The 144,179-nt window shown below is 43.3% G+C and overlaps 4 protein-coding genes across 5 annotated transcripts; all 4 read right to left on the bottom strand.

The window, feature by feature from the left end:
• Positions 1 to 52,911: 52,911 nt before the first annotated feature.
• LOC127313891 (F-box protein At1g10110) lies at positions 52,912 to 55,198 on the bottom strand. The gene is made up of 2 exons (XM_051344369.2): positions 54,732 to 55,198; positions 52,912 to 54,232 (listed from the first exon to the last, which is right to left on the bottom strand). The coding sequence occupies exons 1-2, from the start codon at positions 54,826 to 54,828 to the stop codon at positions 53,028 to 53,030; spliced, it is 1,302 nt and encodes a 433-aa protein (XP_051200329.1). The 5' UTR covers positions 54,829 to 55,198; the 3' UTR covers positions 52,912 to 53,027.
• A 15,254-nt stretch (positions 55,199 to 70,452) lies between these two features.
• Positions 70,453 to 76,701, bottom strand: LOC127313889 (protein tesmin/TSO1-like CXC 5). 2 transcript variants are annotated; one of them, XR_007859231.2, is made up of 8 exons: positions 76,084 to 76,701; positions 75,281 to 75,364; positions 74,470 to 74,647; positions 72,864 to 73,172; positions 72,559 to 72,650; positions 72,084 to 72,187; positions 71,179 to 71,647; positions 70,453 to 70,830 (listed from the first exon to the last, which is right to left on the bottom strand). XR_007859231.2 is itself a non-coding variant. In XM_051344368.2 (8 exons), exons 1-8 carry the CDS (start codon positions 76,269 to 76,271, stop codon positions 70,763 to 70,765), a joined length of 1,401 nt encoding a protein of 466 aa, XP_051200328.1. In that variant the 5' UTR covers positions 76,272 to 76,698; the 3' UTR covers positions 70,453 to 70,762. The 2 variants fall into 2 exon arrangements, 1 of the variants encoding a protein (XP_051200328.1); XM_051344368.2 differs by having other exon boundaries at positions 71,270 to 71,647; positions 76,084 to 76,698.
• A 1,808-nt stretch (positions 76,702 to 78,509) lies between these two features.
• On the bottom strand, positions 78,510 to 80,970 carry LOC127313888 (protein BUNDLE SHEATH DEFECTIVE 2, chloroplastic). The gene is made up of 4 exons (XM_051344367.2): positions 80,716 to 80,970; positions 79,978 to 80,053; positions 78,940 to 79,036; positions 78,510 to 78,825 (listed from the first exon to the last, which is right to left on the bottom strand). The coding sequence occupies exons 1-4, from the start codon at positions 80,842 to 80,844 to the stop codon at positions 78,738 to 78,740; spliced, it is 390 nt and encodes a 129-aa protein (XP_051200327.1). The 5' UTR covers positions 80,845 to 80,970; the 3' UTR covers positions 78,510 to 78,737.
• A 4,463-nt stretch (positions 80,971 to 85,433) lies between these two features.
• On the bottom strand, positions 85,434 to 90,022 carry LOC127313887 (uncharacterized). The gene is made up of 3 exons (XM_051344366.2): positions 89,379 to 90,022; positions 86,378 to 86,723; positions 85,434 to 86,293 (listed from the first exon to the last, which is right to left on the bottom strand). The coding sequence occupies exons 1-3, from the start codon at positions 89,869 to 89,871 to the stop codon at positions 85,621 to 85,623; spliced, it is 1,512 nt and encodes a 503-aa protein (XP_051200326.1). The 5' UTR covers positions 89,872 to 90,022; the 3' UTR covers positions 85,434 to 85,620.
• Positions 90,023 to 144,179: the final 54,157 nt, after the last annotated feature.

Genomic DNA, 144,179 nt, shown 5'->3' with positions numbered 1-144,179 from the left:
CCAATATCTTGTCCCGACCAATTTAGGTAGACGATTGTTGGTGGAGGCATCTTCTCTGCCATGAACACCTGTCGCGAAATTACCTTCTGAGCTCTGTTAGATGGCCTAGCTTTCTGAATCATCGAGACCACGCCATTGGTGTCGATATAAGGAGGTGGATTTGGAGCTGCCGCTATTTGTAGCTGATGTCGATTTTCATCCGTAATTGCGGGAGGAGGCGGAAGGTGGATCTCACTCCTTGGCCCCTGGGGATTTCTATTCATTGCTTGCATGTTGGCTTGCCCTGCAAATCTCAACATTGCTTGAAAATTTCGACAATCCTTCTGCAGATGTCCTAACTGCCTCTTCCCATTATTGTCGAGATAAAAATGCATTTGACATGGTCTGTTCATCATATCCTTGGGAGATATATATGGTTTCTGGAACCTTGGTCCATTATTTTGTCTATTGTTACGGGAGTCGTCTCTATTATCGCCTTGTTGCTCGCCACTCCTTTGATAATTGATGTCTACTTCCCCCTCCTTTTCCTGTAGACAGTGTTGGGCCTCCAAGAGCAGAGGTTTGTAGAACAGCAGCAAGTTTTCCCTTAAGTGGATCACCCAAGGTTTATCGAACTCAGGGAGGAAGAGGTCAAAGATATCCCTCTCATGCAACCCTGCAACCACAAAGCAAGAAGTCTCTTGTGTCCCCAACACACCTAATAGGTGCACTAGTTCGGCGAAGAGATAGTGAAATACAGGTGGTATGAATATATATGAGCAGTAGCAACGGTGCCAGAAAATAGCTTGCTGGCGTGTAGGTGATGGTGGTAGTATTGCAGCAGTAGTAACACAGTGAAACAGTAAACAAGCAGTAGTAACGCAGCAGTATTTAGGAACAAGGCCTAGGGATTAGACTTTCACTAGTGGACACTCTCAACATTGATCACATAACAGAATAGATAAATGCATACTCTACACTCTTGTTGGATGATGAACACATTGCGTAGGATTACACGAACCCTCAATGCCGGAGTTAACAAGCTCCACAATTAATGTTCATATTTTAGTAACCTTATAGTGTAAGATAGATCGAAAGACTAAACCAAGTACTAACATAGCATGCACACTGTCACCTTCATGCATATGTAGGAGGAATAGATCACATCAATACTATCATAGCAATAGTTAACTTCATAATCTACAAGAGATCATAATCATAGCATAAACCAAGTACTAACACAGATGCACACACTGTCACCATTACATCGTGCAGGAGGAATAGAACTACTTTAATAACTTTGCTAGAGTAGCACATAGATAAATTGTGATACAAATACATTGCAATCATAAAGAGATATAAATAAGCACCTCACTATGCCATTCATCAGTGAATAAGTATTCTGTGAAATATAGCCTAAGAGACCCACACGGTGCACACACTGTCACCTTTACACACGTGGGACAAGGAGTCTCCGGAGATCACATAAGTAAAACTCACTTGACTAGCATAACGACATCTAGATTACAAGCATCATCATATGAATCTCAATCATGTAAGGCAGCTCATGAGATTATTGTATTGAAGCACATAGGAGAGAGATGAACCACATAGCTACCGGTACAGCTCCGAGCCTCGATGGAGAACTACTCCCTCCTCATGGGAGTAGCAGCGGTGATGAAGATGGCGGTGGAGTTGGCAGCGGTGTCGATGGAGAAGCCTTCCGGGGGCACTTCCCCGCTCCGGCAGCGTGCCGGAACAGAGACTCCTGTCCCCCAGATCTTGGCCTCGCGATGGCGGCGGCTCTGGAAGGTTTCTGTGGTTTTCGTCGAACATATCAGGGTTTTCGATCCAGGGGCTTTATATAGGCGAAGAGGCGGCGCAGGAGGGTCGAAGGGGCGACGACACCATAGGGCGGCGCGGCCAGGGCCTGGGCCGCGCCGGCCTATGGTCTGGGGGCCCAGTGCCCCCCCTCTGGTCCTTCCCGGGTGTTCTGGATGCTTCCGGTGAAAATAGGAACTTGGGCGTTGATTTCGTCCGATTCCGAGAATATTTCGTTACTAGGATTTCTGAAACCAAAAACAGCACAAAACAGGAACTGGCACTTCGGCATCTTGTTAATAGGTTAGTTCCAGAAAATGCACGAATATGACATAAAGTGTGCATAAAACATGTAGATAACATCAATAATGTGGCATGGAACATAAGAAATTATCGATACGTCGGAGACGTATCAGCATCCCCAAGCTTAGTTCTGCTCGTCCTGAGCAGGTAAAACGATAACACAGATAATTTCTGGAGTGACATGCCATCATAACCTTGATCATACTATTTGTAAAGCATATGTAGTGAATGCAGCGATCAAAACAATGTATATGACATGAATAAACAAGTGAACCATAAAGCAAAGACTTTTCATGAATAGCACTTCAAGACAAGCATCAATAAGTCTTGCATAAGAGTTAACTCATAAAGCAATAATTCAAAGTAAAGGCATTGAAGCAACACAAAGGAAGATTAAGTTTCAGCGGTTGCTTTCAACTCATAACATGTATATCTCATGGATATTGTCAACATAGAGTAATATAATAAGTGCAATATGCAAATATGTAGGAATCAATGCACAGTTCACAAGTGTTTGCTTCTTGAGGTGGAGAGAAATAGGTGAACTGACTCAATAATGAAAGTAAAAGAATGGTCCTCCATAGAGGAAAAGCATCGATTGCTATATTTGTGCTAGAGCTTTGATTTTGAAAACATAAAGAGAGCATAAAAATAAAGTTTTGAGAGGTGTATGTTGTTGTCAACGAATGGTAGCGGGTACTCTAACCCCCTTGCCAGACAAACCTTCAAAGAGCGGCTCCCATTTTATTTTATTTTGGGTGGCACTCCTTCCAACCTTTCTTTCACAAACCATGGCTAACCGAATCCTCGGGTGCCTGCCAACAATCTCATACCATGAAGGAGTGCCTTTTTATTTTAGTTTTATTATGATGATGACACTCCCCCCAACCTTTGCTTACACAAGCCATGGCTAACCGAATCCTTCGGGTGCCGTCCAACAATCACATACCATGGAGGAGTGTCTATTTTTGTTAATTAATTTGGGACTGGGAATCCCATTGCCAGCTCTTTTTGCAAAATTATTGGATAAGCGGATGAAGCCACTAGTCCATTGGTGAAAGTTGCCCAACAAGATTGAAAGATAAACACCACATACTTCCTCATGAGCTATAAAACATTGACACAAATCAGAGGTGATAAATTTTGAATTGTTTAAAGGTAGCACTCAAGCAATTTACTTTGGAATGGCAGGAAATACCATGTAGTAGGTAGGTATGGTGGACACAAATGGCATAGTGTTGTTTGGCTCAAGGATTTGGATGCATGAGAAGTATTCCCTCTCGATACAAGGTTTAGGCTAGCAAGGTTATTTGAAACAAACACAAGGATGAACCGGTGCAGCAAAACTCACATAAAAGACATATTGTAAACATTATAAGACTCTACACCGTCTTCCTTGTTGTTCAAACTCGATACTAGAAATTATCTAGACCTTAGAGAAACCAATTATGCAAACCAAATTTTAGCAAGCTCTATGTATTTCTTCATTAATGGGTGCAAAGTATATGATGCAAGAGCTTAAACATGAGCACAACAATTGCCAAGTATCACATTACCCAAGACATTTATAGCAATTACTACATGTATTATTTTCCAATTCCAACCATATAACAATTTAACGAAGAGGAAACTTCGCCATGAATATTATGAGCTAAGAACACATGTGTTCATACGAACCAGCGGAGCGTGTCTCTCTCCCACACAAGCATGATGTAATCCAATTTATTCAAACACAAACAAAAACAAACCGACGCTCCAAGAAAAGCACATAAGATGTGACTGAATAAAAATATAGTTTCAGGGGAGGAACCTGATAATGTTGTCGATGAAGAAGGGGATGCCTTGGGCATCCCCAAGCTTAGACGCTTGAGTCTTCTTAGAATATGCAGGGGTGAACCACCGGGGCATCCCCAAGCTTAGAGCTTTCACTCTTCTTGATCATAGTATATCATCCTCCTCTCTTGACCCTTGAAAACTTCCTTCACACCAAACTTCTCATAAACTTCATTAGAGGGGTTAGTACATAACCAAAAACTCACATGTTCAGAGGTGACACAATCATTCTTAACACTTCTGGACATTGCTCAAAGCTACTGGAAGGTAATGGAACAAAGAAATCCACCCAACACAGCGAAAGAAGCAATGCGAAATAAAAGGCAGAATCTGTCAAAACAGAACAGTCCGTAAAGACGAATTTTTAATAAATACTTCCGTTGCTCAGATCAGAAAACTCAAAGCTAATGAAAGTTGCGTACATATCTGAGGAACACGCACGTAAATTGGCATATTTTTCTGATTTTTCTACAGAGAAAACAGCCCAGATTCGTGACAGATAGAAATCTGTTTCTGCGCAGAAATCCAAATCTAGTATCAACCTTCGATTAGAGGCTTCACTTGGCACAACAAAACACAAAACTAAGATAAGGAGAGGTTGCTACAGTAGTAAACAACTTCCAAGACACAAATATAAAACAAAGTACTGTAGCAAAATAACACATGGGTTATCTCCCAAGAAGTTCTTTTCTTTATAGCCATTAAGATGGGCTCAGCAGTTTTAATGACGCACTCATAAGAAATAGTAGTTGAAGCGAAAGAGAGCATCAAGAGGCAAATTCAAAACACATTTAAGTCTAACATGCTTCCTATGCATAGGAATCTTGTAAATAAACAAGTTCATGAAGAGCAAAGTAACAAGCATAGGAAGATAAAACAGGTGTAGCTTCAAAAATTTCAGCACATAGAGAGGTATTTTAGTAACATGAAAATTTCTACAACCATATTTTCCTCTCTCATAATAACTTTCAGTAGCAACATGAGCAAACTCAACAATATAACTATCACATAAAGCATTCTTATCATGAGTCTCATGCATAAAATTATTACTACTCCCAACATAAGCATAGTTATTCTTATTAATTGTAGTAGGAGCAAATTCAACAAAGTAGCTATCATTATTATTCTCATCAAGTGTTGGAGGCATAGTATTATCATCATAAAAATTACTCTCCATAGTAGGCGGCACTAAAAGACCAATATCATTATAATCATCATAAATAGGAGGCAAAGTATCATCAAAGTAAATTTTCTCCTCAATGCTTGGGGGACTAAAAAGATCATGAAAACCAGCTTCCCCAAGCTTAGAACTTTCTATATCATTATCAACAATGGTGTTCAAAGCGTTCATACTAATATTACTACCAGCATGCAAATAAGATTCCATAGGTTTTTTAATTTTCGCATCAAACAATCCATGTTTTAAATCAGGAAATAGCAGAAGAAGCTCATTCTTGTCCATTATGCCAAACTAGTGTAAACAAGAAACAAAAAGTTGCAATTGCAGGATCTAAAGGAAATAGCTTTGAGTACTTACAATGCGCCGGAAAATAGCTTGGTAGCCGAGGTCCGGAGTGTGAGTACCTTTTACCTTTCCTCCCCGGCAACAGCGCCAGAAAATAGCTTGATGTCTACTTCCCCCTCCTTTTCCTGTAGACAGTGTTGGGCCTCCAAGAGCAGAGGTTTGTAGAACAGCAGCAAGTTTTCCCTTAAGTGGATCACCCAAGGTTTATCGAACTCAGGGAGGAAGAGGTCAAAGATATCCCTCTCATGCAACCCTGCAACCACAAAGCAAGAAGTCTCTTGTGTCCCCAACACACCTAATAGGTGCACTAGTTCGGCGAAGAGATAGTGAAATACAGGTGGTATGAATATATATGAGCAGTAGCAACGGTGCCAGAAAATAGCTTGCTGGCGTGTAGGTGATGGTGGTAGTATTGCAGCAGTAGTAACACAGTGAAACAGTAAACAAGCAGTAGTAACGCAGCAGTATTTAGGAATAATGCCTAGGGATTAGACTTTCACTAGTGGACACTCTCAACATTGATCACATAACAGAATAGATAAATGCATACTCTACAGTCTTGTTGGATGATGAACACATTGCGTAGGATTACACGAACCCTCAATGCCGGAGTTAACAAGCTCCACAATTAATGTTCATATTTTAGTAACCTTATAGTGTAAGATAGATCGAAAGACTAAACCAAGTACTAACATAGCATGCACACTGTCACCTTCATGCATATGTAGGAGGAATAGATCACATCAATACTATCATAGCAATAGTTAACTTCATAATCTACAAGAGATCATAATCATAGCATAAACCAAGTACTAACACGGATGCACACACTATCACCATTACATCGTGCAGGAGGAATAGAACTACTTTAATAACTTTGCTAGAGTAGCACATAGATAAATTGTGATACAAATACATTGCAATCATAAAGAGATATAAATAAGCACCTCACTATGCCATTCATCAGTGAATAAGTATTCTGTGAAATATAGCCTAAGAGACCCACACGGTGCACACACTGTCACCTTTACACACGTGGGACAAGGAGTCTCCGGAGATCACATAAGTAAAACTCACTTGACTAGCATAACGACATCTAGATTACAAGCATCATCATATGAATCTCAATCATGTAAGGCAGCTCATGAGATTATTGTATTGAAGCACATAGGAGAGAGATGAACCACATAGCTACCGGTACAGCCCCGAGCCTCGATGGAGAACTACTCCCTCCTCATGGGAGTAGCAGCGGTGATGAAGATGGCGGTGGAGTTGGCAGCGGTGTCGATGGAGAAGCCTTCCGGGGGCACTTCCCCGCTCCGGCAGTGTGCCGGAACAGAGACTCCTGTCCCCCAGATCTTGGCCTCGCGATGGCGGCGACTCTGGAAGGTTTCTGTGGTTTTCGTCGAACATATCAGGGTTTTCGATCCAGGGGCTTTATATAGGCGAAGAGGCGGCGCAGGAGGGTCGAAGGGGCGACGACACCATAGGGCGGCGCGGCCAGGGCCTGGGCCGCGTCGGCCTATGGTCTGGGGGCCCAGTGCCCCCCCTCTGGTCCTTCCCGGGTGTTCTGGATGCTTCCGGTGAAAATAGGAACTTGGGCGTTGATTTCGTCCGATTCCGAGAATATTTCGTTACTAGGATTTCTGAAACCAAAAACAGCAGAAAACAGGAACTGGCACTTCGGCATCTTGTTAATAGGTTAGTTCCAGAAAATGCACGAATATGACATAAAGTGTGCATAAAACATGTAGATAACATCAATAATGTGGCATGGAACATAAGAAATTATCGATACGTCGGAGACGTATCAATAATCATCTCGATTTTTTCCTCCAGTGTTTCCTCGAAATCCAGTCGATATTTGGCCAGGAGCATCATAATTCGAGAACTGCCAAGGAAATTGTCGTCTATTTTGAAAGTTTCGACGGTGGTCCTCCTCAGGCGACCTATGCCGCTTGTTGTGAATAGCATCTTCTCCATCTGCCCATCTATTCGCTATTTCCAATAACGCTGGTATTGTCTTTGGGTTGGTTCTCCCCAGATCGTCGACAAGATCTCCCCTTCGAATTCCAGCCACAAACGCATCTATTGCTCTCTCGTCAGATATGTTCTCTGCCGAGTTTTTGATAATATTACACCCTTGGATATACTTTCTCATTGATTCGTCGTACTTCTGTCTGCAAGCCCTCAACTCCTCTAATGATGCGGGTTTTTTGCATGTGGATCGGAAATTCTTCACAAAGATATCCTCGAAACTGTCCCAACTGTCGATAGACCCTGGAGGTAGCTTCTTTATCCATGATCGTGCGGCTCCACTCAAGTGTACTTGGACGCTTTGCATGGCTGTTGCTCTGGTTTCGCCTATCAGCTTTATTGTCTCGAGGTAATCAACTAGCCAGTCCTCAGGATCTTGCACACCATCGAATTTTTTGAAATTTTTGGGGAGTTTAAACCCTGAAGAAACTCGAGTTTTTCGGACTCATCTTGTAAAGCACAGTAGCTGATAACCCACAAGTACAGGGGATCGCAGCAGTCTTCGCGGGTAGTAAAACCCAATTTATTGATTCGACACAAGGGGAGACAAAGAATACTTGAAAGCCTTAACAGCGGAGTTGTCAATTCAGCTGCACCTGGAAACAGACTTGCTCGCAAGAGTTTATCAGTAGTAATAGTTTTATAGCAGTAGCAGTAGTGAAATAACAGCAGCAGAGTAACAGAATCAGCAGTAGTAATTATAGTAAACAATAGGATTAAAATACTGTAGGCACGGGGACGGATAACGGGCTTTGCATGGATGAGAGAAACTCATGTAACAATCATAGCAGGGCATTTGCAGATAATAATAAAACGGTGTCCAATTACAAAGCAATCAATAGGCATGTGTTCCATATATAGTCATACGTGCTCGCAATGAGAAACTTGCACAACATCTTTTGTCCTACCAGCCGGTGGCAGCCGGGCCTCAAGGGAATCTACTGGATATTAAGGTACTCCTTTTAATAGAGTACCGGAGCAAAGCATTAACACTCCGTGAACACATGTGATCCTCACATCACTACCATCCCCTCCGGTTGTCCCGATTTCTGTCACTTCGGGGCCATTGTTTCCGGACAGCGACATGTGTATACAACTTGCAGGTAAGATCATAAAACAATGAATATCATGATGAAACAATAACATGTTCAGATCTGAGATCATGGCACTCGGGCCCTAGTGACAAGCATTAAGCATAACAAGTTGCAACAATATCATCAAAGTACCAATTACGGACACTAGGCACTATGCCCTAACAATCTTATGCTATTACATGACCAATCTCATCCAATCCCTACCATCCCCTTCGGCCTACAGCGGGGGAATTACTCACACATGGATGGGGGAAACATGGCTGGTTGATGGAGAGGCGTCGGTGATGATCTCCTCCAACTCCCCGTCCCGGCGGAGTGCCAGAACGGAGACTTCTGGCCCCCGAGGCGGAGTTTCGCGATGTGGCGGCGTACTGGAGGGTTTCTGGCGACTTCGACTTCTTGGCCGCGATTTTTAGATCGAACCCCTTAAGTAGTCCAGAGGAGGGCGTCGGAGGCCGGCCGAGGGGGCCACACGCTAGGGCCGCGCGCCCCCCTCCTGGGCCGTGCCGCCCTATGGTGTGGGGCCCTCGGGCCTCCACCTGGCTTGCCCTTCTGGCTCCGTGAGTCTTCTGGAAAAATAGGACCTTTCGCATAAATTCCGAGGATTTTCCTGAAAGTTGGATTTCTGCACAAAAACGAGACACCAGAACAGTTCTGCTGAAAACAACGTTAGTCCGTGTTAGTTGCATCCAAAATACACAAATTAGAGGCAAAACAATAGCAAAAATGTTCGGGAAAGTAGATACGTTTTGGACGTATCAACTCCCCCCAAGCTTAGCTTATTGCTTGTCCTCAAGCAATTCAGTTAACAACTGACGCGATAAAAGAACTTTCACGAACACATTTTTTCATATGATGTAAATATTCTCATGCTATGGCTAACACTTAGGCAGTTCATAATAAGATGCATGCAAACAAGATCATCTAATAGCTATGTCAATCATGGAGAGGTACCAACAATTAATAATAAGCATCATGAATCATGTCTATAAGCAGGATTGCAATGCTCATAAAAGAGTATGATAAAGTGGTATCTCGCTTGCCCATATTTGATCAGCAAAACATAAATGCCCAGGCACCTCTGAGGTTCATAGAAAGACTAGAAATAGAGATTGTCAAAGATAAAAGCATCAAAGTTATACCACAATCAATCATATTTTGGGACAAGCATATTATACTAAGAATGACAGTTGTGCTCTCAAGATAGTGCTCAAAGAAAGGATGGAGACACAACATAAAAGTAAAAGATTGACCCTTCGCAGAGGGAAGCAGGGATTAACATGCGCTAGAGCTTTTCATTTTTAAAACAGGAGTAAAATTATTTTGAGAGGTGTTTGTTGTTGTCAACGAATGGTAATGGGTACACCAACTACCTCGCCAACCGGACTTTCAAGAGCGGCTCTCATGAAGGACGTTATCTCTACCAGCAAGGTAAATCATCCCTCTTCTCTTTTGTTTACACACGTATTTTAGTTTTATTATGGGCGACACTCCCCCCAACCTTTGCTTACACAAGCCATGGCTAACCGAATCCTCGGGTGCCTTCCATCAATCACATACCATGGAGGAGTGTCTATTTGCAAAATTAAGTTGCTTACTGATGAATCAGAGCAAAACATGTGAAGAGAATTATTAATGAAGTTTGATTAATCGGGGCTGGGAACCCCATTGCCAGCTCTTTTTGCAAAATTATTGGATAAGCGGATGTGCCACTAGTCCATAATGAAAGTCCATCAAGAGTAAATGACAAGGTTGAAAGTTAAACACCACATACTTCCTCATGAGCTATGAAACATTAACACAAATTGAGAAACATTTTGAAGGTTTTAAAGGTAGCGCATGAGAATTTACTTGGAATGGTTTGAAATGCCATGCATAGGTATTTATGGTGGACACTTTGGAACAACTTGGTTTTCAGGTGTTTGGAAGCACGAGCAGCGTTCCCGCTCAGTACAAGTGAAGGCTAGCAATAGACTGGGGAGCGACAAATCAAGAGAGCAGTAACTGTCATAATCATGCTTGCGGCAAAATAAATTAACGGAGGTATAAAAATGATACAAGAACTCTGAAGCAATGTAAATCATAGAGGCTTAATTGACTTTTGTTCAGTCATATGCATGCGTGAGCATGTGCCAAGTCGATATAAATGAATTATTCAGAGGAGGATACCACAATGTCACACCTACTTATGAATAAAACAATGCAAGCAAACATCCATGACATGCTACCCATATTAATAAATTGGAGCTAAACATGAGAGATCATGAACTACTAGACTTTCTTAAATGACATATACCTCACATGAACCAACTAAGCATGCTCACATGGATGAGTATATGTACAAAAATGAAAACAAATAGAGTTCATACCAGCCTCTCACCACAATCCAATTGTCGTAGATCGTCATTATTGCCTTTCACTTGTGTAGCTTGGATAATATGAAATGAAAACCGCGCTCCAGCCACCGAAGACCATTGAACTCAAGATGAACTTTACAAACCAAAGAAGAACAGCAAATATTTTTGGTGTTTTCGAATTTAAGAACAAGGACAAAAGGAAACAAGCAAACAAAGCAAAATCTTTTTGGATTTTCTTATAGCAAACCAACGATAGCAAATAAAGCAAAATAAATGTAAGAAACCAAAACAAACAAATGATGGAGAGAAACAACAGAAATATTTTTGGTCTTTTTGTGTTTTATGAAAGAAACAAAGCAAAAACAAGAAATGGCAAACTAGAAAAGTCACATAAACACAAAGCAGCAGAAATTCGTCAAACTTGACAACAGTACAGTACTCGATTTTTAAGAAATTCTTCCACTGCTCAAATAGAAAAGTGATCAACTAATGAAAGTTAGATAACAACCTGGGGAACATGCAAAAAAATTGGCTTCACAAAATATCGTTCTGGCTATTTTTGAGAATTTTTTCGGTAACAGTCCAGAATCTGTTTTCAGGCAGCACTTCCCCAAATATCATCTCCCTCTCATTAGAAAACCACTCAAAGAAACTAAACAGATATATACAAGTATCCAGCAACCATAATATGCAAAGAATGAGTGATGCCGGTATACCTCCCCCCAAGCTTAGGCTTTTGGCCTAAGTGGAGTTCAATCCCATGGTGCCCATGAAGTAGCACCTCCGTAGTACGAAGACGGATCATATTCCGGGTATGTGCTAGAAGAAGCACCCGGATACGTGACGGTGTAGTCGTAGGAGGGCTCGGCGTCCTCGGAGTCATGCTGCTGGTGGAAGCCTTGTATCTTCAGTTTCTCCTCCACCTCCTCCTTAGAGCGCGACCATGGTTTCCTGTCAATACTGAACAAATCTGGCTGGGGCAAAGGGATTTCCTTCTCATCCCCGTCAGCAAACAACATTCTATAGACCAAATTATCTGGAGTGGAATCAGCGGTAACAAAATGATGGCTCTTCATAGCAGCAATATCAAGCCTCCTAGGAGTTAATGGCACATCATTAGAGTCAAGAGGAAGTCTTAAATGTGCTAAAATGCGCGATGCAATGGTTCCTCCAAAAATAGGCCCCCTGTTAGACAGGCGGCGAGCAATAAGAGAACCTAGATGATAAGGTGTCCCTCCAGTAAGTGCAGCAATTAAGAAAGCAAGATGGTAGCTAGAAATATTGCTAGTGTTCTCCCTACCAAGAATATGTGTTTCTCCTCCAACTCTCCGCCATTAAGTATTTTGCCTATTACATTGCTACCATCTTGCTACCATCTTGGAGTCACATACCGGAGAGCAAATGTGCCAAATTTCAGACAGAAATCTGGGCTGAGCAAAGAGATCGAGAAATCCTGAGCTCTTGAGCAAAAACGCGAGTGAGAGAAAGCTGGTGTTGATTTTTTTCGTGAGAGAGAAGAGTGTGGGAGGAAGAGATGCTGAAGTGGGGCAAAGGGGGACCCACACACCAGGGTGGCGCGCCCCCCTTGCTGGCCACGCCGGCCTGTGGGGTGCCACCCTGGGGTGCCCCACTGGTCATCCCCAGGTGCTCCCAGGTGCATTTTCGAAAAATAGGACCAACGGTATAATTTTTGTGAATTTTTTTTGAAAACTTTGAAAAATGCACATTTCTGGGTATTAAGTTTATTATTACTGGACAGGAAATTTTTTGAAATCTCTAATTAACTAAGGAACTTTGCAAATCAAAGGTGCTACAGCGAGTAGAACAAGTGGAGGAAGAAAGAGATGTTGTTTACCTCCTCTATGCATATAAAAAGTATTTGTTAACAAGGTTGATCAAGTCTTGCCACCAAATAAATTTTACATAGCATAAAGAGAAATAAACCTCAAATCAATCATGTTACCTTGAATTGTATTGATATGGATCGAATCATAAGACTTTGATATCCTTCTTTAGGCTCATATATAGGACAATCGATAGTTCCAATTTTGATAGTTCTCACATTAGAAATAGTATTAACTCCACATACTTTATCAATCCTCTTGGGGAAATAGACGGTATGCTCCTTATCATCAACATTGAAAGTAACTTTTCCTTTATTGCAATCAATAACAGCCCCTGCGGTGTTAAGAAAAGGTCTCCCAAGAATAATAGACATATTATCATCTTCAGGCATTTCCAACACAACAAAATCAGTTAATATCAAGTAGTTATTAGTAACTTGAACAGGAACTTCCTCACATATACCAACAGGAATAGCAGTAGATTTATCAGCCATTTGCAAAGACTAGTAAAATGCCCGTGCTTCGCTACGGGATAAAACAAATTAAGCATGTAAAATTATTTTCTCATATCAAATCATGAAAAATGCCATATCTATCATTTCTCCCTTCTCGACATCATGCCACATCCAAGTTATTAGAGGGAACACCTCATTCATTTACCCTCGCCTAGCAAATCATCAAAGTGGCATCTTTGTTTTTCATCTTTGTCGGTATAAACATTGATCTTTTCATGTGTAAATGTCTGCTCCATGAGAATCCCTCCCTAGATGAAAAGAACCAAGAAAATATGGCCATAGAACATATATAATTGGAATAGCATGCTAGACCGTTGCAACATCAGCAAACCAGATTGGGAACAAATCCACAACCGCAATGAAGAAACAGAATTCCATGTCAACCGGTGCAAACTTCGTGAAACAAACGAAATATTAAATTTAATCATACATCAATAAATTTCACGAAATATATTCCAGTGTCATGATGAGTGCAGTGATGCAGAGTTTGATTTAGAAATATATTAGCATGAACTTCTGTGTTATACATATATAGCAGTCGAGGCGGCTCAACATAACCTAGCTTGAGTCGCTCCATCGTTATCCCCATTTCAAAAATATATACCGGCTTCGCCTCTATTTCCACTCGTTCCTCCTCTTTGTGAGCCATTGTCTTAACCTTTAACTCCAGCATTGTACCTTCATTGCTAATTTGTAGGCACAACTTGACTTACAATGGTACATCATAACATTATCGACGTCGATGGAGTTCAAGGTAGTTCACATAACACACCTAATGATCCATTTATAAAGGGATGTCACCATAAGCAAGACAGCAGAAACTTCAAGAACAAACATGGATCCTTTAATATTGCATGGCAATGAAATCAATCTCCATAGTTTTGCAGTTGACAACACACGCTCATCATGTGTTTATAATTCAGTATTGTCTCATTAAATATTTTCTTCGGAAAATCTCACCCGAGTTCAGAAAGTTCTCCGGGCTATTATTTCAGATCGTTTCCGAATGAATTATCTTCGTCTCGGTTTAATGTACATATTTGACGGAATGTCGGTGCTAGATGACCTAACATTTAATTGCTGGGTAATGCTAAAATACATTGTTGTCTCTGCCCTTTTGGGCGTTGCCTACTCTTGGCCATTAACTTCAAATTATTTTGGTCACTATTCATCCTCTACTATTTATTTATTTCCAGGTGTAGTACCGCATATTTTGATTGATTACCAAGTGTTCTCCAGGCTATATTTTCTTTTCAATTTCCGTTCAAGAGTTTTATATGTTTCCACGCATTTATGTAAGACCTCCAAACATGAGAACGAGTTACTTCTCTTACGGCTGCAAGAGGACTATATCCTGGTCTAACTGGCCAGGATTTTGTCCAAGGTTGCTACAATGCCAAGGTATTACCAGCCAACTTCGTCAAGCACCACACAGCAAGCTGTCATCGTTGTGCTACTTACATCAGCTGATTAATCAAATCCAAGACAGTAATCTCTGCCAAAATAGACAAAGAACGGACACGTGCACGTCTGGTTTTCTAGGTACATATCTTATTTAGACCAGCCATCTTAGACAGATATAGACAAATAAATATGCGACATATTTCCTTGCAACAAAAGGCATGTAAATCTAGGCATCAGTTTGCATAACTGTAAACTTTACTACCTCCAGAACATATATGGTTCGCATCATCAATTTTGGAGATAAAATCAACTAAGATAAAAAAAAGGTTATGTGTAAAATTTGGCAGAACTTTTTATCTACATTAGAAACAATAGGAGCTTAGATAGTGAGCATATATAGAATGGAACCAAGAGACTCGAAGATGCTTCCGGACCTTGACTCCCTGCATCATAATCATGGTTTGGTGATCTTATCCCATAAAGCTTTCAACATTAAATGTCAAGCTATGTTAGTACAAAGGAAGCATGGTAGATGTACATCATCTGAGTAATCCTCTGTTATTTAGAGTTTTTGTCAACATGCATACATGCTTATTCCGCGGAATGTTCTGAAAGAGATGATGCGATTCCGAAACACTGAATCAACAATAAATGTTGGCTAATGTATTTTTGAAAGACTGAACCATGCTTTATCTGCATGACGAATAATGTATTAACAAGACTCGAGCAATACATATTTGTGCAACAACTGTCTCATCTCACGCTAATGTTATTTGATCATCCTTACACTGAATCACATTCTGTTTGTGTTCCCAAAAATCTTGCACAATGTCATTCCTACTCTTTTGTGGTGACCCTGCATACCACTGCATGTTGTAGTATGCCAGTCGTTGATATAACATTCACGAAGTACCATTCCGCAAATATTACATCCCTCAGAGTAGTACAACAGAACATAGCAGGTCCATAACTCATTCATTTATTATTACAAACATCATACACATATCGTCTCGGAGCTCCTCTTGGGTCCTAAGAGGAATACTCCTGGGTTCGAGGCGAACCCAACTTAGTTTACAATATAAGAGTCTCATTAAGTTATACATTTATTTTCTCGAGCAGCTAAATACTAAGAGTTCGGGCTGCTCGGCTATTACTACTACTGGATGTTTCTAGGCTTGATCTCCTCCGGAAGCCTCCTCGGTTCCGTAGACGATGAGGTAGTCTACGCCCTCGATACCTCCAGAGAGGTCTGGTTCTTCATAGCCGATGATCTCGGCTCCTTCATTGTTGTCGTAGTCCTCCTCCAGACGATTCAGACAATCTAAGCAAGGGATTTAAGAGTGGTATGAGTACGAGCGTACTCAACAAGTTCATTATAGATAAGAGGTGTTCAATGCTCTAGCTACGATATTAGACCAGAAAGTCTAATACCAATGCAAGTTTTGATAAACATTTCTTCAAGAGATTGCTTTTATTCCAAAGAGCTATGTCCGTCAGCCTTCACCGGTTTACTAGAACTTCATGGAGCTCCTTTCCAGCCGCGTTCGCAGTTCCTTATCCCGGAACAGGGAGTGACAGGTCACAGTTCTTTACACTCTGCAGAGGTGTGTTGCTTTACCCATAAGAGATCTTAACCTTGGTGCCAACCGGGCAGCTTTCCCGTCCACACTTCTTTCGGTGTGAGGCCCGGTATAAGGTCTAGCCAATCATGTTCCTCCGCTACCTCGAACACCCACCCTTTGTTGCATGCCCCGACCCTGGGTCCTCGCCGGTCCCATTATTCCCACTCACGGGTGGACCCCGACCACGACAACAGTTTGGGACTCGTTAACCAAACTCCTTCGCCGGTAGCTGCAACCCATCATAGACCACAATACCGTGGGGACTTAAGGCTTCCCCAGCCAACCACTTTTTCTTCGAGCGACAAGTGTCTACGGACTATGCCGTGGGGACTTAAGGCTTCCCCAGCCAACCGCTTGCCCTGACAGATACAAGTGTCTACGGTAAAGCGCATCCGTTGATGAACGAGAGGTGGAAACACTTTTTGACTACTCCGTCCCACTCCGGATCTTATGGTTAACACGGGTATTACGGCACAAGAATCACTGGCGACATTTGTTGTTTAATCCTAGATGGATATAAACCCTTGCAATGGAACCTCCACCATATCAACACAATCCATGGTTCCATTGCCCACCACATAGTCATATTCATAGTTATGAAAGTAGTGGTTTTGGTTTTTATGCAATAGTGATAACCATAGTACTTTGCAAGTAATTTGATAGAAATACTCAAATGACATGAGCAAGTGATGAACTTGCCTGAACACTGCAAAGTTTTGCAGTTGGAAGGTGTGGACTGACCCTTGTCCTCTGTCTCTGAAAAATAGCATCATTGTTCGATAAGGGCAATGGTTAAAGAAGCAATTATGCATGATTCCAGTTTTAGGGTTTGTTTCCCCCTTCCGATGTCGTTGTTATTTTATGTAAGAGGTTAATACTAAGAACAACTTGGAGATACTTGATTTAGGGTAAATACAACCTTGAAATATTGTCAAGGTGTTTTTAAAGTCCAATTGCATTAATGGACTTATTTTCATTATTGAAAATAATATGAGTGATTTAAATTATTGTTTAAATCATCAAAATAAGACTTACTCTTAATTGTCTTCAAAAAATTCTGTTTGGTATTTTATTTGGATAGAGAATTTTATGCTGATTTATTTTCATATTTTTATTTATTTTTTTAGAGCTCTTTTCAATTTTCTATTGAATTTCAAAGTTTCTGGTTTTTTATTGAATTGTGAAAAGTCACAATTGCCCCTGGGCCCACCTGTCAGTGGAGCCCAGCGGGTTGGGTTAGACCAGCTCGGGTCCAACCGACCCGAGCAGTCGCTCACTCGCTCACCTCCTCGCGCCGCTCGACCTAACCCTAATCCCCTTTCCTCTCTCTGGCGACCTGCGTCGCCCTCACCGTCGCCGGCCGATTCCGGCGGTCTCCGGCCGCCATGGCCCACGCCATGGGGCGCAATCGAACCGCCAGATGCTGGCGATCCCTTCCATCCACGTCGATCCGGAGCTGACGCCGCTCCCGCTCGTCCTCGACCCCCTTCGCCATGGCTAGGGTTACGGGATCCGCGTGATCCCGTGGCTCCCCGAGCTCCTGGCGTGATGGCGCCGCTGTGGCCTTCGCCGCCGTGATGGGGTGGTGTTGTGGCGCCACCATGGCCTGGCTTGGCCTGGCGCCGCCGCGCCCTGGCGTGTGCCACCGTGGCCGCCATGGTGGTCTGCCTGCTCGACCCTGGTACGTTCGCCATCTCTCCCTCTCTCTCATGTGCTTGTTCTTCTTCCTCCCTCCAGTAGCTCTAGCCATGGCTTGCTGTTCCTTGTGCCTATGCTGCTCTGTGGCTGGCTTACTGCTGCTGCGCTGCTGATGTGTTGCGTGTGCTGTTGATGCTGATGTGCTGCTTGTGCTGTTGTGCAAGATTGCTAAGCTATGTGCCTGTGAAAGCTTGCTTTACTTGCTAGAATTTCTTCCCTGTGCCTCTGTTCTTGTTTCTATGCTTGCCTGACACTCATGTGTATTCATATATGCTTCAATGGCTTAATTGCAGTATGCAATTCTTGCAAATTTGCAAGTGCTTGAGCTTCTGTGGCTAGTTCTTGTGCTCAAATTCATGAGCATGCTCATCTGAGCATTGCTGTTGGCTTACTGGTATGATTCAGTGATGAGCACTAAGTGCTTTACTTGTTTATCATGATCCAGTGGTTCATCCAACCTTTGATGTGCTTCTGGATACAATCATATGATTATCCATTTGGTTATCTGTGAAGCAACTGTGGATTATGTGTGGCTACTTAATTATCTGGTACTATGCTTTGCTGATGAGTGATGCTCTAATATATATTGGCATGCTATAGCAATCCTTGATGATCATGTGATCATCAACAGCTGGTCATTGGATTGCTTACCTGTTGCCTGTGCCTTGCTGTTACTTATCTCTGTGTATGTGTGTGGCACAGATCAGTGCTGGTGCTTGCTCAAGCATCAGCTGATGCTTGCAGTGATCCTCTGGATCATGTGCATGGTTCTGGTGACTTGGTTACTTGTATAATTCATTTATCTGTATTACCTTGCTTTGTTTGATGGATAAATGATGTGAACTGTGATACAGTGATGATCATCTCAATTGATTGGCTTGGGCTAGAGGGATGCCAACAGTGGTTGGGAACCCTAGCTCCACTTTGAACCCAATCTGGGTGATGATATTTGTGCTTGGCTTGGTGGTTTGGCTGTTTTAGGGGTTGAGGTGACCCTGGCAGTAGTCATATGCTGCCCCAGGGTAGCTCCCCTCTTGTTGGCTTGCTGTGGCTCACCAAATGCTTTCTGGGTGATCCATTTATTGGATTGCCAGTAGCCCTTGATGTTGAAATCAAAATAGACAATGATTTGTCTAAGTCTGATGGCCTGAATAGCTGTAGGTGCTAAGTGTGTAGCTAGGCTAGCTTGTGCTCTCATCTCTTGCTGGATTTCTTCAGTTATGCATTGATTGTCAAAGCTGTTGTTCCCTTTAGATGATTTACCAGTGGCCTTACTGCTCTTGCTTGCACCATATGGCTTAGTAGCCAGATGATGACACAACTTGGGTATCGCACCCTTTTGCTTGTGTGTGATTGGTGCATATGCTTATATATGAACAAAACCATCTGGTTTGTTCATGATGCTTGGTATACCTCACTCCAGCTCCTAGAATTTGATGTTGGTGTAGAGGGTTTGCTTCTGTGTAGATCTTATGGTTGATTTGCTTGCCCTGCTCCTCCTGGTGAGCTTGATGCTTGATTTAATTCAGTGGTGTGATGGAGCAGGTTGAACAGTGAAGCTGTTCTTCCTGTTCTAGCTGTTCTTGGTGTTTTTGGTGGCTTACCAGTGCAGTTCTGTCGATGGCAATGGTTGGTTTACTGTGGCAAGTTTTATATGCTTCTGGCTTGCTCTGTTGGTCGACAGCACTACCTGCAGCTTGTGGTGACTCACTCTGGCCTTGTGTGTTGTTACACATGCACACAGCCTTGTGTGCTGCCTGTGTGGGTGTGGCTTGGGACTTGGGCTGTGGAGAGATCAGCTCGGCAGCTTGATCATATCCTCACTATTCCAGTTTTCTTCTAACCTGCCAAGTGGCTTTGCCACTTGGCTTAATTCCTTGTTTGGTTTTGTGTGTGTGTGCAGGGATCAGGAAGATGCTCAAGATGAACTCAAGATCATCTTTGATCAAGAAATTCATGAAGATCACAATGTAGTTTAGGTCATTTGAATAACTTGTAATTTTCCTTTTTCTTTTTCTATTTATTCAATTCTTGTAATGTGTTGTAATTTCTTAATTCAATTCTGAATATTGTAATTGACATTGTATTATGTGTGAATATCAATAAAGCTCAAGTTTCTCTCTATTGAGCTTTATGTAATTGTTGTATTATTCATATTCTTGTTTAATGATAATTGTTTAATAAATCATCTCAAGTTTGAATTATGTGATGATCAATTGATGTTTGAATTTGAATTTCAAATTCAAATTTGGTTTGAATTCATTCAAACAACTTAACTTGTAAATTCAATCATGCAACTTATGATTTCAATGCAATTCCACTTCTCTCTTCTCAAAACCCTAATTTAGACAAGTAGGAACAAGTTCATCGCACTCTCGAAATCCTAACCCTGTAGGATGTCGAGAGAGAAACCTGTCCCCCTTCAATGCAGTTTTGTTTTAAAAGCGCGAAATTTCCCCGTAAATTACAATGCAATGCACATCCCTTTCTAAAATCTACCCCTCGATCGTCTCTAAACCTGGGACATTACAACCTTTCCCCCTTCAAGAAAACTTCGTCCCGAAGTTGTGGTTGTAATACCTGAAGAGTTCGGGGTATGTTTTCCTCAGGTCTTTCTCCTTTTCCCAGGTGGCTTCCCTCTCGGGATGATGCTTCCATTGTATCTTGCAATACTTTATCGCTCGATTCCTGAGTTGTTTCCAGTTCTCCTCGAGAATCTTCGCTGGCTTCTCGATGTAAGTCAGATCTGGTTGTAACTCGAGCTCTTCATGTGATACTGGCTCATCTGGGGTCTTCAAACATTTTCTGAGTTGCGATACATGGAATACGTTGTGAACCTGGGATAACCTTCCCGGTAGTTCCAATTCAAAGGCTAACCCTCGGTTTTGACTCAGAATCTTGAAGGGTCCAATATACCTAGGGCTTAGCTTTCCTTTTACTCCAAACCTCTGAAGTCCTTTCATCGGGCTCACCTTAAGATATACCATGTCTCCAACTTGTGGCTCCCATGTTCTCCTCTTTTGATCGGCATAACTCTTCTGTCGGCTCTGGGCTATCTTGAGCCTATCCCTGATAATGTCGATGATTTGTTGCTTTTCCTTGACATAATCAGGGTTGAACTCTTTGCTTGCTCCGGCTTCATACCAACATATCGGTGATCTACACTTTCTTCCATACAAAGCTTCAAATGGTGCCATCTTGATGCTGCTTTGATAGCTATTATTGTATGAAAACTCTGCTAGTGGTAAGTGCTCCTCCCATGATCCTCCGAAGTCTAGGGCACAAGCCCTAAGCATATCCTCTAGAATCTGGTTAGTTCTTTCCGTTTGTCCACCTGTCTGAGGATGATAAGCGGTGCTATAGTCCAGCTTGGATCCTAAAGCTTCGTGTAGTTGCTTCCAAAATGCTGACGTGAACACGGATCCTCGATCCGACACGATCTTCTTGGGCACTCCATGTTTACTCACGATCTCTTTGATGTAAAGATCGATGAGTTTCTCTCCTTTGTCCTGCTGATTTACCGCCAAGAAGTGTGCACTTTTCGTCAACCGGTCCACGATTACCCATATCATGTCCTTCTTTTTATTGGCCATGGGTAGTCCGGTGATGAAATCCATCCCTATCTCCTCCCATTTCCATTCTGGAATAGGTAAAGGTTGTAATTTCCCTGCCGGACTCTGATGTTCAGCCTTCACTCTTTGGCAGGTATGGCATTCCACCACGTATTGCGCGATTTCTCTCTTCAGATTATTCCACCAGAATAGCTCCTTTAGGTCCATGTACATCTTTGTACTACCCGGATGAATGGGTATGGTGTTTGATGGGCTTCCCGGAGTATTACTTCCTTGATTTCAGCAATATCCGGAACGCAAATTCTTTTCTGGAACCATAATGATCCCGATTCTCCGCGGTGAAATTCTGATGGTCTTCCCTCATCTATTCTTCTCATCTCCTCCACGATGAATGGATCGTCCAGCTGACCCATCATTATCTCATTCTTCAGGTTAACATTTAGCTCATCGGCTACTTGCAAAGCCGATAGTCCTTCATGAGCTTCCTTCTCCCAAAGTTGTATTTGGGCTTGACTTATTTCCTTCCTTAACTCCGGTGATATTTCTTGTTCCACTCCTCCGGTGCTCTTCCTACTCAAGGCATCTGCTACAACATTGGCCTTTCCTGGAGTGTAATTGATTGTCAAATCATAATCCTTGATCAGTTCAAGCCATCTTTTCTGCCTCATATTGAGCTCCTTCTGAGTGAAGAAGTATTTGAGACTTTTATGATCCGTATAGAGCTCACACTTGGCTCCATAGAGAAAATGTCTCCAAGTTTTGAGTGCAAATACAACTGCTGCTAATTCCAAGTCATGTGTTGGGTAGTTTACTTCATGAGGTCTGAGTTGCCTCAATCCATAAGATATCACTTTCCGATCTTGCATGAGTACGCAGCCCAAGCCATGCTTGGATGCGTCACAGTACACGGTGTAATCCTTGCCAACCTCCGGAACTGCTAACACCGGTGCCGTGGTGAGTTTCTCTTTCAGAGTTTGAAAACTCTTCTCACACTCCTCTGACCACACGAATGGTGTGTTCTTTCTTAATAGCTTCGTCATGGGTCCTGCTATCTTGGAGAATCCTTCAATGAATCTCCGATAATAGCCTGCCATTCCTAGGAATCCTCGGATTTCCTTGACAGTCTTAGGTGCTTCCCATTCTAGAACTGCTGCTACCTTGCTCGGGTTAATAGCTATTCCATCTTTACTAATAACATGACCAAGAAATTCCACTTGATCTAACCAAAATTCACACTTGCTGAATTTGGCATAGAGTTGATGTTCTCTTAGTGTTTGCAACACTAACCTCAAATGTTCAGCATGTTCGGCCTTGTTCTTGGAATAGATCAAGATATCATCGATGAATACGATGACAAACTTGTCTAGATATGGCATGAAAATCTTATTCATGAGATTCATGAATATTGCTGGGGCATTGGTTAATCCAAAAGGCACTACAAGGTATTCATGATGTCCATACCTTGAAACAAAGGCTGTTTTCGGAACGTCTTCCTTCTTGATCTTTATCTGGTGATAACCGGATCTTAGATCAATTTTGGAAAAGACTCCCGCGCCTCTAACTTGATCGAATAGATCTTGTATTCTTGGAAGTGGATACTTGTTCTTGATTGTGACATTGTTCAAATTCCTGTAGTCTCCGCACATCCTTCTACCACCATCTCTTTTATCCACGAAGATTACAGGTGATCCCCATGGTGAAACACTTTCTTGTATGAATCCTTTTTGTTCCAAGTCATCCAATTGCTCCTTAAGTTCTTTCAATTCCTTAGGCCCCATATTATATGGTGCTTTAGCAATCGGAGCTGTTCCTGGAATTAGGTCGATAGTGAATTCTATCTCCCTATCTGGTGGCATACCTGGTAATTCCGTAGGAAACACATCCTGGAATTCATTCACTACAGGTATATCCTCTAACTTCACCTCCTTCATGCTGTTCAGCTGTAGCTCAACTTCAATTTGTGTATGTTTGTCGCCTTGGTAGATCATTCTACTTCCATCGGGGCTTTTCAAAGATACTGTCTTGTTCACACAGTCGATCAATGCTCCATTAGCTTCTAACCAGTTCATACCAAGAATGACATCAATGTCCTTCATCGGTAAAATGAACAGGTCCGCGTCAAACGCGCACTTATTGATCATGATGACTTGTTTTTGTTTGGTATGGGTTACTACTATCGTTCCCCCCGCAGAAAGTATGGTTATGGGTGTATCTAACTTAGTGCAACAAATCCCATGTTTGATGATGAATTGCTGGGAAATGAATGATGTAGTTGCACCAGTATCAAAAAGTATTTTGCCAGGATGAGTGAGTATCTGGAGCGTACCTATCACCGCCTGATCGGAGTTGACCACCTCCTCCAGGCTAGTGCAGTTCAGCTTGCCGAAGGGCTTCTTATTCCTCCAGTTCCCTCCGGTGTTTCCTCCACGATTTCCTCCTCCTCCTGACTGACCTCCTCCATTATTTCTTTTGGGGCAGTCCTTCAGCATGTGCCCCTCCTGGCGACAACCAAAGCATATAATCTTTGGCTTCTTGCAATCCTTAGAAAAATGCCCTGGAAGTCCACAGCTTCGACAAACCATTGGATTGGCAGTCTGAAAAGCTTGATTCCTCCTACTATTGTAGTAGTTGCTGTTGTTTTTGTTGTTGTTGTTGTTGTTGTTGTTGTTGTTGTTGCTGTACCTAGGCTTGAAACTCAAGCTGGTATTGGGCTTGTTACTGACAAACCTCTTAGGCTCAAACTTGGCCTTCTTCCTCTTTTCCTCCTGCAGTTGTTTGAAATCATCTTCCAGAGTGATGGCAGCATCCACCAACTCTTGAAACTCCGTCGCTCTCATCATACGGAGCTGCACCTTGAACTGGGGACTTAACCCCCTCAAGAACCTCTTCTTCTTTTTGTCCTCAGTGTTGACTTCTTCAACAGCATACCGGGACAGCTTTGAGAATTCCCTGACATAAGTCAGGATGGCCTTGTCCTTCTGCTCGAGACTTTCGAATTCTCGCCGCTTCAGTTCCACAATACTTTCAGGGACATTGGATTCCCTGAACTTCCTTGCGAATTCCTCCCAGGTGAATACTTTTCCAGCCGGATAAACGGCTACGATATTATCCCACCATGATGCGGTGGGTCCACACAATAAGTGTGTAGCATAACAGACCTTCTCCTGGTCATTGCAACCAACCGTGTTGAGCTTTTGCTCAGTGTCCATAAGCCAATCTTCCACGTCCATTGGCTCGGGTGCGTATGCGAAAGATATAGGCTTGGTATTCTGGAAGTCTGCTAAGGTGACTCCCGGATTCTCGGGTCTCTCCACCCTGTTCTGCTGCAGGAACTCTTGGAAGAATTTATTCTGCTGCTCCAACGTTACTCGTTGTCTTTCCTCCACCAGCTGCATGTACTGGACGAAATTCTGCTGCGTCATGGGTGGTGGTGGTGGTGGAAATTGATTTCTGGCTGCTTCATCAGCCTCTTTCTTTTGCTTTGCTTCGCGCTCCATGCGCTGCGCTTCGGTCTCCTCTCCTAACGCTCCCGACATAACCCCCTAGTTCTGCAACACAAGATGATACTCATAATTACTCCATGCGCAAGTTTTCTGAGCTCAACTTTGTGCACAGAACTAGTCACGCAATGGAAATCAAGAAGCAAATCCAAATCATACAAAACATATACCATGTATATACATACTTAAGTGGTCTTATTACAATACTCAAGTCGATGTGAGTATGCAAACTCACTTATTAAAGTATATGTACAAATTTCTACAAATATTACATACTATAATACACGTGGTACTTGTGTATTATAGCCTTGCCTCCCTTGGTGGACTCTAGTCGATCTTCACTCCCGGTACATCCCAGGCTTCCATCCGGTCGAACGTGTCGTCCTCCTGATAGACCCTGGAACATAAGGTCTCCCCGTCGGCTGGTAGTCAGAATCAGATGATGATCCTAGGGAGAAATCAGTGTTCACAAACTGGTCGTTAAGTGCATCATAGTCCACCCATCGGGTGTACTCCCCTGTAGCTCCTCCATAGGTGTTTCCAACATTCGTATCCGACTCAACCTGTGTCGGATACCCTCCATCAACTCCTCCATTACTAGGATAATTCTGGTTCTGGGTTGTGGGATCATCATTCATCTCCCCATCATAATACACTGAAGTACTATGGGTTCCAGTATCAGATCCCCAACGCCAACCCGTGGAGTTTTCTATAGGAGTCTCGGAACGCTGATTGTTTCCGGATTCCTCTCCACCCTCATATCCCCCATAGGAACTACCCAGATAGTTCCCAGGTGTAACGGGTGTAGTTTCCTGCTCAAGAGGATCAATACTAATGTAGTCACCAGTTGAGTAAACTGGTGTGTGCACCACATTCTCCATAGGTTCTTTCCCCCTAGTCTCCTCCTTGGGTTCAGTAAACTCTTCTAGCATCGTATCAATTGCTCCCGTCAGATGATGGTTCAACTGAAAGAGCAATGATATTAAGTTGCGGCTATTATCCATGTATTTTGCAGCTGCTATTGGTTTGCGTTTTGCATATTTGTAGTGGTTAAGCATGGGATCCTCTTCCTCCTGATTATGAGGAATGTGGGTGAATTCGGAACCCATAAGCTCTTTCGTCTTATGCTCCCGAATGTCTGTGATGGCTCTCATAACGGCTATATGGTAGGCTGTGTTGATAGTTCTGGCTTCACCTGCTGGCATTACTACGCTCATTCCCAAAGATTCGGGAAGTCGCAGTCCTACCCTACACTTGGCCAATACAGTACCATCGTAGTACATGTATTTCTTTACTTGGATCTGGGGATCACACCCAAATTCAAGTAACATGGCTCGTAGAATATCTGCAAGTCCTCCTTCATATTCACTCAGTGTGGAATCCATCACTTTCACGTTTCGTCCGGGACGTGAACTTGCCATGTTGGCTGTAGAAATAGAAAGATTATAAGATTAGTAATCATGCATCATAATAGAGATAATAAAGAATTATCGCACTAAAAGATATGATTGTTGTATTCTCAATTGAATATACACCATATTTTTAGAGAATTCTTTACTAGTCCTATTTGACTCCTAACGTTTGGTCCCATTTACTAGGTTCCAACCTAAGGTCAAAGCTTTTGCTCTGATACCAACTGTGGTGACCCTGCATACCACTGCATGTTGTAGTATGCCAGTCGTTGATATAACATTCACGAAGTATCATTCCGCAAATATTACATCCCTCAGAGTAGTACAACAGAACATAGCAGGTCCATAACTCATTCATTTATTATTACAAACATCATACACATATCGTCTCGGAGCTCCTCTTGGGTCCTAAGATGAATACTCCTGGGTTCGAGGCGAACCCAACTTAGTTTACAATATAAGAGTCTCATTAAGTTATACATTTATTTTCTCGAGCAGCTAAATACTAAGAGTTCGGGCTGCTCGGCTATTACTACTACTGGATGTTTCTAGGCTTGATCTCCTCCGGAAGCCTCCCCGGTTCCCTAGACGATGAGGTAGTCTACGCCCTCGATACCTCCAGAGAGGTCTGGTTCTTCATAGCCGATGATCTTGGCTCCTTCATTGTTGTTGTAGTCCTCCTCCAGACGATTCAGACAATCTAAGCAAAGGATTTAAGAGTGGTATGAGTACGAGCGTACTCAACAAGTTCATTATAGATAAGAGGTGTTCAATGCTCTAGCTACGATATTAGACCAGAAAGTCTAATACCAATGCAAGTTTTGATAAACATTTCTTCAAGAGATTGCTTTTATTCCAAAGAGCTATGTCCGTCAGCCTTCACCGGTTTACTAGAACTTCATGGAGCTCCTTTCCGGCCGCGTTCGCAGTTCCTTATCCCGGAACAGGGAGTGACAGGTCACAGTTCTTTACACTCTGCAGAGGTGTGTTGCTTTACCCATAAGAGATCTTAACCTTGGTGCCAACCGGGCAGCTTTCCCGTCCACACTTCCTTCGGTGTGAGGCCCGGTATAAGGTCTAGCCAATCATGTTCCTCCGCTACCTCGAACACCCACCCATTGTTGCATGCCCCGACCCTGGGTCCTCACCGGTCCCATTATTCCCACTCATGGGTGGACCCCGACCACGACAACAGTTTGGGACTCGTTAACCAAACTCCTTCGCCGGTAGCTGCAACCCATCATAGACCGCAATACCGTGGGGACTTAAGGCTTCCCCAGCCAACCGCTTGTTCTTCGAGCGACAAGTGTCTACGGACTATGCCGTGGGGACTTAAGGCTTCCCCAGCCAACCGCTTGCCCTGACAGATACAAGTGTCTACGGTAAAGCGCATCCGTTGATGAACGAGAGGTGGAAACACTTTTGACTACTCCGTCCCACTCCGGATCTTATGGTTAACACGGGTATTACGGCACAAGAATCACTGGCGACATTTGTTGTTTAATCCTAGATGGATATAAACCCTTGCAATGGAACCTCCACCATATCAACACAATCCATGGTTCCATTGCCCACCACATAGTCATATTCATAGTTATGAAAGTAGTGGTTTTGGTTTTTATGCAATAGTGATAACCATAGTACTTTGCAAGTAATTTGATAGAAATACTCAAATGACATGAGCAAGTGATGAACTTGCCTGAACACTGCAAAGTTTTGTAGTTGGAAGGTGTGGACTGACCCTTGTCCTCTGTCTCTGAAAAATAGCATCATTGTCCGATAAGGGCAATGGTTAAAGAAGCAATTATGCATGATTCCAGTTTTAGGGTTTGTTTCCCCCTTCCGATGTCGTTGTTATTTTATGTAAGAGGTTAATACTAAGAACAACTTGGAGATACTTGATTTAGGGTAAATACAACCTTGAAATATTGTCAAGGTGTTTTTAAAGTCCAATTGCATTAATGGACTTATTTTCATTATTGAAAATAATATGAGTGATTTAAATTATTGTTTAAATCATCAAAATAAGACTTACTCTTAATTGTCTTCAAAAAATTCTGTTTGGTATTTTATTTGGATAGAGAATTTTATGCTGATTTATTTTCATATTTTTTATTTATTTTTTTAGAGCTCTTTTCAATTTTCTATTGAATTTCAAAGTTTCTGGTTTTTTATTGAATTGTGAAAAGTCACAATTGCCCCTGGGCCCACCTGTCAGTGGAGCCCAGCGGGTTGGGTTAGACAAGCTCGGGTCCAACCGACCCGAGCGGTCGCTCACTCGCTCACCTCCTCGCGCCGCTCGACCTAACCCTAATCCCCTTTCCTCTCTCTGGCGACCTGCGTCGCCCTCACCGTCGCCGGCCGATTCCGGCGGTCTCCGGCCGCCATGGCCCACGCCATGGGGCGCAATCGAACCGCCAGATGCTGGCGATCCCTTCCATCCACGTCGATCTGGAGCTGACGCCGCTCCCGCTCGTCCTCGACCCCCTTCGCCATGGCTAGGGTTACGGGATCCGCGTGATCCCGTGGCTCCCCGAGCTCCTGGCGTGATGGCGCCGCTGTGGCCTTCACCGCCGTGATGGGGTGGTGCTGTGGCGCCGCCATGGCCTGGTGCCGCCGCGCCCTGGCGTGTGCCGCCGTGGCCGCCATGGTGGTCTGCCTGCTCGACCCTGGTACGTTCGCCATCTCTCCCTCTCTCTCGTGTGCTTGTTCTTCTTCCTCCCTCCAGTAGCTCTAGCCATGGCTTGCTGTTCCTTGTGCCTATGCTGCTCTGTGGCTGGCTTACTGCTGCTTGCGTCTTGATGTCTTTGCGTGTCTTTGTTGATGCCGATGTCTTTGCTTGTACTGTTGTGCAAGATTGCTAAGCTATGTGCCTGTGAAAGCTTGCTTTACTTGCTAGAATTTCTTCCCTGTGCCTCTGTTCTTGTTTCTATGCTTGCCTGACACTCATGTGTATTCATATATGCTTCAATGGCTTAATTGCAGTATGCAATTCTTGCAAATTTGCAAGTGCTTGAGCTTCTGTGGCTAGTTCTTGTGCTCAAATTCATGAGCATGCTCATCTGAGCATTGCTGTTGGCTTACTGGTATGATTCAGTGATGAGCACTAAGTCCTTTACTTGTTTATCATGATCCAGTGGTTCATCCAACCTTTGATGTGCTTCTGGATACAATCATATGATTATCCATTTGGTTATCTGTGAAGCAACTGTGGATTATGTGTGGCTACTTAATTATCTGGTACTATGCTTTGCTGATCAGTGATGCTCTAATATATATTGGCATGCTATAGCAATCCTTGATGATCATGTGATCATCAACAGCTGGTCAATGGATTGCTTACCTATTGCCTGTGCCTTGCTGTTACTTATCTCTGTGTATGTGTGTGGCACAGATCAGTGCTGGTGCTTGCTCAAGCATCAGCTGATGCTTGCAGTGATCCTCTGGATCATGTGCATGGTTCTGGTGACTTGGTTACTTGTATAATTCATTTATCTGTATTACCTTGCTTTGTTTGATGGATAAATGATGTGAACTGTGATACAGTGATGATCATCTCAATTGATTGGCTTGGGCTAGAGGGATGCCAACAGTGGTTGGGAACCCTAGCTCCACTTTGAACCCAATCTGGGTGATGATATTTGTGCTTGGCTTGGTGGTTTGGCTGTTTTAGGGGTTGAGGTGACCCTGGCAGTAGTCATATGCTGCCCCAGGGTAGCTCCCCTCTTGTTGGCTTGCTGTGGCTCACCAAATGCTTTCTGGGTGATCCATTTATTGGATTGCCAGTAGCCCTTGATGTTGAAATCAAAATAGACAATGATTTGTCTAAGTCTGATGGCCTGAATAGCTGTAGGTGCTAAGTGTGTAGCTAGGCTAGCTTGTGCTCTCATCTCTTGCTGGATTTCTTCAGTTATGCATTGATTGTCATAGATGTTGTTCCCTTTAGATGATTTACCAGTGGCCTTACTGCTCTTGCTTGCACCATATGGCTTAGTAGCCAGATGATGACACAACTTGGGTATCACACCCTTTTGCTTGTGTGTGATTGGTGCATATGCTTATATATGAACAAAACCATCTGGTTTGTTCATGATGCTTGGTATACCTCACTCCAGCTCCTAGAATTTGATGTTGGTGTAGAGGGTTTGCTTCTGTGTAGATCTTATGGTTGATTTGCTTGCTCTGCTCCTCCTGGTGAGCTTGATGCTTGATTTAATTCAGTGGTGTGATGGAGCAGGTTGAACAGTGAAGCTGTTCTTCCTGTTCTAGCTGTTCTTGGTGTTCTTGGTGGCTTACCAGTGCAGTTCTGTCGATGGCAATGGTTAGGGTTTACTGTGGCAAGTTTTATATGCTTCTGGCTTGCTCTGTTGGTCGACAGCACTACCTGCAGCTTGTGGTGACTCACTCTGGCCTTGTGTGTTGTTACACATGCACACGGCCTTATGTGCTGCCTGTGTGGGTGTGGCTTGGGACTTGGGCTGTGGAGAGATCAGCTCGGCAGCTTGATCATATCCTCACTATTCCAGTTTTCTTCTAACCTGCCAAGTGGCTTTGCCACTTGGCTTAATTCCTTGTTTGGTTTTGTGTGTGTGTGCAGGGATCAGGAAGATGCTCAAGATGAACTCAAGATCATCTTTGATCAAGAAATTCATGAAGATCACAATGTAGTTTAGGTCATTTGAATAACTTGTAATTTTCCTTTTTCTTTTTCTATTTATTCAATTCTTGTAATGTGTTGTAATTTCTTAATTCAATTCTGAATATTGTAATTGACATTGTATTATGTGTGAATATCAATAAAGCTCAAGTTTCTCTCTATTGAGCTTTATGTAATTGTTGTATTATTCATATTCTTGTTTAATGATAATTGTTTAATAAATCATCTCAAGTTTGAATTATGTGATGATCAATTGATGTTTGAATTTGAATTTCAAATTCAAATTTGGTTTGAATTCATTCAAACAACTTAACTTGTAAATTCAATCATGCAACTTATGATTTCAATGCAATTCCACTTCTCTCTTCTCAAAACCCTAATTTAGACAAGTAGGAACAAGTTCATCGCACTCTCGAAATCCTAACCCTGTAGGATGTCGAGAGAGAAACCTGTCCCCCTTCAATGCAGTTTTGTTTTAAAAGCGCGAAATTTCCCCGTAAATTACAATGCAATGCACATCCCTTTCTAAAATCTACCCCTCGATCGTCTCTAAACCTGGGACATTACATCTTTTCTCCTGAAGTCTATTATGAAAAAGCAAAGGCTGATGAAAAGCATGTAATGCTAGAAAAGGAGGCCTAGTCAATCCCCATAACGCCAGCAAAGGAGGCAAATGAAAGTTGTAACCAACGTACACCCTGCCGCATTGGTTCTCATTCTCTGTACATAGTTTGTGCGAAATGGCATATATAATACTCCCTCCGTTCCTTTATATAGTGCCTATAGATTTTCGGTATTTGTTTCAGAATATAAGGTTTTAGCTTAGCTTTTTTTCAATTACCCCTCCCCGTTCAGCTCCCAAATCGTTCAGCTCCCAAAAATTGTTATGGTAAGTTAGAAAGATATGGATTTACCAAATTTTACATTGATCTCAAATCGTTCAACAAGGGGTCTTGTGTAAAAAATACTCTTGTGCTAATTTCCGTGCCAAAAAACAATAGGCACTATAGAATGGAACAGAGGGAGTACATTAAAAGCCATCATATGAATATTCTCAACAATGAATGGCATGAAATGGCTCGGTAATGCTTCCAATGACTGAACATACTAACTTGTTCGTTCCTAGTATTTCTTAAAATATCATAGAGGAACAAAGTCAACACTCACCATGAAAAAAATAATTCAGAGTTGCTCAATAGAGCACTACCCACAATAGAGATTAATTTTCCTTGAGTCAGCAACTTCTCAAATGTCATACAGTTGACAATGAAGCCATAAGAAGCCTTAGTAGTTATTTATATAAGCTGTGTTTGTCCCTATTATTTATTTTCTGAGACTTCCTAGCTGCTATCAGATCAATAGATAACATACTGTAAAATTGAAATGAAATTCAGTATACTACTATCAGAAACTTAGTTGATCAGTTATTTGCATCTTTGTGAGCACTGATAGTACTGGGACCTTCCAGAATAACAACTTTTTCTTGTGTCTCCACCGAAACTTTTGTTTTCAGAAATGGGTATTGGTTCTGGAATTGATAATTTTCCTTGTGTCAAAGATGGTACAATGTTTGCCTCTTCCTTTGGTTTCTTGTAAAACGAAATACAGATAAACAATTGATAAACCAATAAATTAAGATATATAAAGTGAACAACAGAGAAGCAATATACTTTGGCAAACAAAATCTTGACTTACATGCATTTCAGTATCTACAACTGGCCGAGGGTTGAACTCAGACCCTCGAGTACCACCCATGTTCTTCCTCCTGACACAACATGTGGCAATACAACAATACTGAACAACCTACAACTACTGTAGACGCAGAGACTGAAAGAACAATGTGTGTCAATACAACACTACTACAGAATACAGACGCATTACCTCCACTGATGGCATGCACCCGATCCCATGGTAGTAAAACAGAAGCAGTATAAGCTAGCATTCACAAGCCATACACGACCATTGCTAAACTTGTGTTTGCCATGTATTTCTTCAATTTCAGCACAAATCTAGGACTAACTGAAGCCAATACCCAGATAACCAGTGTCACGACATTCCAGTGTTCTAGTACTGGAACGAGCAAGAGACAAGTAAAAAAAAGGTTTAATCCCGAGAAGTCGATGCAGGATTAGAAGGTTGGGGACAGGATGGAGGCGTCGAATTACCAATCTGATCCATTTGCTATGGTCCACACGGTTCCACGCCAACAAGGTTGGGGATAGGATGGAGGCATCGAATTACCAAGGGTAGGGCCTGAAAACGAAAAAAAAATCCGAGATCACCAACCCTGGATTCCGGTGACCAACAAGTCCGGCTGCGCGTTCGGTTAATATGGTTAATTCGGTTCTGTTAATTCGGTTATATGGTAAATACAGTTTCAATACTTCGGTTAATACGGTTACGTATAAAAATACGGTACGGTTTTGGTAATAACCATTAAACTTCGGTTCGGTTTCGGTAATAACCAAATTAACCAAAGTTGACGCGAATTTTAGAATAAAAACTAACTTTTATGGTCATATATTTCATTTTTGTATTTTGTATGATCATACTAAAGATTTTGGAAAAGAGGGAAACAAGAAATAAAGAAATTTCGGACAAATAATATATATATATATATATTTTGTATGACCATACTAAAGGTTTTGCAAAAGATGGATAGAAAAAAAAATTTACCAAGATGAGGCATACTGTATGTAGGATTTGAACTAGCAATCTATCGAGAGAACAAGCAGGGAACAGACCAACACGCTACAGCAGCTAACATGTAATTGTTGCGGTCAAAACCCACCGGCGGGCAGCGACGGGCAACACAGTAGAGCCGGGAACAACTTAGGGCTGCGGCTGGCCCTGGTCCCTCCGAGCGACGGCCCGCAAAGCCTCTGGTACACACATCCGATGCTGATGCAAGGGCGTGCCACCTGACCTATACCTGGTCAGGAAGGTGATGGAGATGCCTCGCTTAGTTTCCTGCATGGCATACACGTAAACATTAAATACGAGCCTCGATCGGCTCTCAGGTTATCCTGTGAATCGGCTCAAGGAGCCGATCCACCCATGATTCGTACGAGGTGCACGAATATATGGTGGTCCTGCTTGATCAAGATAAAGCTAAAACGATCTACGAGGATTTAGGGTTTTCACCGCATAATCGGATCATCCTACTCACGATTGGGCCTCGCGGCCACGCACGGTGATCGTAAGCCGATCCTAGACAAGGCCTAAAAACCAACACGAGGTTGATCCCCGGAACATCCTGTCTAGGACTAGCAAACGACACCCTACGTGCCGCTGGATCCTCCAACCCTTTGTAAGGCCTAACTATTGCAGATATTAAACTAATCCTTGAAGAACAAGGAGCAACCGTAACGGATCGGATCTACTAAATAATGACCAAGCGGGGTGCCGCCCCCACACCTAAGATAGGTGTGAGGGCGGCTAGATATGCGAGGGTTGCACTACGATAGCATATGATACGAAGAACAATGCTAACCCTAACATATCTAAGATAACTACGTTGCTCGCCATCAAAAAGGCTTCAGTACGAGCAACGCATGAACAACATAAAGCTTGTGCTGCCTAGATCGCAAGATGCGATCTAGGCAGCATGATGCTTACCGGTAGAAACCCTCGAGACGAAGGAGTTGGCGATGCGCCGAGATTGATTTGTGGTTGAACGTTGGTTGTTGTTTATTCCATAAACCCTAGATACATATTTATAGTCCAGGGGACTTTCTAATTTAGGCGTGCACCTAACCGTGCACGGGTAAAACTCTATCTAAGATGCGATCTACTATATTACAGATATATGGGCAATCTAGCCCAACTTTGCATATAAGGCCGATTCACGTATTTCTTCCGTATATAATCTTTAAGCCCATCTGGATCGCGGCCCACCTCTGACTTGGTCAAATTCTGGTGATAACACATGCCCCCCTGGTTTTGGAATTGATAATTCCAAATTCACTCTGCTTTTTCTTCGTCGGGTCATGTCATGGCAGAGCGGAACCGTCGCAGCATTCTTCATCATGATGCCCTGCCTTCTCAACTATTCCGCATGATTTGACCGTTGTCTTTGGGCACCGCCTCCTCGGAAACTGCTGTGGCATTGAATTTCTACTATAGCCCCTTTATTTAACCGCTCTAAGCAGTCTGCCACTTCATCACCTTGCTCTGTTCTGGCCATCGGCACCCAAAAAACCCCCAATCTCCCATAGCCATGTCTTCCTCTTCTTCCTCCTCCACCTCGTCGGTCTTCTCTGACTCCTCCTCATCTCGCGAGCCGACGCTGGAGTGGGGCTCGTTGGCGGCGCACGACATTCTCGCCCCAACGACGTGGGACAAGGAGGAATACGATTCCTCCATCTGGTCTGAGGATGACAAATCCCTGACCGACGGAGAGGGCGACCTTCAATTCCTCGTCGAAGGGGAAGAGGAGGCGGAGAGCGAGGACGACCGCTTCTCATGGGACGATTTCACCTCCTCCGAGGAAGAGGCGGAGGAGGACGACGACGACTCCCTCGAAGGTTACCCACCAGCGAAGCGCCTCCGCACCTGGTGGGACGACGACAGCGATGACGACGATGAGGAAGATGAGGCTCCCGTAGAAGGCTACGGAAGCTCTGATGAGGAGCCTCTCAGCAGCTGCGTCGGAGGCAGCGACGACGAGGGCAGCAACGGCCCCTAGATTAGGGATCAGTAGTAGTAGTTGGCTTTTGCCCTCCTTTTCCCTGAGCAATCAGCTCTTTCTTTGTAAGAAATCCCTCTATTAATGAAGAAAATATCCCTCCATTAATTTTGCTTCCTTGTCAACTTTGCCGATCGTCGAATGGAGTTGCCGTACAGAGAGCCGATAGCAGAACATCGGCTCGCATTGCGATCTGAGGCCAAGCTGTTGCTTAAACACGCAGTCCAACAGGCCTCAATAGGCCTAATTCTCGTCCAAACCATCAGATTGAACTCCTCAGCAACCCACTAGGAGATTCGTCTCACACATCATGATTTCTGGTCTGAACCGATTCCGTTAACTTGCTAATTTGAGCTTATTCTTCTAGAGTCGATATCAGCGTATCGGCTTTGTTATTCTGAAGTCGATGCCCGTGCATCGGCTGTATTTGCATACTGTTATCTCCGTATGTTTTCTCAAGTCGATGTCTGCGCGTCGGCTGTGATTTTTTTTTACTGGCCGATTAAAATCGGCCCCCATATCTTACTGCCCATCATCCCACATGCTTGGGAAATACTTCTTGAGGTGTTGACCATTGACAGCTACTGGGAACTTCTCGCCGTCCAACTCTTCCAACATGTATGCATTACCCTTCAAGGCCTGGACAACTTTGTACGGACCGTGCCAATTAGGAGAACATTTGCCATATGCCTTGTCCCTGGTTCCTAACGGCAACACAGCTTCCCATACTAGATCACCAACTTGAAACTCCTTTGGTCTAACCTTCTTATTGTAGGCATGAGCCACCCTGGCTTTGTTCTCCTTAATCTTCTCCAATGACCAAAGCCTAAGTTCTGTTGCGTCCTCAATAGTGTCACTCATCAAGGCTGCATATTCTTCAGCTGTCAGATCATTCTGAAACGTGACACGTCTTGATCCAGCCGTAATTTCCCAAGGCAATACGGCTTCCTGTCCATAGACAAGCTGGTACGGCGAAGTCTTTATAGCTCCATGGCACGACATGCGGTAGGCCCATAACGCTTCTGATAACTTCTCATGCCAATCCCTAGGGTTCTCGTCAATTTTCCTCTTAATCAGCTTGATTAGGCTCTGATTGGACGCTTCAGCTTGCCCATTAGCTTGAGCATAGTACGGAGATGATCGGATCAGTTTAATCCCCATGTCATCGCAGAACTTCCTGAATTCTTTAGAAACAAAGACCGAACCTCCATCGGTCGTGATATTTGGGGAATCCCGAACCTATGAATGACGTGTTCTTTCACAAACTTGATCACATCTTCTGATTTCACCTTCCTCATAGGGACGGCTTCCACCCACTTGGTGAAGTAATCTGTGATAACCAAAATCCATTCATGTTTTTTGCTCGACGCCGGATAGATTTTGCCGATCATATCCATGCCCCACCCCCGAAACGGCCAAGGCTTGATGATAGGGTTCATCGCTGATGCTGGTACCATCTGAATCTTCCCGAACATCTGGCACGCTTGGCACCCCTTGTAATAATTGAAGCAATCTTCAAGCATGGTGGGCCAATAAAACCCTGATCGCCTGATTAGCCACTTCATCTTATGAGCCGACTGATGAGTTCCACAGGCGCCTTCATGCACCTCATGTAAGAGCCGATTAGACTCAGTTGGTCCCAGGCACTTGAGTAGCAACCCTTCCAACGTCCTGTAGAACATGTCGTCTCCTATGAGGACATACTTCATGGCTTTGTATCTTATCCGTTTAGGTGCCCCCCGAGCCGAATCTTTTAAGTAATTGAGGATTTCGGCTCTCCAATCATCCTGTTCTAGGAATTGTACCTGAACTTCCGACCCGTCAGCTATATCTATGTAGCCTGACGCCATTTGTGCGAGATTGTTGGCCTCGGTGTTTTGGGATCTTGGGACCCAATTAAAGTTGATGTCTGAAACCGTGTCATCAACGCACGGCAGGCCATCCAATATGGGAAAAGCGACCCACTCTCGCACGTACATTCCGCCGTGAGTTGGTTAATCACCAACTCGGAGTCTCCAAAAAGCTCTACTGCTTCCGCCCCGGCTTCCAGTAGCAACTCCATTCCCTTACGTATTGCCTCATATTCTGCTACGTTGTTGGTGCAAGGGGTAGATAATCTGATGGAGAAGGAGTATTCTGCCCCCCGAGGCGACACGAGCAGAATGCCGATGCCACAACCATCGTCGCAAGCCGATCCATCGAAGAACATAGCCCGTGCACGTATAGATAGTGCTGCTATATTGGTACTGATCCGTTCAGCGATAAGATCGGCCAACGCTTGTCCCTTGACTGCTTTCGCAGGCTGATACCGGAGATCGAACTCTGACAACGCAAACATGCACTTACCAAGTCGGCCTTTCAAAACAGGGGCCGACAACATGTGCTTGACAACATCTGACTTGCATATGACGATAATCTCTGCCGTCAAAAGGATGTGATGAAGCTTGGTGCAGGTAAAGAACAGGCAGAGGCAAAGTTTCTCGACCTCAGGATATCTTGTCTCCGCGTCCAGCATCCTTCTGCTGAGGTAGAAAACGACCTTTTCAACGCCCTCGTAGAGTTGCACCACTACCGAAGCGATGGATGTGTCAGCTACTGACAAGTAGATGTAGAACGGCCTGTCTTGCTGGGGCGGAACTAGCACAGGTGGCGTCGTCAGATACCGCTTAATCTCATCAAACGCCTGTTGCTGTTCTGCCTTTGATGAAACCCGTCGTCGATTTAGTTTTCACCAGCGCCATGAACGGCTCGATTCGCCCTGACAGATTAGAGATGAATCGTCGGACGAAATTGATCTTGCCGATGAGACGTTGGAGCTCCTTCTTCGTGGTTGGCGGCTGCATGGTACGCACCGCCTCCTGACTTTTCAGGCCGATCTCAATTCCCCGTTCATGAACCAGAAAACCTAGGAATTGACCAGCCGTCACGCCAAAGGCACACTTCTTCAGATTCATTCTCAGTCCGAATTTCCGAGTTCGGTCTAGGACGCGCCGTAAATCATCCAAGTGTCCCTCCATGGAGACAGATTTGACTACCACGTCGTCGATATAGATCTCCACCAACTTACCGATCAGATCATGAAATATATAATTCATGGCTCGTTGGTACGTTGCACCAGCATTCTTCAACCCAAAGGTCATGACCACATATTCAAACAAGCCTACTGCCCCTGGTACTCTGAATGCGGTCTTGTGTATGTCTTCCGGAGCCATGAAGATCTGGTTATAGCCGGCGTTGCCATCCATGAAGCTCAACACCTTGTGGCCAGCAGCGGCATTTATCAACGTTTCTGCCACAGGCATCGGATACTCGTCCTTTGGAGTGGCTCTATTGAGATCTCGGAAATCGATGGCCACACGCCATCAGCCGTCCTTCTTCTCTACAGGAACGATACTGGAGATCCACTCAGCATATCTGCATGGCCTGATGAACCCGGCGGCCAACATTTTCTCGATCTCTTTCTTGACTTCTTCCAGAATTTCGGCCCTCATCTGACGTGCTCGTTGTTGGAACGGCCGAAATCCTTTCTTAAGGGGGAGCCGATGTTCAATGATGCTCCTGTCCAACCCAGGCATCTCCGTGTAATCCCATGCAAAGCAATCTGGGTATTCCTTTAACAGAGCTATCATCTGTCCCCTGAGCTGTGGATCTAACTTCTTGCTGATAAAAGTCAGTCGCGGCTTATCCCCAGGACCAATGTCGACTTCCTCTAGCTCATCAGCCGATGTAAACCCATACCCTAGCTTTCCGTCCCCTGTGAGGTCGACGCCACATACTGGGAGAGCAGGTGGTACGGATGATACGGGCCGATCGCTAGAATCGGCTTCCATCTTGATCATCACCAGGATCTTTTGGCAGTGTCGGGGCCGATCGCGTGGAGCAGCTTCTTCCTTATCTTCGTTATGAGAGCAGCTGCCCTCGTCTCTACCCTCATCAGGGCGGTGCCCCAGTTCTACCCTGTTGATGTTGAACGAGTATCTTGGCTGGCACCTCCTAGGGTAAGTGTCATTAACCCTGTCAACGGCGCATGACGGTGAATTAGGCACTTCTGGTGCCGCCAATGCGAATGACGACGGTGGACGGGACTGAAGTGGCACTTTTCCTTGGTAGGTCCCAAGAGCTGGTTCTAATAGAGAGTGCTGATACTTCATGACCTCCTTGATCATCCGAAAGGCGACATGCTCCAAAGTATTCACCAGGCTCTCAGAATGGCGATGCAACGAGTGAGTCACCATGCCGCTAATCTCCTGGCGCAGGGCCCTGGTACGTTCTTCTGACGGGACGGATAGGTCCACTCCATCGAGCGCGCCTTCCGGTGAGAACCCCTTCCACCTGATGCCATGTGAACGGGTTCTGTGAAACGAGCCGATGAGGTCGGCTTCGAGGATTGCTTTGACCTCGTCATACTTTTTCTTGAGCTCGTCGGTCAGATCCTCGTACGTGACTGGTGTGCCGTCCGCCATCTCAGATGTAGATGGCGAGGTGGTTGATGACGAAGCTGGTCCCACCGGGCGTGCCAGAATGTGTTGCGGTCAAAACTCACCGGCGGGCAGCGACGGGCAACACAGTAGAGCCGGGAACAACTTAGGGCTGCGGCTGGCCCTGGTCCCTCCGAGCGACGGCCCGCAAAGCCTCTGGTACACACGTCCGATGCTGATGCAAGGGCGTGCCACCTGACCTATACCTGGTCAGGAAGGTGATGGAGATGCCTCGCTTAGTTTCCTGCATGGCATACACGTAAACATTAAATACGAGCCTCGATCGGCTCTCAGGTTATCCTGTGAATCGGCTCAAGGAGCCGATCCACCCATGATTCGTACGAGGTGCACGAATATATGGTGGTCCTGCTTGATCAAGATAAAGCTAAAACGATCTACGAGGATTTAGGGTTTTCACCGCATAATTGGATCATCCTACTCACGATTGGGCCTCGCGGCCACGCACGGTGATCGTAAGCCGATCCTAGACAAGGCCTAAAAACCAACACGAGGTTGATCCCCGGAACATCCTGTTTAGGACTAGCAAACGACACCCTACGTGCCACTGGATCCTCCAACCCTTTGTAAGGCCTAACTATTGCAGATATTAAACTAATCCTTGAAGAACAAGGAGCAACCGTAACGGATCGGATCTACTAAATAATGACCAAGCGGGGTGCCGCCCCCACACCTAAGATAGGTGTGAGGGCGGCTAGATATGCGAGGGTTGCACTACGATAGCATATGATACGAAGAACAATGCTAACCCTAACATATCTAAGATAACTACGTTGCTCGCCATCAAAAAGGCTTCAGTACGAGCAACGCATGAACAACATAAAGCTTGTGCTGCCTAGATCGCAAGATGCGATCTAGGCAGCATGATGCTTACCGGTAGAAACCCTCGAGACGAAGGAGTTGGCGATGCGCTGAGATTGATTTGTGGTTGAACGTTGGTTGTTGTTTATTCCATAAACCCTAGATACATATTTATAGTCCAGGGGACTTTCTAATTTAGGCGTGCACCCAACCGTGCACGGGTAAAACTCTATCTAAGATGCGATCTACTATATTACAGATATATGGGCAATCTAGCCCAACTTTGCATATAAGGCCGATTCACGTATTTCTTCCGTATATAATCTTTAAGCCCATCTGGATCGCGGCCCACCTCTGACTTGGTCAAATTCTGGTGATAACAGTAATTAACTCACTTTACGTGCTATATTAACGATCTGAGCGAAGTTATTCTGGCCTAGAGTGCGCGATTCTATGCTAGGTTAGACGTTCGGTTTCTTTCGGTTTAACCGCGGTTTTTCGGTTAAAAACCGAATTAACCGAAGTCCTTTCGGTTTGATGTTTTGCTAACTGAAACCTAACCATAAAACCATAAAAACTGAAATTCGGTTTCGGTTAGGTTTTTTTCGGTTCGGTTTTCATTTTCGGTTCGGTTATGTGCAGTCGGACCAACAAGGCAAGCAAAGGAGATCTGCGATTTTGGACCAACTGGGGGGTTAGATCGGCGCTCGTCGGTTAGGCTGGAGGCCGCAGAGGAGGAGGGCGACGTCGTTTGGAAAGCGAGAGACCACCGCGGAGGCGGAAGAGGCAAGCGAGGCCTCCGTGATGCCGTCCGTCTCGTGCACCAGGTGAGGAGGGGAACCGGGAGAGGAAGTCGGATGACGACAGAGGCGGCGCTCGCGGCGTGTGAGACTATGAGGTGTTATCTGAGTCAGATGATAAGTAACCGAAAGTAGATATCTGAATTTAGGAAGGGCTAAAATGCAAAACGTGCGATGCGGGAGGGACGTTCGACGAAACGGGCGACGGACTGCCTGACGACGGAACAGCTTCCCATTTTTTAAGTAGTAGAGATATATCAGTAGGTATCAACTTATCTAAGTAAAGTCTCTTATAAAGAGAAAAAGGCATAACACTAACACCGGCTCCCAAGTCACATAGAGCAGTTTTAACATAATTATTCTTAATAGAACAAGTAATAGTAGGTATACCTGGGTCGCCCAACTTCTTTGGAACTTTGCCATTGAAAGAGTAATTAGCAAGCATAGTGGAAATCTCCTCATTGGGGATTTTCCTTTTGTTAGTAACAATATCTTTCATATACTTTGAATAAGGAGGCAATTTAATAGCATCAGTCAAAGGGATTTGCAAGAATAAAGGTTTCAAAGGGATTTGCAAGAATAAAGGTTTCATCCAATCGCAGAATTTATTATAGTGTTCTTCTTCCTTTGATTTTAGTTTCTTAGCTGGAAAAGGCATTTGCTTTTGTACCCAAGGTTCTCTTTCATTACCATGTTTCTTAGCAATAAAATCTTCTTTAGTATACTTTTTATTTTTAGCATGCTTGTCAGGTTCATTTTCAACCTCTTCTTTATCAGAAGCATCATTCTTATCTTTATCATTACCATTATCATGTTCATTACCACTTTCAGTTTCAGCATCAGAAATAGAAATACTATTAGGATCATTAACAGGTTCAGAGGATTCTACAACATTTTTATGTTTCTTCTTCTTTTTCTTAGAAAGAGCACTAGGTTCAATGCGTTGAGAATCTTGTTCAATTCTTTTGGGATGCCCTTCAGGATATAGAGGATCCTGGGTAGAGACACCACCTCTAGTTGTTACTTCATAAGCATGTTTCTCTTTAGAATTATTTTTAACAAGTCATTTTGCACTTTAGTGAGTTGATCAATTTGAGTTTGAACCATTTGAAAATGTTTAACAAGCATCTTAACATCATTGGAGGTTCTCTCCACAATATCATGCAAATTGCTAATAGCTTGAGAATTTTCCATTAGATGATTCTCTACTCTCATATTAAAATTTTCTTGCTTAACAATATAATTATCAAACTCATCTAAGCATTGAGCAGGAGGTTTTGAATATGGAATATCTTCCCTAGTAAAGCGTTGAAGGGAGTTTACCTCAATCATGGATGAAGGGGGAATTATCTCACATATATCATCTATGGGAGGTAGATTCTTCACATCTTCGGATTTAATACCTTTCTCCTTGAGAGACTTCTTGGCTTCCCTCATATCTTCATCATTCAATTTAATTAAACCCCTCTTCTTCAATATTGGCGTTGGAGTCGGTTCAGGTGTAGTTCAATCATCATGATTCCGGCCTATTTTAGCCAATAATTCTTCAGCTTCGCCTGGAGTTCTTTTCCTGAAAATACAACCAGCACAACTATCCAAATATGCTCTAGACTCAATGGTTAGTCCACTATAAAATATATCAAGTAGATCATTCTTTTCTAAATCATGTCCAGGTCGAGCTCTGATAAGAGAACAAAATTTTGCCCAAGCCTCAGGCAATTTCTCTTCATCTCCCTGGTCAAATCTATAAATTTTCTGTAAAGCAATATGTTGAGCACTAGCAGGGAAGTATTTTCGAAAGAATACATCACGCAAATCAGTTGGACTTTTAATAGAACCAGGAGGCAAATTATTATACCAAGTTTTAGCATCATCCTTTAATGAGAAAGGAAAAATTTTAGCGACAAAGTAAGTACGCATCTTGACATCATCAGAAAACAAGCTACTCATAGAAGAAAGTTCAATCATGTGTTCTACAACACTTTCTTTTTCAGTACCACAAAAGGGTGCTTTCTCTACAATAGCTATATGAGATAGATCAAGAGAAAAATCATAATCTTATCCTTAATGCATATAGGAGATGTGGCAAATTTAGGACCAGGAGATAGCTTATGTCTAACAGTATATTGTGCGAGAAACTTTTTAATTTTTCTTGCATCAGCAGTAGCATTGCATCTATTAATAAAATCATCATTAAGCTCCACATAATCTTCATCAGGATCATCACTAGAATAATCAAGTTCAGGTGAATTAACAGGTGTAGCAGCATTTTCATTAGGAGTTTCAGCATTTTCAATTTGTCTAAACCTAGCAATTGTAGCATCTAGAAAGGATCCCAATGAACCACTATCATCAAGCACAGCAGAAACATTATCAATATTATGAGAATTTTCAGATTCAGCAGAAGTACCAGCAAGTGAAGCTTGCGGCGGTGAAACAAGTTAACTTATCACAGATGGTGAATCAAGAGTAGCAGAGGTACTCAGAGTTGTACCTTTTCTTGTAGTGGATGGTAATATGGCGACTTTAGGATCGCGAGTTTTACCCATGATGGAGAATATGCAGCGAACAATATCAATCCAAGTGAACTTCCAAATAAAGCTATGATCTCCGACAACGGCGCCAGAAAACAGTCTTGATAACCCACAAGTATAGGAGATCGCAGCAGTCTTCGCGGGTAGTAAAACCCAATTTATTGATTCGACACAAGGGGAGACAAAGAATACTTGAAAGCCTTAACAGCGGAGTTGTCAATTCAGCTGCACCTGAAAACAGACTTGCTCGCAAGAGTTTATCAGTAGTAACAGTTTTATAGCAGTAGCAGTAGTGAAATAGCAGTAGCAGAGTAACAGAATCGGCAGTAGTAATTATAGTAAACAGCAGGATTAAAATACTGTAGGCATGGGGACGGATAACGGGCGTTGCATGGATGAGAGAAACTCATGTAACAATCATAGCAGGGCATTTGCAGATAATAATAAAACGGTGTCCAAGTACAAAGCAATCAATAGGCATGTGTTCCATATATAGTCGTACGTCCTCGCAATGAGAAACTTGCACAACATCTTTTGTCCTACCAGCTGGTGGCAGCCGGGCCTCAAGGGAATCTACTGGATATTAAGGTACTCCTTTTAATAGAGTACCAGAGCAAAGCATTAACACTACGTGAACACATGTGATCCTCACATCACTACCATCCCCTCCGGTTGTCCCGATTTCTGTCACTTCGGGGCCTTTGGTTCCGGACAGCGACATGTGTATACAACTTGCAGGTAAGATCATAAACAATGCATATCATGATGAAATAATAACATGTTCAGATCTGAGATCATGGCACTCGGGCCCTAGTGACAAGCATTAAGCATAACAAGTTGCAACAATATCATCAAAGTACCAATTACGGACACTAGGCACTATGCCCTAACAATCTTATGCTATTACATGACCAATCTCATCCAATCCCTACCATCCCCTTCAGCCTACAGCGGGGGAATTACTCACACATGGATGGGGGAAATATGGCTGGTCGATGGAGAGGCGTCGGTGGTGATGATGGCGATGATCTCCTTCAATTCCCCGTCCCGTCGGAGGCCGGCCGAGGGGGCCACACGCTAGGGCCGCGCCGCCCTATGGTGTGGGGCCCTCGAGCCTCCACCTGGCTTGCCCTTCTGGCTCCGTGAGTCTTCTGGAAAAATAGGACCTTTCGCATAAATTCCGAGGATTTTCCTGAAAGTTGGATTTCTGCACAAAAACGAGACACCAGAACAGTTCTGCTGAAAACAGCGTTAGTCCGTGTTAGTTGCATCCAAAATACACAAATTAGAGGCAAAACAATAGCAAAAGTGTTCGGGAAAGTAGATACGTTTTGGACGTATCAGTAGCCCACACATATCCTCTTCGTCAATTTTTGGGGAATGCCGACGTTCCCTTCTGTTCTGTCGCGCTCTGTCTACCCGCGCTTGAGTTGCTGCGTCTCTTGCTCCACTCGTTCTCTCAGGATCTTGCACTGCTGCTGTAGGTCGTGGACTATTTTACCTTGCGGAACCTTCGGGAGGTGAATTCGCAAACGCCGTTCCCATGGCTCCAACTCCTGCCATGGCCATGTTATACAATGCCTCTCTTGGATCTTCGGGAGGTGGCCTGGATGCGAGGATGAAAGCTTGCGTCGCCATGTATCCAGCTTCTGGTGTTTTGGGAATAATATTCCCCTTGTGTCGATTGACATAAAGGACATGTCGAGGTTTTGAACCAAATTCTCCCTATCAGCCTCAGGTATATTTCGCAGCCGAGATCTTGCTCTATTTCGAGCTGCTCTGTGACTATCTCCCGAAGTACCAGATTGTCGGCTCAACTCCGCCCTTCGCCTGCTTGACGCGGAAGCCGCTTCTTGCCTCCTATCTAGCTCAATTTTCTGTTTTTCGAGCTCATGCCTGGTACGGGCAAGTCTATATTGGTATGCTTGCAACTCTTCAGGTGTCGCTGTTATGGTCATTGGCTCTGTGCCATTAATAGCTCGTGCAACTCTATCCCACACTGCCTGCGGAAATTGCACCATCTCTCGTGTTCCAGGTCCGATATATTTGGTTCCCAAACCTCGCGTAAGATCCGCGGGATCGACATACGGGTTTCCCGCGTTGTCGAAGTTCTCTGATGTCTCCTCCTGTGGGCGACTTGTATCTCCAATTGCATAGATTTGATGGCATTTTGAATTTTGAACTTTGTCAGGATTGGTGACACCATCATATAGATCGGTGAAGACCTCTCCGACAATAATGGATCTGTCAATGAAGTTGAAGGTGTCGATGTTGCTCGAGTCACCGCTTATATCGGAGTCCGCAGATGACTCGAAGGACATGTCGCCGAAGATCTTGGCGAGTTTTTCACTTGCCGTAGTGTTGATGAAGCGTGGCGGCGAAATCTCCTCGTCGCCTGTCTCGGTCGATGACGTTGAGTCTGAAAAATCAGAATCGATCTCCGACGATCCCGACGAAATCGGAGTTCCGAGACGATACGATCCTTCTTTTTCGACGCGGAAGTGGAACTTGCCAAACGTCATCTCCATAGGCTCCTCCAGATATGCATATGCATCCAAACGGGAGGGCGGTGAGGAACAAAATTGACTAGATCAGTTTCGATCTGTTTACCTCTATCCATCGCGTTGCTTGCTACCGAAGAAGTCGATGATCTTGAACGTGCCATCGAGATCAGCTCTTTGTCGCCTCTAATTCCCACAGACGGCGCCAATTGATAAGGGATTAACTTATGAATGCCTACGGATTGTAGACTAGGGTTTAGTTGGAAGTAGAGGGCAAGTAGATCTCGAGGGTTTCAGCCGAAAAGTACTCGACGAATAAGAAACTAGGGTTATTTTGATAATGGATGTGATCCTCTCTTTGTCCCTCGACTCCCCCTTATATAGGAGGCGGAGCCGAGGGTACCGTGTTACACAAGATTACAGATTCCGGGAGACTCTCTGAGTTCAACCCGTAAAGTTACAAATCTCTATATTTCCTAATACAACTCTATCTTTTCTTAATACTAATTGGGCTTCCGAACTTCATATTCTTCGACTTGTGGGCCTTCAGTAAACCCCGGGTACCATCTTTGGCAGGCCCATTGGGGATGCCTATGTCAACTGCGGAGCAGCCGTAGATGGAGAGGATGTCGGAGATGGCGGCTCACGGGCGCCGTTGAGCTCGGACGGAGTTGGGGTCTCCAGGCCTACCTCGCGCCGCTCAGTTGGTCGCTCTGCCGCTGATGGGAGAAGGGGGAGGGAGGGAGAAGCAAGCGTCCTTGATCTGCTCAACTGGTTGCGCCGCCGCCGTCCGCTAGCCCCCGCCGCCGCGCCGGCGGCCCTCCAGATCGCAGGAGAGAGATAGGTGGGGGCGAGAGAGAGAGACGACACATGCATACCGATTCGGGGATGCGTACCACGAGATAAGTGTCGTGTGTTTATTTCCCAGCGAAATGGAGGGGATTGGGGGGAATAGGATGGGGTCGAAGTCCCGGCGGGTTTAACCGAACACATCCTAGAAGAGCGACGGGATTTGATCCCCGCGGGTCTGATCCCGGCTAACACGCGTGGATTTGGACTCGATCCCGGTCGGGTTGGGACGAAACGAACGAAGCCTGAAGGAGAAGCGGAGGTCCTCCTCGTCTTCTGCAGCAAGGGCTCCATCAGCGGAATTGCCTATCTGCTTCCTGATGCTCCTCGCCAGAAGCGTGAGGAGGATGAGGAGGAGGACGGGGAGATGGACGAGGTGGACGGGGACGGGGATGAGGACGGGGAGGTGGGCAAGGACGATGATGACGTCGAGGACGAGCACGAGCCCGCCTCCACCCGGCCAGGTAGCCTGTCATGAACGCTTCTGCTCAGGAACTAGTTGTGTTGCTGCTGTCCACTACGTGTTCGTGGAAATGCCTTGGACCAACTGATTTAGTTGTGTTTCTCACGATATGGCCTGTCAATTATCCTAGCATCAAGTAGATATTCTCTCCCTGCTGCTACCGTGTAAATCTATTTCTTACTCTTTATGAACACATCAGCGTCTGCTCACCTGTTTGTGAACATTATCACTGATTGAATTGCTGTCTCCGACATTATGTTCACATGAGGCCTGTACCTGTTTTGGACTTTTCGAATTTTCTACCCAAACTACTATGCCAGCAGGAAATCGCATCATGTGTTGCTTAATCTATGTTTAACATTGATGGTGCAGCCACAGAAGAATCATCGAGTAATGGATCGTCAGCTAACAAGGACAACAAGCATGGAAACAATTGGGGGTATTGAGAAGACAATACTGTAGACAAAACAAAGTTTTACGGGCTCGTGGTTGAGGACGATGATGGGGAGGAGGACGCCTCCACAGAGACAGGTATCCAATCATCAGTTCTTGCTTGCCAACAACTATGTGTTTTGTTGAAATGCCTTGATTGAACCGTGGCTTGTCTCATTGATTGCCAACAGCTAAATTGCACTCCTAACGAGTTTAACTTTTCTGTGAACTGCTGTATGATTTTGAAAGCCATTCTTCTTTCATTTTCACAAAAGGTGATTGGTTAGTGTTTTGCTTAGGTTTAACACTTTATACGTTGATCACCCTTCTATGTGGTACACTACGTGAGCATTCTTCCGATTTTGAAGAGATTAGGTAATATGCATTAAGATGCAAATGAATGTAGCACCTTCATCTGTTGGTGGCGAGGTACATATTTGAGTGCCCTGTAGCACCTTGATGCACATGCTGATTTGTTGGCAGCGAAGCGGTTCTTGATGTGCGCTTAGCAGCTCCATGTACTAGTATAATTTGCTGTTGTTCTAGTTGATTAATCTGTGATTTCCATTGATCGTGCAGTCACAAGTGAATCTTCGAATAATAGCAGATCCAATTAGTAGTACCTTTTTTTTGCTGATGTAATTGATTAATCTATGTTTAACATTGATGGTGCAGCCACGGATGAATCATCGAGCAATGGATCGTCAGTTGACAAGGACAACAAGCATGGAGCCAAAGGGGATGCCGGTTATGATTGGGAGTATTGGGAAGACAATTCTGTAGACAAAACAAAGTTTGAGGGGCTTTCATATTCCCTTAAAATCAGGGTTTGTCAGTGAACTGATTTAGTTGTAACGGGCCAGTTGCATGTTTGTGCATCGTGGCGTTAGTGTGTGCTGCCCAACTACAAACTGTATCGTGTTTGTCGCGATATGGGCTGCTGCCCGATGCTCCTCGCCCAGAGCAGTATGAGGAGGATGATGAGGACGGGGAAGAAAACGTGGATGTAGGTGGACAAGGATGAGGAGGAGGATGAGGACGGGGAGGAGAACGAGGATGGCGAGGTGGGCGAGGACGAGGATGAAGTTGGGGAGGAGAACGAGGATGTCGAGGTGGACGAGGACGAGGACGTTAAGGTTTATAGACATGTTGGTTACTATCAAGTGTCTAGGGTCATCTTTTGTAACTTTTTGAACAACGGGCTAAGTAATTACTTTTACACCAAACTTCTATATTTTATTATAACTTATTTTTATTACGCTGCTATCATAAGCAATGTATCTTTCCACTACACAACTAGTATAGTTAACAAAATAAAGAATATTAATAATATTAGTTGTAGCATTCTTTACATTGCGATGTACATTAGAAAATACAGTTACTTTGTGCTAAATTCGAATGTGTATAAAAACTCAGTTATATTTCTATTGTATAGACATTGGCATAGTTTTTACAGTTACGCCCTTTTTATTTATTATAGCTGTATTAAGTTTTGAACATGCTTAACATTTTGCATATCTATTGAAAGTATAAATATCAACAATTTCTAGCGAATAATTATCTGAGAAAATGTGTAGAAACTTATCAAGTATAAAATATCTTACGGAGTAGTAGAACTTTCTACGTTGCGCTGTTGTAGATCCCACCGTTCTCGCCTGCTCCGTGCCGCAAAAAAGCTTCCCCACCCCCACCCCCGCGATCCCTTTCCCCTCTCTTGTTGAGCTCGCGCACGCCAATCAACCACGCCGCCTCCATGGACCCGTCACCGAGATCTAGCTAAAGGACAACATCTGTCGACTAGGCTTGAATCCAGGGGGACATGCCCGCCACTGCCGCCACCTCAGTCGCTTTAGGGTAGAATCAAGAGGCACCCCGATTTGCTGTCAGCTCTCATCCGCGCCCTGGCCGTCCCTGAGGTAAGTTGAAGTTAAATCAGAGAACTTTATTCGCGAATCTCGTGTGACTTTTTGAGATTTTATTTTCCCCGTCGATGGACTCGGGTGCAGATTAATTTTTTCTGGAGGACCCGTCGTCGTCCGATGAGTCCTACATCGAAGAACTCATTCACGACGACGATGTGGAGAACCTCATCTTGCTTGCCGCCATGCAGGCAGGAGAACGAGTGAAGGACAAGAAATGCGCAGAGAGCTGTCTGTGAAAATAGTCGAAGATTATAAGGCAAACTGTAGTTATTTCACCTCCGTTGTTTCAAGGAATAAGGCGCACGCGTATTTTAAGATGAACTTTGACCATAAAAATTGAGCAACAAAATCTTGATTATATTATATGTACATAGTATCATTGGATTCGTATTGAAAAACACTTTTTAATGATACTAATTTTATATAAAGAATCTTTTTCTATTTGAAGTAATTCTTGGTCAAACAAAAAGCTCGTAAAACGAGGGCGCCTTATTCCTTGAAACGGATGTAATATCAGATTTAGTATATATTAAAAGATATACAAGATGGTATCAGAATGTCTTCTACGATTTAGTATATATTAAAAGATATCAACCAAATAAGGATGTAACATCTCAGAATTTAAGACTAAACGAGGGATAGATTTAGATTTTGTGCATTTGCATACATCTGATAAGGTGCAGAAAAACCAAAAGTGATCAAAGTTTTCTTGAAGTTATGACTAGGTTTAGGTAATCATTGAACTGCTATAAAATTTGACATTTCCTTTGTTGACCTTTTTTTTGGGGGGGGGGGGGGGGGGGGTTGTTTTTTTCAATCAAATTCAAACTTGAAGTTATGAAATACAAAACATATTTGAACATGAAGTAACCAATAGAAATAAATACAAATAATAAAAAGAAGAAAATGTACAATAACGGATTGCATTCTTTATTGACCTTGTAATAATAATACATTGTATTTACAAAAAATCTGAACGAAAGAATTACAAGATTAAGAAAACACTACAAGTCCTATCTCACCACCTTGCTCGCTGTCTTCATTCTTCTTCTTCGTCGAGCGAGCACATCGCCATCGACCTCTCCGGCTTCGAGTTTGGCGTGACCATCCACCAGGGCATGAGCTAGGATAGGCTGCGCTTACCCTAGAGGTTCACCTCGATCGTCGAAGGGCAAGAACCCCACCATATGTCCTCCTGCATGTGTCCAGCGGCGCCCCGGCCAGTGGCCGGCGGAAGTGATATTCGACGGCATAGGGCAGATGTTCCTCCATAACGGCTGGAGGCGCTTCGCCCGCTCGCACGACATTGAGGCCTGGCACTTTGTCATCTTCAAGTACGATGGCCATGGTGACTTCAACGTCAAGGTCTTCGACAGGACCATGTGCCGCCGCCACTACCACTCTGACGAGGAGAACTAAGAGACGCTAAGATGAAGACGATGTAGTCTTCCACTATATTTTTATTATGTTTTTACTCAAGCTCTGTTAATTTGCTTCAAGCAAATCGACCAATATGTATACAACATTTGAGAAATAAGATGAAATGCAAGATGATTTGGCCAATACCGGACCCAATGGGTCGCGCCGCTGCCCGCGCGGTGTCCAGGCCAGCCGAACCGCGAGACGCATTTCTGTTCGCGGATCGACCCAAACGGATAGAAATAGACTATTTGAGTCGGTCCGCTGAAGATGCCCTTATCACTAGCCATTTGCGGTGAAAATGCCTTTCGGGTCAGGATTCCAAGCCCATAAAACATCCATGTCCTCTCTCATTGGGATCCTAAGCACCACATTTGCATCAACCGGCCAAAGCGTGTTTTTCACGTGGTAACAAATACTGCATCACAGTACAGTAATAGAGTATGGTATCATCAGATCCTACTGATGGTCAACCGTCAACATACAAACTTTCTCCAAAGCGCAACGTCGCGACAACTCCTTCATTGTGCCCTTAAGACACAGATCTCTTCAACCGTCGTACTTATCATGCTTCATGGAACAACACAAGACAGTGCGCGAAAATCATCACTTGCACTCGCATCCATCTCGGCTGGAAAAGCCTGAAACTACAAGCCTAGATCTGTTTTGATAGTGATTTATCTGTGCTGTTGTTTACGGTGGATGTGAAGGGGTAAGTTACTCAGTAACTTGCCAGAGATAAGTAACTGGACTTCAGTCCGTCCTGACTATAAGCGCGTCCTAGGTGGGTGTTCAGACCGATAACAATAATAAGCTGGGTACAAGTCTGTACTATGATCGCAAAAGCAAGTCATCATTGACAACAGAATAGGAAAAAAAAGGCCGAACCACAACTAACTGGTAACTTCCAGTACAGCCATCCATCTCAATGCGATGAGATCTCTCATCTTTTAAACACCCGGAATATACCAAATTTTACAGGGCCACAATTGCCCGTACTCTGGTTCATAGCTGGAGAAAACATATTCAAATTTCTGATTTTCTAAGTCATAAATCCCAACACCTCTCCAATCCGGAAGACCGAAATTAGCATAGTGTACCAGCCGAGGTGTGGTGAGGTAGACACAGTTGGGTCTCAGCTCTGGAAATTTTCCGGTGGGCAAACAAGCCGACTGATTTGACCCGACAAACACTGCGTAATTCCTCAAGGCTGTCAAAGAACTTAAGCTGACCAGCTTGCGCTCTTTGATATCAACTTCAAAGACCTCTACCTTAACTTTTCTGGGATTGCGACTACATCGAAGAGTGCGTATCTGCAGGAGACTGCCGAAGGGCGTAGACACTAGGAACCTTGTAAGGACCCTACTATACCTCTTGTCCCCGCCGGCAATGATCACCTCTTTGCTTGGTTCTTGCGGACCACGAAGATCCCACGCCTCAAGCACCCCACGCAAGGTCATTATGTAGAATCTTCCATCGTGATAAACACAATCGGCATACCGATCGTCGCTTCCATGGGCTATAGTAGCAGCAAGTCGCCAGCAGCCTTCTCTTGATCTTGCAAAAGACATACAGTTGGAATCATAGTAAATGGTTACAGCAACGTAGTCACCATCTTGAGATGGATCACATGATAACACCACCTTCTGGTAGAACCATGTGCCGAGGGAATGTACAGCATGCTGAGTAGGGTCATGCTCAAGATCCTTTCCATAACAATAGCCCACAATGTTTCCATCACTGTCGCGGACTGCCTTCACACATACCAAATCGGTAATAGGTGGGAGATGGATAATGTCAAAGGTGAAGGGGTGGTATAGCACAAGGTTCGAGTATTCGTTCGATGCAACGAGCCAACCATGGGAGGATCCACACCAGTCGAGGTGACACCGTCCCTCAGGCAAAGTAACCTTGTAGGTCTTGTGGGTGTCGATGAGGTTCCGGAACTCACTGCTCCGACAGTAGCCCGTTGTAGGTTTCCATGATACGAGCCAAGGGATGCGGGCACGAGGGTCGCCAGCAGCCTCTGCAACCGAGCGCCACGAGGTGCAGACGGCTGCGACAGCAAGAGCTTCAGGGAGCTGAAGGAGTTGTAAGATGCGCGCAAGGAGGTCGCTTGGGAGGTCCGTCCAGTCGGCGGTACTTGCACAATGTTCTGCCATTGTCAAATCGATCAAAAGCGTCAGTTTTCCTGTCTTATGCTTTTACAGAATAATAACCAGTGGCACAGATTGATTGTGTATATATACTACTCCGTAGTACTATTGGTGAAAGGCGATGCACGACTCGGACAAGGAGTCGGTCAGGACTCACACCTAGAAGACAGAACGGGAGACAAAATAGTACACCGGCACTTATTTGGACAAGCTCGTCCCCTACATGCATACCAACACAAAGCTAAGGTGTCAAGCGGGATTCCGGCAAAAGTCCCACTTATAGCTCATCTGGAAAATTTTAGTTCAAGTTTTGGTCCAAAATTTGAACTGGAAATTTCACAATGAACTATAAGTGGGACTTTGGCAGGATCCCACTTACATCGGCCAACTGAGAGCCAATACAGAAACTGACGGCAAGAACCAATAAAATTTATCTAATTCAAGAGCTCGGAGAAATAATGATTGGAAAAAAATCCGGAATTGTTTAGCAACAAGTACCTGATTCTGGTTGTCGTGACGAGCGCAACATGATCCATCGGAGGGTCTTGGCGATCCGTACTCCGGCGAGGACAGATACGGCGAGCTCCGCCGCCATTCGGGATTGGTGGGGGTTGTGGTGGAAAAATTCGGGGTTTTGACCGAGCGGAATCGTGAAGTTAAGAAGATAACAGGAACAGCTCGTAGCACAAAGGGATCGATCAACACAATTGTAAAACAAAGGATCGACGAACACAAGAAAAGGGGAGAGGAGATGCGGCTAGATGCGCCACCGGGGAGATGGTAAGTCAGGAAAGAGATGTCGCTGGCTTCCGGGATTCCGCTGCTTGCCGCGGTGGAGAGTTCCAGGGGGCTAGAGGAGAGAGAGGAGGCAGGGGAGCAAGCGGCGGAGATGCGTGGCCGACGGCGGCGGCGCTGTGCTTCTGCTGGGTGTGTCGTCCGGGCTCAGCTGGGCTGGTCTGGGCACATAAGCCATCACAGAATGTCGGAAATTTCTAGGCAAAACCTATCTATCGCCCGTTAGCGGATTTAGGCCGCGGCCCGTCAGCGCGGCGGTCTTTTTTTGGCTTTTTTTTTTGGTTGTTCCTAGGTTTTGTCTATTTCATTTTGATTTCCTTTTGTTTTTATTTTTTTCTGTTTATTTCTTCTGTTCTTGAACAAATTTTAAATTCGAGTGAATTTCAAAGTTGAGCAAATTTCAAATTTGAGAAAATTTCAAATCTAGGCAAATTTTAAATCTGAGCAAATTTCAAATCTGAGACAAGTTCAAGTCTAAGCAATTTTTAAACCTAAGATTTTTTTTGAATATGATTTTTTTCAAGTGTCTGCATTGGTTCGTACGGAACGAGTACGCATGACGTACATGCCTGCGCTGGCAATAGAGTTCTTTTAAAAAAAACATATCAATAATGTTCCTAGTTCAGTTGTCAGATGGGCCAAGAACGAGTCTTAGATTACCTTGCGTGCATTCCGTTCAACCGAGCGCTAATCGAGCGGGGTATAGATGCTCCCAAATTTCTCCTCAACACGGTGTGATTCCCACGCTGTTGTGGATATACTTCATAGGTGTACCATCGATACTGACTAGATCCGCCAAGCCTAGGTGGCCCACAAATAGTGGTGGTGGCATACGGCCCACCGGACGGCCCAGTTGTAGTTGATTTAAGATGGAAGATGTCTAGCCCAGGAACAAGGAGCTGGATCCTGACATGCGCCAAGAGTCGGATCCGGCAAGGCCCATGAAGGTAGGCGGATTCAGTACAACAAGTTAGAGCATCTCCAGCCGCGTCCCCCAAAGCGTCCCCCAAAAGGATTTGGGGTGCGCCGGACAAAAAATGCGTCCCAGCCGCGTCCCCCAAAGCCCATTTTTGTCCGGCGCGGCCCGATACGGTGTCCGGCGCCCCGAGCCCATCCCCGTCCCACAGGGGACGCACCGGGGACGCCGGACACATCGAAAAGCGAGGCGGGCTCCCACATGTCGGCGTCTACTTGCATAAACCGTTAGTTCGCGCCTCTTTTCTCGTCGCTCCTTCGTTCCCGCGCCTCCCACCCCACCGCCGCCGCTGGATTTCCCGGCCGGTTGGGCGTCTGATCTCTGATGAGAGTCGGAACCGTTGTCGCGGCTGGGGCTCCCGACGGTCGTGCCGCCGCCGCCGCGTCGCCAGCGCGTCCCAAAACGCGCCGTCAAATCCGCCCCACCTCCGCGCACAGAAGGTGCTCGACAACTTGACAGGTAGGCGCGATTGGCTGCTGTTTGTTGCGTCGTCTGCCTCGGCGCAATTTTAACCATTGATTTTGCTTTAGCCATGGACAGCGACGATGAGATGGTTGCACTGCTGCTGGAGGACGAGCAAGCCTTCGACGACGACCTGCGGGAGCATTTGCTGATCATCGCGTCCCTCCAGGACATGCTCGACGCTGAGACGGAGAAGAGGAAGAGGCCGCGCCGCGGAGGATCAAGGCCGGGAAGAAGGAAGTCGAAGCCCGGGCAGAGGATGGAGAGGCATGCCATGCTGCACAACGACTACTTCACCGACGATGCAACACATGCCGACAATTTTCGGCGCCGGTACAGGATGAGCAAGGGGCTGTTCATGAATATCCTCCACGGCGTTCGAGAGTTCGACCCCTACTTCAAGCTCAAGCTCGAAGTTGTAGGCGTTCTAGGGTTCTCGTCGATTCAGAAGTGCACCGCCGCCATGAGGATGCTTGCATACGGAGCACCTGCCGATACACAGGACGACTACCTTCGCATGAGTGAGTCTACTGCCATTGAGTGCATGTACAAGTTTTGCCGAGCTGTGGTGGGAAAGTTTGGCAAATACTATTTGAGAGGGCCAACTGAGGAAGAGACTGCAAGGATCATGGCACAAAATGCTGCCAGAGGATTTCCTGGAATGCTTGGAAGCATCGATTGCATGCACTGGGCATGGAAGAACTGCCCGTTTGCTTGGCAAGGTATATACAAAGGTCGTCATGGATATTGCAGTGTGGTGCTTGAAGCTGTGGTAGATTATGACCTGTGGATTTGGCATTCTTTCTTTGGCATGGCGGGATCACACAATGACATCAACGTGTTGCAGCAGTCTCCGGTGTTCAGAAGACTAGTGGAAGGGCATGCTCCACCATGCAACTATGAGATCAATGGCCACGAATATACCAAAGGCTATTATCTAGCCGATGTTATATATCCAAAATGGGCCACTTTTGTCAAAACAATCTCGAATCCATCAGGTCTGAAGAATTCTCACTTTGCTACGCGACAGGAGGCTTGCAGGAAGGATGTCGAGCGGGCGTTTGGTGTGCTTCAAGCACAATTTGCCATTGTCCGGTACCCTGCTCTAAGCTGGTCTCACGACCAAATGTGGAGGTGATGCAGGCTTGTGTGATCATGCACAACATGATCATCGAGGATGACCGCAAGAATCATGCTAGGTCACATGTTGGTCCCTATGAGTGTGAAGGCCCTCTTGCGGAGGTTGATCATGAGTTGCCTGCAGATTTTGCTGATTTTCTCGCCATGCACGCAGAGATCCGTGACAGCAATGTGCATGAGCAACTTCAAGCTGATCTCGTTGAGCATTTGTGGAGGATCAAAGGAAATACCGTGGCACCTTGATGTAGCATCTACCCCTATTTATTATATTTGTTTACTTGTTTTATTGTTTGTTGTAATTTAATTTAAAAACAATCCTCGCAAACATTTTTATTCATATGCTATATTTGATAAATGGTTCTGTGTTAAAAAAAAGTAATTTAAATGTTTGGGGGTCGCGTTTGGGGGACGTGGCTGGGGAGCGACGTCCCCCAAAGGCGGCACGAACAAAACACGTCCCCCAAACGCTCAATCCGGCACGGTTTGGGGGACGCTTTGGGGGACGCGGCTGGAGATGCTCTTAGCTATAGGTGGACCCTTGACGTGCACGGCAATGTAATATTTCGTAATCAGACAACTTGTATTCTGGGTAGGACTCTCCGTAAAAACCCTAGATCTGTGTGCCTATATAAGCCGGATCTTGGGAGTCCAGAGGCACAATCACAACTCATTGTAACAACCCGAAAGCGTCCACATAATTCCGGACGAGCAGCAGTAGGCCCCGCCTCCGTGTTGCATAATCCGAAGCTAGATAACTCGCGTACTCTTGTCCCGATGGCTATCCGCCCTGTGCCCTCCTTGATGTCTACGCACGCTTCTATTCTTGTAGATAGTGTTGGGCCTTCAAGTATAGAGGTTTGTCGAACAGCAGCAAGTTTACCTTAAGCAACCCTGCAATTACGATACAAGAAGTCTCTTGTGTCCCCAACACACCCAATACACTTATCAGGTGTACTAGTTCGGCGAAAAGATAGTAAAATGCAAGTGATATGGATGAATATGAGTAGTAATAATAATCTAAAATAAATATGGCAGCATGTAAACATGCAGTAAAACAATAAATAAACGGTGATTCGATGTTTGGAAACAAGACCTAGGGATCATACTTTCACTAGTGATCACTTTCAACAATGATATCATAAAAGAATATAAATATAAGCACTTCACTATGCTACTATGAACGACTCTCCGGTGGGATAACGATTGCGGAAGAGTGAGGACTCGCACATGAAAGATTGCGTAAGAACTTGGTGTATCTTACATCACCACTGCGCCGAGGGTGACCGTCGGTGTATCGTGCGTTGTGCCGACGGTAAGCTCCGTCGCCGGTAGCTGGAGGCCTCTGTACCGACGGTCCCGACATTTGGCCGTCGGCACATCGTCGGCCCAAGCCGTCTCTCCCGTAGTGATATACTACTACTCCGTAATATTATTGATGAAAGGCCATGCACGACTTGGACATGGAGTCGGTCAGGACTCACACCTAGAAGACAGAACGCGAGACAAAATACTACACCGGAACTTATTTGGACAAGCTCGTCTTCTACACGGATACCAACACAAAACTAGGGTGTCATGACTGAGAGGCAATAAAGAAACTGAGAGCCAATACAGAAACATGTCAGGACTAAAGTTTCCAATACAGAGAAGTTTTATATTTTGTCTCGCGTTCTTTCTCCTACTTGTAAATCCTGATGGACTCCTTGTCCGAGTCGTACCTTGTGTTTCCTCCGTAATATATACGGAGTACAACCTTTTGCCGTACAACTATTCTGTAAAAGCGTACGACAGGGAAAAAATTGAACTTTTTTTACAAAATGGCAGGTCATAGTGCAAGTAGCGGCGGATGGACCTTTATTCCCAGATGGCTCATTGCCTATGGGATAACTATGAGGGGCACCATAAGTACCACCTAGCCAACTGGGGTTTGGTGACTAGGAAAAAAGAGTTTGGTGGTTTGGGCATTCCTGACTTGGCAGAGATGAATTTGTGCCTTTTAGCTTCTTGGATTAAAAGGTATCACTTAAGTGAGGATAAATTGTGGAAGCAAATAGTTGAGAGTAAGTACAATTTGGACAGTCCTAACCTTTTCTCTTGCACTCTGAATGGTGCCTCTCCCTTTTGGAAAGGGGTTATGTGGGCTGCCAGAGCTGCTAAGATGGGGTACCAATGGAAGGTTGGGAATGGTAGAAGTATAAAGTTTTGGGAAGATCACTGGTTTGGCTCTTGTTCTTTGGCCATTCAGTACTGGGAGCTTTACTTCCTAGTCAATGAACAGAATAGGTCTATTGCTGACCTCTGGGATGGATCTTCTCTGAAAGTAACTTTTAGGAGATGTTTTGACCATAATCTGATGTTGCAGTGGTTTGAGATTCAACAAATTGCTCAAACTATTTCTTTTGATGGTTCTAAAGATAGTCTGATTTGGAATTGGGAAGCAAATGGCATTTACAGTGTTAAATCTATGTATGCTGTGATTAATTTTGGTGGCATTAAACCTGTTAATATTCATTGTGTTTGGAAAATCAAAATTCCTCCTAAAATCCATTTCTTCCTGTGGTTACTGTTTCATAACAAATTGCTCACTAGAGATAATATGGTTAAGAGACAAAATGTTGATGATTTAACCTGTGTGTTCTGTAATGAGTTGGAGTCTTGCCAACACCTTTTCTTTGATTGTGTTGTGGCATCTGAACTCTGGAAGGAAGTTTGTTCTGCCTTGGAAATTGGTCTTGTAATTTCAAATATGCATGTCGTCTCCTCTCTCTGGGAGGACAAAAAGAAGAACAATTCTGTTAATATGATATTTGCTGCTGTGCTGAGAACTATCTAGATTACCAGAAATGATATTGTTTTCAACCGTTCCCCGTGGCTTGGCACACAGGGTCTGTGGCGCCACTTACTTTACAACGTTTCTCAGTGGAAGATTCTGGTGAAGGAGGAAGGAAGAGGGGTGCTGGAGGCGATGTTGAGCAAGATGGGGGGAGTAGCTCAGCTGCCGCCGCTGCTGTTGTGGCCGGAGCCTGGTTAACTCCACAAAAAAGAGCGAGAACGACGCTGGAGGTCTGTGACGTGAACTGCACAAGGGGGCTTGGTCCAATGCTGATCACTGCGGAGGACCTGAAGAGAACCTTGGAAGCTAATGAGTTGTTCCTGATAGGTGATGGTGCAAGGTTCCAAGTCCTTGGTCGGCCTTGATGTTTCTGCTGGTTGCGGTGCCTTTGGTTGTCTGTTCTCTGTGTGTGGGTGTTTGTAAGATATGTTAGTGGGTGGTCTTGAAAACCTGTTGCTACTTTGCACGATGTCTGTGACTTTGGTGGCTTCAATATATGTGGAGCTGGGGCGTTGCCCTGTTTCTCTAAAAAAAAAAAAAAAAAAAAAATCTCCTTGGCCGCATCTTGCAACTCCTTGAGCTCCCGGGTGCTCTTGCCGTCGCAGCCGTATGCACTTCATGGTGCTCAGACGCAGTGGCTGCCGGTGTCCCCCACGCCCGCACGCCTTGGCTGATATCCTGGCAACTTAATAGAAGGCATATCCATCAAAGCGTAGAATTCCGGAATCTTCTCACGACCCACAAGACCTACAAGGTCAGTTTGCCTGTTGGTCGGCCGGAACTCGACTGGTGTGGAGCCTGCCATGGTTGGCTCGCTGCGTCGGACGAATTTTCAAATCTCGTGCTCTACCACCCCTTCACCTTCAGCACGATCCCTCTCCCGCCTATCACTGATCTGGAGTGTGTCAAGGGAGTCTACAACACTGAGGGAAGCATTGTGGGCTATCGTTTCAGAAAAAAATCATCAGCACGAGACTAGTGAGGCTGGCACATGGTTCTACCAAAAGGTGGTGCTGTCCCGCGATCCGTCTCAAGATGGTGACTACACTGCTATGATCATCCACTACGACGCTAACTGGGTTTCTTTTGCAAGAGCGAAAGAGGGACGCTGGCGATCTGCCGCGGCTCTGGACGACAGGAGCCATGATCGTTACGCCGACTGCGTCTACCACGACGGCAGATTCTACACGGTGACCTTACGCGGGGTGCTTGAGGCGTGGGATCTTCACGGCCCGCAGGAACCAATCAAGGAGGTTATTATTGCCAACGGGGACAAGAGACGAAGGAGAGTCCTTACTAGGTTCTTAGTGTCTACGCCCTGCGGCCGCCTCCTGCAGATACGAACCCTTCGGCGTGCTCATCGCTCCAGAGAAATCGAGGTGCACGTGCTTGAAGTCGATGTCAGAGAGCGCAAGCTGGTCAGCTTAAGTTCTTCGACGGCCTTCCAGGACCACGCGGTGTTTGTTGGGTTAAATCAGTCCGCGTGCTTGCCTACCAAGAAATTTCCAGAGCTCAAACCGAACTGTGTCTACTTCACCTCTCCCCGGCTGGTAAACCATGACAATTTTGGTCATCCGGGTTGGAGAGGTGTTGGGATTTATAACTTGGAAAAACAGAAATTTGAGTATGTTTTCTCTAGTTTTGGACCCAACTATGCAAAGTCATGGCCTACTGAAATCTGGTATATTCCGGGTATTTAAAAGATGAGAGATCTCATCGGATTAAGATGGATGGCGGTGGTTGAAGTTGCTGAACTGGCAGGCAAGGATTGTGGCCTGATGGTACAGCAGCCAAACTTGAAAATTCAAATCGTGGCACAACTTCCTTTTCCTTTGATTTTGTCAAAATGATGACATTTGTTTTCGCACTAGTATTATATGTTGTCTGATTGCAGACTTTTACTAGGGTATTGAACTATTTTTCGTTGGAAGTATTTAAGTTTAGGGTTATATGTATTTACTGAATTGTGTGTTAAGGTGTGGTATGGCTTTCATTGTCCCTCTATATCGTTTTTTTCATATAGAAAATGCTATCGATCATTCAATAACCCAACTCCAATGAATAAAACTTGTAATAACAAATTAACCCAACTACAATAAATAAAATACAAACACAAAGTTGTCATTGTGCAAAAGTCTAGAGATAAATCACTAGCATGAGTGAAAATTGATGATTGCTTTTGTTCCTCATCCACATGTTTTCATTCTCAATTTTTAGAAAGCATAATGATTGTTTTCTTACTATCATTATGCTTAATGTTCTTAATCGGAGTATTGAAAATCTTACTAGGTGACTCCCCAACTTAGCCACACGAGGTAAAGAAAAAAAAAATTGAAGGTGTTGATGTACCTGATCAAGAACCTATGATATTGGCATGGATCGGTTGTTGAGCAATGTTCCATCTATGAATCTATGATGCATCAACGTTAGGCTGAAGACAAATCGGTCCGCTGGATCGGACTTCCACTGCCTTAGTCAGAATACCACCATACGCCATGACCTCCTCCAGAATAAGAGCATCTCCAGTCGCGTTCCCAAAGAATCCCTCAAAGATTTTTGGGGCGCGCTGGACCCCCAAAGGCTCTTTTTGCTAGGCGCGGCCCAAAATGGTGTTCGGCGCCCCAATCCCGTCCCCGCTTTACAGGGGACGCTTCGGGCGCGCCGGACAGAGCGAGAAGCGAGGCGGAGAGCGGCAGACCAGACGCGTCATTGAGACACGAACGACGTCCAACCGTCGCCTACCTCGCGGCGGAAGTTAATGGGGCGCAGTGACAGTGCAGTTGCCACAAAAGCGAATCGACACATCTCGTCGCGCCTAGCTCTCCGTGCCGACGTGTCTACTTCACCTCTCCCCGGCTGGTACACCATGACAATTTTGGTCTTCCGGGTTGGAGAGGTGTTGGGATTTATAACTTGGAAAAACAGAAATTTGAGTATGTTTTCTCTAGTTTTGGACCCAACTATGCAAAGTCATGGCCTACTGAAATCTGGTATATTCCGGGTATTTAAAAGATGAGAGATCTCATCGGATTAAGATGGATGGCGGTGGTTGAAGTTGCTGAACTGGCAGGCAAGGATTGTGGCCTGATGGTACAGCAGCCAAACTTGAAGATTCAAATCGTGGCACAGCTTCCTTTTCCTTTGATTTTTTCAAAATGATGACATTTGTTTTCGCACTAGTATGATATGTTGTCTGATTGCAGACTTGTACTAGGCCATTTATTGTTATTGAACTATTTTTCGGGTTATCTGTATTTAAGTTTAGGGTTTTCTGTATTTACTGAATTGTGTGTTAAGGTGCGGTATGGCTTTCATTGTCCCTCTACATTGTTTTTTTCATATATAAATTGCTATCAATCATTCAATAACCCAACTCCAATGAATAAAACTTGTAATAACAAATTAACCCAACTCTAATAAATAAAATACCAACACAAAGTTGTCATTGTGCGCAAGTCTAGAGATAAATCACTAGCATGAGTGAAAATTGATGATTGCTTTTGTTCCTCATCCACATGTTTTCCTTCTCAATTTTTAGAGAGCATAATGATTGTTTTTTTACTATCATTATGCTTAATGTTCTTAATCGGAGTATTGAAAATCTTACTAGGTGACTCTCCAACTTAGCCACACGACGTATAAAAGTATCGTTTGATAAAGAGCTTAAAGAAAAAAATTGAAGGCGTTGATGTACCTAAACAAGTACCTATGATATTGGCATGGGTCGGTTGTTGAGCATGATCCATCTCTGAATCTATGATGCATCAACGTTAGGCTAAAGACAAATCGGTTCGCTGGATCTGACTTCCGCTGACTTAGTCGGTATGCCACCATACTCGCCATGACCTCCTCCGGAATAAGAGCATCTCGAGTCGCGTCTCCCAAAGCATCCCTCAAAGCTTTTTGGGGCACGCTGGACATTTAACCGGCCCCATTCGCGCACTCCAAAGTCTATTTTTGCTAGGCGCGGCTCAATACGTTATTCGGTGCCCCGAGTCCGTCCCCGCTTCACAGGGGACGCTTCGGGCGGGGCCGGACAGAGCGAGAAGCGAGGCAGGGAGCGGCAGACCCGGCGCGTCATTGAGACCGAACGACGTGTAACCGTCGCCTACCTCGCCGCGGAAGTTAATGGGACGCAGCGATGGTGCAATATTCACAAAGGCGAATCGTCACGTCTCGTCGCGCCTAACTCTCTGTGCCGACGTTAATGCATGCCACCGCTCCCTCACCTCCCTCTGGCGTATAAAAAGGGGTGCTCGCGCATCGCACCTCACACAAACCCTAGCGCCGAAATCCCCAGCCCAGCCGCCACCATCTGAGGAGTCGAGCGCCATTCCAGAGCTGCTCCTGACATCCTTGGAGCAGCGGGCCAAGAAGCTGAACTCAAACATGGCCCCTGGGGACCCGGGCTAGGCAGTGTGCATCTTGGAAGTAGAGGACATCCTCGTCGAAGAGGCTTTCGACAGATCCTCTTGCTCCTCAACGCTAGCCTCCGACAAGTCAACCTGGACCTAGGCACCCACACTGACCTCATGTCATCTCGGAGAAATGATAGAGCAGAAGTACTAACTGAAGAAGGGTAGCGATCACCAATTTTCTCTATTTTTTCTTGATTTTCTTGATTCGTAGAAGATTACCCGGATAGCTCGGTTGTAGCAGAAAGCAAAGGAAAAACTCAGTTCAACAATTGGTGACGACACATCAGACTATGTCGCGGCAGAGAAAGGTGGTGATAATCCTGCCACGGCAGAGACAACTGGTGAAAATTCTGCCACGGCGGAAGAGCCATGTTTGGTGGTGTGAAGCTCCTTAGCTCTAAACCCCCAACATGCGACCATCCTCCTCATCAAGTAGATTCAACAAAGGCAAAGGAAACAATAGGCTCTCCTCATCATCAACATCACTTTCACCCCACATTCTACATGGTTTAATAGCCAAGGATCACCCCTCATATCGAGCACCTTTAGTCATCGCAATATTGAAAGAGACGACTTTCAGAAAGGATAAAGACTGAGCCTGCTTAGTTTGCACATTAGTAGAACTAGGAAGAGTTGTATTATTGCTAGATGATCGAGGATTTGGCGATCAATACCGTTCTTCACCTCTTTTCCCTTGCCTTCCGCATTTTTATCATCATCTGATTCACCTCTTCCATCACAATCTCACCCTTGCCCGGACCCCCATCCGCTTCAAGCTTGAAGAGAAAACCATAACCTTTCACCATCATACATATGATCAACTGTAGTTTTTGGAATTAACTCCTCACGAGTAATCTCGACTTTCATTTGCACCACAAAGTGTGACCTAGTGAACTCCGTATCTATTTATTTTGCTTTGCCAATAAGAGATCCAACAACAAAAAAGGCCAGATAATCACATCTCTCTTTGTAACAACAATCATTAACTCTCGCCCAAACCTCAGTGACACAAAACTTATCAACATCAGTTGCAGACCACTCCTCGAAATGCAAAAAAAGCATACCTTAAACAGGCACCTTGACAATCTTGGTCATTCTAGTAATCAGCCTTGGAGGGAAATATAGCTTTGAAAGCCCCATCATCTGTGCGTCTAAGATCCCACTGGTGATCACCAGATATGATCCATGTAAGCTCATTAACATTCTCACGAGAATCAGAGAACCCCCAAGAACAGAAATTTTACCCACTTTGCCACTATCATGCATGAAAGTCACATCAGAAGTTGGGATGTCATGGAAAATCAGCTCATTACGACAAACCCCATAAGTGATGGCCACCGACTTTGGCATAGACAACAGAGGGCAGTCCTTAGACGCATGAGTTGTCTTCTCACAGTAAAGACACAAAATAGCAGTACAAGAATCAGCTAAGTGTCCATTATCACCACACAGAAAGCAAAGTAACTTATCATTTTACTTTGAAGCACGAGACGAAGCAGACGTGCAAATATTCTCAGCAAATGCAGCAACCAAAGACTGAAACAGTTGAACGGTAGCTCTCTCATGGACAACCGCAACCCCCCTAAGCCGAGGAATTAACCATAAGATTTTCATTGTTATTGAAATAACGCTGATAATTGTTGTGATTGCTAGAGTATTTTCCATTACCTCCACGATAATCATTGCGACCACGGCAATTGGAGAATTGTTGCCTATATGGGCGAGGCCCTTTGATGCAGCGATTCCTAAAACCATAACTTTTTACATAACCATCATTGCTTCTATATTACCCTTCCTCGAAACCTCCACAATCTTAACCATTACACCCATCATCAAGCCAACCACCATTACAAACTCCTTGATTCGAACTAGAGCTTGCCGCAAACCTGTTCCGCGGAGGATCAGCCTGAGACAGGTCCAGCTGTCCACCTTGGCCATCTCTCACATCTTGAAGATCAACACTGAAACAAGAATCAGCATCGACGACCTGGCCCTCCGCGCTCCTTGGAGGACCATCATTGCGGACGGGAGTGTTGCGCGGGAGGACTGGTGGGCAAAGAGGCGGGTTCCTCAGACGTGGATGAGGTAGGTTCCCATCCATGACCAGAGAAACCCTAATCGATGCACATAAGGCGGCGATGACAAAGATGATAAACACGAAGGACTAGCGCTGGCAGCCAGCTCGCTGGCAGCCCTAGGTGTGTCAGTATATGTCGTCCCGCATTATTTTTGCTTTTTTCAACACTTCCCATCAGAGGAACCACGCCCTAATAGCCAAAAATATTAATCTTTTGCAGGTAGAGGCCCAATCAAAACCCTAGGCCCTCATGGTCGGGTTTGGATATATGCATGGGCAAACGAGCCTTAGACATCTCTAACAGAAGCAGTAAAACTAGCCGAAACTGAAAAAGTCTGGCGGAAATACGGGTTCAAGCCGAAACTGGGCTAGAACGGAGCCCGAACTCGAGGCCTGCCCCATAAAACGAGTTCGGGGGTCCGAGAAACTCGCCGGCCGCCCCGTATTAAAAGGGGACGTGGAGGGGAGTTCGGTTTCCAAACCCTACTCCCCTCCGCCGCTACCACTTCCTCCGTCGCCGCCTGCCTCCTCTCCGGCGAGCAATTCCGCATCCCCCGTTGCCGCTCCGCCGCAGCCGCCACCACCCCTCCGTCCGCAATGGGCCGCTTTAGAAGCGTAGGTAGGGGAGGGGGCCGAATCGGCGGCGGGAAGCCAGCTCCGCGTCCGCCGGGTGCACGGTCGGAGGCGGACGCGCAAGGCAGGTGCGCTCCGACGGCGCTTGGAAGCGGGCGGCATGGAAGTGGCCACGAGCTTTCGCGCACCGGGCAGCGCGCGAGGAGGAGCGCGAAGGAGAATCCGAGGAGCCCCCCCCCCCCCCCCGCCGGCTCGTGCAGCCCGCCGCTGCCGGCGCTTCCCCCACGCGGCGATGGCAACGACGACGCAGACGGGCCGCCCCTAGCCTGCGGGAGCTCGACGGAGGCGGCGGCATTCGAGGTGGCCGCGGTCATCGTCGCGTAGGAGTCGCCGGCGCGGAAAAACCCTCCGCCGCCACAAGAACTGCCCCGGTGACTATCCGGTGTCTAATCTAATAGTTTAGGTCTCAAATCGAATGTAGCTTGAACCGCTACGTATTTTGGCTAGTTTAAATGTAAATTATTGACGAATGTAACTCGATCGGAGCAAAATGGGTTCAATTTCGCAAGATCCCCGCATCACATTTTCTGCGACGTTTGATTTTCGTTTTCGCGGGTTAGGTTTCTAATCTGCGCTGTGACAAAAACCATCTAAACTGAACAGTTCAGAAGATTGAACTCCGCGTTTTCGGTTAGGAGATATACGGGCTCTGCTAGAGATGCTTTTATGCGCATTTGGCCCAGAAATTTGAAATTCATGTGATCAAGGATCTGGCATTGAAACTCGATCAGAAAACCTCGCATGACGGCGAACCACGCCGGCGATTTCTGGAAATACGCACGGGATGATTGAACAGTGATGGGCGCCTATATATGCACTAGTTTATTCATCCGCCTTTGAAGTCTGATCCAACTTGTAGCATTAAACGAATCGAGGTAAAAAATGGATGGTTCTAAAACCGGGATCTTGAGCTCGTTAACCACAGGAGAGACGACGAGATCAGAGATGAAGAAGGGTTAGAGGTAACCTAGATCGGCGACGTGAAAAGCTCTAGTGCTGCCAACTTCTGCTGCATTCTTCTCTCCCGGCGTTTTGCTTCCCTTGGCGAAGGCTCTACCCGATTCGGCTATCGATGTAGATAACCGGAGTTCTTTGGTGAAGAGATTAGAGAAGATGAGGCGGCATCATCTTCAGACGATAGAACGGACCAGAACTTACCTAGGTATGGTCGATCGGAGGCGAAGGGTGCCGGAGACCCCCTAACAATCATGCTGCCCTCGCTCATTTAAAATTGGGGGGGGGGGGGGGGGGGGTGTGGCAGGAATTTGGCTTCCCTAGCCTATGCACATGTCCATTTTAAGCGCAAGTACTATGATTTTTAATCCTTGTTAAACCAAGCATAGTCTTTATAATAAATTGCATGAGTACCAGGAAAGCATGATCCTCAAGTATAAGCATAAATAGGAACCTTAATTCACGTTTGTGAGGAATTTAACTTAAGTGTTGGGTTTGTACTTCCACTCATCCAACCATCTGAGTTAGGCTCACTTCCACAAAACTTAAAAATCCTAGCAGGTTGGAGTCCAATGCACATCAAGTATGTTGTTCAGAAATAATAACAGATTAACAGCAACTATGTACAGCAAGAATGTTAATCCTGTGGGGCGAGCACAAGAGTGCCAACAACGATTCTGAACCAAAGCTATGGAGGATCAGCTGCTCACAATACCAAATGTGATGCACTCTGGTGCAGAATGCAGAAGATTAAAAAAAACACCAATTTCAGGAGAGAGAGAATGCGTCCTCGGGTACAGATCAACCAGATAAAGTAGAGATATCATAGAGACTTAAGAAAATCTATCCCTCTTGATCCAAGTGATGATAGTGGCACTCTTTTATTGAAGTTTAAATGACATTTAGCGCCTAAAAATGAAACAAGAATAACTCAGACAACCAGATCAAAATAGCTTAGCTTGTAGCTAAAGAAATCTAACTATGAGATAAACCTCATTTGAGGTTGCCCACGTGATATAGAAACCTCAGTATGATCACACATGAACAGAGTAACTCAACTTTGTTTATAGACCTAATTGTGAACTTGTGAATTGGCTACACCTTTCTCTTCCAGATAGGGTCGTTGAACACAACAATATTTGTTGACTCGCAGCAGCTACATTCATGGGCGGACCTAGCATCCCTACAGTCCGGGCCACCACCCAGTCTTGCTGAAGGCACAAACCTTGCAATTTATGATTTTCCTATAGCGATTTTGTCTAAAATTTGGTAGCTAAACCTCGTTGGCCCAGGCTTCCGGAAGTTTCTCGGCCCGATGCTGGCTACAAAAGATCCTATGTAACATGAAGGCGAAAAACGTAATGAGGTTCATTTCCTCAGGAAAAAGAATTTGTGTCTATATGCAATCAATTATAACCGTTGAAGCAGAAGTCATGCATGTTATGAACAATATCTGATAAAGAGCTATAAAGCAAACATATGATTGCCATGCTAACCAAGAGCAAAAACTGTCTACTGGCACTTCTTTGGTCTGTACGGAATAAAGAAATGAACAATACCTGATTTGTTCTGGATGTAACAAATGAATGGACATAGTGCAGTACGCAAAGATGAACAAAATACCAACAATTCTGCTTGAGCTGCTTGTGCCATTTACCGTAAGCTGCTTCAGTCATTTCCTTGATAAACTTCGAGCTATGATCGTTTAGCACAAGACCTGCCTTCTAAAGTAACATCTCATTTACCCATACCTTATAACGAGTAAGATGCCGTGCAACTCAAGCTCAGAGCAAACAGAAGAAAGTTTCCATAACAATCATATTTGAGCTTGGTGGTTACAGAGTTGCAACTTGCAGCAGTTACTATTGGAGCAATACCCTATTCTTTACAACCAGAAGTCAATAATAGGAGGACCATAAGTAAAAAGGATGTAAATAAAAATCATTATTGATCAAATTATTTACATAATCAGAAGGGGCACTGTTGCCTACTTTACACCTCATGAATGACTGATGCTACATGGCCGGTTGCCAGAAAATGGCAACAGAGACTATACTATTCATATATATATACACATAAATGGGCTTTTGTTATTACAGATTCCGTGTGTAAATCTACTTTAACAAGTCATGCCTAGTCTTCTGATCAGCTATGTGATGCGGAGGGTCCGCATGTTCTCGGAATTTCGGAGTGGCCAAGAGCTTTTGGTGGATCTAAACTGGTGGTTACTCTGTTATTTCTTCACGCGTCCAGCTCCATAGCCGACTCGGACGATGTGTTAGCTTCTCTAATCCCAGTGGAGTTACTAACTGCCCAAGTTCCATGAAATGCAACAAAAAAATGTCAAGTTCACAATCAGCATGGAAAGTGCCATTAGTATCTGGGCTGTAACTTTATACTGAAAAAAATGCATGTAATGTAAATATGTTGATCAAGGTCAATAGAACTAATCAACCAGCATTATACGCGTCTACATTAAAGTTGCCATTATCAACTGAGCTTGTGTGTAGTTCTAATTTAGTTGGAAAAGTCATATAGTTAGTACTTTAAACTGATACGGCTGATTTTTCTTTGTGAATATGATAATTTGATTATTTCAAAACAGCCCGTTTGAAAAATAAGTGTAGTAACATAGGATGGATTTACTTGCAACGTACCAAAATGTAACAAGTTGGATATGTCAAATCAATGTCAAGTCGTCAGTGATATTGAAGGGTAGAAATATTTAGCAAATTCTTCTCACTGTACCGTTTATGTTTCCACGTGTGATGAGTAGCCGAAGGTAGTCTCGAGTCTCTGTCAACACTGTCTTTTCTTGAAGAGTATCTAATTCTGTAGTGTCCTGATCATGCAATGCCACTGGAAAAGAATTTATATAATCTGTTCCAAATGCGGTGCCCTGCTCATAACACATAAGCGCCTGTGTTCCTGGAGAGGCAGGTCTAGAATCCTCTTGGGTGTTAGCGCAGGGTGATTCAAAGTCACCACCATTCCGCTGCTCTATACAGGTCGTGACATCAGGTTGACGAACAACAGCTTTCTGAACTTCCTGACTCTTGAACTTATCAGTCTTTAGGTCAGCATTTGTGTAAATTCCATTCTCTACTTCCATCTGGACTTTGTTATCTGCAAATGTAAAAATACTTAGCTGAAAATAGATCTGGAGTGACAGCACTGCAGCCTGAATTTGGTGCTCAAACGAACATGCTATTTCAAGTTTTCAACTTCGCGACAAAACGATGGCTCAAACTAGATATGTCTTCAGTGAAGCAAAACTATTCTTCCACATGCGGAGATACCTTTTTAAAATAAAACAGAGAACAGAGCATTTAACTCATACAAATGATATCTCGGAAGTTTTGATGTAATATTACATTATCTTATTTCATCAAATGTTAACAACTATACAAGTTTCTGAAATCCTATGTACTTAGCATATTAGTTGAGCAACCAGGTTGAAGTATATTTTTTCTGAATAATTGAATAGTTTGCTTTATACCCATGTTTATTAATATAAATTGTGGAAATAACCAAGCCAAATGAAAAGGATAAATTTCTGTACCAGCAATTGTGAGGAATGCTTCCGTTGCCTTTCTGCATAAAATCACCAAACGATTGGCAAGATCATTCACATCTGTAGGATGGACAGTGTTTGCTAGCGGAGACCTATAAAAATGCACATCTCATCAAAAGGATAACGATGCACGAAATAAGGCATCAAGGTAGAACTGCATTGAAATTTATTATTTGTTTAACATGTTAATATTTTTTTCTTAACCAATTGTTTTAGAAGGCATTAGCTCCTACCATAAGCTGTAGAGTGGGTAGTAAAAAGTTAATTTAAATTGTTGACATAAGCAAAACTGTCTTGCTTGGTCTACTGAAATAATATTGATGAAAGCTATACATCGTTGCTGGTATTAATTTAGGTACGGATTTCAGTTGGATCATTTTGTTCCAAAGTTATCTGATTTTCTTTTTTTCGCAGGGAGGTTATACAGTATTCAAATAAACAAATCCAGTATTTTTGTACTTACTTATAGACCATCTTAGATTTACTCGGATGACAAATACCGCCTTCAAGTCCAGTAGAAGAAGAAACTTGTGAAACATCCATGTGGTTAGCCGCCTAGTAGAAAGGAAAACAATTAGGAACCCAGGAAATTTAGAGCTTAAGTTAGACAAATCAGTAAGAGCGATCAAGTGGATGAACATCCAACTAGATTTTGACACAACTATCCAGAAGTAAAAGGATGCCACCAACTAAACAGATGCCGCACAGATCAGAGTTTGATCTTGCAGATTATTTGAACATTGCAGTACCAGCTCATCTTAAAATTACCTCTGGACCAAAGGGATCATCTGGGTGCCTTTTTCTACGTACTGGTGAATACTTGCACCCAGAGGATCCAGGGGCACCATTCAGAGTCCCGTTAGCTGCTTGTTGAATATTGTTTCGGTCAGCTGCATTTTCCCCTTCAATTATAGCCTTTAGCTCTTCACTTCCTTCAAAGTTCTTGCAATCCATACATTTACAATTCTTGGAACAAAGGATATTTGCTTGATAGCATTCACAGTACTTCTTGAGACACCCTGACTTTTTGCAGTGACAACCTTTATTGTGTTTTGGAAGTGAAGGTGCTCCAGCATCCTGATGGCAGCTAAAATTAGTTAAATGCACGAAAAAGAACCACGTAAAAAAATCAGTAGACTTAGCTATGAATTAGATAATTCAATCAAGGAAAAAAGAAAAAAAAGATACAACTAACATTAGAAGCATAATATAGCCAATTTAACTAGATGGGTAGGACAAAAGGGATTCGGTTCAGACACTAACATATAATGTGAAAAAAAAAACTGAGCCATTGGCCATTTCCGCCTTCGAGGAAGCAAACGTCAAAGATGAAGGCAATGAAGCAGAAGTGAGAGGTTAACTTGAGTAATGAAAACATTGGTAGAGTATAATGTGCCCCCAAAAACCCAAGGTATCATCCACAAGGTTTGTCCACAAAGAGTGAGTCATGGCCTAAGTCGAAAGGTGTAGTCAATGAACATCATGTTCCTATTACTTGTTGTGATACCTACTGGTCGCGCCCGCACTTTCGGGTATGGGAATGATCAGCTAGACCATTGTCGTTGAGCATAGAGATGAGAGAAAAGGGAGCAGGGAAGTTACGCTAGTTTTCGAAAGATAGTGATGTATTGAGTTGAGTGATAAAACAGTGAGATAGTTCTTGAAGTAAATTATAACCCAAGAATAATATTTCTTCTACTGGCCTCCAATCTATTTGTACTTCTTTTCCTGACATAAGTAAATTTCGTTGTGCAGCAACTAAAATCAACTGAATAATTTTTTACATAAAACATGAGAATTTAGTTTCTGCACTTGGTTGAGAGTTGGCAGCTATTTGCATAACCAGAAACACTGCACATTGAACTGGATATATGTGATTCATAAAAACAATCCGCTGGAGTTTCTACATGAATACCACATAATTCAGAAGCCTGTGTTTGCATAGTTGACACAATAGTAAATGATCATACAAAATAGTCTTTGTATAATCATGTCATGACCTTTCATTTAATACGAACTCATCAAGTTCAGTTCATCTGTTAAAAATATGAAATTCAGTTCATACAAGTATGTCCATGTTAGCTAATTCTTGAATCGGTTCTTGTACGATGTACGGACTGTCCTTAGCATCTCTTCTAGTATCGTTCGAATTTACAGCCTTACAGCATGCTTAATAGGCGTATCACCAAGCATAACATGTAATTATTACGTCATGTAGGGATATCAGAAAAACAATGGTAGAAGTGCAGAACTGCCGTTTCATTTATTCCTATATAACTTGAAGGGTGCCTACATTCTACTGTTGTGTGTAAGCTATTGGCTAAGAAAGATATAACGATGCACCTAAACCATTCTATCACAGTAAAGAATGTACCTTTCGAACACTAGGAGTAGTTGTAACATTTTCGATCTTAGGTTGAAATGCCTTCGGGTTCCGTTGCTTAGTACTGTTAATAGCCTCCTGCCTAGCGTTTTCATTCTCGACTGTGTTTCCACACTGTTTACAATTGCAGCCATCACAATAAAGGCCTGCTGCAAAACACTCACAGTACCTAATAAATAAATATCAAGTTAGTGACTGCACCTTCCATTAAAAAATGTTACCCTTGATATAAATGAGTGCATTTATAAATTGGATAGAGTTGATCAACTAACCATATCAGACAATAGACCTTAGATATAATATGAATGTTGAAACTACCAAAGTGGTAATTTGGCAGAAACTTGAGAATACAACATATCATTGACCAAAGAAAAATAAGCAAGAACAGCTGAACCTGCAAGTTCCGTTTCAGTATTAGCCGATCTTACTAGTTAAGCTTGATGTATTTATGTTTCATACATTTCCCAACGACTACAAACATCATTTTGGACCAAAAGGCAACATAAAGCTTCTACACATGTCGTAATGTGATATGTTGCCTGCAAATTGTCCATAATGTGGACAAGGCAAATGGAGGAAACTATGTTACTACAAATGATCATCTTATTCCTAACTAGATGATATATTACAAGGTAGACAAGGTTTTCGTTCAAACAACACCACTCAGTTTAGCTAGTCACTAACACAAAGCTAAATTTCTTTGCATGCGAATAGAAAATTTACAAGATCATTAGCTAAACTGAATATTTTTGTTATTTGACGGGCATGGTCGAAACAAAAGATCATGAGCTAGAAAACTCACAGCTTAAGACAATGTGAGTTTCTGCAATTACACTGCTTCTTTCTCCTTGGTTGAGTAACACTCTTCACTTCGACCATTGGCTTTCTGGAAAAAAAATATAAGTAGATCAGTAACAAGAAGTTTTTACAGATGCTGAACTGTGCTGCATTTGTTATTTCTGACCAAAAAGGTAATACACAACTCATGGGTAACAAGCAACAGAGTGAACCTCAAATAACCAATTACATCACAGAACTTCGTTTCCCTTAAAAATATGAGATTTTCAACAAACACTCTATTCATCAACACTTCGAGGCACAAGATCCATTAAGGCAAAAAAGGTATATTAGCATGCAAGAAACGACTTCATGGTGAAATATATAGCCAGCATGTCTTCTATTACACCCACTTCAGGTAGCATAGTACTAAAAAAAGCATTTATATTTCTGTAAGTTCGAAATGCTAAAGTATCAAACTTCCAAAGCAAAATCATTCAAACCCTAACAATCCCATAGCAAATTCAGTGGTGGCAGCCTTATCAATAACTATTGTGTCCAATATATTGCAGATTAGAACTCGCTACCAATTAGCATCACTTCCACATGTATATATCAAACCCGAAACACCAAGAATTCTGTAACCACAATAATAATTGTCAACCTAAATTAGCATCAACCTTTTTTTCCCTCCTGGCTCTGTAAGGCAACATTCTTTTCTTCGAAATTACAGCAAATTCGAAACGACCCAATCGAGCTACGTTCTTCATACCAACACGGTGAACAAACAGCAACACAAGACTTCAAATTGTGAAAAGAATTGCTTACATAGTAGGCGTGAAGGCCACTGGCCACGGCCTCGGCGTGGGCACCATGGGCTGCGTCGGGACCGCCGGCCTCGTCTGTGGCGGATGCGCCGGCGCCGGCGGCTTGAGCTCAGGTGCAGGAGCGGGCGCTGCCTTGAGCTCAGACGCAGGGGCGGGCGCCTGCGCCGGAGGCTGCTTCTCCGGCTCCATCAAGTCAAGAAACAAGAAAATTCCCAGCCGTTTAGGTCAGGGAACAGAAATTCCCCAGGCGGAGTATCCGATTGAGGCGCCAAAACCACTCCGGAAGGCCTCAAAACGAAACTTTCCGCGCCACTTGGCGGAATTGAGGGAGTTTGGATCAAGGGAGCCAAGAAGTCGAGTTCTTGGGCGACTCCCAACTCAACAAAGAAGCCAACAGAAGCAGGGAAAGGAGGGAAATGATTGGAGCCGAGAGAGGGGACCAAATCGAGGAAGCTGAATCCAGGACGGAGATGGGGAGAATTTTGAGAGGAGAAATTCGTGCCGCGGGCGGGGATTTGGGAGGTGGTGTGGAGAACGGAGAAAGAGCTGATGGGCAACGCAGCGGAGGTTTGTTTGGTCTCTCCCAAGTTTTTGAATCTCATGTGTTGTTTGCTTTCCTTTTTTCTTTCGCACTTCAATATCTTTTTTTTTCTGGATGATTTGTTTGGGTGTTAGATAGATGCCGCGCATAGCCGCATACCCACGGCTCCCCTATTTTAATCCTCCCTCCGATTTCCTAGTATTTGTGATTTAGTAATTTTGTGCTAAATTAGCGGTACTTATTATAAAATCAGAGGGAGTATATTTATATATAAAAATTACCATATTAAACAGAAGAATAAACAAAAGCTAAATCGCAGGACAGGGTGCACCCGGTACATATGCACCCTTTATTTGAAATGCATTTTAGACATATTAAAAAATGTCAAACAAATACAAAAAAATATCTCTTGTATATCTTGACATGTTACACACTTAAAAAGTTGTTTCGGACAAAACCGAACATGTTTTGTGCACTGTGTAAAAAAAGATAAATTTTGATGCTAAAATAGTCTATTTCTCGAAGCATTTTTTTTGTCTTTTGCATAAGGCACAAAAAATGTCAGTTTTATGTGAAACTTTACGTGCGCATATAAAACATGCCCTCTACATGTCAAAAAAATCTAAATTTTTTAACTTTTTTAAAATATGTTTTATACATATCGGGTGCATATGCATATGCACCCGGAATCAGTTTTGAGTTTCCATAAATCGTAAAGCTATATTATCATTATCCATGCAATGCCAAACAGAGCTATCAAGTAGTGCTTGCTATTATATAAATACAGCCTCTTTGCTTAGCATGGTTTAGAAGGTATGCCATCTTGAATTCTACAGGAATCGAAAACACATGAACCTGTGATAGAAGTTGTTTGGTTGCACGGTAGAAAAAAAACGAACATTGTTTGAGGGAATAGTTACATCATATAGTTGTCACTGAAACAAAGTGGACTTTAAGCCTAAGGAACAAAATTCTATGGAACTTGGATACAAAGCATTATGCGTAACACCTTTTTTGGTTTTCAATCTTACAAATCAAACAAGATCAATGGGAAAATTCATATGTAGTAGCATCGTCCAAATTCATATGAAATTCTTTTGAACCAAGGAGGCACGTGAATAATTTCTTTATTCCTCTTCTTTCCTCCTGATTATTTTTCTTAACTTTACGTACTACATAACTTTACGGTTTTATACATCTATTTTTTATCCCTATAGTTTTGCATCATATATTATTCATATACTCCTTTAAAAAAATACACGCAACCTCACAAAATGCAACACACTCCATCCAAAAAGAGAGTTGACTCGGGCAAACATAAAGTATTTCTTCACCCGGAAAAATATGCCGCATGTTTGTCTAGATAGGCATGTATCCGTACACTAAAACTTGCCTTGATACATTCGTGTCTACACAAATCTGTGACATCCTTTTACAAACAAAGGAAGTAGAATTTTTCCAGGAATATAGTAGACTTGGTTAAAATTCAAAAAATATCGAGAAAATACATTTCAAAAAATGACATACTACAATCGGAATTGTACCACAAAATCTCAAGCCTAATTCAATCCAAGTATCGAGAAAATACCCATATAGTCAACACGTGACTACTTAGATGATGAAATAGTCAACATGCAACTGCTAAGATACTGAATAGTTCGATTATTTCCTTCATCTATCTTGACAAACATTTTTACATCGATCAAGAAATCCTAAAGAATATTAATTGACGGAACAGCAAAAACATGTTACCACAAATATTGTGGGATCTTCCCCGAGAAAAAAAGAAAGAAATGTTGTAACAGTTTAAAGATCAACTGCTGAAAAACCATCAACATTCGACTAGAGCCACATATGCAACAGAAAATAAAAAACCGCACACACAGTTTGCGTGCCATAAAACTTCTATTGAGCAACACAAATGGTGGGCTTCCAATTTGGTTTGGTGCCATATACAAAATTTGTCACAGATACAAAATTTACACACTTATTAAATGCGATAAATGTCCCACTTCTAAGGGACAAATTGCTTCAAAGGGATACAAGTAAAAAATGCTACAGATCTCCCAAAACTGGTCAAATACAACATAAACAGAAACGGAGACATAGACCATTTATTCAGAAGTGTCGTCAGCAGTGCTCATAAATCCACCCACGAAACCAGCGCCATTGCAGCTCCCGCAAAGAATTTCGCGCTTTCCTCTGCCGAAATTTAAGTGAATAGAAAGAAAAAGAGATCGGATAGTTAGTTAAATCACTTGTAATAGAGATGTATGCCTACAGGACCATTGTCAGTTACACCAAGACTTATTTTACCTGCAAAGCCAGCATAATCCTCCAGCTTTGAATCGGCCACCGAAATGGTCTTCCAAATTCTCTCCACCTCCCTTGCACTGGGTGCATGCGATTGCGCCTGTCAGTAGCCATAAGATTGTTACAACCAATGGAGTGAGCTCTATGGTTACCAGTGCACAAAAAAAAAGGATCATCTTGCATGGAGAAGAGCTCCACCAAAATGCAGTTAAGACTTTCCGGTCCACTTGAAACATTGCGACGTGATCGAGATGGAATACAACTTATGCCACCACCGAATTATCCTTTCCATTGCTAAGCTTTTGCAACATGCTAAAAGTGCACATACTTAGAAATTGCTTCTAGATAGATAAAGTTTTCCCAGAAGCGGGGTACTGAAGGTTTCAACAAAGTCAGTTCAGAGGATGATCAAACAACTCACAAGTATGCATTTGTTGGTAAAATATATTGGATAAGCAAGCAATATAGATGAACTATGGTAGTACATAGCTATAGTAAGTGCTCAGACGAAATTAAGTACCAAATTTTCACTTCACGGGCAATAAATTCACGGTTTAAAGAGTGCTAACTGTAATTTTCCAAGTTCCAGAAAACATCATATGAATCACATAATCATCCTTTAATTAACACCAAACAGGGTCTTGCTGTCTGGGCCTCTGGGGTCGTCTAAGTATCCACCACCAAGGAAACTCCCACAGTGTAAGGGTCCCAACCCAATTACAGGAGTCCTAACAAATTTTGCACTCTTGTTTTATGGTCTCTGCGTTCACTTGTTGAGACAATGAGTTACATAGAGTTATTTGGACGCGTATTTAACACTACACTACTACAGATCTTATACCTTATGGCTTATGCATCTACACAAGCTATCCCACTTCCTGATGAAATTGGTAATTTAATACTCCCTCCATACTAATATTATCTCTCATGCAACATCATGTCAAACATTTCTGGCTGTACCATACACATTGGTTGTTCCAGGTTGCTTTATATCATAGTTATGCGTTGGGCACGTTCGAGTTTAAACAAAAGAAGGCTTACCATTTCCTTCACATGCAGAGCAAACAAGACTGGATGACTTCACGGGCTTCTTTTCCTCCTGGTCCTTTTTTGTTGCCTGTGTAGATGGAAAGGTTTCAAACTTTATACAAGAAAAAAAAACACAGAAAATATGTACTTATTTTTCCTTATCACAGGAAACTAGCTAGGTAACATCTTTTTGTTCTGTATCCGAAACAATCTCCCTACCAAACCTAACAGGGGGAAAGGGAGGAGGCTCTGTGATAACTGATTCATGTTATCATTCCCACTAAATTTATCTTTCTTTACATGGAATAGTTCTACAGACTATGAAATCATGCTATCAACTTCTATTGTTTACTAGTTTCCAAACAAATTAAAGGTTGTTGCAACAAGTAATTAGGTTCAGCGACAGTAATATCATTTTCCATTTCCACAAAAAGGGCAGTTACACAACTTTCATGAAAATAAAGTTATACTATTTTATATCTTCAAAATAAAAGGTTGTTGTGCCATTCTCTTTTTTTATTGAAAGTATATTACATTTATTTTTTCTTTGCAACGCATATAGCAGTATATTCACATATAAAATGAGAAATCCCTGAATTCGAACTAACAACGCTTCTGCAAGAAAAACAAGCTGAGGCACCGCCAGTGGAACCGCACCCCGGCTCTAGATGAACTCCTCGCAGTGAACAGTTGAACAGACACAAAAGCAATTCAATTCGAGAATACTAGCACAAAGGCAGGGATGCAGACCTTGGCCTTGACGGAATGGAGCCCGGAGCAGCGAGAGATGGGCCTGAGGAAGATAACTGGAGGAGGAGAGGTTCTAAGGGCGGCCGGAGCGGAGGAGACGGTGGCCGTAAGGCCGGAGGTGGCCGCCATTGGAGAAGAGCGGGAGGGTGGGCGCTGGGAGTTTGGAGGAGAGATGGGCGGCCAACGAACGAGAGGCCAATCCACCGCGATAAGGGAAATGCAGGAGCAAACGGATGGTTGCTGATGGGCACTTTGAAGAGTGAAGCTTTATAATACGGGCCCAACGGAGGTCCTGAGGGAAGAGATATTTGCTAGACATAGCACCCCCTCTAACTAAATTACAAGTGTAGGATTATGGATGGTCAAGATTTGTTGTACATTTAACTTATGAGAAATGAGAAATTTGTGTCCTGTTCAAATGGAATATTCTTTTATTGGGAGATAATATCTCGTATTAGGAAGGTGCCTACTGTGACTTTACCGGTCTTAAAGTTCCACGACCCTGATCTACTATACACATTGTGTACGGATGATGATGGTATGCTTGCATGTGTGCCTCTACATTGTTTGGTTATGCTAGGCATATCATACATTCCAATTAAAGTAAACTATAGGTTACGCCTAGACATATCATATACTAATTCCTCTGGTTCAATTTATTAGTCATGTGCATATCTCTAAATCGTTAATTCAACAAATTTAATATGAAATATATATTAAAACATATCAGAAATATTGTTCGTTATAAATATATTTTTTTGGTTGGTGACAAGGTAATTTAGATGTTTTTTGGGGTTTGTGTGTGTGTGTGTGTGTGTGTGGGGGGGGGGGGGGGTGTCTTTTGATGTGTGATACCCCTACAATGGGGTCACTGACATGTGGGTCTACATGTTAATTACCCCACGGCAGGGTATGGTAGTTACATGATATGTTTTCCTCTTAAGCATGCATCTCTTTATTTGTACAAATAGGTACTCATCTCGAATTAATTGACTCATATCTAGACAAAATTAGATCAATTAATTTGGAACAAAGGGAATACTATTTTTTATAGCTGTAGCAACTTTATTAATCAATGATCTTGAAATCGTTTACAAGCTTGTATAAATAGGTATGTTTGTTTGATAGAAAAATCACAGTTCCATTTTACTGTGTCCATTATAGAGAGACCACACCAGAATTTACTTATAAAATACTCTTACGGTCATAAATTAGATGTCGCAGATTTATCTAAATTTATATGTATCTATACACTAAAACACGTCTAAATTGTTACATGTGTATGTACACAAATCTGCAACAATTCAGGACAGAGGGGATATGATATTTTACTCGGTAATGGCATTCATGTTTCCGTCTTCAAGAAAAGAAGATATGGGTACACATCTAGCCCCCCCCCCCCCCCCCCCCCCCCCCCGTGTGCTGCCGCCCGCTCATCAGCGAGGCCACCCTCTTGAGATACCCTCTGAGCCCCACGGGAACCGGCGAGGATGAGTGGGGGGGAGGGGGCAGGGAGGACGAAGACGTCGACGAAGACCCTCTTAGCGCCCCCACCACGGTGGAGCAACGCATCCTCCTCGAGTCCTTCCAGGGCGCGCTCTTTTGGAATTCGACATCAGGAAGTGTTTTCACACCATCGACCGACATCGATTCATCTCAATCTTGAAGGAAGAGATCGACGATTCCAAGTTCTTTTACCCCACTCAGAAACAGTTTTCCGCCGGACGACTCGTAGGGGGTGAGAAGGGCCCTGACTCCATCCCAAACAGTGTACTACTATCGGCCCTACCAGGCAATATCTATCTACACAAGCTCGATCAGGAGATAGGGAGGATCCGGCAGAAGCACGAAATTCCTCTTGTAGTGAAAATAAGATCGGTTCTATTAAGAATAGGTCGTCGTATTGATGACCAAGAAAAGTATGGAAAAGAAGCAAGCTTCAACGCTCCCCAAGACAACAGAGCCCTCATAGTGGGGAGGGTAAAGAGCATCCAACGCAGCCCATCGAGCCACCATCGTCGAGTTCTCCTTCCGTTCGGCGGCCTTGGAAGAGTGCGGTCGCCAGTTCATAGCGCAAGAGCGGCAGACGTGGTACGAGTTGGAGGAGAAGCATGCGGTGGACGAGGTCGCTGAACTGATGACCAACGAAGAGGGTGCTTGAAAACATGCTTCCCTTGCCCTCTCTTGTAGCACTACAGTGCAACGACCCCGGTGGAGTTGTCGTCGAGCAACGACACCGGGCATAGGTTTCTCTTGCAGCCTAGTTCACCGGGCAACGACACCGGGCATAGGTTTCTCTTGCAACCTAGTTCACCGGGCAACGACACCGGGCACAGGAAGGAGCCCATCGACTACGAGTTCTCCTTCCTGTCGGTTCATAGGTAACTTTGTTTCATAGGGAATGTTCTCGGGGCACGACATCCACCCGCCACGCTAGGAGGTATGCTGTCCTCAACAGGATGCAGCGGGCAGCCGAGGGATGCACGGCGGCGACGAGGACCAATGCAGCTCCAGCCGTGAGGCCGGGGGCGTGAAGGCCGACAACCACCAAGGCAGCGAGGGCCAAGCCAGCTATCTAGACAGACCCAATTTAGTTTAATTTAGATCAGTTTAAATTATGGTTAAAATATAATGAAACAGTATCCTAAGTAGGCTTCATGAATAAACGATATGTCTCCTCACATAATTGTGGGCCACCGACGGCCGCACGCCGAGTCAGGGCATCTCCAACGCGGCGACCCAAATGGATGCGCTGGGCCATCCGTTTTGTACCGTTTGGGTGGCCGCGCGGACACCCGGACAGCGGCCCGCTTCCGCGTGTCCGTTTGGGTCGCACGCTGCGTCCAACGCGGGAACGTAGTGTAAATGTGAAGAAAATCGAAAAGAAATAGAAAAATGTAAATTTAAACGGAATTTCATTAAGCATATGTCCTATTTTGGGCAAATTTGTACATAGCCCTATTTTGGGAAAATTTAACTAACAAAAGAAGCCCTCTATATGGGCTTTAAAAATAAAAAAATAAAAAAAAACCCTCTATTAGGGTTTGACGAGGACGCGGTGGCCGCCGGTGCGCCGCCTAGTCCCTATGGGCGTCGTCGCTGTCGGCGTCGACAACATCCCCGGGCGGCGAGGCACTGTTGTGGCTCGACCGCACCGGGGACTCCGGCCACGGAGACCACAGGGCCTCCTCCCAGGCGGAGTGCGGGTCCGGAGCCGCCCGCTGCTCCGACGCAGCAGCCCGGAGCTGCGCCTCCTCCCTGAGGTGCTGCTCCCTCTCCTGCCAGGCGAGGCGTCTGGCCTTCTGGCGCTTCTCCTCCTCCGCGCCGGCACCTGGCCTCCTGCTGCATCTGCTCCTCGCGGCGGAGCCTGGCCTCCTCCGCGCGGACCTGGTCGAAGAAGGCCCAGGCCTCGGTGTCCTCGACCTGCTCCTGGGCCTCCTCCTCCATCGCGGAGGTGCGAATGGACGCTTGGAGATGCGGTCACTTCGGCTCCTCCTTCGTCGCCGACAGCGCCAGAGCGGCGCGTAGGTCGGGGTCTTCTTCCGGGGACTCCGGCTTCGGCAGCAGCAGCGTCGCGGGTTGCGCCAATGCCGCGCTGCCGCGGGCGGCCTCTCCGATGTGGAGACCGTCGCGGTTTCGTCCGACCACAGCACCGACGGAGGACGGCGGCTGCTGCTGGCCTCGCCATCGTTAGCGGCGGGAGCGAACCGTCTGTTCGGGGCCATGGCGGTGGTTGCGCGTGCGTACGGAACCGTCGAGAGAGTGGAGACTAGAGTGGGGACTAGAGTGGATAGGGACAGATCTCTCCAATCCACATTTAATAAGACGCGCGCGGTCACCAATAGATGTGTCCAAGGGAGACAAGCAGGCGAGCATCCGGACTCGACCGGACGACGTGTGCCATCCGCGACCACACAAATCTAGCCCAGATTTGGGCCGGGTTTGCATCGTTCCGGACGCCAAAGCCATCCACATTTACGGTGCATTGCCACGTTGGGCCGCGGATTTGTTCACATCGATCCATCCGTACGCGCGGGCGCGGGATGGGATGCCCTCACCTGACCCAAATTTAGACCACGGTCCATTGAGTTGGCCTGAGTAACCTATGTCCGTTTATCAATGAAACTACCTTCGACGAGAGATGTTTTATGTGAGAATGATACGCACAATCGGTCCTATCTTACGTGCAAAATAAACTGATATACACCTTACGTAATGGGTGTCTTAGCATATACTTACATGACAGCTCCAATCGTACTCCAGTCTTCTCAACCCGTCCCAAACAGTGAAACACGAGACATTTGCACACTACAAATGCAATGAGTCAACAGGTAAGCCTAACACTTCCAAGTCGTCACCCATCTCTATCTACTGAAAATCGCTAATATTTGGCAATGCGTTCAGCACAAGATCAGGATTGTACAGGCGCCTCTAACAAGTCGTGCAAAAAAATACTCTACAATCTACATTGATCTTCCAGACAATTGATACAATGCCGTGGCCACTGAAATTGCTATTGCCCCGTGATGATGTTGTGCTCTGTTATACCCACCGTCCCACAAGGCCTGTAAGCAGAAGAAAGTCAGAACAACCGGTACAATTCCAGTCCTATCTTCAGTTCTTCACCATCCTTGAGGCCACAAACCAACCGAGGCAACTCAAAAAGAATCAAATAATCAGCTGGACGTAACAAAACAACCTCAGTGGCTCACGGAACATAACCAAATACGATGATCATCCAAGGCATAGTGAACTTGTTCATCCGTGAACAGTTGAAATGTCATCACAGTTCAGGACCGGTAGTACAGGAAGTTTAATATTACAAGCTGCACCAGTTCTCAAGCACTCCCTTAACTAGATTTTCTTTCCAGAGCAGCTCCAAGAATGAGTCTGGTCAGTTTATAACTAGTAGCGTTCCTCGTTCCTACCATACGGAGCAGCACGGCGATCACCTCTGCCCTCACCAGGGTATGGACCACCTCCTTGTCTGTAACCACCACCACGCCCAAGCCCACGGCCAGCATCCAAATTGTTAGACCGCCCTCGGCCTACATATGAGCCACCATACTCCAGGTCTGGTCGATCCCTGCCTGTGAAAGCACTCTTCATAGGTCTGTTGCCTGCAGGAGATCTGCTTCTGTCCCGCCTATCGCTCCCCCAGTTCCCTCCAGGAGATCCAGAGTGTCGACGGTTCCTGTCAGGATACAACCCACCATGTGGGCGCTCCCTCTGCTTGTGCTCAGCAGAAGACCACTCAAATTTCACAGGGTCCCTCAACTCACGGTCACCGCGGAAGCCCATTCTTTCCCTCTGCAATGGGTCTGGAAATCGTCCTACACGATCTGGAGGTGATCTAGTTGGATAACCTCTCGGATCACCAACAACCCAATCACGGGGTGGTGATCTGTACCTTGCCATTTCTCTTGGTGGTGCACGATCACTTGGTGGACCAAGCACCCTTACAGGCACTCGCGGAGGAGAGTCATAGTACCCCCTGAGAGGACTGCGGCTAGGCTCATAGCGATGCTTGTTGCAATTGTTACAGTGACTTCGTCGAGCAAAGTTGAGATTTCCACAGCTGAAAAGGAAAGCAACAAGAAATGAAGTTCAGGAAGCAAGATAAAGTGACTAACTAAAAAAAGAAACTGAAAAATGAACTTACCTTGGATTCTGGCATATCCAATCACCTTCTCTTGGTGACAGATTTGGGTCATTCCTGTGAACATATTCTCCATCAATTAGAATGAACTCCTTACCAGGACCAGGCCCCCTTCCATGAGATCTGCCCCCTCTTCCATATGGTGGAGAACCATCTCGGAGCCTTGCACCTCCTCTACCACCCCCTTCGTATCCTCTACCACCCCCTTCGTATCCTCTACCACTCCCCACATATCCTCGACCACTCCCTTCATATCCATGAGCATAACGTGGACCCATAGTGTCATCAAAGTTGCCGCTTTCTAATCTGCGTTGTCGCGGAGGTGAGGGTCCAGCATGCATGCCAAATCCTGTAAAGAAAGTAATAGCAACCAAATGAACATTAGAAGACAAGGAACAGACATAATCAGCAAAGAAGTGCTTACTCCAGCCAAATGGGGTTGAAATAGGCAAACCCCATCAGGAGATACACTTTTGACAAAGTTACTCTCCACATACCAAAAAAGTTAGTGATTGCAAAGGCCAGTATTTCTTAAGAGACGCTCTGAGAAGGAAATACCGTTGAAACTGCAGCTCAACCCAAAACCCAGCTATCTGTTCATAGCTAACATCTAGATATTGGGAATCAGATGCTGCTAAGACAAAACTTATTTCCTTGTGAACCAGTAACGCACTCAACCATTTGTCATGTCAATGCCTATGCGGCAAGTGGTCCAGTGCAGCAGTTTGTCAATGGTATCTTGAAGAGTAAACCATGCAGTCAACAAATAACTTAGGGGCTCCTCTGTCAACCTCACTCCACAAGGCAGGTCAACTTATCAGAAATTATTGAGGTAATCCTCCATTGAAAGCTAAAAAGAAATTCCTACATGAAGGCATAATAAGATAAAGTGGCAGGCATCCGATGTTACTTGTTTCCATGCTGTCTTCCCACAAAGGCTACCAAGTTGTCTGTCAGCTTCGATTTTCTCTTACAGCACCAAACAAACTTCCAATCTAAGACAGCTCAGTAGCTGCAACACGTTGATCCTTAATGCCGAAGTCCCTGTACCAATTAATGGCATCAACAGTCGCACTCGCTGATGTACTTTACGCCGGTACAAGTAGAGCTCTTATTTCAACAATACTGCCCACATCCAACAGCTTGTTTGGGAAGATTGTCAAAGGAACGTCATGATGCTACTTCCAAAATGTAGCCCACGACTTAGTTCATTCTGAAGGTATCAAGATTACCAAAAACTCAAAGCGAGGAATTGGTCAGGTTTCACATTTGATGCAAGGAGATGCAACTCAAATTCATATTAACTGCAAACTCAGGCAATCCAAAAAAAAAACTGACCACAGCTGCCTTGATACTACCTCAACTTCATCTCGACATGTTTATCTCAAAAGCTCAAATGAAGCAGTTGGTCAGGTACAACAACTGATCAAAAGCGAGAAGCGACTCCTCATGTTCATATCAATGGAATTCCTAGGTATCCATGTGCCAGGTTACTTTCAGCAAGGTAAGTCTGAGACAACACAAGCATGTATACCTTGATGATATGTTTTGGTTTACACACAGATTTACCCTCTGCTGATTGACCTTCCCATTTTGCAACGACATCCTTGTGCGCTGCAAGTGACAAGTCACATGATTTTATTTTTGCTGTTTGGTATTGACTGATGAAAATTTTGTTTCTTGAATTGCATCTTGTTCTGGGTCTAGCACTTTAAGAACAATTGTTAATTTTCTGGTGGTATTTACCGATGGAAATTTCCATTTAGTGTTTGCTCAAACATGACTAGGAAACATGTCTTCTGGGCTCTTGATCCCAATCCTTGCACCCAGTATAACTAAGGGTAACCACAGCACAGTCAGTACAGTCGAGTTCTCCGCCTTTCCTTTGTTTTGTCACTATCACAACTCCAGCCTTGTCAGGATTCACCAGTTGCACAGCAACTGAGTTGTTTTACAATATAATTGCATCAGGGCACAGGCAGAATACTTCCACAATCTATGCCAGCAAACAAGCAAAATCAAGAAGCAGACCAATATTGCCGTAAGAAGCATCAATACTAAGATCCTGTCTCCTAGCCAGACATGTTGGAAACTGCTACGGTAGAACAGCCAATTCCATACTTCATTTGATACTTAGAGGGGCTTGCAGTGCTTGGCCACAACACTGAATATCCAAGCCAGTAAAAAATTAGATAATATCTACAGACTACAACGGCTCGAAACAAATCAGGAGATCTTACAGTTGGGCAATTCTGTGCATTATGTTCCTAGATGTAGTGGTTTAGTGGTGAAACTGACTATTCCTACATGGTGAGTGTGAAGGTATTTGAACTAGTTAGATCAAAAGAGAAAAGCAAGAAGGCAGAGTTTGAAATTGAGGAGATGCTGAAATCAATCTTAGTATCTTACCGTAGAACACCTGACTTACTAAAGGGAAATGGAAACAAGGACATAAAAAATGTGTATATGGTCATAGAAATTCTGTACATGACCATGAGAAAGAAAGACAGAGCAAATGCTTGCAGCAAACCTATTGATATATTTAACCACACTTATTAATATTACTCTTAGCATGATGGGCATTTTATGTAACCAAGATCTAGTGTTGAGAGCCTCGGTCCTAACAACGCAATCCTACACGGTCAAATGGTGAACAAAAACAGGAAGATCAAACCATAACTAAAAGGCTCAAAGAATTCATGCACCCAGAGAAATCAAGTAACGCAATTCTACATTTCTGAGAAATGAAAGGATGGCAAATCAAACATTATGTATAAGTGCTCTCAAGGTACCCATGGCACCCAGCCAGAGCGGAATCGTAAGTGCTGGCATACAGGTCAGAAATTGCAGATCAATGAAAGATGTCAGCATTCAGCAGTTTTAAAAACAGTTCATATACAACATTCATTCAAGGATAATATAGCGACTAAAGATGTGAAAAGGAACTGAAGAACAATAGATCTAGAGCAACCGCGGAGAATCGAGGGTTTTCAGCACAACAGACCTTGCGGCGGCGGCTCGTCATAGTAGCGCGGCTGCCGGGGCTGGAACCCGGGAGGACTGAAGCGGCGGCGCTGCGGGGGCGGCGGGCTCCCGGCGCGGCGGTGCGGGGGCGGGCTCCCGAAGCGGCGCCTGGCGGGAGGAGGAGGAGGCGGCGGCGAGCGGCGCCTGTCCCTGATCCGGAGGTCGGGCGGCGAGAGGTCGCGGCGGCGGCGCGGGAGCGAGGACCCGCGGCGGCGGCTACCCTGGGCGGGGGACGGGGAGGGGGAGGAGCGGGCGGGGGAGCGGGAGCGGGAGCGGGACGGGGAGGAGGAGGCGCTAGGCTGTGGCGGCGGCGGCGGGGACGGCCTGACTACCATGCTGCTGAGGGGCGCGCGCGGCGCGGGCGCCGGCGCCGGCGACGGCGCTGGGTCGTGGTCGGGCGGGGCGCGCCGGTCCGGGGAGGAGTCGTAGTCGACGTCCTCGTCCGCGTCGTCTCCTCTGCCGCGCGGCCGCATCTCGATCTCGCCGGATGTGGTGTCGCGGCGGGCGGCGGGCGGCGGGCGGCGCGTCTAGGGTTTGGAGTCTGGTGATGGGGAGGGGAGGTTGCGGGCATAAGAAGTATGCGACGACCTTGGCGAACAGGGGTCAAGCCGTCAAGGAGGTCGTCCAGTCTCGAGGGAGGGCCATGGGCAGCCCGGCCCGGTCGGCCCACCCGGCCCGCCCGAAATTCCCGGGCCAAGCCCGACCCAACCATGCTTGGGCCAGATTTTTTGGCCCGATGGTCAGCATGGGCCGGGCCTGGGCCATCATTTTGCGCGATTTAAGGAAACGGCCCGGCCCGAGGCCCGACGGGCTTTTCTTATGATGGGTCGGGCTTGGGCCAGGATTATCGGCCCGACGGTCGGGCCGGGACTGGTCCGAGATTTTCCGTGTCGAGCCTTGGTCGGCCCGGCCCGAGAAATGCTCAGGTATAAATGGAAGGCACCTCTCATAGTGGGGAGTATAGCTGGGCATGGGCAGCCCGGCCCGCCCTGTTCGGCCCAAAAATCCCGAGTCAGGCCTGTCGGGCTTGCATGTCGGGCCGGGTTCGGGTCTGATTTCGGAACCCGAACATCAGGCTGGGCTGGGATTTTCTGTGTTCGGGCCAGGTTCGGGCCCGATTTGTAAGCCTGAAGGTTGGCCCGGGCCAGGCTCGGGCCTCGGAATTTAGGTTCGGCTTTTTTGGGTCCGGCCCAAAACCCGACCGGCCCGAGGAATGCCCAGGTGTAGTTGGAAGTAACTTAGACTAGTAACAGAAATTATTACCTCCATAGTGGGTAGTAACTTAGATGTGGTTTCATCTAATGTGTCATTAATTATATTGTAGACTCATATTGCTTTGGGTTGTGTGATATTATGGTAAGAGCAAGTATAATAGAGTCCAGTCAACTGGCTATACGACATTAAATAATATATTTTAGATGACTTGTAGGAGAGAGAAGGGGAGAGAGAAGGGATGTGAACTCTTATGCAATAGCCAGCTCTTGCACGTGCTTCTAGGCACTTTGTGAGAGTGAAAGGTGTGTCATATTTTAGTGAAGTACTCTATTTCTTATAGCCAACTATTGTACATGTTAGCTATATGGTGACTACAAATGACATGGCATCTTGTTATAGCCAGCAGTTGGCTATATTATTGGAAGAGTCTAACATAGCTAGTTACCACATCACTCTCTTTTTCATTTATTGTCATGTCATGTCATCAAAATGCCTTGATATGTGTGATGTTACCACCTATGTTACCTCCACTATGAGCAGTCTCAGAGCATCTCCATTAGAAGAAATAAATTCACTCCTAGTTATTCCTCGGCAAAACTTGGGCCACGCCGGGCTCGGCCTGCGCCTAAAAGGCTCGAAACTAAAAATGTAGACCCGACACCGGCCCGATCATCGGGCCTAGAAATTAGTCTAGATAAGGGTTGAAACATGAAAAAGCTCGGTGTGGCGCGACTCCTCCCTAAATCATGTATTTTGTAGGACCGAACCCAACCTAGCCCAATGTTTGGGCTCAAGATTTAGGCCGAAGCCCGGACCGACATGCCAGCCCAGCCCAGCCTGTGCCCAGCTATACTCCGGAGCACTGAAGTCACTACTTACAAAAACAACTAAAAACATCACCCACCACAATCTAAAAGAGATACCACTCTCTAAAAAAATGGGACGGAGAGAAAGGACCCGCTCGCTCGCTAGATATACTCATCAATTTGGTCACTCCCAAAAATGCCAAATGCACGCGTCGGAACCTCCAATCGTCGGGGCTGAAATTTCCCTCCTCGTGCCTCAACGCCGTCGGCCCCATCGCATTGTCGTTCATCGCGTCCCCACCCGCCGAGCGTCTCCGGCCGCCGTCCATCGACGCCCGCACTTCCGCCAGCCCTCAGTCAGCCTTATTCGGGTGGAGAGGGGGCATCCACGATGGATCTGTTGTGGCTGCCAATAGAGGTGAGCGGAGCTACAGTGAACCTCTCTAGTGGTTGTGCTGCCTTCCAGGAGCGGCTAGACGACATCCCTAGCCCCGACGCCACCCCCTCCTATGTCCCCATCCTCGTCTCCTTTGTGTCGGGGCATGTGTCGCCCACTTGTTCCACCATTCCCCTAGCCATCTCCTTTGGACTTGAGCCCGCATCGACTGCCTCCATGGTGTTGTGGTCCGTGAGCGTGGAAAACGTCGCCACCAGGTTCACCACCGGCCCTCGCTACATCTCCTACACTGTAAGTACCTAGGGCTTACCGTTTGCGATTTTACCAAATTTAACAAATTTGATTTACTTTTTTGAAATTTAAAGTAAGGGTGTGTTTGGCTTGTGCCCAAGATTGTTCTAACAAACTTTTGGCTAGCCAATATTTTGGTTGAGGTATTCCTTGCCCACAAGTTGGCAAATATTGACTAAAAATTGAACTAGAGTTGGTAGTGGAGCATTGGCAGACCAAAAAGTTGGCTACCATCCAAACAATGACCAATATTTTGGCTATGACCAAAAAATTGGTAAGGTATGCTTTGGTAGCAATCCAAACACACCATAAATTACAAAATTCTACCACAATTGAGGCTAGGTTAACAAGTCAACACCTATTTTTCTATTTCTTTCAATAACTAACAAGTAACGGGTATGGAGTCACAAGTAGCATTAATAGTTGTTTGAGAGATTGTTGACAGTAGTACTAGACGGTGGGGCTCATTTGTGAGGCTGAGCTGGCAGCACATGTGGGTACTATGGTGATGTGAACGTGGGGATCACCTGTTATGTCTCTTCTCTTTTCATTTTGTTCGTCATCGTGATCTTCCTGGAAGCAATGAACCCAGAGGCCAGGACGATGCCAACGATACCTAACCATATGGTATATGCCATTGATCGCAGATTGCTTGTTGCGCCGTAAGCTCAACCTCCAAAGTCCAGCCATGGTGGGACTACCGGGATCTGCTGTTGTAGGATGCTCATGCTACAACAGAATGTAAGTGTCGGCTTATTAGGAGGTTATGATGCTCATACAATGAATTGGATGAGGTCGGCTTGGTTAGCTCGCCAAGACCACGAACTTACCGACGATGATTTTGATCGGGGCAAGAGACGGAGGCCACCATTGGTTAATTCATCGGGTAGGGATGGTCTAGGAGAAAAAATGAAGAGCTTAGCACGATTATAGGGGCTCAGGGTAGCTTCAGGCGCGGTGCCTTCAGTGGCGGAGCCAGAACTTCAAGTCAGTGTTGTCATTTCAAATCAGTGGTGTCAAATACATATAAGTTTTACTTATTTTAAAAAAAATTACAAGGTTAATACCAAAATACAAAGAACATGGCAAAAAGCTGTGTGGTCAATTGACCACACAGCTCTCAACGTGGCTCCGCCACTGGGTGCCTTCATGGCATTGGCAACCCCTAAGTGAGTAAATTTGTGCAACCACCTTCTCCATGAGATGTGCGACCTCCACTCTCCCCTGGAACTTGGCGAGGGTGAGTGAAAGATCGAGATGTCGCCTAGAGGGGGGTGAATAGGCAATTAAAAACTCTTACGGATTTGTCTTGTAAGAATGCGGAATTAAACTAACGTTTAGATTACAAGCACAAACCCTAAATATGCTAAGCTCAACTAAGTGTAACAATAGCAACTAGAGCTAAGCAAGATAGGCACAAGATATATGTAGCACAAGTGATAGCAAGATATATGTACTTCAAGCACGATGGCTATCACAAGGAAAGAGAGCTCGGGTATAGAAATAACCGAGGCACGCGGAGACGAGTATGTATTCCCGTGTTCCCTTCCTTTGCAAGAAGGTACGTCACGTTTGGAGGAGTGGAGGTCCCACGAAGGATTCCCCGCGCCACGAAGGCTCACCCTATTCTCCGAGCCACACCCACGAAGGATAATGGCCCTTTTTATGGTTAGCTTTTCCTCCACTCCGGAGATGGCAAGCTCCACAACCACTTCACAAGCTCCGCGAAGGAGAAGCCCGGGCCCCTTCACAATCTTCCACGAAGAGATCACTGATGTCTACGGGAGCATCTATTCTTGTAGACAGTGTTGGGCCTCCAAGAGCAGAGGTTTGTAGAACAGCAGCAAGTTTCCCTTAAGTGGATCACCCAAGGTTTATCGATCTCAGGGAGGAAGAGGTCAAAGATATCCCTCGCATGCAACCCTGCAACCACAAAGCAAGAAGTCTCTTGTGTCCCCAACACACCTAATAGGTGCACTAGTTCAGCGAAGATATAGTGAAATACAGGTGGTATAAATAAGTAGTAGCAACGGCACCAGAAAAGTGCTTTGCCCAGGACAGTAAACAAGCAGTAGTAACGCAGCAGTAGTAACGCAAGAAACAAGAAACAAGCGACGATAGCGATATTTAGGAACAAGGCCTAGGGATTAGACTTTCACTAGTGGACACTCTCAACTTTGATCACATAACAGAATAGATAAATGCATACTCTACACCCTCTTGTTGGATGATGAACACCACTAACTGTGTAGGATTACACGAACCCTCAATGCCGGAGTTAACAAGCTCCACAATATTCGATGTTCATATTTAAATAACCTTAGAGTGCATGACAGATCAACACAACTAAACCAAGTACTAACGTAGCATGCACACTGTCACCTCCTTTTCCTGTAGACAGTGTTGGGCCTCCAAGAGCAGAGGTTTGTAGAACAGCAGCAAGTTTTCCCTTAAGTGGATCACCCAAGGTTTATCGAACTCAGGGAGGAAGAGGTCAAAGATATCCCTCTCATGCAACCCTGCAACCACAAAGCAAGAAGTCTCTTGTGTCCCCAACACACCTAATAGGTGCACTAGTTCGGCGAAGAGATAGTGAAATACAGGTGGTATGAATATATATGAGCAGTAGCAACGGTGCCAGAAAATAGCTTGCTGGCGTGTAGTTGATGGTGGTAGTATTGCAGCAGTAGTAATACAGTGAAACAGTAAACAAGCAGTAGTAACGCAGCAGTATTTAGGAACAAGGCCTAGGGATTACACTTTCACTAGTGGACACTCTCAACATTGATCACATAACAGAATAGATAAATGCATACTCTACACTCTTGTTGGATGATGAACACATTGCGTAGGATTACACGAACCCTCAATGCCGGAGTTAACAAGCTCCACAATTAAATGTTCATATTTAAGTAACCTTATAGTGTAAGATAGATCAAAAGACTAAACCAAGTACTAACATAGCATGCACACTGTCACCTTCATGCATATGTAGGAGGAATAGTACACATCAATACTATCATAGCAATAGTTAACTTCATAATCTACAAGAGATCATGATCATAGCATAAACCAAGTACTAACACGGATGCACACACTGTCACCATTACATCGTGCAGGAGGAATAGAACTACTTTAATAATATTGCTAGAGTAGCACATAGATAAATTGTGATACAAACACATTGCAATCATAAAGAGATATAAATAAGCACCTCACTATGCCATTCATCAGTGAATAAGTATTCTGTGAAATATAGCCTAAGAGACCCACACGGTGCACACACTGTCACCTTTACACACGTGGGACAAGGAGTCTCCGGAGATCACATAAGTAAAACTCACTTGACTAGCATAATGACATCTAGATTACAAGCATCATCATATGAATCTCAATCATGTAAGGCAGCTCATGAGATTATTGTATTGAAGCACATAGGAGAGAGATGAACCACATAGCTACCGGTACAGCCCCGAGCCTCGATGGAGAACTACTCCCTCCTCATGGGAGACAGCAGCGGTGATGAAGATGGCGGTGGTGTCGATGGAGAAGCCTTCCGGGGGCACTTCCCCGTCCCGGCGGCGTGCCGGAACAGAGACTCCTGTCCCCCAGATCTTGGCTTCGCGATGGCGGCGGCTCTGGAAGGTTTCTCGTACCGTGGCTTTTCCGTATCGAGGTTTTAGGTCGAGGGGCTTCTTATAGGCGAAGAGGCGGCGTCAGAGGGTCAACGAGGCGACGACACCATAAGGCGGCGCGGCCAGGGCCTGGGCCGCGCCGGCCTATCATCTGGGCCCCCTGTGGGTCCACTCTGGCGACTCTCGGGTGTTCTGGATGCTTCCGGGGATTCTAAGATGCTGGGCGTTGATTTCGTCCGATTCCGAGAATATTTCCTTACTAGGATTTCTGAAACAAAAAACAATGAAAACAAGCTGGCCCTTCGGCATCTCGTCAATAGGTTAGTTCCGGAAAACGCATAATAATGACATAAAGTATGCATAAAACATGTAGATATCATCAATAATGTGGCATGGAACATAAGAAATTATTGATACGTCGGAGACGTATCAGCATCCCCAAGCTTAGTTTCTGCTCGTCCCGAGCAGGTAAACGATAAACAAAGATAATTTCTGGAGTGACATGCCATCATAAACTTGATCACACTATTGTAAACATATGTAATGAATGCAGCGATCCAAGACAATGGTAAATGACATAAGTAAACAAATGAATCATAAATCAAAGACTTTTCATGAATAGTACTTTCAAGACAAGCATCAATAAGTCTTGCATACGAGTTAACTCATAAAGCAATAATTCAAAGTAAAGGCATTGAAGCAACACAATGGAAGATTAAGTTTCAGCGGTTGCTTTCAACTTGTAACATGTATATCTCATGGATAATTGTCAACATAGAGTAATATAACAAATGCAATATGCAAGTATGTAGGAATCAATGCACAGTTCACACAAGTGTTTGCTTCTTGAGGTGGAGAGAAATAGGTAAACTGACTCAACATAAAAGTAAAAGAAAGGCCCTTCGCAAAGGGAAGCATTGATTGCTATATTTGTGCTAGAGCTTTGGTTTTGAAAACAAGAAACAATTTTGTCAACGGTAGTAATAAAGCATATGTGTTATGTAAATTATATCCTACAAGTTGCAAGCCTCATGCATAGTATACTAATAGTGCCCGCACCTTGTCCTAATTAGCTCGGATTACCTGGATTATCATCGCAATGCACATGTTTTAACCAAGTGTCACAAAGGGGTACCTCTATGCCGCCTGTACAAAGGTCTAAGGAGAAAGCTCGCATCGGATTTCTCGCTATTGATTATTCTCAACTTAGACATCCATACCGGGACAACATAGACAACAGATAGTGGACTCCTCTTTTATGCATAAGCATGTAGTAACAATTAATTTTCTCATATGAGATTGAGGATATATGTCCAAAACTGAAACTTCCACCATGGATCATGGCTTTAGTTAGCGGCCCAATGTTCTTCTCTAACATTATGCATGCTCTAACCATTAAATAAGTGGTAAATCTCCCTTACTTCAGACAAGACGGACATGCATAGCAACTCACATGATATTCAACAAAGAGTAGTTGATGGCGTCCCCAGGAACATGGTTATCGCACAACGAGCAACTTAATAAGAGATAAAGTGCATAAGTACATATTCAATACCACAATAGTTTTTAAGCTATTTGTCCCATGAGCTATATATTATAAAGGTGAAGAATGGAAATTTAAAGGTAGCACTCAAGCAATTTACTTTGGAATGGCGGAGAAATACCATGTAGTAGGTAAGTATGGTGGACACAAATGGCATAGTGGTTGATACGTCCAAAACGTATCTACTTTCCCGAACACTTTTGCTATTGTTTTGCCTCTAATTTGTGTATTTTGGATACAACTAACACGGATTAACGCTGTTTTCAGCAGAACTGTTCTGGTGTCTCGTTTTTGTGCAGAAATCCAACTTTCGGGAAAATCCTCGGAATTTATGCAGAAGGCCCTATTTTCCCAGAATACTGACGAAGTCAGAAGGACAAGTAAGGTGGAGGCCCGAGGGCCCCACACCATAAGGCGGCGCGGCCTAGGGGGGGCCCACGCGGCCCTATGGTGTGGCCCCCTCGGCCGGCCTCCGACGCCCTCCTTCGGACTATATAATGCCTTCGACCTAAAAACGCACGGGGAGAAGTCGAAGTCGCCAGAAAGCCTCCAGAACGCCGCCACATCGCGAAACTCTGTCGCGGGAGCCACAAGTCTCTGTTCTGGCACTCCGCCGGGACGGGGAATTGGAGGAGATCATCGCCATCATCACCGCCAACGCCTCTCCATCAACCAGCCATGTTTCCCCCATCCATGTGTGAGTAATTCCCATTGTAGGCGAAGGGGATGGTAGGGATTGGATGAGATTGGTCATGTAATAGCATAAGATTGTTAGGGCATAGTGCCTAGTGTCCGTAATTGGTACTTTGATGATATTGTTGCAACTTGCTATGCTTAATGCTTGTCACTAGGGCCCGAGTGCCATGATCTCAGATCTGAACATGTTATTATTTCATCATGATATTCATTGTTTATGGTCTTACCTGCAAGTTGTATACACATGTCGCTGTCCGGAACCAATGGCCCCGAAGTGACAAGAATCGGGACAACCGGAGGGGATGGTAGTGATGTGAGGATCACATGTGTTCACGGAGTGTTAATGCTTTGCTCCGGTACTCTATTAAAAGGAGTACCTTAATATCCAGATAGTTTCCCTTGAGGCCGGCTGCCACCGGCTGGTAGGACAAAAGATGTTGTGCAAGTGTCTCAGTGCGAGCACGGACGACTATAATTGGAACACATGCCTATTGATTGCTTTGTACTTGGACACCGTTTTATTATTATCTGCAAATGCCCTGCTATGATTGTTACATGAGTTTCTCTCATCCATGCAACGCCCGTCATCCGTCCCCGTGCCTACAGTATTTTAATCCTGCTGTTTACTAAAATCGCTACTGCTGTCTCTGTTACTCTGCTGCTGTTATTTCACTACTGCTACTGCTATAAAACTGTTGCTACTGATAAACCCTTGCGAGCAAGTCTGTTTCCAGGTGCAGCTGAATTGAAAACTCATTTGTTAAGGCTTCCAAGTGTTCTTTGTCTCCCCTTGTGTCGAATCAATAAATTGGGTTATACTACCCGCGAAGACTGCTGCGATCCCCTATACTTGTGGGTCATCAAGACTGTTTTCTGGCGCCGTTGCCGGGGAGCATAGCTTTATTTGGAAGTTCACTTGGATTGATATTGTTCGCTGCAAATTCTCCATCATGGGTAAAGCTCGCGATTCTAAAGTCGCCATATTACCATCCACTACAAGAAAAGGTACAACTCTGAGTACCTCTGCTACACTTGATTCACCATACGTGATAAGTCAACTTGTTTCACCGCCACAAGCTGGTACGTCTGCTGAATCTGAAAACTCTCATAATATTGATAATGTTTCTTTGTGCTTGATGATAGTGGTTCATTGGGATCCTTTCTAGATGCTACAATTGCTAGGTCTAGACAAATTGAAAATGCTGAAACTCTGATGAAAATGCCACTACACTGTTAGTTCACACGAACTTGATTATTCTAGTGATGACCCTGATGAAGATTATGTGGAGCTTAATGATGATTTTATTGATAAATGCAATTCTATTACTGATGCAAGTAAAATTAAAAAGTTTCTCGCACAATATACTGTTAGACATAAGCTATCTCCTGATCCTGAATTTGCCACATCTCCTATATGCATTAAGGATAAAGATTATGATTTTTCTCTTGATCTATCTCATATAGCTATTGTAGAGAAAGCACCTTTTGTGGTACTGAAAAAGAAAGTCTTTGTAGAACACATGAATGAACTTTCTTCTATGAGTAGCTTGTTTTCTGATGATATCAAGATGCGTACTTACTTTGTCATTAAAAAATTTCCTTTCTCATTAAAGGATGATGCTAAAACTTGGTATAATAATTTGCCTCCTGGTTCTATTAAAAGTCCAACTGATTTGCGTGATGTTTTCTTTCGAAAATACTTTCCTGCTAGTGCTCAACATGCTGCTTTACAGAGAATTTACAGATTTGATCAAGGAGATGAAGAGAAATTGCCTGCAGCATGGGCAAGATTTTGTTCTCTTATCAGAGCTCGACCTGGACATGATTTAGAAAAGAATGATCTACTTGATATATTTTATAGTGGACTAACCATTGAATCTAGAGCATATTTGGATAGTTGTCTTGGTTGTGTTTTAGGGGAAAAGAACTCAGTGCAGAATTTGAAGATTTATTGGCTAGAATAAGCCGGAATCATGATGATTGGGAAACACCTGAGCCAACTCCAACGCCAATATTGAAGAAGAGGGGTTTAATTGAATTGAATGATGAAGATATGCGGGAAGCTAAGAAGTCTCTCAAGGAGAAAGGTATTAAATCCGAAGATGTGAAGAATCTACCTCCCATAGAAGATATATGTGAGATAATTCCCCCTTCACCCATGATTGAGGTAAACTCCCTTCAACGCTTTACTAGGGAAGATATTCCGTATTCAAAACCTCCTGCGCAATGCTTAGATGAGTTTGATAATTATATTGTTAAGCAAGAAAATTTTAATATGAGAGTAGAGAATCATCTAATGGAAAATTCCCAAGCTATTAGCAATTTGCATGATATTGTGGAGAGAACCTCCAATGATGTTAAGGTGCTTGTTAAACATTTTCAAATGATTCAAACTCAAATTGATCAACTCACTAAAGTGCAAAATGATTTGCTAAATAATAATTCTAAAGAGAAACATGCTTATGAAGTAACAACTAGAGGTGGTGTCTCTACCCAGGATCCTCTATATCCTGAAGGGCATCCCAAAAGAATTGAACAAGATTCTCAACGCATTGAACCTAGTGCTCATTCTAAGAAGAAAAAGAAGAAGAAACATAAAAATGTTGTAGAATCCTCTAAACCTGTTAATGATCCTAATAGTATTTCTATTTCCGATGCTGAAACTGAAAGTGGTAATGAACATGATAATGATAATGATAATGATAGGAATGATGCTTCTGATAAAGAAGAGGTAGAAGATGAACCTGAAAAGCATGCTAAAAATAAAAAGTATACTAAAGAAGATTTTATTGCTAAGAAACACGGTAATGAAAGAGAACCTTGGGTGCAAAAGCAAATGCCTTTTCCTGCTAAGAAATTAAAATCAAAGGAAGAAGAACACTATAATAAATTTTGCGATTGGATGAAACCTTTATTCTTGCAAATCCCTTTGACTGATGCTATTAAATTGCCTCCTTATTCAAAGTATATGAAAGATATTGTTACTAACAAGAGGAAAATCCCCAATGAGGAAATTTCCACTATGCTTGCTAATTACTCTTTCAATGGCAAGGTTCCGAAGAAATTGGGCGACCCAGGTATACCTACTATTCCTTGTTCTATCAAGAATAATTATGTTAAAACTGCTCTATGTGACTTGGGAGCCGGTGTTAGTGTTATGCCTTTTTCTCTTTATAAGAGACTTTATCTAGATAAGTTGATACCTACTGATATATCTTTGCAAATGGCTGATAAATCTACTGCTATTCCTGTTGGTATATGTGAGGATGTTCCTGTTCAAGTTACTACTAACTGCTTGATATTAACTGATTTTGTTGTGTTGGAAATGCCTGAAGATGATAATATGTCTATTATTCTTGGGAGACCTTTTCTTAACACCGCAGGGGCTGTTATTGATTGCAATAAAGGAAAGGTTACTTTCAATGTTGATGATAAGGAGCATACTGTTTATTTCCCCAAGAAGATTGATAAAGTATGTGGAGTCAATACTATTTCTAATGTGAGAACTATCAAAGTTGGAACTATCGATTGTCCTATATATGAGCCTAAAGAAGGTTATCAAAATCTTATGATTGGATCCATATCAATACAATTCAAGGTAACATGATTGATTTGAGGTTTATTTCTTCATATGTTATGTAAAATTTATTCGGTGGCAAGACTTGATCAACCTTGTTAACGAATACCTTTTATATGCATAGAGGAGGTAAACAACATCTGTTTCTTCCTCCACTTGTCTTATTTGCTGTAGCACTTTTGATTTGCAAAGTTCCTTAATTAATTAGAGATTTCAAAAAAATTCCTGGTTAGTAATAATAAACTTAATACCCAGAAATGTGCATTTTTCAAAGTTTTCAAAAATTCACAAAAATTATACCGTTGGTCCTATTTTTCGAAGAGGCACCTGGGAGCACCAGAGGATGACCTGTGGGGCACCCCAGGGTGCCACACCACTATTTGGCGCGGCCAAGGAGGGGGCGCGCCACTCGTGGTGTGGGCCCCTCCTTGCCCCACTACTTCATCTCTTTCTCCCAGAATCTTCTCTCTCCCGAAAAAACTTGAACCAGCTTTCTCTCACTCGCGTTTTTGCTCAAGAGCTCAGGATTTTTCGATCTCTTTGCTCAGCCCAGATTTCTGTCTGAAATTTGGCACATTTGCTCTCCGGTATGTGACTCCTCCGATTATCCAAGTAGAATTTTGTTTGGTTGAGTATATCTTGAATATTTTGCTGCTGTAGGTAACATGTTTAGTGAGCTTGCATGCTTGTTCTAAGTTGTATAAACTAGTTTTGATGCATGATTAGTACTCTAGCAAGTTCCTATAGTAGTTCCCCTTGATTATATGTCACCAAATCAAATTTTATATTGTTTGTTGAAAATTTCAGAAAATGGAGTGGAATAGATATCAACTTAACCAACAAGAATTGGAGGTCCAACAAGTCATGAGAGTGAACCGTGAAGAGGGAGTATACCCCTCTTACTACCCGTGCGCGGAGTTCATGAGAAGCGCAGGAATATTGGAAGATGTTCGGAGTCTAATTTCTCGTGCAGGGCTGAGTGATTTTGTTGAAGGAGAGCCAAGCCAATATGCGAAATTAACTATGTCTATTGTGCAGGACTTTAAGTTCAATTGGTCGCGATCTAACCCCATGGTTCGATATAAGATTTATAATAAAACTGTCAACTTGCCATTCAGTGATTTTTGTGCAGCAATTAGAGTACCGCAATGGGGGTCATGCGAGAAGATAAGGGGATCACCGCAAGAACTCTTAAGCCTCTTCAAGATGATTTGCTATGGAAGGAGTTACTCAGAGGATAGTGGTAAAATCACTAGCATTCAGCTCCCAGCTATCCGCTACTTTGCCTATTTCATTACTAAATGCGTTCTTGCTAGAAGGATTGGTGGTAAACTATCTATCCCGGATTTAGCTTTTCTAGCTGCGGCACTGCAAGGTAGTAGGACTTATAATTTGGGAGCATTGATAGCTTATAGACTTGCTACTAACAGTGAGAAAGGTGGAATTTGTGGAGGTCTCATCGCCTCTCGTTTACTAGCTTTGCATAATGTAGAACCTCATCATCTTGACATTCCACTTTCCATAGAAAAACTTGACATATTCTCTATGATTAGACATGAATTTGTTTCTGACTCCTCCAACTTGGGTAACCTGTTTTACAAGATGACATTTTATAAGAAAGTCTGGAGAATAACTAAGAAAACTGAGAAACTAGTAAGATTACTGCGCACATTCTGTTTAACCTTGATTCCGGGGAAGATTGGTCGGTCCACGAGAAGGTGCTGCTTGAATGCACACATAGAGGGAGGAGGCCATCATGCAAGGGACAACACGGAGGAGACCGAGGAACACCTCAACTCATCGTCCGATGCAGCAAGTTCCTCGCATCAACATGTTGGGCATGTGGAGCCTCCACGCTTTTCTTCTGCACAGGAACTTTACTATGACTACGCCATGAATTATCCACCGGCGAGGAACAGCGACCCTCGTTGGGGTTGAACTCCACTTAGGCCAAAAGCCTAAGCTTGGGGGGAGGTATACCGGCATCACTCATTCTTTGCATATTATGATTGCTGGATACTTGTACATACTTGTTTTGTTTGTTTGAGTGGTTTTCTAATGAGAGGAAGATGATATTTGGGGAAGTGCTGCCTGAAAACAGATTCTGGACTGTTACCGTAAAAATTCTCAAAAATAGCCAGAACAGTATTTTGCGAAGCCAATTTTTGTGCATGTTCCCCAGGTTGTTATCTAACTTTCATTAGTTGAACACTTTTCGATTTGAGCAGTGGAAAAATTTATTAAAAATCGGGTGCTGTACTGCTGTCAAGTTTGACGAATTTCTGCTGCTTTGTGTTTATGTGAGTTTTCTAGTTTGCTATTTCTTGTTTTCGCTTTGTTTCCTTTCCAAAACACAAAAAGACCAAAAATATTTCTGTTGTTTCTCTTCATAATTTGTTTGCTTTGGTTTCTTGCATTTGTTTCGCTTTATTTGCTATTGCTAGTTTGCTACAAGAAAACCCAAAAAGATTTTGCTTTGTTCGCTTGTTTCCTTTTGTTCTTGTTTCCAAATTCGAAAACACCAAAAATATTTGCTGTTCTTCTTTGGTTTGTAAATTTCATCATGAGTTCAATGGTCTTCGGTGGCTGGAGCATGGTTTTCATTTCATATTATCCAAGCTACACAAGTGAAAGGCAATAATGACGATCTACGACAATTGGATTGTGGTGAGAGGCTGGTATGAACTCTATTTGTTTTCATTTTTGTACATATACTCATCCATGTGAGCATGCTTAGTTGGTTCATGTGAGGTATATGTCATTTGAGGAAGTCTAGTAGTTCATGATCTCTCATGTTTAGCTCCAATTTATTAATATGAGTAGCATGTCATGGATGTTTGCTTGCATTGTTTTATTCATAAGTAGGTATGGCATTGTGGTATCCTCCTCTGAATAATTCATTTATATCGACTTGGCACATGCTCACGCATGCATATGACTGAACAAAAAGTCAATTAAGCCTCGATGATCTATATTGTTTCAGAGTTCTTGTATCACTTTTATGCCTCCGTTAATTTATTTTGCCGCAAGCATGATTATGACAGGCTGCTCTCTTGATTTGTCGCTCCCTAGTCTATTGCTAGCCTTCACTTGTACTGAGCGGGAACGCTGCTCGTGCTTCCAAACACCTGAAAACCAAGTTGTTCCAAAAGTGTCCACCATAAATACCTATGCATGGCATTTCAAACCATTCCAAGTAAATTCTCATGCGCTACCTTTAAAACCTTCAAAATGCTTCTCAATTTGTGTTTATGTTTCATAGCTCATGAGGAAGTATGTGGTGTTTAGCTTTCAACCTTGTCATTTACTTTTGACGGACTCTCATATGGACTAGTGGCACATCCGCTTATCCAATAATTTTGCAAAAAGAGCTGGCAATGGGATTCCCAATCCCGAATTAATTAACTTAAATAGACACTCCTCCATGGTTTGTGATTGTTGGACGGCACCCGAAGGATTCGGTTAGCCATGGCTTGTGTAAGCAAAGGTTGGGGGGAGTGTCATCATCATAATAAAACTAAAATAAAAAGGCACTCCTTCATGGTATGTGATTGTTGGCAGGCACCCGAGGATTCGGTTAGCCATGGTTTGTGTAAGAAAGGTTGGAAGGAGTGCCACATAAATATGCAAATAATTCATGGGAGCCGCTCTTGGGAGTCCGGTTGGTGAGGTAGTTAGTGTACCCATTACCATTCGTTGACAACAACAAACACCTCTCAAAATAATTTTACTCCTGTTTGAAAATGAAAAGCTCTAGCGCATGTTAATCCCTGCTTCCCTCTGCGAAGGGTCAATCTTTTACTTTTATGTTGTGTCTCCATTATTTCTTTGAGCACTATCTTGAGAGCACAACTGTCATTCTTAGTATAATATGCTTGTCTCAAAATATGATTGATTGTGGTATAACTTTGATGCTTTTATCTTTGACAATCACTACTTCTAGTCTTTCTATGAACTCCAGAGGTGCCTGGGCATTTATGTTTTGCCGATCAAATACGGGCAAGCGCGATACCACTCTATCATACTCTCTTATGAACATTGCAATCCTGCTTATATACATGATTCATGATGCTTATTATTAATTGTTGGTACCTCTTCATGATTGACATAGCTGTTAGATGATCTTATTTGCATGTATCTCATTATGAACTGCTTAAGTATTAGCCATAGCATGAGAATATATACATCATATGAGCAAATGTGTTCGTGAAAGTTCTTTTATCGCTCAGTTGTTAACTGAATTGCTTGAGGACGAGCAATAAGCTAAGCTTGGGGGGAGTTGATACGTCCAAAACGTATCTACTTTCCCGAACACTTTTGCTATTGTTTTGCCTCTAATTTGTGTATTTTGGATACAACTAACACGGATTAACGCTGTTTTCAGTAGAACTGTTCCGGTGTCTCGTTTTTGTGCAGAAATCCAACTTTCGGGAAAATCCTCGGAATTTATGCAGAAGGCCCTATTTTCCCAGAATACTGACGGAGCCAGAAGGACAAGTAAGGTGGAGGCCCGAGGGCCCCACACCATAAGGCGGCGCGGCCTAGGGGGGGCCCGCGCGGCCCTATGGTGTGGCCCCCTCGGCCGGCCTCCGACGCCCTCCTTCGGACTATATAATGCCTTCGACCTAAAAACGCACGGGGAGAAGTCGAAGTCGCCAGAAAGCCTCCAGAACGCCGCCACATCGCGAAACTCCGTCGCGGGAGCCAGAAGTCTCCGTTCTGGTACTCCGCCGGGACGGGGAATTGGAGGAGATCATCGCCATCATCACCGCCAACGCCTCTCCATCAACCAGCCACGTTTCCCCCATCCATGTGTGAGTAATTCCCCCGCTGTAGGCCGAAGGGGATGGTAGGGATTGGATGAGATTGGTCATGTAATAGCATAAGATTGTTAGGGCATAGTGCCTAGTGTCCGTAATTGGTACTTTGATGATATTGTTGCAACTTGCTATGCTTAATGCTTGTCACTAGGGCCCGAGTGCCATGATCTCAGATCTGAACATGTTATTATTTCATCATGATATTCATTGTTTATGGTCTTACCTGCAAGTTGTATACACATGTCGCTGTCCGGAACCAATGGCCCCGAAGTGACAAGAATCGGGACAACCGGAGGGGATGGTAGTGATGTGAGGATCACATGTGTTCACGGAGTGTTAATGCTTTGCTCCGGTACTCTATTAAAAGGAGTACCTTAATATCCAGTAGTTTCCCTTGAGGCCCGGCTGCCACCGGTTGGTAGGACAAAAGATGTTGTGCAAGTTTCTCATTGCGAGCACGTACGACTATAATTGGAACACATGCCTATTGATTGCTTTGTACTTGGACACCGTTTTATTATTATCTGCAAATGCCCTGCTATGATTGTTACATGAGTTTCTCTCATCCATGCAACGCCCGTCATCCGTCCCCGTGCCTACAGTATTTTAATCCTGCTGTTTACTAAAATCGCTACTGATGTCTCTGTTACTCTGCTGCTGTTATTTCACTATCTTTGCTATAAAACTGTTGCTACTGATAAACCCTTGCGAGCAAGTCTGTTTCCAGGTGCAGCTGAATTGACAACTCCGCTGTTAAGGCTTCCAAGTGTTCTTTGTCTCCCCTTGTGTCGAATCAATAAATTGGGTTATACTACCCGCGAAGACTGCTGCGATCCCCTATACTTGTGGGTCATCAGTGGTTGGCTCAAGTATTTTGGATGCATGAGAAGTATTCCCTCTCGATACAAGGTTTAGGCTAGCAAGGCTATTTGAAACAAACACAAGGATGAAGCGGTGCAGCAAAACTCACATAAAAGACATATTGTAAACATTGTAAGACTCTACACCGTCTTCCTTGTTGTTCAAACTCAATACTAGAAATTATCTAGACTTTAGAGAGACCAAATATGCAAACCAAATTTTAGCAAGCTCTATGTATTTCTTCACTAATGGGTGCAAAGTATATGATGCAAGAGCTTAAACATGAGCACAACAATTGCCAAGTATCACATTATCCAAGACATTTTAGCAAATTGCTACATGTAGCATTTTCCAATTCCAACCATATAACAATTTAACGAAGAAGAAACTTCGCCATGAATATTATGAGTAGAGCCTAAGGACATACTTGTCCATATGCTACAGCGGAGCGTGTCTCTCTCCCACACAAAGAATGCTAGGATCCATTTTATTCAAACAAAACAAAAAAAAACAAAAAAAAACCGACGCTCCAAGCAAAGTACATAAGATGTGACGGAATAAAAATATAGTTTCAAGAGAAGGAACCTGATAATTTATCGATGAAGAAGGGGATGCCTTGGGCATCCCCAAGCTTAGACGCTTGAGTCTTCTTAAAATATGCAGGGATGAACCACCGGGGCATCCCCAAGCTTAGGCTTTTCACTCTTCTTGATCGCATTGTATCATCCTCCTCTCTTGACCCTTGAAAACTTTCTTCACACCAAACTCAAAACAACTCATTAGAGGGTTAGTGCATAATCAAAAATTCACATGTTCAGAGGTGACACAATCATTCTTAACACTTCTGGACATTGCTCAAAGCTACTGGAAGTCAATGGAAAAAATAAATCCATCCCACATAGCAAATGAGGCAATGCGAAATAAAAGGCAGAATCTGTCAAAACAGAACAGTCCGTAAAGATGAATTTTATTGAGGCACCATACTTGCTCAAATGAAAATTCCCAAATTGAATGAAAGTTGCGTACATATCTGAGGATCACTCACGTAAATTGGCATAATTTTCTGAGTTACCTACAGAGAATTTTGCCCAGATTCGTGACAGCAAAGAAATCTGTTTCTGTGCAGTAATCCAAATCTAGCATCAACCTTGCTATCAACGACTTTACTTGGCACAACAAAACACAAAACTAAGATAAGGAGAGTTTGCTACAGTAGTAAACAACTTCCAAGACACAAATATAAAACAAAGTACTGTACAAAATAAACACATGGGTTATCTCCCAAGAAGTTCTTTCTTTATAGCCATTAAGATGGGCTCAGCAGTTTTAATGATGCACTCGCAAGAAATAGTATTTGAAGCAAAAGAGAGCATCAAGAGGCAAATTCAAAACACATTTAAGTCTAACATGCTTCCTATGGAAGGGAATCTTGTAAGTAAACAAGTTCATGAAGAGCAAAGTGACAAGCATAGGAAGATAAAACAAGTGTAGCTTCAAAAATTTCAGCACATAGAGAGGTGTTTTAGTAACGTGAAAATTTTTACAACCATATTTTCCTCTCTCATAATAACTTTCAGTAGCAACATGAGCAAACTCAACAATATAACTATCACATAAAGCATTCTTATCATGAGTCTCATGCATAAAATTATTACTCTCCACATAAGCATAATCAATTTTATTAGTTGTAGTGGGAGCAAATTCAACAAAGTAGCTATCATTATTATTCCCATCAAGTGTAGGAGGCATAGTATAACCATCATAAAATGCACTCTCCATAGTAGGTGGCACCAAAAGACCACTATCATTATAATCATCATAAATAGGAGGTAAAGTATCATCAAAGTAAATTTTCTCCCCAAGCTTCCCCAAGCTTGGAATTTTCCATAGCATTAGCAACAATAGTGTTCAAAGCATTCATATTAATAATATTCCCATTAGCATGCATATAAAGTTCCATGGGTTTTTTAATTCTCTCTTCAAACACATCATGTCCTAATTCAAGATAAAGTTCATAAAGATCTCTCATATTTTTGTTGTTTTCCATTATGCCTAACTAGTGTAAACAAGAAACAAAAAGTTGCAATTGCAGGATCTAAATGATATAGCTTCGAGCACAAACACAATGGCGCCAGAAAAGTACTGTTACCTGGAACCGAAGTATGAGTGCCTTTTACCTTTCCTCCCCGGCAACGGCGCCAGAAAAGTGCTTGATGTCTGCGGGAGCTTCTATTCTTGTAGACAGTGTTGGGCCTCCAAGAGCAGAGGTTTGTAGAACAGCATCAAGTTTCCCTTAAGTGGATCACCCAAGGTTTATCGATCTCAGGGAGGAAGAGGTCAAAGATATCCCTCTCATGCAACCCTGCAACCACAAAGCAAGAAGTCTCTTGTGTCCCCAACACACCTAATAGGTGCACTAGTTCGGCGAAGAGATAGTGAAATACAGGTGGTATAAATAAGTAGTAGCAACGGCACCAGAAAAGTGCTTTGCCCAGGACGAGTAAACAAGCGGTAGTAACGCGATAAAACGAGTAAACAAGCAGCGATAGCAGTATTTAGGAACAAGGCCTAGGGATTAGACTTTCACTAGTGGACACTCTCAACTTTGATCACATAACAGAATAGATAAATGCATACTCTACACCCTCTTGTTGGATGATGAACACCACTAACTGTGTAGGATTACACGAACCCTCAATGCCGGAGTTAACAAGCTCCACAATATTCGATGTTCATATTTAAATAACCTTAGAGTGCATGACAGATCAACACAACTAAACCAAGTACTAACGTAGCATGCACACTGTCACCTTCACGCTACGAAAGGAGGCATAGATCACATCAATACCATCATAGCAATAGTTAACTTCATAATCTACAAGAGATCACAATCATAGCCTACGCCAAGTACTAACACGGATACACACACTGTCACCATTACACCATGCAGGAGGAATAAACTACTTTAATAACATCACTAGAGTAGCACATAGATAAATTGTGATACAAAACACATTGCAATCATAAAGAGATATAAATAAGCACTTCACTATGCCATTCATAACAGTGAATAAGTATTCTGTGAAATATAGCCTAAGAGACCCACACGGTGCACACACTGTCACCTTTACACACGTGGGACAAGGAGTCTCCGGAGATCACATAAGTAAAATTCACTTGACTAGCATAACGACATCTAGATTACAAGCATCATCATATGAATCTCAATCATGTAAGGCAGCTCATGAGATTATTGTATTGAAGTACATAGGAGAGAGATGAACCACATAGCTACCGGTACAGCCCCGAGCCTCGATGGAGAACTACTCCCTCCTCATGGGAGACAGCAGCGGTGATGAAGATGGCGGTGGTGTCGATGGAGAAGCCTTCCGGGGGCACTTCCCCGTCCCGGCGGCGTGCCGGAACAGAGACTCCTGTCCCCCAGATCTTGGCTTCGCGATGGCGGCGGCTCTGGAAGGTTTCTCGTACCGTGGCTTTTCCGTATCGAGGTTTTAGGTCGTGGGGCTTCTTATAGGCGAAGAGGCGGCGTCAGAGGGTCAACGAGGCGACGACACCATAAGGCGGCGCGGCCAGGGCCTGGGCCGCGCCGGCCTATCATCTGGGCCCCCTGTGGGTCCACTCTGGCGACTCTCGGGTGTTCTGGATGCTTCCGGGGATTCTAAGATGCTGGGCGTTGATTTCGTCCGATTCCGAGAATATTTCCTTACTAGGATTTCTGAAACCAAAAACAGCAGAAAATAGCAACTGGCCCTTCGGCATCTCGTCAATAGGTTAGTTCCGGAAAACGCATAATAATGACATAAAGTATGCATAAAACATGTAGACATCATCAATAATGTGGCATGGAACATAAGAAATTATCGATACGTCGGAGACGTATCAATCACCGGGGCACCAACCAAGCCAACTAGGAGGTCTCCCTCCAAGAGTAACAAGCTCACGGTCTCTCACTCGAACTAATCGTGGTGGAGAGCTCAACACTATGCAATGATGCAAAGAGAACACTAGAGGTGTTCAAGTCCTTCACACTCAAATCCCACCCAAGCAACAAATGCTAGGATGAGATTAGAGAGGAAGAACAATGGGGAAAGTCAACAAAAGACTCCAAGATCTAGATCCAAAGGGTTCCCCTCACTTAGAGGAGAAAATGATTGGTGGGAATGTAGATCTAGATCTCCTCTCTCAAATCCTCAAGAATGGGCAAGAATCATGGGAGGAATCAAGGGAGGAAGGTAGTTCTTCAAATAGCAACAATGGAGGTGAAGAAGGGGAAGAACTAACTAAACCCAAGGTGCAAGAAGGGTTATTTATAGCCCAAGAGCAAATATAACCGTTGGGGAATAAGAACTATTAAAATCGCAGGAAAATGGCCAGAAAAATGGCCCAGCCGGCGGCTCAGCCGGCCGACCGGATTTGGAGCTGAGGAGGCCGGTCGGCTGTCCGGTCGGGCTGGCCCACTGGCCGGGCGGGCAGCGCGCCGCACAGGGCGAGAGCTGAGTCAGGGAGGCAGTGCGCAAGTGGGCCGCGCGGGGCGGAGTGGCCCGGCCGGCGGGGAGGCCGGCAGGCCGGGGCCAGCGCCGGGTGGGCCGACGGCTGTCGGGCCCTGGGCCGGACCAGACCGGATGGGCCTCAGTAGGCTGTCCGGCTGGCATCAGCCCTAGAGCCGGCGTGGACCGGGTGGGCCGGTATGTGGGCCGGCAGGCCAGTCGGCTGGCCGGTCTGCTGGCCGGCCGCCCCTTTCCTTTTTCTTTTTCTTTTTATTCTTTTTCCCTTTTCTTTAATAACAAATTCTCCCGAACTCCGATTCGAATGAAACCAATTTTGTTTGGAAGATAACAACGAATGCTATCCAATAGAAAGTGAAAACACAAGAAGTTGTAGGAAGGGATTTTATCATGAATATAAAAGGTAGAACCTTATATCATGAATAACCGGTAAAATCACCCAACCTCGAAAACTCAATAGAAGATGTATGCGGATTCCGTTTTCGATGAACTTGGGCTTGTTATAACGCTAGCAACAAGCTCAAGAACCTCACACAGAAAAACACCAAGAAGCAATAGGGATATGCAAAGTATGCAAAGGATTGAGCTCCCTAAGACGATGTGATCAAGTTACCCAACCGAAAGCCCCTCTTAATAGTGCGGCTATCTATCCTATAATCCGGTCTCCCATCAACCACATTGAGACAGGTCAAAGGAAAACCTATCAAGGTCATACCTTTGCCTTGCTGTAATATCCCAGGTATTGGGGTTACAAAAATAGAGGAAACAGATGTGTGCATTGCATTCATGCATAGAAAATCTGGGGAATTTTCGCGCTTTAAAGTAAAACAGTCACAGTAACTTAAGTTTCACTTGACCTTGGTGGAATTGAAGTAGCTCATCAAGTCAAGCACTATAAACCTCAATGTGACTATGTTAAAACTTTGTTTTGGGTAGAGGTGATATGATCTAAGGGGTTAGATCAAATGGAATTAAATCTAATACAACAACACTTCAATCAATGATCCATTGCTTTTGATCTTATAACAGATCATAATATGGTAATCATTGCCATAACATAAGAACATTTGTTTAATTACAAACCAAGTAACAATAAAATGGTGGAACCATTCTTGACTATCTTCTCCATGTCTTAAAACTAATCCATGATCCTACCATGAAACATCATGGTATTCATTCCATTTCAACATTGGAATTATAACAAGGAGGTCCACTCAAGAAGTATATATTCTTCTACATTCTAAATAGTTTTACATCAAACCTAGAGAGGTGAGAGTTCTACTATAATTATTAGAGAAGCAATAACAAACCTCGAGTTAAACCTTGGATATACATCCAAGTATTCAAATCATCATCTTTAAGAGGAACCCTAGGAACTTATTCAAGATATTTCCTAGAGAGAGAATCCATTAATGTTAACCATAGATATTGGTGACCACATCATTCTCTATGGAGCCTAACCTTAGGTTAGTATTAAGGTCCTTCCCTAAATGAGAGAGAGACCACTCATACCAATATCTTAGCTTTACCTATTTAAGAATAAAGGATAACCTTTGAACTAAAGTATTAGGAGACTAACCATTTCATCTTGGAGTGGTGAGACAACCTAATATCACATGGAATAAGATTATATCCAAGGATTGATAAGGAAAAGAGGAGATTAATTCAACCAAGATAGCCAAGTGGAGTCTTAGCCTAGATACATAATAAGATATTAGGAATACACCATAAATCCTAGAATAATTATTTCTATGGGAGAGAACTATCCATATGACCAAAGTTAACTATAAAAAAAACTATAACCACTGTAGTTACTTTAATGATTTATTGAGAATACTAATAGAAGTTAATTGGTAGAAGATGAAACCAATTCCCAAATTCTTAGTAATTAGAGAAGCACATGAAATATTAAGCAAGTAACCACCTTATCATGGTTAGGGGAGATTAAACCCTAGCACATACAATATGGTGTCATCTCATCTCTATAACCTAGAAATTATAATCTCAACCCTAGGGGTGTATCACTTGGATGATCATAACCATAAATCTAGTTCACATTTGAGTTCCAAACCACATGCCATTAGGTGAATATAATTAGGACCCCAGAATTGCTCATTTGCTAAGTTATATGCTTCCCTAATCAAACCTAAGAAACATCTAGTGCTTGTACTCACAATTAAAAACCCATGTGTGGTGAATCACCACTTATACCAACCATTGATCTATATAATTAAGACCCAACCTTGAGGAGAGTAATATCCACTCTAGATAATTCAAAGTGTTAATAGACCATAACACAAATGCTAATGAATATGGGTTATCATCCCACCTACAAAACCTTAATAAAATGTTGCTCATATGAACTAACATGCAAGTGATTAATTTATCAAATAGGAACTAAGACATAATAACAACTTCAGAAATACCTTGAAAAGAAAGTATCAACTCTTATATTTCTAAACTAAATTGAACTCATAATAAAAAGCAAATTAAAGTGAAAATATAATTCATGTCTAAATACTATTGTGGATATATCCACATGTATGAAATTAAACCAAATATAAATACTTTCTTCAAATTAGAGAGTGGTGAAATAATCATTACATTACATATCATTGAATTCATATAATTGAGATACCTGCAATATAGGAAAGAGTTAAAAATATATGAATTCAAATCAGATTCAAATAGAATTATAAAACAGAAAAGAAAAGAGAAAATAGAAGAGGAGGCTTACCTGGACTCACCTGGCCGCAGAAGCCCAGCAACGCAGCCCAGCAGCAGCCTAGTTCCGGCCCAGTCCATCGCCGGATTCCAACCCACGTACCGCTTCGGGCGGATAAGTGCGGAGACGAAGTCCTCGTCATCGTCTTCGCTACCATCGACGCACTGGAGAGCGCCACGACGCCGGCGAGTGATACGTCTCCGACGTATCGATAATTTCTTATGTTCCATGCCACATTATTGATGTTATCTACATGTTTTATGCACACTTTATGTCATATTCGTGCATTTTCTGGAACTAACCTATTAACAAGATGCCGAAGTGCCGATTCTTTGTTTCTGCTGTTTTGGTTTCAGAAATCCTAGTAAGGAAATATTCTCGGAATTGGACGAAATCAACGCCCGGGGGCCTATTTTGCCACGAAGCTTCCGGAAGTCCGAAGACGAAGCGAAGTGGGGCCACGGGGTGCCCAAACCCTAGGCGGCGCGGCCCCCTGGCCGCGCCGGCCTATGGTGTGGGGCCCTGTGCCCCCTCCCGACTTGCCCTTCCGCCTACTTAAAGCCTCCGTGACGAAACCCCCAGTACCGAGAGCCACGATACGGAAAACCTTCCAGAGACGCCGCCAACGCCGATCCCATCTCGGGGGATCCAGGAGATCGCCTCCGGCACCCTGCCGGAGAGGGGAATCATCTCCCGGAGGACTCTACGCCGCCATGGTCGCCTCCGGTGTGATGTGTGAGTAGTCTACCCCTGGACTATGGGTCCATAGCAGTAGCTAGATGGTTGTCTTCTCCCCATTGTGCTATCATTGTCGGATCTTGTGAGCTGCCTAACATGATCAAGATCATCTATCTGTAATTCTATATGTTGCGTTTGTTGGGATCCGATGAATAGAGAATACTTGTTATGTTGATTATCAAAGTTATATCTATGTGTTGTTTATGATCTTGCATGCTCTCCGTTACTAGTAGATGCTACGGCCAAGTAGATGCTTGTAACTCCAAGAGGGAGTATTTATGCTCGATAGTGGGTTCATGCCTGCATTGACACACAGGACGATGTGAGAAAGTTCTAAGGTTGTGTTGTCTTTGTTGCCACTAGGGATAAAACATTGATGCTATGTCTAAGGATGTAGTTGTTGATTACATTACGCACCATACTTAATGCAATTGTCTGTTGCTTTGCAACTTAATCTTTGGAGGAGGTTCGGATGATAACTTTGAAGGTGGATTTTTAGGCATAGATGCGGTTGGATGGCGGTCTATGTACTTTGTCGTAATGCCCAATTAAATCTCACTATACTCATCATGATATGTATGTGCATGGTCATGCCCTCTTTATTTGTCAATTGCCCAAGCGTAATTTGTTCACCCAACATGCTGTTTGTCTTATGGGAGAGACACCTCTAGTGGCTTGTGGACCCCGGTCCAATTCTCTTTCTTGAAATACAATCTCTTTGCCAATACTTGTTCTCTTGTTTTTACGCAAACAATCATCTTCCACACAATACGGTTAATCCTTTGTTACAGCAAGCCGGTGAGATTGACAACCTCACTGTTTCGTTGGGGCAAAGTACTTTGGTTGTGTTGTGCAGGTTCCACGTTGGCGCAGGAATCCTGGTGTTGCGCCACACTACATCCGCCGCCATCAACCTTCAACGTGCTTCTTGGCTCCTCCTGGTTCGATAAACCTTGGTTTCTTTACGAGGAAAACTTGCTGCTGTGCGCATCATACCTTCCTCTTGGGGTTCCCAACGAACGTGTGAGTTACACGCCATCAAGCTCTTTTTAAAGCGCCGTTGCCGGTGAACCGAAGAAAAGTTACACCACAGGGATCTCACGACTCCCACGTCAACTTTGCTTGGCAACTCTTTTCGGCTCCGTTGCCGGGAGATCAAGACACGCTGCAAGGGGAGTCTCCACTTCTCAATCTCTTTACTTTGTTTTTGTCTTGCTTAGTTTTATTTACTACTTTGTTTGCTGCACTAAATCAAAATACAAAAAAATTAGTTGCTAGTTTTACTTTATTTGCTATCTTGTTTGCTATATCAAAAACACAAAAAAATTAGTTACTTGCATTTACTTTATCTAGTTTGCTTTATTTACTGTTGCTAAAATGGCCAACCATGAAAATACTAAGTTGTGTGACTTCACAACCACAAATAATAATGATTTCTTATGCACACCTATTGCTCCACCTGCTACTACTGACAGAATTCTTTGAAATTAAACACCTTTCTTGAATCTTGTTATGCGAGAGCAATTTTCTCAGTGTTAGTTACGATGATGCTGCTTCCCATCTCAATAATTTTGTTGAACTATGTGAAATGCAAAAATATAAAGATGTAGATGGTGACATTATAAAATTAAAATTGTTCCCTTTCTCATTAAGAGGAAGAGCTAAAGATTGGTTGCTATCTCTGCCTAAGAATAGTATTGATTCATGGACTAAATGCAAGGATGCTTTTATTGGTAGATATTATCCCCCTGCTAAAATTATATCTTTGAGGAGTAGCATAATGAATTTTAAACAATTAGATACTGAACATGTTGCTCAAGCTTGGGAAAGAATGAAATCTCTGGTTAAAAATTGCCCAACCCATGGATGACTACTTGGATGATCATCCAAACCTTCTATGCGAGGACTAAATTTTTCTTCACGGAATTTATTGGATTCAGCTGCTGGAGGTACCTTTATGTCCATCACTCTTGGTGAAGCAACAAAGCTTCTTGATAATATGATGATCAACTACTCTGAATGGCACACGGAAAGAGCTCCACAAGGTAAGAAGGTAAATTAATCGAAGAAACCTCTTCCTTGAGTGATAAGATTGATGCTATTATGTCTATGCTTGTGAATGATAGGACTAATATTGATCCTAATAATGTTCCATTAGCTTCATTGGTTGCACAAGAAGAACATGTTGATGTAAACTTCATTAAAAATAGTAATTTCAACAACAATGCTTACCGGAACAATTCTAGTAACAACTATAGGCCATATCCTTATAATAATGGCAACGGCTATGGTAATTCTTATGGGAATTCTTACAACAATAATAGGAATTCACCCCCTGGACTTGAAGCCATGCTTAAAGAATTTATTAGTACACAAACTGCTTTTAACAAATCTGTTGAAGAAAAGCTTGGGAAAATTGATATACTTGCTTCTAAAGTCGATAGTCTTGCTGATGTTGATCTTTTGAAATCGAAAGTTATGCCTAATGAGAATCATCATAATAAAATTGTTACTACAGCAAATGCCATCCAAGTTAGAATTAATGAGAATATAAGATTAATGGCTGAACTGCGTGCTAGGTGGGATAGAGAAGAAAATGAAAAATTAGCTAAAGAGAAGAATGTAGCTAAAGTTTGGACTATTACCACCACTTGTAATGCTAATGCTACACATGATGCTGCACCTCCTACTAATAATAATAAAAGAATTGGTGTTAGCAATGTTTCCACTTCTAATGCAAAGCGCGAGAAACTCGCCTAAATCGCTAAAGCTATTTGAAATTGCTGTGATAAAGCTGCTGAAATTTTTTCCAACATTGGGGATGATGATCCCATTGCTTTAGATTATAATGGTTTGAATTTTGATGATTGCCACATCTCTGAAGTTATAAAGTTCTTACAAAAACTTGCTAAAAGTCCTAATGCTAGTGCTATAAATTTGGCTTTCACACATCATATTACAAATGCTCTCATAAAAGCTAGAGAAGAGAAACTAGAGCGCGAAGCCTCTATTCCTAAAAAGCTAGAGGATGGTTGGGAGCCCATCATTAAAATGAAGGTTAAAGATTTTGATTGTAATGCTTTATGTGATCTTGGTGCAAGTATTTCTGTTATGCCTAAGAAAATTTATGATATGCTTGACTTGCCACCGCTGAAAAATTGTTATTTGGATGTTAATCTTGCTGATCATTCTACAAAGAAACCTTTGGGGAAAGTTGATAATGTTCACATTACCGTTAACAATAACCTTGTCCCCGTTGATTTTGTTGTCTTGGATATTGAATGCAATGCATCTTGTCCCATTATATTGGGAAGACCTTTTCTTCGAATTGCTGGTGCTATCATTGATATGAAGGAAGGTAATATAAAATATCAATTTCCTCTCAAGAAAGGTATGGAACACTTCCCTAGAAAGAGAATGAAGTTACCTTTTGATTCTATTATGAGAACAAATTATGATGTTGACACTTCGTCTCTTGATAATACTTGATATACACTTTCTGCGCCTAGCTGAAAGGCGTTAAAGAAAAGCGCTTATGGGAGACAACCCATGTTTTTACCTACAGTACTTTGTTTTTATTTTGTGTCTTGGAAGTTGTTTACTACTGTAGCAACCTCTCCTTATCTTAGTTTTGTGTTTTGTTGTGCCAAGTTAAGCCGTTGATAGAAAAGTAAGTACTAGATTTGGATTACTGCGCAGTTCCAGATTTCTTTGCTGTCACGAATCTGGGTCTACCTCCCTGTAGGTAGCTCAGAAAATTAAGCCAATTTACGTGCATGATCCTCAGATATGTACGCAACTTTCATTAAATTTGGGCATTTTCATTTGAGCAAGTCTGGTGCCATTTTAAAATTCGTCAATACGAACTGTTCTGTTTTGACAGATTCTGCCTTTTATTTCGCATTGCCTCTTTTGCTATGTTGGATGAATTTCTTTGATCCATTAATGTCCAGTAGCTTTATGCAATGTCCAGAAGTGTTAAGAATGATTGTGTCACCTCTGAATATGTTAATTTTTATTGTGCACTAACCCTCTAATGAGTTGTTTCGAGTTTGGTGTGGAGGAAGTTTTCAAGGATCAAGAGAGGAGTATGATGCAACATGATCAAGGAGAGTGAAAGCTCTAAGCTTGGGGATGCCCCGGTGGTTCACCCCTGCATATATCAAGAAGACTCAACCGTCTAAGCTTGGGGATGCCCAAGGCATCCCCTTCTTCATCGACAACATTATCAGGTTCCTCCCCTGAAACTATATTTTTATTCCATCACATCTTATGTGCTTTGCTTGGAGCGTCGGTTTGTTTTTGTTTTTTGTTTTGTTTGAATAAAATGGATCCTAGCATTCACTTTATGGGAGAGAGACACGCTCCGCTGTAGCATATGGACAAGTATGTCCTTGGTTTCTACTCATAGTTTTCATGGCGAAGTTTCTCCGTCGTTAAATTGTTATATGGTTGGAATTGGAAAATGATACATGTAGTAATTGCTATTAATGTCTTGGGTAATGTGATACTTGGCAATTGTTGTGCTCATGTTTAAGCCCTTGCATCATATGCTTTGCACCCATTAATGAAGAAATACATAGAACATGCTAAAATTTGGTTTGCATATTTGGTCTCTCTAAGGTCTAGATAATTTCTAGTATTGAGTTTGAACAACAAGGAAGACGGTGTAGAGTCTTATAATGTTTTCAATATGTCTTTTATGTGAGTTTTGTTGCACCGGTTCATCCTTGTGTTTGTTTCAAATAAGCCTTGCTAGCCTAAACCTTGTATCGAGAGGGATTACTTCTCATGCATCCAAAATACTTGAGCCAACCACTATGCCATTTGTGTCCACCATACCTACCTACTACATGGTATTTTCCGCCATTCCAAAGTAAATTGCTTGAGTGCTACCTTTAAAATTCCATCATTCACTTTTGCAATATATAGCTCATGGGACAAATAGCTTAAAAACTATTGTGGTATTGAATATGTAATTATGCACTTTATCTCTTAATAAGTTGCTTGTTGTGCGATAACCATGTTCACTGGGGACGCCATCAACTATTCATTGTTGAATTTCATGTGAGTTGCTATGCATGTCCGTCTTGTCTGAAGTAAGAGAGATCTACCACCTTATGGTTAAGCATGCATATTGTTAGAGAAGAGCATTGGGCCGCTAACTAAAGCCATGATCCATGGTGGAAGTTTCAGTTTTGGACATATATCCTCAATCTCAAATGAGAAAATTATTAATTGTTGTTACATGCTTATGCATAAAAGAGGAGTCCATTATCTGTTGTCTATGTTGTCCCGGTATGGATGTCTAAGTTGAGAATAATCAATAGCGAGAAATCCAAATGCGAGCTTTCTCCTTAGACCTTTGTACAGGCGGCATAGAGGTACCCCTTTGTGACACTTGGTCAAAACATGTGCATTGTGATGATCCGGTAGTCCAAGCTAATTAGGACAAGGTGCGGGCACTATTAGTACACTATGCATGAGGCTTGCAACTTGTAAGATATAATTTACATGATACATATGCTTTATTACTACCGTTGACAAAATTGTTTCATGTTTTCAAAATCAAAGCTCTAGCACAAATATAGCAATCGATGCTTTTCCTCTATGGAGGACAATTCTTTTACTTTCAATGTTGAGTCAGTTCACCTATTTCTCTCCACCTCAAGAAGCAAACACTTGTGTGAACTGTGCATTGATTCCTACATACTTGCTTATTGCACTTATTATATTACTCTATGTTGACAATATCCATGAGATATACATGTTACAAGTTGAAAGCAACCGCTGAAACTTAATCTTCCTTTGTGTTGCTTCAATGCCTTTACTTTGAATTATTGATTTATGAGTTAACTCTTATGCAAGACTTATTGATGCTTGTCTTGAAGTGCTATTCATGAAAAGTCTTTGCTATATGATTCACTTGTTTACTCATGTCATATACATTGTTTTGATCGCTGCATTCACTACATATGCTTTACAAATAGTATGATCAAGATTATGATGGCATGTCACTCCGTAAATTATACGTGTTATCGTTTTACACCGCTCGGACGAGCAGAACTAAGCTTGGGGATGCTGATACGTCTCCGACGTATCGATAATTTCTTATGTTCCATGCCACATTATTGATGTTATCTACATGTTTTATGCACACTTTATGTCATATTCGTGCATTTTCGGAACTAACCTATTAACAAGATGCCGAAGTGCCGATTCTTGTTTTTACGCTATTTTTGGTTTCAGAAATCCTAGTAAGGAAATATTCTCGGAATTGGACGAAATCAACGCCCAGGGGCCTATTTTGCCACGAAGCTTCCAAGTCCGAAGACGAAGCGAAGTGGGGCCACGGGGTGCCCAAACCCTAGGGCGGCGCGGCCCCCCCTGGCCGCGCCGGCCTATGGTGTGGGGCCCCTGTGCCCCTCCTGACTTGCCCTTCCGCCTACTTAAAGCCTCCGTGACGAAACCCCCAGTACCGAGAGCCACGATACGGAAATCCTTACTGAGACGCCGCCAACGCCGATCCCATCTCGGGGGATCCAGGAGATCGCCTCCGGCATCCGGCCGGAGAGGTGAATCATCTCGCGGAGGACTCTACACCGCCATGTGCGCCTCCGGTGTGATGTGTGAGTAGTCTACCCCTGGACTATGGGTCCATAGCAGTAGCTAGATGGTTGTCTTCTCCCCATTGTGCTATCATTGTCGGATCTTGTGAGCTGCCTAACATGATCAAGATCATCTATCTGTAATTCTATATGTTGCGTTTGTTGGGATCCGATGAATAGAGAATACTTGTTATGTTGATTATCAAAGTTATATCTATGTGTTGTTTATGATCTTGCATGCTCTCCGTTACTAGTAGATGCTCTGGCCAAGTAGATGCTTGTAACTCCAAGAGGGAGTATTTATGCTCGATAGTGGGTTCATGCCTGCATTGACACAGGACGATGTGACAGAAAGTTCTAAGGTTGTGTTGTCTTGTTGCCACTAGGGATAAAACATTGATGCTATGTCTAAGGATGTAGTTGTTGATTACATTACGCACCATACTTAATGCAATTGTACGTTGCTTTGCAACTTAATACGCGGAGGGGGTTCGGATGATAACCTGAAGGTGGACTTTTTAGGCATAGATGCAGTTGGATGGCGGTCTATGTACTTTGTCGTAATGCCCAATTAAATCTCACTATACTCATCATGATATGTATGTGCATGGTCATGCCCTCTTTATTTGTCAATTGCCCAACTGTAATTTGTTCACCCAACATGCTGTTTGTCTTATGGGAGAGACACCTCTAGTGAACTGTGGACCCCGGTCCAATTCTCTTTACTGAAATACAATCTCTTTGCCAATACTTGTTCTCTTGTTTTACTGCAAACAATCATCTTCCACACAATACGGTTAATCCTTTGTTACAGCAAGCCGGTGAGATTGACAACCTCACTGTTTCGTTGGGGCAAAGTACTTTGGTTGTGTTGTGCAGGTTCCACGTTGGCGCAGGAATCACGGTGTTGCGCCACACTACATCCCGCCGCCATCAACCTTCAACGTGCTTCTTGGCTCCTCCTGGTTCGATAAACCTTGGTTTCTTTCTGAGGGAAAACTTGCTGCTGTGCGCATCATACCTTCCTCTTGGGGTTCCCAACGAACGTGTGAGTTACACGCCATCAGCGAGCCACGTCCCGGCCGCCAATATGGACCAGACGATCATCAACGACCGCCGAAGAGCCTATAAATACCTCGCCGCATCCTCCTCTGTTCGTGTTCGTCATTTTGCCCCAATTTTGCAAACCCTAGCTCGCCCGGCCATCTTCCTCGCCGTCGGTAGGAGCCTCCCCAAGCCCTGCCGTGGCTACCAACGTCACCGCAATCGTCGACTGGTTACTCCTGCGGAAGGAATCGAGTCGCCGCGCACGGAAGCAGCCGATTCGAGCTCACCTTGGCTCACAGATGGTCCGGCCACCGTGACAATTGCCTCGCCGTCAGACCACCTCCGACCTCACCGTCGATTCCAACACCATCACGGTGAGCCTACGCATTTTCTGAGCTTCCTATTGCATCAAATCGACGACCGTAGCTTCCTAGCCATATGTGCCCGTGTTCGCCGCCGCGGTGACTCTCCGACGAGCTCGCTCCGGTGGTCAATAACGGGTGGCGCGACCACCAGTTGACGTCCCTTAACGCACTGAATCGATTAGGCAGAGTATTTCGTCCGCGCGGGCGCCGAATCGCCGGCGTCGACCTCGACTGGCCGCTGGCCAGAAGTTCCCGTTGCCATGTCCCCTATTGTGACCCAGTCAATGCCGCGTGGCAGCTTACGTGGCCTAGGCCCACCAGTCAGCCTCTGTGGGTAGCAGTAGCCTGGGTACGTTTAGTAGTTTATGTTTAAAAATCCAAAAATTCATAAATTGCTGAGACTTTGAATAAATATAGAAAATTCATTTTATCTCATAAAAATATAAATGAGTTATCAAAATTCTTAGAAAATAAAAATCTATCCAATAAAAATATAATATGGAATTTTTATTTTTAATAAAAATTCACTTATTTAATACTTGTTATTTAAGCTTTATTTATTAATTCCAAATTCAATTAAAATTCAATAATTGTAAAAACTTTTTAAATTAAATAAAAACCAGTTAATAAATAAAGAAACAATAAAACTAATTTTATTTAATTGTTGATTTGTTAAATCCTTATTAGAAGGATTTAAACCCTGATTAATAAATACCTTAATTATTAATTGTTCAAAAGTAATAAAATACCAAATCTTATATTATTTTTATTTCCCAGTTATTAATAACTTCAACTTTATTAATGAAGTTATTAATCCAATAATTATAGGGTAATTAGGAAACCCTAGTTTCATTATAAACCAAGTGATAACCTCATAATTTTATGTGGAACCATAAAACCCTAATTCAATTATGCACCAAACCCTAGCTCCATTAATTCATATGAATCCTAGTTTGCTTCTAACCTAAACCCTAGGTTAGAACATGTGATCATGTTACTTCATTAGTAATCATAGATTCATATCTAGCAACTAAATACTAGTTCAAATCCATATAAAATATGGGAACCCTATCACTACTAATTAGCATCCCATGTGTTCATCTTCATCAGACCTAGATAATTAAGTAAGGTTAACCAAGTGTAAACCCTAGATCCTTTTACCAAAGCCATCATCCTTATTCATTCCTATTTAGCATCACACCATTGTGATGAACCCTAACAGCAACCATACCTACTATTTTACTTTACATAACCCTGTTCCACTAAACCCTACTAGTGTGAGATACTTATGAACCATCCTATTTAAGAACCAACCATTCTCTACTTAGAGATCTAATGGCTAATACAAGACAACCTCAACCTTAATTGTAATAATTCTTATTATTAAGAAGTATGTTCTTCAAAAGTTATTCTTTTGAAGTAAATAGAGAATCATCATCAACCCTACTTATAAGGACCTATAAACCCTAGCCAGCTATCACTAGCAAGATAAACCAACCTTGATAGCAACTATTTATAATAGATTGCTCAAGATGCTTAGGCTTAACTCAACCCTACAAGTTCAAGCTATTAATGAATCCAACCTGGTTGGGATCCATCAAATCCTTACCCTAGAAACTAGTTGGAACCCATAGTAAACTATAGAACTCCACAACCATAATTATCATACTTGTTCTTCATTATAGAACATGTTCTTCAAAAGTTATTCTTTCGAATTATATAATAAGTAATCATCAACCATGCACTATAGGACTTAAAATTGACAACTGTTGTTTACTTATTATACAACTACTATTCCTGGGTGTGTATGATTGTTACTATGCATTTACCACCTGCTTATGATTCTAAAACAAACAACCCTGAATCAGAACCTTGTTTGTAAATCACTCTAAAAGTGCAACACACCCTGAACTAATCATTACCACTCACTAATCCTAAATCATCGGGGTTAGGTCACGCTTAGAGCGATTGCATCTCATACTTATGCATTATTGCATCCTTGCCAATCTTTTAAACATCATCCTTACCGGATGATGATGCTATTTCAGAATTTGGAGTTATTGCGTATCGAAGACCTTGTCTGCATAATCTTGCAGCCAAGAAAGGCAAGTTCATCACTTGCTCATGTCATTTGAGTATCTTTATCAAATTACTTGCAAAGTACTATGATTATCACTATTGCATAAAAACCAAAACCACTATTTTCATAACTATGAATATGACTATGTGGTGGGCAATGGAACCATGGATTGTGTTGATATGGTGGAGGTTCCATTGCAAGGGTTTATATCCATCTAGGATTAAACAACAAATGTCGTCCAATGATTCTTGTGCCGTAATACCCGTGTTAACCATAAGATCTGGAGTGGGACGGAATAGTCAATTGTATTTCCACCTCTTGTACATCAACGGATGCGCTTTACCGTAGACCCTTGATCCAAGAGAGGACAAGTGGTACCCTTGATCCAAGAGAGGACAAGTGGTAGGGTGGGGGTCCCGATGAAGTCCCCACGGTTATTGCGGTCTATGATGGGTTGCAGCTGCCGGCGAAGGAGTTCATGGTAGAGACCTGAACTGTTGTCGTGGTCGGGGGCCGTCCTTAATTGGTATAAGAGCACCGGCGAGGACCCAGGGTCGGAGTTTGCAGCAAAGGGTGGGTGTATGAGGTAGCGGAGGAATATGATTGGCTATGACCTTATACCGGGCCTCACACCGTAGGAAGTGTGGACAAGCCTGCAGCTTGGTTGGCACCAAGGTTAAGATCTCTTATGGGTAAAGCAACACACCTCTGCAGAGTGTAATGAATCGTGACCTGTCACTCCCTGTTCCGGGATTTGGAACTGCGAATGCTGCCGGAAAGGAGCTCCATGAAGTTCTAGTAAACCGGTGAAGGCTAACGGACATAGTTCTTCTGAATAAAAGCAACCTTTTGAAGAAATGGTTATGAAAACCTGCATTGGTGTTAGACTTTCTGGTCTAATGCTGTAGCTAGTGCATTAAACACCTCTTTCCTATAATGAACTTGTTGAGTACGCTCGTACTCATCCCACTCTTAAATCCCCTGCTTAGATATGGAGGCATCGAAGGAGGATCTACAGTGCAACTAGAAGGCCGAAGAGTCAACAACTACTTCAAGAGACAGGACCCTGTCAGAAGAGTCAAATACCACATCCAACAAGGAGAAAACCTAGATTAGCCATAGAAGGGAACTAGCTTCCTAACTTAGCTCCTATTTAGCAAGAATCTATTCAAAGCCTCTATAGCTAGTTAAATACTCTACAAATAGAGTTCGTGATAGGACTAGACTTCGAGTCGTTCTTCTGGAGTTTATTTGCAGTTTTACCTCATTGTAAAGTAGGAGGTTGTGATGATCTTATGTAACAGAGTCAATGTTGTAATTCTATAGACATGCCTTGGACCCGCATATGTTTCTGTTGTACCACTCTGAGCGATATAATACTAGTGGAACGGTGTTTCATTGGTGTTATATCAGACTTGCATACTACACCATGCAGTGGTATGCCGGGTCACCACACTTGCGCATCCCGCTTTATCTTGATGATAACTCTTCAAGCTCTACACAAGCCGGAATGCCTTACTTGATCATCGTTGCTTCGTGAAGACTCACAAATGCTCCCCCATACACCATGATGGGAAAGCTTCATTGATTCGCATCTTCACATGGCCATTATCGCCACATGGACGACAAGCTTCAAGAATGTGATCCACTTGAGATGCTCATCTTGAACTTGCACGACTCAACCTTGTATCTTCTCATACTCTATCATACTATCTTGAGATGTATAAATAATTCTTCAATTGAAATCAAGCTCTCAAGATCTTGATCATCCATTGCTTATCACATAAGATAGAGTATGGCTAATATTGAGTTCCACATAAGAACTCCATCTTCATTTCTTCTTCTTGATCATATCACATATGTATCTTTAAATCGATGATCTTGATGCCAATACACAAGGTGTATCTTTATCTTCATGGCATCCATACTTGAATCCAACACATGGAAAACAAGAAGTACCTATGGAATATTCCTTCATATAAACTCAATGAAAACATTAGTCCATATCGGTTATCATTAATTACCAAAACCACACATAGAGGCAATATACCCTTGCAATCTCCCCCATTTTGGTAATTGATGACAACCACAATAAGAGCGTTTATATAATGAATATTAGAGACAAGTACGCAACTATCCTAGAATAAATTGTATACAAGAGGTTGTATTTGATATGGTCAAGTAACACAAAGCTACTATCCCATATCAAAACCAACTCTACTCACACAACTACAACTAATGCAAGGGATATGAGTAGAACCAATATATATAGAGCAAACTCCCCCACAATGTGATGAACATGAATTCATTGCATACATTGTCAAGATTAACCTTTGGGGCAATTTCCAATATATATATACAACCATGCAAGACATATAAATATGGAATGCATGAGAGGCAAAACACTTAAGCACAAACCAAACTTAAGTATAAAACCATTCCCTTAAACCGTCTAAACTTCTCCCCCATTGGCAACAAGTGCCAAAATGGGTGAAAATTTTAGAAAGCCAATATAATGTGAGTTCCTCCCCATGGTGTGCACTTCTCATAATTTGAGTGAAATCAAATGCACATATCCAATGATGAATACTCGAAGGAAGTCAAACTATATTGAGGATCAAAGATTGCATAAAGATAACATGATGAAGTAAGCTTCAACAAATAAAGCAATCAATCAAAGATCCAATTGGACAAACAAAGATATCATGATAAGAGAGATATAGTGCTCTAAATGAAATAAGGAAGCTCCCCAAGGTTCGTGCATAATTTATAGTGTTTGCATTTGAATACAATATGCACAAACATGGAATCCTTACTCCCTCTCTATCATTTAGAACACAACCCAGATAAAGATAATATGCTTATCAAGAATAACTTGAGTCCAACAATTACAAGATATGAGTGCATGAAGAAAAACAAATAAACCAAGCACTCATAAATCTTCTTTACCAACACCACTAAGAAACAAAAGGATAAAAGATGGTCGGTAAAGAACAAGGATATCAAGGTGATGGATTAACGCTCTTATGTATATAAGTTTCTAAGGTGGACAAAGTGATCCATAAAGAAACATGCACACACAAGAGGTTAAAAAAATAAGACAAGATATCCAAGATGAAGTCATAAAATATACCAAAGGATGTTTGCTTAAGAAGCATATATAGCCTATGGCTCCAATTTTCACTTATGGTATATGAATGAGCTTCAACCAAGAAAATCTCAAAAACATCACAACTAACAATAAGGGAAGTAAAGCTAGTTTGAATGTTTTGAGAGAGGCAACAAGTATAAAAAATAGGGATTTATTTCGCAATTTTTTATCAAAATTGCACATAAGAGTTCTTTGAGGAATTGATATGCAATAAATTGCTAGAAGGCATATTTGGGTAGGTGAATCATAAACATGATTTTTATATATTACCAACATATGCATCTTCTCAAATTACTCAAATGTACAATAAGAAGTTTTATTTAAAACGATTTTTAATAACCGCAATAATTTCAAAATAAAGAACTTCATGCCAAGATGCAACCTACAGGAGGTTGGATGCTATATGAGTATGCATGAATAAGATACTTGTTACCGGGATAGCAATGGCATGATGTAGTAGATAAGAGTTCATCGTTCATCCTAGCTTGACTCCAATTCTCATATGGTGACAACACCTTCCTTATAGATGAGACAAGCCTCCATTGCATCTCCAATGTACCTAAAACATCATTCAAGTACATCTTGGTCCCCAAACTTATTGGGTCCAAAATGGTTAGACTAACCACAATACATATGATACACTCCTATCAATATGTGCATATTTATAAATGAAGTTGGAATTTCATTCACATCTTATCCATTTAGGATTTGATGGAGTATACCCTATATAATGGATCAAAGAAAGAAAACATGCTATAAATATAAACAAATTACGTATAAGCACGCACAAATACTTTTAAAGATCCAAGAAGGATATACGTTGGACAAAACACCAAATGAATTGAAGAAGGCATAAAGGTGTGACCGAACAAATTTGTTGTCCAAATTATATCGAAGACGCAAATCACAAAAGATTTGTTCAACAAAGTTCAACAAATTAACTAAGAAGAAACTATTGAGCATAAAGGATGGAATAAAGCAAACATGCTCAAAGATTTATCTCATTCAACAAATAAAGCATAGAAGAAGGAATGAGACAGCAAAACTCCCAAAAGAGCAAGGTTCGAACAAATAAACCAAACCCTCTACACTTTTCACAATGGCACAATGTACCGTAAAGAAAAGATTTGTCTTCCAAAACAAATACTTGATATGAATCAAGAGAACCTATCAAAAGATTTTTCAAATGTACAAGGAAGACACATGGGAGCAACAAGGATTTCTTGGAAATAAAATAAGGAAGTAAAAAACAATCCAAGGTGAAGATAATCCATAAATTCAAACACATACAAGGTTATCAATTGTCAAAGAAAATGAGTATACTGGAATTAATTTCCGGTGGAGTATTGACAATGGTAGTAAGGATCAACTTCACAATAAAAGGCATAGGATAAGTATATAGAATTAAGTACTGTGCACGGATGAAGATTCTTGATAACTTCAACTAGTCAAACAATAACGCACGTCAATGATTAGAATAACTTGAAGCAAACGGTGTCCCAAATAAGATATAGAGATATGTATTTAAGGAAAAACCGCACCAAGAATTTCTTACTCAAACAAGAACCCATAAGATGAGTAATAAAAGATTTTTAATAAGAATGGAGCTTGTTTGAGCAAACATGCCACCAAGGATCAAGATAATTACGTGTATCAACTCTAAGTGGCATAACCTCATATGTTCACATTTTCTAGACTTGTGATATGTACAAAACATATTACCCCCCATAATGTGATAAAACATTTCTTCTAAACAAGAGGCAACTAAAATTCGACTAGAAATGATTAATGGATATTAGAATTTGAATTTCTCATGAGTATGACACACCACATAGTGACTCGATAATCTTGCAATATCAATACTAAGTGGTGGCACACATGTACACACATTTTAAAGAAAGAGAGATGCACAATGCATATCACTCCCCAAAAATGGGATGTTCCATTAATCACTCAAAGAGAGCCAAATAAGATATCATCAAGATGCATTAGGCTCAAAACAATACACAAGTATATGATAAGTCAAACAAACATACTTGAATACACAAGATAGGCAAGTAAGACTCAACACACACAAACACATATTTGATACAAAACCAAATATGCAAAGGGGCAAGTAACTTACAATTAATAAGAAGAGTTGAAGTATAAGTTAATGCAAGGAGGAACATTTGGATATAAGATATAGATGATAATCCATACGACTTGGCTTGGTCAAAATATAATATATGAAGGTCCCTTAATTCTTCATGAAGTAGCCAAGCCTCCAATTCCCTCCACATGCACCTATTTATCAAGTTTGAGCTTGTTGGTCCCCAACTAAGTTGGGTCCTAAGAGGTTAGTCACAATAGGCTTGGCGACCCAAATGGTTCTTTTCTTGAAACCACTTTGTGTTCCAACAAACTTGGCAAACACATTTCCATCCTTATCCTTACTAAGAGAATAATCATCATCAACAATGATAGGGTTGGATAAGGTACCACTTAAACATGAAGAAGCAAAGTGCCCCTTCTCACGGTATAAGTAGCAAGTGTTCCCCTTTCTCTTCTTTATTGATTTCTTCTCTTGGGGAACATTATCTTGATTCTTCTTGGGAAGTGGCCTATCTTCAACTTGAGGTCGAGCATGAGCTTGAGCTTGACCTTGTGGCCATTTCCCTTGTTGTTTCTCACTCAAGTGCTTCTTATTCTTCAATGGGCATGATCTAACATGATGCCCTTCAACCTGTAGGATAACATTGCATAGAAAACAAAAAATTTCCTACCGCGAACACGCAATCCAAGCCAAGATGCAATCTAGAAGACGGTAGCAACGAGGGGGTATCGAGTCTCACCCTTGAAGAGATTCCAAAGCCTACAAGATGAGGCTCTTGTTGCTGCGGTAGACGATCACTTGCCGCTTGCAAAAGCGCGTAGAAGATCTTGATCACGATCGGTTCCGGCGCCACGAACGGGCAGCACCTCCGTACTCGGTCACACGTTCGGTTGTTGATGAAGACGACGTCCACCTCCCGTTCCAGCGGGCAGCGGAAGTAGTAGCTCCTCTTGAATCCGACAGCACGACGGCGTGGTGTCGGTGGCGGTGGAGAAGTCCGGCGGAGCTTCGCTAAGCTACGCGGGAGATATGGAGGAGAGGGGGACGGCTAGGGTTTGGGAGGGGTGGCCGGCCACTTCAAGGGGGGCGGCCAGCTTGTGGTCTTGGGGTGGCCGGCCCCCTCCCTTGGCCCCTCATTATATAGGTGGATCCCCAAGTGTTGGTGTCCAAGTCTTCGAATAAGACCCGAACCAAAAACCTTCCATAAGAGGGGGAAACCTAGCCCAACTAGGACTCCCACCAAAGGTGGGAGTTCCACCTCCCATGTGGGGGGGTGGCCGGCCCCCTAAGGGGGAGTCCACTTGGGACTCCTCCCCCACTAGGGTTGGCCGGCCATGGAGGTGGAGTCCCATGTGGACTCCACCTTCCTTGGTGGTTTCTTCCAGGACTTTCTAGAACCTTCTAGAACCTACCATAGAACCTTCAGCGACATTTAAATTCAAATAAAATCACATCCTATATATGAATCTTATTCTCAGGACAATTCCGGAAATCCTCATGATGTCAGGGATCTCATCCGGGACTCCGAACAAATATTCGAACTCCATTCCATATTCAAGTACTACCATTTCAACATCCAACTTTAAGTGTGTCACCCTACGGTTCGTGAACTATGGGGACATGGTTGAGTACTCACTCCGACCAATAACCAATAGCGGGATCTGGAGATCCATAATGGCTCCCACATATTCAACGATGACTTTAGTGATCGAATGAACCATTCACATATAATACCAATTCCCTTTGTCTCGCGATATTTTACTTGTCCGAGGTTTGATCTTCGGTATCACTCTATACCTTGTTCAACCTCGTCTCCTGACAAGTACTCTTTACTCGTACCGTGGTATGTGGTCTCTTATGAACTCATTCATATGCTTGCAAGACATTAGACGACATTCCACCGAGAGGGCCCAGAATATATCTATCCGTCATCGGGATGGACAAATCCCACTGTTGATCCATATGCCTCAACTCATACTTTCCGGATACTTAATCCCACCTTTATAGCCACCCATTTACGCAGTGGTGTTTGGTGTAATCAAAGTACCTTTAGGTATAAGTGATTTACATGATCTCATGGTCATAAGGACTAGGTAACTATGTATCGAAAGCTTATAGCAAATAACTTAATGACGAGATCTTATGCTATGCTTAATTGGGTGTGTCCATTACATCATTCATATAATGACATAATCTTGTTATTAATAACATCCAATGTTCATGATTATGAAACTAATCATCCATTAATCAACAAGCTAGTTTAAGAGGCATACTAGGGACTTCTTGTTTGTCTACATATCACACATGTACTAATGTTTCGGTTAATACAATTCTAGCATGATATATAAACATTTATCATAAACATAAAGATATAAATAATAACCACTTTATTATTGCCTCTAGGGAATATCTCCTTCAGTCTCCCACTTGCACTAGAGTCAATAATCTAGATTACATTGTAATATACCTAACACCCATGGCATTCTGGTGTTGGTCATGCTTTGCCCTAGGGAGAGCTTTAGTCAACGGATCTGCTACATTCAGATCAGTGTGTACTTTGCAAATCTTTACTTCTCCATCTTCGATGTACTCGCGAATCGAGTGGTAACGCAGCTTGATATGCTTCAGCCTCTTGTGTGACCTTGGCTCTTGTGCATTGGCGATGGCACCCATGTTATCACAGTAAATGATTAATGGGTCCAATGCACTAGGAACCACACCGAGCTCTACAATGAACCTCTTCATCCATACCGCTTCTGATGAAGCCTCTGAAGCCGCTATGTACTCCGATTCTGTTGAAGACTTCGCCACCGTGCACTGCTTCGAGCTTGCCCAGCTATCGCAGCACCATTCAATATAAACACGTACCCGATTGTGACTTAGAGTCATCGGGATCGGTGTTCCAACTTGCATCGGTGTAACCGTTTACAACGAGCTCTTGGTCACCTCCATAACAAAGAAACATATCCTTAGTTCTTTTCAAGTACTTCAGGATATTCTTGACCGCTGTCCGATGTTCCATTCTGGATCACTTTGATATCTGCTAGTCAAACTAACGGCATGTGCTATATCCGGTCTAGTACATAGCATGGCATACATGATAGATCCCATCGCCGAGGCATAGGGGGTATTACTCATCCTTTCTCTTTCTTCTGCCGTAGCCGGTCCTTGAGTCTTACTCAATACCTTGCTCAGTAACATAGGTAAGAACCCTTTCTTACTTTCGTCCATTCTAAACTTCTTTAGAATCTTGTCCAGATATGTACTCTGTGATAGCCCTATTAGGCGTCTTGATCTATCTCTATAAATCTTGATGCCTAATATATACGATGCTTCACCAAGGTCTTTCATTGAAAAACTATTATTCAAATAACCTTTAACAACTGCTTAATAGTTCTATATCATTCCCGATCAATAAGATGTCATCTACATATAATATCGGGAATGCTACAGAGCTCCACTCACTTTCTTGTAAATACAGGCCTCTCCATGACACTTTGTATAAACCCGAAGTCTTTGATCACCTTATCAAACCGTCGGTTCCAACTTCTTGATGCTTGCTTCAGTCCATAGATTGAACGCTGAAGTTTGCATACTTTGTCGATATTTTTAGGATCGACAAAACCTTTGGGTTGTACCATATACAACTCTTCCTCAATGTCTCCATTAAGGAACGCCGTTTTGACATCCATACGCCAAATCTCATAATCGAAAAATGCAGCTATTGCTAACAAAATCCTCACAGATTTTAGCTTCGCTACGGGTGAGAAAGTCTCATCGTAGTCAACTCCTTGAATTTGTCGGAAACCCTTTGCGACAAGTCGAGCTTTATAGACAGTAATATTACCATCAGCATCTGTTTTTCTCTTGAAGATCCATTTATTCTCGACAGCCTTTCGGCTATCAGGTAAGTCTACCAAAGTCCATACTTTGTTATCATACATGGATCCCATTTCGGATTTCATGGCTTCTTGCCATTTGTTGGAATCTGGGCTCATCATCGCTTCTTCATACGTCGCAGGGTCCTCATCATTGTTATCCACAATCATGACATTTAGACAAGGATCATACCAATCAGGAGTGGCACGTTCCCTTGTCGATCTGCGAGGTTCAATAGTTTCCTCGTTCGAAGTTTCATGATCATTATCATTAGCTTCCTCTCTGTTGCCGGTGTAGGCGGTACAGTGTACAACTTCGATCGCGCTACTTCCGATCAACGAGTATAGATTCATCAATCTCATCGAGTTCTACTTTTATTCCAGTCACTTCTTTAGTGAGAAATTCTTTCTCAAGAAAGGTTCCGTTCTTAGCAACAAAGATTTTGCCTTCGGATCTGTGATAGAAAGTGTACCCTATAGTTTCCTTAGGGTATCCTATGAAGACGCATTTCTCCGCTTTGGGTTCTAGCTTGTCCGGTTGTAACTTCTTTACATAGGCTTCGCAACCCCAAACTTTCAGAACGATGACTTAGGTTTCTTATTAAACCACAATTCATACGGTGTCGTTTCTACGGATTTTGATGGTGCTCTATTTAAAGTGAATGCGGTTGTCTCTAATGCATAACTCCAAAATGATAACGGCAAATCAGTAAGAGACATCATACTACGAACCATATCTAAGAGAGTTCGATTACGACGTTCGGACACACCGTTTCGTTGAGGTGTTCCCGGCGGTGTCAATTGTGAAAGTATTCCGCATTTCTTTAAATGCATGCCAAACTCATAACTCAGATATTCACCTCCACGATCAGATCGTAGAAATTTGATCTTCTTGTTACGTTGATTTTCTACTTCACTTTGAAATTCCTTAAACTTCTCAAAAGTTTCGGATTTATGTTTCATGAAATAGATATACCCATATCTACTCAGATCATCTGTGAAGGTTAGAACATAACGATAACCACCGCGCGATGCTACGCTCATTGGTCCACATACATCGGTATGTATGATTTCCAATAAGTCGCAGCTCGCTCCATCATACCAGAAAATGGAGTCTTTGTCATTTTTCCCATTAGACATGCTTCGCATCTATCAAGTGACTCAAAGTCAAGTGATTCAAGTAATCCATTAGTATGGAGTTTCTTCATGCGTTTCACTCCAATATGACCAAGACGACAAGCCACACATATAAGTAGAATTATCATTCAATTTAATTCGCTTAGCATCAATGTTATGTATATGCGTATCACTACTATCGAGATCTAACAGAAATAAGCCATTCTTTTGTGGTGCTCGACCATAAAAGATATTATTCATAAAAATAGAACAACCATTATTCTCAGACTTGAATGAATAACCGTCTTGCATTAAACAAGATCCAGATATAATGTTCATGCTCAACGCGGGTACAAAATAACAATTATTTAGGCTTAAAACTAATCCCGAAGGTAGATGTAGAGGAAGTGTGCCGACAATGATCACATCGACTTTGGATCCGTTTCCAACGCGCATTGTCACTTCATCTTTCAGTAGTCTTCGTTTATTCTTTAGTTCTGTTTCGAGTTACAGATATGAGCAACCGAACCAGTATCAAATACCCAGGTACTAGAACGAGAACCAGTGAGATAAACATCTATAACATGTATATCAAATATACCTTCTTTCTTCTTCTTGACAAGGCCGCTCTTCAGATCAGCCAGATACTTGGAGCAATTACGCTTCCAGTGTCCCTTCTCCTTGTAGTAATAGCACTCAGCATCAGGCTTAGGGCCGTTCTTAGGTTTCATAGGAGGCGTGGCAGCTTTCTTGCCACCCTTCTTGAATTTTCCCTAGACTTGCCCTGTTTCTTGAAACTGGTGGTCTTGTTGACCATCAACACTTGGTGCTCTTTCTTGATCTCAATCTCAGCAGCTTTTAGCATGCCAAAGAGTTCAGTAACTCCTTGTTCATGTTCTCGCATATTGTAGTTCATCACAAAGTTCTTGTAACTTGGTGGCAGTGATTGAAGGACACGATTAATCCCCAGTCTATTAGGAATCACTATTCCCAAGTCACTGAGTTTCTTCGCATGCCCGGTCATGGCGAGCATGTGCTCACTAACGGAGCTGCCTTCTTCCATCATACAGCTGAAGAAATGTTTCGATGCTTCATAGCATTCCACGGCCACATGAGTCTCGAATATAGCTTTCAGCTCATTCATCAACTCATGAGGATCATGGTGCTCAAAACGTTTTTGAAGATCGGATTCCAGACTGCACAGGATGGCACACTGAACTTGAGAGTACCGAGTTTTCCGAGTCGCGTAAACAGCTTTTACTTCATCGGTTTCATCTTCACCAGGAGGGTCACCTAGCGGTGCATCAAGCACAAATTGCAGATTTCCGCCAGAGAGGAAGATCCTCACATGACGGAACCAGTCGGTGAAGTTGCTACCGTTGCTCTTAAGTTTCTCTTTCTCTAGGAACTGATTAAAATTGATTGGGGACGCCATCTCTACAACATATATTTGCAATAGTTTAGACTAAGTTTATGACAAATTGAGTTCAAATTTTAATTCAACATAATTAAAAATCTAGGTGAACTCCCACTCAAAACAATATCCCTCGCATTGTCTTAGTGATCACACGAACCAAATCCACCGCACCTAAACCCGATCATCACGAGAAAAGGTGTGACTTCAATGGCGAACACTCAAAGTGTTCATCATATCAACCATATGATTCATGCTCTACCTTTCGGTATCACGTGTTCCGAGACCATGTCTGTACATGCTAGGCTCGTCAAGGCCACCTTAGTATCTGCATGTGCAAAACTGTCTTGCACCCGTTGTATGCACTTGTTGATTCTATCACACCCGATCATCACGAGATGCTTCGAAACGGCAAGTCTTGGCAACGGTGCTACTAAGGATGAACACTTTATTATCTTGAGATTTTAGTGAGGGATCATCTTATAATGCTACCGTCGCGATCTAAGCAAAATAAGATGCATAAAAGGATTAACATCACATGCGGTTCATATGTGATATGATATGGCCCTTTTGTCTTTGCGCCTTTGATCTTCATCTCCAAAGCACGGACATGATCTCCATCATCTTCGGGCATGATCTCCATCATCGTCGGCGTAGCGTCAAGGTCAATGACGCCGTCTTCATGATTGTCCTCCATGTAGCAACTATTACAACTACTTTGAAATACTACTTAACATGAAATTTAAAGACAACCATAAGGCTCCTGCCGGTTGCCACAATACAATAATGATCATCTCATACATATTCATCATCACATTATGGCCATATCACATCACCAAACCCTGCAAAAACAAGTTAGACGTCTCTAATTTGGTTTGCATATTTTACGTGGTTTAGGGTTTTCGAGAGAGATCTAATCTACCTACGAACATGAACCACAACGTTGATACTAATGTTTTCAATAGAAGAGTAAATTGAATCTTCACTATAGTAGGAGAGACAGACACCCGCAAAGCCTCTTATGCAATACAAGTTGCATGTCGAACGAGGAACAAGTCTCATGAACGCGGTCATGTAAAGTTAGTCCGAGCCGCTTCATCCCACTATGCCACAAAGATGCAAAGTACTCAAACTAAAGATAACAAGAGCATCAACGCCCACAAACCATTGTGTTCTACTCGTGTAACCATCTATGCATAGACACGGCTCTGATACCACTGTAGGATAACGTTGCATAGAAAACAAAAATTTTCCTACCGCGAACACGCAATCCAAGCCAAGATGCAATCTAGAAGACGGTAGCAACGAGGGGGTATCGAGTCTCACCCTTGAAGAGATTCCAAAGCCTACAAGATGAGGCTCTTGTTGCTGCGGTAGATGATCACTTGCCGCTTGCAAAAGCGCGTAGAAGATCTTGATCACGATCGGTTAGGCGCCACGAACGGGCAGCACCTCCGTACTCGGTCACACGTTCGGTTGTTGATGAAGACGACGTCCACCTCCCGTTCCAGTGGGCAGCGGAAGTAGTAGCTCCTCTTGAATCCGACAGCACGACGGCGTGGTGTCGGTGGCGGTGGAGAAGTCCGGCGGAGCTTCGCTAAGCTACGCGGGAGATATGGAGGAGAGGGGGGCGGCTAGGGTTTGGGAGGGGTGGCCGGCCACTTCAAGGGGGGCGGCCAGCTTGTGGTCTTGGGGTGGCCGGCCCCCTCCCTTGGCCCCTCATTATATAGGTGGATCCCCAAGTGTTGGTGTCCAAGTCTTCGAATAAGACCCGAACCAAAAACCTTCCATAAGAGGGGGAAACCTAGCCCAACTAGGACTCCCACCAAAGGTGGGAGTTCCACCTCCCATGTGGGGGGGTGGCCGGCCCCCTAAGGGGGAGTCCACTTGGGACTCCTCCCCCACTAGGGTTGGCCGGCCATGGAGGTGGAGTCCCATGTGGACTCCACCTTCCTTGGTGGTTTCTTCCGGACTTTTCTAGAACCTTCTAGAACCTTCCATAGAACCTTCCGCGACATTTTAATTCACATAAAATGACATCCTATATATGAATCTTATTCTCCGGACCATTCCGGAACTCCTCGTGATGTCCGGGATCTCATCCGGGACTCCGAACAAATATTCGAACTCCATTCCATATTCAAGTACTACCATTTCAACATCCAACTTTAAGTGTGTCACCCTACGGTTCGTGAACTATGCGGACATGGTTGAGTACTCACTCCGACCAATAACCAATAGCGGGATCTGGAGATCCATAATGGCTCCCACATATTCAACGATGACTTTAGTGATCGAATGAACCATTCACATATAATACCAATTCCCTTTGTCTCGCGATATTTTACTTGTCCGAGGTTTGATCTTCGGTATCACTCTATACCTTGTTCAACCTCGTCTCCTGACAAGTACTCTTTACTCGTACCGTGGTATGTGGTCTCTTATGAACTCATTCATATGCTTGCAAGACATTAGACGACATTCCACCGAGAGGGCCCAGAATATATCTATCCGTCATCGGGATGGACAAATCCCACTGTTGATCCATATGCCTCAACTCATACTTTCCGGATACTTAATCCCACCTTTATAGCCACCCATTTACGCAGTAGTGTTTGGTGTAATCAAAGTACCTTTCCGGTATAAGTGATTTACATGATCTCATGGTCATAAGGACTAGGTAACTATGTATCGAAAGCTTATAGCAAATAACTTAATGACGAGATCTTATGCTATGCTTAATTGGGTGTGTCCATTACATCATTCATATAATGACATAACCTTGTTATTAATAACATCCAATGTTCATGATTATGAAACTAATCATCCATTAATCAACAAGCTAGTTTAAGAGGCATACTAGGGACTTCTTGTTTGTCTACATATCACACATGTACTAATGTTTCGGTTAATACAATTCTAGCATGATATATAAACATTTATCATAAACATAAAGATATAAATAATAACCACTTTATTATTGCCTCTAGGGCATATCTCCTTCACAACCTTGCACTTGAAACAAACCAACTTGGCCGGATCCTTGACTTTGTCTTGGCCCTTCTTATTGTTGTTCTTGCTCTTGGGCTTGTTCTTGTTATTGGAGTTGAATCCAAGTCCACTCTTGTCATTGGGGGATTGTTGCACACTTAGCATCTTGTCAAGTGTGGATTTCCCTTCCTGACGCTTTTCCAAGTCTTTCTTCAAATAAAGGTCTTGGGCCTCGAGCTCTTTTATTTCCTCTACATGGTTAGTAGAAATACAATTACTAAAGGAAGTAGAAGCTTCATTGTTAGAGCAACAAGGCAAAGCAAGTAATCCAACACAAGGTGTATCACTAGTTTGACTAGATGGACTACTAGGACTAGCACATGGCAAAATAGCATTTTGAGTTGAGGTTGTGCTAATGTCCACATGAGGCTCACAAGGTACTACTTTAGTGATACTTGCCTCATGAGCTAACTTTAGCTCATTGTAGGAAGTTAGAAGATCCTCAAGAGAGTGTGAGAGCGTTTTATTGCTTTCTTCCAATTCCCTACAATTGCTAGTTAGCCAATCAAGTTGAGCCCTTAGCTCAACATTCTCCTTTACGATAGATGCTTCACAAGAAGTAGAGTTAGTAGCACAAGCATCAACAATAGATTTTTCATTTTCAAGCTCATAGGATTCAATTTTTTGTGTAAGCATAAAATTAGTATGCTTCTCATCTTTTATCTCTTGCTTGAGGAGATTGAATCTCATTCTCCCATTTTCAACATGGGAATCCAACTCCACTATGGTTTCCTTGTATTTATTCAAGGTTTCCATAGAGTGTTCGAGATTAGCACGAGCTTCTTTATTACCATGGAGAGAAGCATATACCATTCCCATATCATGCAACAAAGTATTATATTCTTCATAATTATCATCATCATCACTCTCATCATTGGAGGATGTGTTAGGGGTCAAATTAGGAGATACCTTTGATCCATTTGCCATAAGGCACATGTGCATACCGAAGGATGATAATGAGGATATTCTTGAATCCCATTTGAAATCATGTCTTGATCCATAGAGTGTTCGGTTTCCTCTACATTGTTAGACAACAAACAACTAGAGGAAATAGAAGCTTTTTGATTATGGAAACAAGACAAGGCAAGCATATCATCATGAGATCTATGTAAGCAATTTACACATGATATGCAAGGACTATCAACACAAGCATGTAGATTATTTTTAGTGCTAGATGTGTTTAGGTCCAAAGAGGAAGCATTGCAATGGGATAGAGATGAAGAATCATCACTATTGAGCACAATATCAACATTGCAATTTTCCTCACCACTCACCATATCATTACCTCGTGTCTTGCTACACGTTGGTGAAGTGGAAGAAGATGAGAACTCATCACGGCCGGAGGTGGAAGCAACTTGGAGCTCTTCATGATGTGAAGAGGAAGAGAGCTCCTCGGAGACACCACCGACCAAATGAGAAATGGATCCACCAAACATTTCCTTAAGCTTGATCCACATCTCATGAGACGACTTTTGCTTTATATATATTAAGAACCTACGAAAATCTGGTCTCAAGGAGAATAAAAGCTCATTAGATACATGAGCTTCAAGATGTAAGTTTTTCTCATCCTCTAAAGATAGATTTTGAGGATCCATCGGAGGAGAAAAACCTACTTCTACAAATCTCTCTATATTTGGACACAAGGTCCGAAGATTATTGATACGTCTCTGACGTATCGATAATCTCTTATGTTCCATGCCACATTATTGATGATATCTACATGTTTTATGCATACTTTATGTCATATTTATGCATTTTCCGGCACTAACCTATTAACGAGATGCCGAAGAGCCAGTTGCTGTTTTCTGCTGTTTTTGGTTTCAGAAATCCTAGTAAGGAAATATTCTCGGAATTGGACGAAATCAACGCCCAGGGGCCCATTTTCACACGAAGCTTCCAGAAGACCGAAGGAGTCACGAAGTGGGGCCACGAGGTGGCCAGACGCTAGGGCGGCGCGGCCCAAGCCCTGGCCGCGCCGACCTAGCATGTGGGGCCCTCGTGTGGCCCCCTGACCTATCTCCTCCGCCTACTTATAGCCTTCGTCGCGAAACCCCCAGTACCGAGAGCCACGATACGGAAAACCTTCCAGAGACGCCGCCGCCGCCAATCCCATCTCGGAGGATTCAGGAGATCGCCTCCGGCACCCTGCCGGAGAGGGGAATCATCTCCCGGAGGACTCTTCACCGCCATGGTCGCCTCCGGAGTGATGAGTGAGTAGTTCACCCCTGGACTATGGGTCCATAGCAGTAGCTAGATGGTCGTCTTCTCCTAATTGTGCTTCATTGTCGGGTCTTGTGAGCTGCCTAACATGATCAAGATCATCTATCTGTAATGCTATATGTTGTGTTTGTTGGGATCCGATGGATAGAGAATACTATGTTATGTTGATTATCAATCTATTATCTATGTGTTGTTTATGATCTTGCATGCTCTCCGTTGTTAGTAGAGGCTCTGGCCAAGTTTTTGCTAGTAACTCCAAGAGGGAGTATTTATGCTCGATAGTGGGTTCATGCCTCCATTAAATCTGGGACAGTGACAGAAAGTTCTAAGGTTGTGGATGTGTTGTTGCCACTAGGGATAAAACATCGATGCTATGTCCGAGGATGTAGTTATTGATTACATTACGCACCATACTTAATGCAATTGTCTGTTGTTTGCAACTTAATACTGGAAGGGGTTCGGATGATAACCTGAAGGTGGACTTTTTAGGCATAGATGCATGCTGGATAGCGGTCTATGTACTTTGTCGTAATGCCCAATTAAATCTCACTATACTCATCATATCATGTATGTGCATGGTCATGCCCTCTCTATTTGTCAATTGCCCAACTGTAATTTGTTCACCCAACATGCTATTTATCTTATGGGAGAGACACCACTAGTGAACTGTGGACCCCGGTCCATTCTTTTACATCGAATACAATCTACTGCAATACTTGTTCTACTGTTTTCTGCAAACAATCATCATCCACACTATACATCTAATCCTTTGTTACATCAAGCCGGTGAGATTGACAACCTCACTGTTACGTTGGGGCAAAGTACTTTGGTTGTGTTGTGCAGGTTCCACGTTGGCGCCGGAATCCCCGGTGTTGCGCCGCACTACATCTCGCCGCCATCAACCTTCAACGTGCTTCTTGACTCCTACTGGTTCGATAAACCTTGGTTTCTAACTGAGGGAAACTTACTGCTGTACGCATCACACCTTCCACTTGGGGTTCCCAACGGTCGCGTGCTGTACGCGTGTCAAGCTAAATTTCTGGCGCCGTCGCCGGGGAGATCAAGACACGCTGCAAGGGGAGTCTCCACATCCAATCTCTTTACTTTGTTTTTGTCTTGCTTTATTTTATTTACTTTCTTGTTTGCTGCATTATATCAAAACACAAAAAAATTAGTTGCTAGCTTTACTTTATTTGCTATCTTGTTTGCTATATCAAAAACACAAAAAATTAGTTACTTGCATTTACTTTATCTAGTTTGTCTTATTTACTATTGCTAAAATTTGTACTCCTGAAAATACTAAGTTGTGTGACTTCACAACCACAAATAATAATGATTTCTTATGCACACCTATTGCTCCACCTGCTACTACAGCAGAATTCTTTGAAATTAAACCTGCTTTACTGAATCTTGTTATGAGAGAGCTATTTTCTGGTGTTAGTTCTGATGATGCCGATGCCCATCTTAATAATTTTGTTGAATTATGTGAAATGCAAAAGTATAAGGATGTAGATGGTGATATTATAAAATTAAAATTGTTTCCTTTCTCATTAAGAGGAAGAGCTAAAGATTGGTTGCTATCTCTGCCTAAGAATAGTATTGATTCATGGACTAAATGCAAGGATGCTTTTATTGGTAGATATTATCCCTCTGCTAAAATTATATCTTTGAGAAGTAGCATAATGAATTTTAAACAATTGGATAATGAGCATGTTGCACGAGCTTGGGAAAGAATGAAATCTTTGGTTAAAAATTGCCGAACCCATGGACTGACTACTTGGATGATCATCCAAACCTTTTATGCAGGACTGAATTTTTCTTCGCGGAACCTATTGGATTCAGCTGCTGGAGGTACCTTTATGTCCATCACTCTAGGCGAAGCAACAAAGTTTCTTGATAATATGATGATTAATTACTCTGAATGGC

Source organism: Lolium perenne, chromosome 7 (genome assembly GCF_019359855.2).
Source record: "Lolium perenne isolate Kyuss_39 chromosome 7, Kyuss_2.0, whole genome shotgun sequence".
Lineage (NCBI taxonomy): Eukaryota > Viridiplantae > Streptophyta > Magnoliopsida > Poales > Poaceae > Lolium > Lolium perenne.
Note: the sequence above shows the minus strand (reverse complement) of the source record. Positions and strands in the feature narration are given on the sequence as shown.

Coding starts and splice junctions, on each gene's coding strand:
- LOC127313891 (XM_051344369.2), bottom strand. CDS start 54,828: ATGGCGGCGGAGCTCGCCGTATCTGTCCTCGCCGGAGTACGGATCGCC. Junction 54,233..54,731: donor GTCACGACAACCAGAATCAG/GTACTTGTTGCT, acceptor TGACAATGGCAG/AACATTGTGCAAGTACCGCC.
- LOC127313889 (XM_051344368.2), bottom strand. CDS start 76,271: ATGGAGCCGGAGAAGCAGCCTCCGGCGCAGGCGCCCGCCCCTGCGTCT. Junction 74,648..75,280: donor AACTCACATTGTCTTAAGCT/GTGAGTTTTCTA, acceptor TTTATTTATTAG/GTACTGTGAGTGTTTTGCAG. Junction 72,651..72,863: donor ATGATCCCTTTGGTCCAGAG/GTAATTTTAAGA, acceptor CCTTTCTACTAG/GCGGCTAACCACATGGATGT.
- LOC127313888 (XM_051344367.2), bottom strand. CDS start 80,844: ATGGCGGCCACCTCCGGCCTTACGGCCACCGTCTCCTCCGCTCCGGCC. Junction 80,054..80,715: donor TCCATTCCGTCAAGGCCAAG/GTCTGCATCCCT, acceptor CCATCTACACAG/GCAACAAAAAAGGACCAGGA. Junction 78,826..78,939: donor GGATTATGCTGGCTTTGCAG/GTAAAATAAGTC, acceptor AAATTTCGGCAG/AGGAAAGCGCGAAATTCTTT.
- LOC127313887 (XM_051344366.2), bottom strand. CDS start 89,871: ATGCGGCCGCGCGGCAGAGGAGACGACGCGGACGAGGACGTCGACTAC. Junction 86,724..89,378: donor TGACGAGCCGCCGCCGCAAG/GTCTGTTGTGCT, acceptor CTTTCTTTACAG/GATTTGGCATGCATGCTGGA. Junction 86,294..86,377: donor TGGATATGCCAGAATCCAAG/GTAAGTTCATTT, acceptor TTTCCTTTTCAG/CTGTGGAAATCTCAACTTTG.